Here is a 141,414-nt window from a genome sequence, read left to right on the forward strand (position 1 = left end):
TTGTCTATGTCTCTGGGGGGGCGGGGGGGGGGGAGGCGTTGCCTTGCCCTGGGATGGTCACCAAGTTCCAGTGATGATTCTCTCCACAAGGACAAATTTTTCAGCCAGCAAACTCAAATGTCCTCCTCAGTCCTTTCTATGATTGAAGGTAAAAGGAGAAGGGGGTGGCAGAGGATGAGATGGTTAGATAGCAGCACTGACTCAGTGGACATGAATTTGAGCTAACTCTGGGGGATAGTGAAGGACAGAGGAGCCTGGCATGCTGCAGTCCATGGGGTCACAAAGAGTGGGACACGAGACTTAGCAACTGAACAATACAACAAAGTCCTTTCAAAGTATATTCCCTGCCTCCTCTCCACCCTGGAGGAGGCATTCCTGGCATCCTTGGGTCAGAAAAGGGAAGTGTTGGTCAGCAGCCTCGGGAGGCAAAAAGACTCTTGGAAAGTATTTTTTTTTTAATTTATTTAAAGAATACTAACACATCTTGCCAATTTAAATTGGTTTGGGAGCTCAACTCCTTTAGGGAACCCTAAAACTGCAACCACTGCTGAGCTCACGTTTGCCTTTGCCACATGCCAGCTGTGTGACCTTTGGCCAGGCACTTGACCTCTCTGAACCAATTAGTCCTTCACATCCATCCAGAGGTTGCTGTGGCCACTGTCTCAGCTCCTTTGAACTGGCTCTCCTAGTGCCCATTTCCTGCCTCTTAAATTCTCTTTATTCCAATCCTGCCTGAAGCAGGTGGGCAGCCGGTCCTATTAGAAATCTCATTCACACTTGGGAAGGCTGCAAATTGTTGTCGCTCAGCAGGTGCGTGTCCTTCACTGGAGGAAAGGGGGCTGGACTGGGTAGAAGGGGGCAGAAGTGGAGAAGCGGGAGAGGAGGGGGATCAAATCTCTCCCAGGGGTCTTCAGTATCCAGAGCTGCTATGGAGACAGATGGGAGAGAGATCCTGCCTCTGTGAAACAAACATCTGGCAGGGTGGGTCGTGAGTGCTTTCCTGATTTGAGAGATGGACAAGAGTGCTGCTGTTGCTACGGGGCAAGGTGCAAAACGGAGGGAGCGAGGCACTTCCTAGAGGGGTTGGTAGGGATGCCTGGCTTCCAAGTCAGACACACCCCAGTTCCAATCCTGGATGCATCACTTAGTAGCTGTGTGACTTTGAGGTATGTGACTTAACATCTCTGAGCCTCAGATGTCTTTAATTATAAAAGGGAACTGATCGTATCCACCTTGCCAGGTTATGATAATTAATCGAGAGAGGTGTGATAATATATAAGGGCACATGTAAGTGCTCAACAGTAGTCTCTTTGCCTCTTCTTTCACAGTTTTTCTCTTCTGGCATCTGAGGGTACCCACAGGTCCCCGTCCTTGAACTAGGAACAAATGAGATCCACCATGTGTTGAAAGTGTAAGTCACATCTGACTCTTTGTGACCCCATGGGCTGTAAGCCACCAGGCTCTTCTGTCCATGGGATTTCCCAGGCAAGAATACTGGAGTGGGTTGCCATTTCCTTCTCCAGGGGATCTTCCCAACCCAGGGATCCCATTTAAATGTTTATCCTTCCCCCCAGGTGAGTATTTTGCCCACTTCAGGAGGCTCAATATATATCTAAAGAACGACTATAGACTAGTCTCCCACCTCCCTTTCCCCTTCCCACAATTTCCCATTTTAAAAATGCAGAAACCAAGACTTGGGTTGTTTGACTTACCTCTAGGTTACTCAGAAAAGCAGACAGCTTATTACTTCTTAAGGTAACTTTCTCGGGGTCTCAGAACAAAAAATGGTTCTTGATCCAAGGATCAGGTATCTGGGGTCCCTTACCTAAACCGCATCGCCGGGGTTTTTTTTGTAGCTAGCAGCCCGATGAACACGCGCGTTTCCAAGGATGAGCAGGGAGGCAGCGCCCTCTGCTGGGTCCTTCAGGTATCTGCGCTTTAGCGCCCGTTCTCAGTCTTGGCTGCAAACTAGAACCACTTGGTGAGCTTCAAAAAACCTCCAAAATTCAGTTCACATTGCAGGCTAGTCACATCGGAATCTTGGGGGTGTCACCCAAGTGTCAACATTTTTTAAAACTCCGCAGACAATTCCAATGTTCAGCCAAAGCTGAGGAATAATTACAGATGAATTCTCTAAGTGAAGAAAATGTAGTCTAGAATGGAAAAACTAATGGTGGAGAATAAAATTCCCCTGGATTAAACCTTGCCAGTTTTCTATTAAAGATCAGTCATGTGGGGCTTCCCCGGGGGGCTCAGTGGTAAAGAATCCGCCTGCCAACGCAGGAGACAGAGGTTCGATCTCCGATTCTGAAAGATCCCGCATGCCATGGAACAGCTAAGCCCGAGTACCACAACTGCTGAGCCTGTGCTCTAGAGCCGAGAGCCGCAACTACTGAAGTCCGAACACCTTAGCGCCTGTGCTTCCCACGAGGGAAGCCGCGGCAACAAGCCCGCGCACCTCAACCAGAGAGCAGCCCCCGCTTGCTGCAAGTAGAGGAAAGCCCTCACAGCAGCAAAGACGCAGCACTGCCAAAGATAGATAGATAAATGAAAAATCAGTCACGTGAGCCTTGACGCTGTTCTAAAAATACTGGAAACCTCAGGAGTTGGAGGTGAGGTAGGAGATAGATAGGCTCCAGGTTGGGAAATTCCGAATCAGCCAGCCTCCTCTTTGCATTTCCTGAGATAGGTGGGCTTCAGTAGAGGAATTTACAATCAGCTCCCTGTTTGCTCTTGGAAACGGAAGTAGCAACAAAAATAGGGTAAATAGCCAGTCCTTGTCTCTTGTAAACACCTCGAATAATCGTGGCAAGGATAAAGAGAGGCAAAAACTCTGAGTAAAGGATAAAGGAGATAGAACACATGGGCAGAAAGGTTCCTTGGAGTCAAAAGTCAGAGGATAATTCCAGGCCATAATGAGTCTTGCTCCTCCCAGAAGCCTTCACTTTGAGATCCGTCTTAGTAAGGTGTGCCTGCGCACCCCAGGGGAGGGTCCTGAGACAAAGTAACCAGAGTGTAGCGGGTGGTACAAAGCAAGATGATTGGCCTGAGGGAATACAAAGACCTAGAAAACTGTCCCCTTGTTTATAAAAGATTCAAACTTCAAAGGTGCGGCTGTCTCTCCGAGCTCGCCCAGGTGTCTTTCCACACGTACTTTTCTTTTCAATAAACTTTTTACTCTTCACCTTCTGTCTCCTTGCCTGAATTCATTCTTGAGTAGACAGGCAAGACTAGGGACCTTAGCCCTAACTGCTGGCTCCTGTGGTCCAGGGGTTAGGACTCCCAGTCTGGAAAACTAAAGGCCTTGCTTCCAGCTACCACTTGCTGCCGCTTACTGCTGCGCGCGTCTGAGATCAGGGGAAGATACAGAGGTACTGCAGACAGGTGCAAAGTCACTGTTGGGTCAAGAGTGCTAGTAGAGCAGGAGTGTGCTTGAATAGAGTGAGTAAGTTACTTACGTTGGCTCCCAGAGTTGTGCCAGCTCCACACCCTCTAACACATCGGATTTTAAACTTGAGGATGCGTCAGGAAGCTGTTAATCAGGTTGTTAAAACACAGACCGCCTGGGCCCCACCCACCCCTGAATTTCTAAGTCAGTGGGTCCAACCTGTTTCCAGGCGATGCCTAGGCTGCTGGTTGAGGACCACCCTTAGAGAACCACTGTGGCAAACAATGGCTGGATGGACACCCACCCTCCTGTCTGCACCGGGTGCAGCCACATGGGAATCCCCATAGCATCCCGGATAGTCCTCAAAACAGGCATGAGGGATTTCCCTGGTGGTCCAGTGATTAAGATTTCACCTTCCAGCGCAGGCAGGTGTGGATTCAATCCCTGGCCGGGGAACTGAGATCCCCAGCGTCTTGCAGCCAAAAAACCAAACCATAGAATGGAAGCAGTATTGTATCAAATTCAATAAAGACTCTAAAGATGGTCCACATTAAAAAAGGAAAAAAAGACTTAAAAATAGGCATGCAAGGAAGGCAGAATGTTGCTTCGAGAGTTTGGCTTGATGGTTTGTAAGGGCAAAACACAAGTCAAGTCATACCTCTCAAGTGCTGCTTGATTGACAAGGTAGAGGGAGAAAGGGCAGGACTTGGATCATGGGCTTTCCCGCATCAAGCCCGGCTCAAAGGGGTCTGTTATAGGGGAGCCCCACTCTTTGTGGAAGGAGGAGGTAGGTTCATTTAAGGAATGGGAGGGTGAGGGCCCTAAAGTTTGGAGTTCACAGACAAGATATGCCAGTATTGGGCCATCCGTGTTGTATACTTGTGGACTTCCAACTTTTTTGCTTGATAATGTTTTGTCATAACCCTTGGTAGTTATAAAAGATGTATTGGAAATATTGACTTTTTTTTTTAATGTGTCTGTATTCATTGGAAGGAGTGATGCTGAAACTGAAGCTCCAACACTTTGGCCACCTGATGTGAAGAGCCGACTCATGGGAAAAGACCCTGATGCTGGGAAAGATTAAATGCAAAAGGAGAAGAGGGAGGTAGAGGATGAGATGGTTGGATAGTATCACCGACTCAATGGATATGAGTTTGAGCAAACTCCAAGAGATAGTGGAAGACAGGGAAGCCTGGCCTGCCTCCACGGGGTCCCAAAGAGTCGGATGTGACTGAGAGACTGAACAACAGGGACTTCCCTGGAGGTCCAGTGGTTAAGACTTGGTCTTCCCTTGCAGGAGATTTGGGTCTGATCCCTGGCTGGGGAGCTAAAATCCCACATGCCTAGTGGCCAAAAAACCAGAACATAAACAACAGAAGCAATATTGGAACAAACTTAATAAGAATTTTCAAATGATCTATGTAAAAAAAAAATCTTTAAAACATTTTAAAGATTTGTTTCAAACTGCTATGCAGTTTGATACCAACATTAACCATTTTTTAAAATACATGAAAAAAGCTCTTACTAACAATGTTAAATTTTATCTGAGCCCTGTGCTCCTGGAAAACATCAATGGTGAAGAAATTTCCCCTATCCTTTTGTGTTCCAGAAAATAGTTACTGCAAAGAAATACGGTGCCCCATATGACTGAGGTAAGACTCCTGGATTGAGTCCTGGCACCCCACTCCAAATTCCTCTTCTTTGCCTCATTGGTGATTAACTCAACTGTTGGACCTATGGATCAATTGGAATAAAATGCTTATAACCAAACATTGGTTAAGCTTCTTTTCTTCCCTCAGGTCCCTTGAACTTTGGCTCACCCAGAGCCAGTTTATAATCCCTCTGTATCTCTCCAGAGAATAGGCTGGGCTCAGGGTAAAACAGAGAAGGCAATAACAACCCACTCCAGTACTCTTGCCTGGAAAATCCCATGGACGGAGAAGCCTGGTCACTAAGAGTCAGACACGACTGAGTGACTTCACTTTCACTTTTCACTTTTCACTTTCATGCATTGGAGAAGGAAATGGCAACCCACTCCAGTTCTTGCCTTGAGAATCCCAGGAACGGGGGAGCCTGGTGGGCTGCCGTCTATGGGGTCGCACAGAGTCATACACGACTGAAGCAACTTAGCAGTAGCAGCAGGGTAAAACAATCTCCAAATCTAATATCTACTGATATAAAAGGATCTGGTCACTCTTGCTTCCACAATGTATTCTTTCTGGCCCTGTTTTCTCCTCCCTATAAAAGGAAACTCTTTTTGCCTAACTCTTAAGAATTAGCAGAGCATTTTCTCTATTGCGATAAATCTCTCCTCCCAATCATCCACCCCACTAATCCTTTCAAACAGTTTCTCCTTACTTAATCTGGATTTGTTTTTTTATTTATGTGCAACATTCTTTGTTCTTCTTCAACTTATATTTCCATTCACCTTCTGCTATGGCGTTTTATCCTAGCATCATCTGTTTTCATGTTTGGTAATATTTTCTGGAGAACCTGATCACATTTTAATGCCACGAAACTGTACATCCATTTGAACTTGTTAACACTAGAAAAATGTCTTGTGACCCATAAAGTTTCCAAATGTGATTCTTTTTTTCTGTCTTGTGACCCATAGGGGTCTCAGTGTTATATTTTTTCCTTCCGGATTGAGATATTGTTGCAATTATTTGTATTGCAAATGAGCAAATGATAAATACACAGCATTTCATTGTCCGAGCAATAATCTTTACACATAAAAAGTAAATTTTCACTAGAAATGCCATTGGAAATGTGTCCCTTTAAGAGGTTGAACCAGTTATTTTTTCCATCAAATTTGTAAATCCAGGGATGAATATACTTTTTGCGAGAATGAGAAAGAGTTGGGCCTTCCATTTTGTTTTTATGGATGTAAGCACTAATAAACATTGTTCAGATAAAAGACAGAAGTGGAAGGAAGTTTTCCTGGCAATGACTCTCAATTCTTTTGATTCCTGATAATCATCCAGCCTCAAAACAATGTTTTTAATGACCTATTAGCTGACAACATGATTAAATCCTCCTTGGATCATAGCAAAAGCAAAGAATCGGAAACCAATAGACTGGTAGAAGGGTTTCTTGCCAGTCCTGGATCATAGCCCGTTGTTGTTGCTGTTCAGTTGCTGAGTTGTGTCCAGCTCTCTTGTGACCCCGTGTAGCCTACCAGACTCCTCTGTCTATAAGATTTCCCAGCAAGAATACTGAAGTGGGTTGCCATTTCTCTCTCCAGGGGATCTTCCTGATCCAGGTATAGAACTCATGTCTTCTGCTTGGCAGATGATTCCTTACTGCTGAGCCACCTGGGAAACCCAATTCATATTCAGGACTGGGAAACTCTTTTCTTTCCTAGGGCAATGTTGCAGAGCAAAGTTTAGACTGGGTGTGTGTCTGTGACTTTCCTTTGTAAAGTGGGAGACAGCTGGTTATACAAGGGGAGAGGGAAGCTGGACTTCAAAGACTCCAGTTCCATTCCCAGGTCTAGTCCCACAGGAGTCGAGGTTCTGGTAACTGACTCTCTTGAAACCCTTCCTGTCCCCAGAGTTGCCTCTGACAAAGTCGCCTTGTCTGAAAACAGCTGCTCTGCATTCCTTCCCTTCTCTGTCTGTCCTCTCAACGCTGCCTCCTAAGGAGCTCAGGAATCTGTCCCAAGCTCTTTATCCTCCCTACCTAGCACTCTGGTTGGTCTTCCCACATGGTGCAGTGGTAAAGAATCTGCCTGCCAAGGCAGGAACACAAGAGATGCAGGTTTGATCCCTGTGTCGGCAAGATCTCTGGAGAAGGAAATGGCAACCCACTCCAGTATTCTTGCCTGGGAAACCCTGTGGACAGAGGAGCTGGTGGGTTACCGTCTACAGGTTGCAAAGAGTCAAACACAGCTGAGCAGGCACACACACGTGCACCACTTTGGCCATTAGGATCTTATCCTGCCGTAGTGTCCACAGTCACCTGCTCCCACTCCTTTTTCTCCAGGCATGGCCCATTCCTCTCATACTGCAGCCAGAGTGAGCTCCCTCAAAGGTAGATCTGCTGGTGAACCAGCTCTGGCTGGAACTCTTTCCATCTCCTCCAAACCATCAGGAATCTGAGTAGGAATGCTTATCTCTCCAGCGGCCTTATCCTTTGTCCTGCTTCCCTTAAATCTGTATTCTGGTCAGAAATAGGCCCAGGTACCCCTGAACCTCTGGTTACCTTGCGATGGCACTGCTGCTTGCAAAATGGAGCTAGAAGGAATCTGACTTCATAGGTAAGGGTCTTGGTTTGGATTCGAGCTGTTTTTCCTTAATTTCTTTAAATGTCAGTCTCCTTAATTGTGAAACAGAGATAATATCTCAAAGAGTTCCTCAGACTAAACAGGTGTTTTGCCTGGCATATTGTTAATGCTCAATAATAAATGCAAGCTGTTTATTATTATTTTTATTAATTCACGTTGCAGTAAGTTAGCTGTTAACTTCTGTTACTGTGCCAAACTGTGAGCAACTAGAGTCTCCACCAACGAAGCTTATTCTATGTATCCCACTGCGGAGACCATGGCAGGAACGTATTACTTATGAATAAAGTACTGCAAAAGGACCAATGAAAAAAACTGCGCCGAAGAAGCAATCCTAATTTTAAAAAATCTTTCTTTAGTGCTTATCAGGTGTATTACTCTTTCACCCAGTCTCCTCAACACTGGAGGAGGTAGGGGCCACCTTTTTCAAATGTGGGTGTGTACACAGTAAGTCATTCTGCTTTTAGTGGCACGGAGCTCATAAGAGTCCACATCCTCACCCAGGGAGGGGGATGAATTGGAGCCTGGGGACCTAGGTGGGAGCGGACCCTGGCGAGAAAAAAGGCCACAGTCCCCTCCAGTCGGCTTTAAAATTTTCCGCGGGTGGGGCCCGCCTGGGCACAAACCACGCCCCTCTTGGAGTCCCCGCCCCTTATGCGCCCAGTGCCAACCGGCAGCCAGCCAGGCTTCCGACCAATCAGAAAAGGCCTTAGGCGGGAGCTGCCGTCCAGCTAGCCAATAGGCGGGCGGCCGCAGCGGGCTTGCCCGGGCGTGTAGCGGCTGCCGGCTGCCTGGACGCCACGTGCTGGCGTGAGGGGACTCGTGGGGCTCTCAGGTGATCTCGGGGACCCTGCCGGGGATCTCGGGGTGGGGCTGGCTGGCGCGACATGTCCAGGCCGCGGAGGGCCCCCGCGAGGTGTGTCCGCCCCCGACTTGTGGCCGGGGACTCCCGGCCGGGCCGGCTCTGCTCCCGGGGCCCCGGGAGGGCAGGCCCGGCCCGGGGCGCCTCTTGGCCCGCATCGCGCCCTGCTCTAGGGTCTCGGGTCTGAGTGGGTGGCGCTGGGCAGTGGGGCCGGGCCTGGTGGGCGTTGGCCGGGCAACCGCGACCCCTGAGTGACCAGTGCTTCAGTCCCTCCCTGGTGAGGCCGGGCCGCCCGCACGTCACTCCCCGGAAAGCCGGCGGCCAGGGGAGACTGAGCAGGATCTCCTCGGACTTTCTTGTCTCATTTTAACTTTTCAGCAGCACAGGGGATCTCATCGAGCCGGCTTTTCTCAAATTCCGGCGATTATTAGTGTCCTGTTGCGGGGGGCGGGGCCGCGCAGTCTGAAATAGATTCGAGGGCCCTTTTCCCCAAATGGCAGTTAAGAAGGTGTGGGGGTAGGCTTGGAAATCAGACTTTTTAGACAGACGTCTTAATTGTTTCTGATAATGAGCTGCTTTTTGGAGGTGGGTTGCCTGGAGAATCCCAGGGATGGGGGTGCCTGGTGGGCTGCCGTCTTGGGGTCGCACAGAGTCGGGAACGACTGAAGTGACTTAGCAGCAGCAGCAGCAGCAACCTAGTTCGACGCTGGGTTTAATAAACCCTAGTTTTAAGTTAGGTCAGCCATCCCCAACTTTTATTGGCACCAGGGACCGGTTTGGAAGACAAATTTTCCCATGGACTGGGAAGGCAGGGTGGATGGTTTCTGGATAATTCAAGTGCCTTATGGTTCTTTCTCATTTAATGGGGCTGCTGATCTGACAGGAGGTACCGGTCTGTGGCCCAGAGGTTGGGGACCCCTGAGTTAGGAGACAGTGTCTTGGTCCTGTTCATCTAGCTCTTTAGTGCCAGAGCAGGGTCTAGACTGCCCATCTTCCTGATAGCCCGCAAGTTGGTGGCCCTGAGGCCACTGGCAATTCTGACTTTGGAGTTCCTTTGCCCAAAGGCCTGTTGGCTGCTGATTCAGATGTTGGTTCTGGGCGGGAGAGAGATTTGTTTGCTTCACTGAAACATTTGTTGTTTGAGCGAAGCTTCTGCCTAGCTTCACTGAGCTCCGTGTGGCAGCCCAAGATGAGGACTGTGTGCCCTTGATGATTAACTGTTGGTTCTGATGTGTCAGCTAAGTCAGGACATGTAGAAGAGGACTGCTTTCATTTCTTGGAACAAAGAGCCCCGAGACCGTTTTTTCCCCCTCCTCCATGCGACTCTGCGACCCCATGGACCTCCAGGCTCCTCTGTCCATGGGATTTCCCAGGCAAGGATACTGGAATGAGTTGCCGTTTCCTTCTCCAGGAGACCTTCCTGACCCAGGGATCCTGCATCTCCTGCATTGGCAGGTGAATTCTTTACCACCATGCCACCAATTTCTGGCCTCTTTGAAACTTTGTCAACAGGTTTAGGGAGGCCATCGACCCTAGTCCAGGCCTCCTGACCTTGCAGGGTCCTTGGCCATCTCAGAGAAGGACAAGGTCCCTCCTCCCCTACAGAAGGCAGTTATTAGCGGCTCTCTGTCTTCTTAGACCTCATTCTCCCCATTACTGGGCCAAGGCAAGTTGAGGTTCTGTATCTGTCAGCCTCAGTAGGTGACTTGTGAATATGAAGAAGGTGGTTATAGTTGAGAGCCCTTTAAAAAGGAGAAGGCTTCTTGGGGGAAGGGATCAGGAAGCAGAGGGAGGATGTCATGGAGACTCCCGTCTGGCCCAGGCATCACCGAATGGTAGGTAGTTCATCTCTCCTCCCATTTCTCTTAATCTCTGCTGCCCTTGTGCAGAGTCCTATGTTCTTTCTCCAGGCCTCTTCCTTTAAGGCAATTGTGATCCTGTCCCCCTCTCCCTAAAACTCTGGAGATTGATGGTTCCCACCTACCTTTGGATGAAGCCCCAACTTTGACTTTTCTCCAGGCGCAGTTCTCCCTTACTGTCCCCGTCTCCTCGCCCCTACCTCCTTTCTTTCCAGTTGCTGCATCCAAATCCTTGCTTTCCCACCATGAATGTGTCCTGCCTCTTGGACTTTGTGTCCATGTTTTTTCCTGTCTGCATGCCCTTCCCTTCCTGGGCTGACTGGTAGACCTTTCTGAAACCCTTCAAAGTATCTCCTCCACTGCCAGGCCTTCTCTAACTTAGCGCTTCTGCTTTTTAAATACCTGGCCTGATGACAGTCATGGGTCCTTCCATATATTTAGGTGTGTGTGTGGGTATATGCAGGGAGTTTATAATATATACATATAATAAATGTAAATATGTAGCGTAATGGGGATTTGGCCACAATACAAATATATACTAACCAGTCGAAAGCCTAGGATATGACACTGTACTGACTCCACAGAAAATCCCTTTGATACTATGAAGAATAGTTGATTCAGGAGTTAAGAATGAGCAGCTCAATTTTAATCAGATGTACTAGGAAACAGCATTTTCATGAATACAGTTGCAACTAAAATTGGTCACCTATAAAGATTTTAAAGGCTACATCAAAGTATACAGTCTAGATGAAAGACGGATTAATGAACCAGGAGACTGAAATAATGGGGTGGGGGAGGGAAGGATTGGGAGTTTGGGATTAGCAAATGCAAATTATTACAAATAGGATGGATAAACAAGTATAGATAGCGCTGCTGCTGCTGCTCAGATGCTCAGTCATGTCCAACTCTTTGTGACCCCATGGACTACAGCACGCCAGGTTCCTCTGTCCATGGGATTTTCATGGCAATAATACTGGAGTGGTTGCCATGCCCCCCTCCAGGGGATCTTCACGACCAAGGGATAGAACCCTCGCCTCCTGCATTGCAGGTGGATTTTTTAAAATCACTGACCCACTGGGGAAGCCCCCTGTATAGCGCAGGGAACTATATTCAATATCCTGTGATAAATCATAATGGAAAAGCACATGAAAAGGAATATTTGTGTGTGTAACTGATCACTTTGTTATACAGCTGAAGTTAATAGCAACATTGTAAATCAGTTATACTCCAGTAACTGTTAAAATAATAATAATTTTTAAAAATACACATGGATTTTACCATTTCCTATTCACAAGGGAAGGGTGGGTTTACATGCAAAGAACCTGAATTGGTTAGGTACTTATTCTGAGCTGAGTTAGTCCCTGCTCTGACTACTTCAAAGCGCTGGTTTTGTGGTCTATTCAAAATCTACCGGCTGACTTACGACTTAGCACAGCAAATGAGATGAGGCTTCCCAAGCTGCATCCTTGACGATTGGGAAGATGCCAGTCTTTGCGTGGGGTTTGTAAACCCACAGGAGCAAACAGCTGTTTCCTGTGACCGTGGTGTTTGACAGCATCTCCTGTCAACCCAGCATTCAGGCATGGAAAGCGTGGAGGAGGTACCACGGAAGTCTACAGCACTGTACATCAGGGCTTTTTTCTGTTTCTCCTTTTTAGATTTGAGCTGGTTTACCAGCACACACCTATGCCTGTAGGCCTCCATGATTACACTACAAGTCCAACTATATTAAATGTTTGTAGGCAGTGTTATGACGAGTCAATTAGAAAGTCAGTTGATAGATATGTCATTTTGGTTAACACATATCAAAAATACAACTGTTGTGGGCTTCCTGTGAGATAGTTTCTCTAGGTTCTACTGTGGGTAGGAAAGGTTCTACTTTTACACTGCATAAAGCTTTTGTTTGTTTATCCAAAATGGGATTTCGTATATATGTAACATCTCTGTAATCTTTATTTTCTCATTTTGTTTATTTGCTCTTAAACCTCTCTAAAAGTTTTTCATAATTTTTAGTTTAAGCTAACAATGTTGGAGGTAGGCTATGGCGTGGAATTTGAAAGCCTGGGTTCTGGGTTCACATCAGCCTTTGTCTGTTTATTAATTGGATGAATTACTAAGCCTTCATGCCTCACCTTTTGCACCTACAACACAGGGATAATAATACCTTTCTGAGTTGTGGGAAAGATTGAGTGATTCCATGTAAAGTACTTAAGACAGTGATTTTGCAGGTGATGTTGACCCTATGAGTGCAGTTATCATTAAAGCAGGTCCTTGGCTTTGTCTGGGATCCTGAGACACTGTACAGCAGTTGCGCACTGGCTGGAGGGAGCGGGTGGGGGGGCAGGGCTGGCCGGGCCTGTTCCTCACCCTGCCCCTCTGCCCTGTTTCTCTCCCAGGCTGCTACCCTGTTGGCAGATCACCTCCCAGGCCTCCCTGGCCCTGAGTGGTGCACAGATGGGGATGGTACCCCAGGAAGCTCCTGAGTCAGTGCAGTGCCTGAGCCCTTCCCTGGCTAGCCGGAATGCCAAGGATGTGCTTCGGAGGAAGCACAAGAGGAAGAGCCGACAGCACCAGCGCTTCATGGCCCGGAAGGCCTTGCTGCAGGAGCAGGGGCTGCTGAACCCACTCCGGGAGCCAGGACCCTCCCCTCTGCCTATGCTGCTTGGGGCCCCACCAGGCACAGAAGTGGCCGGCAGTGCCAGGCAGCGTCCGCGGGCTGAATCTGAAGGTGCTGGGTGCAACAGAAAGCCAGCCCCCAGGGACTCTGCCGGCCCCTTGCCCAGCAAGTGCGTGGCCATTGACTGCGAGATGGTGGGCACAGGACCCCGAGGGCGGGTGAGCGAGCTGGCCCGGTGCTCTGTGGTGAGTTACTACGGCGAGGTCCTCTACGACAAGTACGTCCGGCCTGAGATGCCCATCGTGGACTACCGCACGCGCTGGAGCGGCATCACCCGGCAGCACATGCGCAAAGCCATCCCCTTCCAGGTGGCCCAGAAAGAGGTGAGGGCAGGGCGGGGGCTGAGCCCGGGTCTGAGCTAACACGTAGCCACTGGAAGCAGAGAGACCTTGGGAACCTTACTAAGCTTCTTCAAACAGTGGGTTTCCTCTCCATAGGAAAGGGTGAGTAGAAATCCTGCCTTACCTGCATGGAGTGATTGCTGGCTGTCCCACGTGGTGGTGTGTGTGGAAAGGCTGTGCCTTTCCCACAAGATGGGAAGCAGCTTGCACTCCGCATTTTCTTCTGTTATAAAAGTACTACGTGTCTGCTTAAAATGTGTAAGGCCCTTAGTGCTGTCACCTCCAGGTGTTAATATTTTGGTATTTTTTTATGTTAGTTTTTCATTGCTTTGTTGTTGTTCAGTCACTAAGTCATATTCCCACTCTTTGTGGCCCCATGGACTGCAGCATGCCAGATTTCCCTGTCCTTCACCACCTCCTAGAGCTTGCTCAAACTCATGTCCATTGAGTCGGTGGCACCATCCAGCCATCTCATCCTCTGTCATCCCCTTCTCCTGCCTTCCATCTTTCCCAGCATCAGGATCTTTTCTAATGAGTCAGCTCTTCCTATCAGGTGGTCAAAGTATTGGAGCTTCAGCTTCAGCATCAGTCTTTCCAATGAATGTTAAGGGTTGATTTCCTTTAGGATTGACTGGTTTGATCTCCTTGCTGTCCAAGGGACTCATTGCTTTGAGGAAAATTAATCTGTGGTTGGGGCCACACTAACATGCCAGGAACTCCCAAACACCCTTGAGCATAGGAAATGTACCTAAATCCTTATTAACAATCTTGGATTCTTGTCCCAGATTCTCTCCCTAGAGATTCTAATCCTGCAAGTCTCTAGGTCTTGGGAGGGAACTGATGTGTGTTTCTAAAAACCATCATGCTGTACAAACCTGCGTGATAAATACCCTAGAGCTGATGGGGAAGATGGGGTTAGAGACACAACACTTAAACTTTATCAATGACCCCCCAGATAAAACAGGAGGTCCCAATTATGGAAACAGTGGAAGCACAGTTTTGCACAGGTTCAGTGGTTAAGGAAAGTATAAATTTACTGATATGGTGCTTTGTGAGCAAACTCCGGAAGATAGTGAAGGACAGGGGATCCTAATGTGCTGCAGTCCCTGGGGTCGCCAAGAGTCGGACCTGACTTGGCGACTGAACTGAACTTGCCTTGATAAGACCTGGAGCGCTCAGGGAAGTAGCTGTCGAGAGGATGGTGGCTTGTGCTGTGGTGGAGCGGTTAAGGGTGTTACTTGAAGTTAGGGTGTGGGAAGCATGCAGGTGAGCTAAGCTGGCTGGTAGACTTCTGAGATTCCCCCGTGGCTCTGCTAACCTGGGTATGCTTTCTGCATTCACTCAGTGTTTATCAAGGGCAACATCTGCATTATTCTCAAGTCACATCAACCAGGTTGGACCATTCTGCATTTTTAAACCAAGCATTATAGCAAAGCTATACTTAACATTTCTGGTTTATTCTTGGGATGAGGTACATTTAGGGAATATTGATACAAGTCATCTTGTGTCTTCCTTTTTCACAGCAGATACAGTGTAAGCATTTCTTTTAAAAGGATGTTTCAAGTGAGCTGATTAGGAATAGAGGCAGCAGGAAGGCAGACGGGTGGTGACCCCCAGCTCCTAGGGGTGTCTCTTGGCCTGCCAAGAGCAGGCCCGTGCTGGATTGGCCCACGCTCTGGGCCAGTATGAATGGGGTCTGCTGAGTCCTTTCCCACCATGTGGCTTGTGTGTATGTGTGTGGGGTGGTGGCCCATCCCTACCACTGAAGTCTAAATGTGCCTATCCATATCCTATGAAAGCTGAGTTTAGTGATAAACCGTGTGTTGCCAGCAGAGGTGGCTGTGGGAGGCTGGCAGCAGGTGATAAGGAGATGCAAGCCCAGGGAAGAGGGTTCAAGGGGTTTGCAGGCCCGTAGGCCTGGATTTGGCTTCCCTTGGAAGGCAAGAAAGAGAGGCTCACCCTGTGCAGATGGTCTGAGCTGAGCCAGAGAGAGGTTCCGAGGGTGAGAGGCGGGAGTCCTGGATGGCAGAGGGGCAAAGGGACAGAATCCAGAAGACAAGGACTGCTGCGTTGGTGCTGAAAGAGCTGTCCTTGGTCGCCTGTCTCCAGTGCCTGGCACAGTTCTGTGACTTCACCTGGCACGTCTCCCCGGACTCCCTCCTGTGAGCTGAGCTGTCACTGGGCACCGCTAGTCTAGGCACACATGTCCCTGCATTTTACAATGAGCTTACATTGAGGGGCAGCTTGAACAGGCCATGTGGAGCTGAACGTGTACTTAGACAACATGGTTAATCCCCCAAAGGAGAGAACAGCAGGGGTCCTGGTGGCAGCCGGGGCAGCCTCCCGATGTTTAAAGCTGAGACCTGCTGTGAGAGGAGCTGGTGGAAGTTGGGGGCGGAAGTGGGCGGGAGGGGGTTGGGGGTGGCTAAGTCTTCCAGGCTGAGAAGAGGCTGGGCCAGGAGGAAATATGCTTGTCTGGGATAACCTGCCCAGCTAAGAGCTCCTTAGTGCTCACAGCCACCCCACCAATGCGGCTGCCAGCTTTCCCGTTTTGCAGGTGTGGGGGAAGCTTAAACAGGCCCCTGGTGATAGTGAGTAGTGAGTCAAGGGTCTGCATTCAAACTTTGAGCAGCCTGATTAACTGTGGGGCTCATGGTCACCCCTGTCTACACTGCCTCCCCCTACAGGGTTCCCTGGACCACTGCTCAGGGTGTCAGGATGTGGCCCTTCCTGACTCCTCCTCTGTTCACAGATCCTCAAGCTCCTGAAGGGCAAGGTGGTGGTGGGCCACGCCCTGCACAACGATTTCCAGGCCCTCAAGTACATCCACCCTCGGGGCCAGACCCGGGATACCACTTCCGTCCCCAGCCTCCTCAGCCAGCCAGGGCTCCACGTCCGGAATCGTGTCTCTCTGAAGGACCTGGCCCTGCAGCTGCTGCACAAGAAGATCCAGGTGCGTGGGGCTGGAGGGGAGCGGGAGGGGGGAGCCAGGGGCCATGGGCAGGCAGTGCGGGGCCTGCCACTTCCCCAGCCTGGTCCAGGGACTCCCGGGTGTACACATAACCCTGGGTGTTTTCTCTCCACCCTCCTCCTCTCCAGTAGGCTGTGACCGGCAGCCACCTGCTCCCAGGCTGCTCTCTTTAGATCCATCTCCCACCCAGTCCTGCTTCTGTCCTCTCGTTCACGTGTAGAATTCCACCTCTTACACCCAGGAGCGGTCAGGGGTACCTGGTCACTCTTGGTCCTCCTTTGTTTCACATTCATTATCCCATCTGCTCCGCGAGCCTTTGAATTGGGTGCAATGTATTTATTTTCTCCCTGGGACTGCGTCGAGGAGATCTTCGCTGCTGCCTGTGGGCCTGCTCCAGTTGCGACGAGTGGAGGCTGCTCTCTGGTCGCTGTGCCCGGGCTTCTCAAGGCAGTGACTTCTCTTGTTGCAGGGCGTGGGCGAAGCCTGCGGCCTGTGGGATCTTCCCGGACTAGGGAATGAACCCACGTCTCCTGCATTGGCAGGCAGATTCTTTACCACTGAGCCATCCGGGAAGCCCAGAATCAGGGAGTTTTAAACCAGTTTTTAGATTTAAGGAAAAAGGCGAAACAGATGGCTTGTGATACCGCTGGCATTCCAGCGATCTTCTGTGTGACTGGGACCCATGTCCTTCTCACTGAACGAGGCTGTGCACCTGGGTTCTGAGAGTACACGTCCCTGGGCCTGGACCCAGAGCCCGGGGCGGCTGACTGCCCCCCAGGACCGCGGGCAGTGACACGTGGGCTCTCGTCCGCAGGTGGGCCAGCACGGGCACTCATCCGTAGAAGACGCCGTGACCGCCATGGAGCTCTACCGGCTGGTGGAGGTGCAGTGGGAGCAGCAGGCGGCCAGCAGCCTCCGGGCGCCCCCTGAGGACAGAGAGCCCGACAGCAGCACGGACGTGGAGCAGTACATGCAGGACCAGTACTGGCCGGAGGACCCGGCCCAGGGCACCCCCGGAGACGCAGGGGAGGCGCCGCGCCGGAGGGAGTGAGGGCGGAGAAGCTCCCCTGGGGAGTGGGGACCGGGAGAGCGCCTGGGGCAGGACGCTTGGCTGCCCCCGCGGTCTGAAGAGTCGGGACCACCTGCCCACAGCATAGCCCTCCGCTCTCCGGGGCTGTCAGCCCTTCCTCCCCAACTCCTGTGGTTTTGCTAATGGCACTTTATAGACGCCCGTGAAAATGGCAGGTGGGCTAGAACCCAGCAGAAGTAGGGAATGCTCCGACAGATGGCATCAGGCCGCCCCCACCCTCATGCTGTGCTCTCTAAAGGGATCAGGTCTCCCTCCTTGGGTGCGGTGGGTGGGGGTGTCAATATTCCAGAGTTCCCTTATATCCACCCAGTGACCTGGGGCAAAGTGTTCTTCCTGTTGTCACCAGCTACCTCTTCCTCCAGAGTCACTTTCTAGAAAATAAACATGCCCTGAGGCTATACAGTTAAGGACGGTAAAGCAATGTCTGCAGTGCAGGAGACCCGGGTTTGATCCCTGGTTTGGGAAGATCCCCTGGAGAAAGAAATGGCAGCCCACTCCAGTATCCTTGCCTGGAAAATCCCATGGACGGCGGAGCCTGGTAGGCTCCACCGTCCATGGGGTCACAAAGAGTCGGACACAACTGAGCGACTTCACTTTCTAGGCCATTTTGTCCCTTTCTGAACTGGAACTCTGGCAGCAATGGAACAACAGAGACCTCAGATCACGGGGAGCTGGGTCCTCACCTGCTTGCGGGCAGGAGTCACCAGGTGCTCTTCTGGGAGGAGGGAAGGCAGATAAGCTCTGGGTGGAGGCTGGCATGTGTATCTTGACCCAAGGCAGGCATTCCTCCTGCCCACCCAGCACTAGATCCTGAAGCAGAAGTCTGAGAAACAGTAGAGCGGTTTAAACTCTGGGACCCCTCAGCAGAATTGCCCACTGGGGTCTTTCTTTATTGAGAGCAAGACCACAGGTCTCCAGGGGTGCAGAGGGCAGGTCTGCCAGGGTTAGACTGGGCATTGACCGCTGTGTAGTGCCTGCACTTGGGTGGGTGCCCCCAGCCACTTGTGGTTGGGTGAGTGGGTGGGTTTTCTCTAAATTACTAAAAACATTCTCTGTCAGGATTCATCCCCCACCCCTCTGTCCTTTTTCCCTAAGGACCAGTTTTGTGGTATTGGGGTACCTGAGAGCTCAAGTCACACAGAAACTCTGAGCCCCATCTTAGCTCACCACTTAATAGCTTTGAGACCTAGGCAAGTGTGTGACTTCTCCTAAGTCTGATTCCTCATCTGTAAAATGGGAATAAGGGTACCACCTACCTCACAGGGTTGTTAGGCTCTGTGACCTGTGTTTTCTTTTCTTTTCTTTTTTTTTTTTTGAGCTGTGTTTTCTTTAAGGATTAGTGTTAGGTTCTTCCAAGTAACACCTGAACACACCCTAGGGCCATTTGAGGGCTTTGGCCCCAAATATTTCCAGCCTTATCAGTAAACAAAGGAAGTCACAGTCACCAGCAATTGCAGATTGCAGCCCTTAAACAGTGAACTGGTGAACCCTGAGGAAACTTGGCTGAAAAGAATACCTGTCATCTAGCAGTCATCGGACTAGCCACTCCCTGCAGCAGAGCCCTGAGAACACTCAGGATGTGAAGCTCAGGATACCGGCCCCAGAGAGCTGAGGCGCAAATCAAAGGAGTGATTTCAGCTTGAACCCAGACTCTCGCATCTTCCCATGCATAGAAAAGCACTAAACTCCTTAACCCGAGATTTCTGGTTTTAAGTAGCATCGTATTTTGATGTTTGGACCACTTGCCCTATGTTTCAAAACTCCTATATAGCCTGACTCCACTCCTCGCCTGCTCGGATCAGAGCTCTGAAATGCTGCCTCCTGGGCTGCAGTCCTCATTTTGCACCCAAATAAAACTTAACTCACATCTCTCACGCTGTGCATTTTTTGCCCAGACAGGACTTGTTCTTGTGGCTATTCCAGTAGGTGGGGCACAGGCCGCTGAGCACAGCTCACTCTCCCCTGTGCTGCTGCATCAATCTGAGCAAAGCAGCAGGGCCCGGGAGTGAGAGACACTCCCGAAAACAGCAGCAAACGCAGGGCTGCAGACTGTTCTGGGCGCTGGCTGAGTCACTGACCAGCTGCTGATCCGCTTCCAAGGGTTTGTTCTAGGCTCCTGAAAAGCCTAGGGGACGCCACACTCACAGCTGAGCAGTTGCTTAAGGGCTTTGGGCTTTGGGCTGAGGGATGGAGCTGTTCGCATGTGGAGATGTACTGGGTTTAAAATCAGCTTTGTAAAACCGTTCTGGAATAAAACTCAACTGGAAAAATGGGTGAAATGGCCTTTTGAATCCTCCAGCCGAGGTGGGAGGGGGCTTGGTGGAGGGGTTGTGGGACCCCAGGGCACCGAGTCTTGCTGGGTGCTTTGGCCTTTGAGGTGGGTGGCTTTCAAGATGGTGCTTTGGAATGTGGCAGGAAAATATTAGAGCTACAGAATTTATGTAGTTTATTTTTTTTATGTAACTGCCCTATCATTTATAGAGCATAAGTTTATTAAACTTGTTTCTCTTTGAAGCTATGCACTCACTTTTTATCTTAAATTCTTTTTTTTTTAGTTTTAAATATAAAACAGCTTAAAATTTACCATCTTAACCATTTTTAAGTGTAGTTAATAGTGTTAATACCCACATTGTTATGCAACTCGTCTCCAGAACTGATATTATCTTACAAAACAGACGCTATGCTCATTAACAATAACCCCTCAGCTCCTGGCAACTACCATTCCACGTTGTCTTCGTGTGTTTGATTAGATACCTCATATAAGTGAAATCTGACTCAATGCACATGAGTTTGGACAAACTCCAGGAGACGGTGAAGCACAGGGAAATCTGGTGTGCTGCAGTCCATGGGGTTGCAGGGTCAGAACATGACTGAGCGATGATAAGTGGAATCCTACAGTATTAGCCGTTTTGTGTCTGGCTTACTTCACTTAAAATGTCCCCAGAGTTCATCTCTGAGGTTGTAGGATGTGTCAGAATTTCCTTCCATTTTAAGGCTGAGTAACATTCATTTGGATGTACATGCCGTCATTTGTTTAGCCGTCCATCCATGGCCAGGCATTGTTATTGTTAATAATGCTTCTGTATCTCTCCAGGACTCTGCTTTCGGTCCTTCTGGATATACACCCAGAAGAATGGGATTGCTGGCTCATGGTAGTTCTGCGCTTAATCTTTTAAGGGGTCTTGCATTGTTCTACACAGTGACTGCACGTTTTACCTTCCCAGTGGCTACGCGAGTGTCCCAGTTTCTCCACATCCTCACCAGTATGTTATTGTGATCTTTTTGGTAATAACCATTTTGACAGGCGTCAGGTGGTTAACCGTGGTTTCGATTTGCACTCCCCTGATTGAATGTTTAATTTTTCACATGTTTATTGGTATATAGTTTATTTTTAATTCATTCTTTTTGTGTCTGTGTATTTAAAAATGTATTCATTCCACTAGTACAGTTTGATATGTTTTAAGTTGAACCACATGGAATTGCCATATCTGACTGTTTGAGGTGGTTCCATCTATGGTACGTAATTTTGGAATTCACATACATATTTTAGGGGTTTGTGAGAGCTGGATTTCAAAGGGCAGGTTGCCTGTAGGGAGAGGGATGTGACCTACCAATGGGCCAACTGTGGCAGGGTATGTGTCAGCTAAGGTTGAGAGTTGTGCCAGGAGTGACTCACTTTCCTGCTGTCGCCTGACCCGAAGAGATCTGGGGACTTGGTCTGGCTGATGAGTGACACTAGATAAACCTGGGCAGCATCACCACTAGGAACCCTGCAGCCCATCCCCTGGCTGGAGTCAGGCATTCCTCCCCTAGGCTCTTAGCAGTTCCTGTGGTCCAACCTTAGCACACAGTTGCCATTCAGTCGCTCAGTCGTGTCCGACTCTGCGACCCCATGGACTGCAGCACGCCAGGCTTCCCTGTCCATCAGCACTCAGAGGTTGCTCAGATTCATGTCCACTGAGTTGGTGATGCTATCCAACCAGCTCATCCTCTGCCGCCCTCTTCTTTTGCCTTGAGTCTTTCCCAGCATCAGGATCTTTTCCAATGAGTTGTCTCTTTGCATCAGGTGGTCAAAGTATTGGGGCTTTAGCATCAGTCCTTCCAATGAATATTCAGGGTTGATTTCTTTTAGGATTGACTGGTTTGATCTCCTTGCTATCCAAGGGACTTTCAGGAGTCTTCTCCAGCACCACAATTCAAAAGTGTCTACTCTTCAGGGCTCAGCCTTCTTTAGGGAGTTACTTTTCAATGTATGTTCAAGTAGCAAGAATTTTGCATCTTCTCGTAAATCAGGGTAACAATCCTTTATGCATTTGAGGAACAAGAAATCCCCAGACAGTCTGAATTCAAAGAAAAGCTGCTCATTCAGAATGGAAACCAAAACCTCTAACTCAAATTTGAACCAAGAACAACACACAGGAACAATGCCGTACTCTTCAAACATATTTCAGTATCTGGTTTTCTTTTTGAGGTCTGTTAAATGAAGCTGGATGTCTCTTGGTGAATACATTAAGAACCTGGGGAAATTCCTTTCCAAGCCACAGATTTTAGTGACAGTTTGAAAGCAAATCTTGTTTCATGTGGATCTCGGGTAGGAAGTAAGACGGGGGTGATCAACTCACCCCAGTACCTACAGACAATTTCCTCATTAAAGCTGATTTTATTTTTGCCCCAGTTGTAACTCTTATTCAATCGATACTGAGTGCTCCTATGTACTAGACTTGTTCTAAAGGGTCAGAGTCCTAGCCTGGGAGAGCTGTCGACTTAAAAAAATACAATCTAAAAGTTGAGAGTTATGTTTTATTCAGTGGGATTTTTAGGACTTCTACCCACTCCAGTATTCTTGGGCTTCCCTTGTGGCTCAGCTGATAATCTGTTGGCAACGCGGGTGACCTGGGTTCGATCCCTGGGTTGGGAAGATCCCCCTTAGAAGGGAAAGGCTACCCACTCCAGTATTCTGGTCTAGAGAATTCCGTAGACTGTATAGTCCATGGGATTGCAAAGAGTTGGACACAACTGAGTGACTTTCATTTCAGGCCAGGGAGATGGTATCTGAAGTGGCCCTGAAAGAGTTAGCTGCTCCAAGGAGGTGAGGGAAGGAGTCAGGTTATACAGAGGTTTTGAAACAAAGTTTCACAAAAAAAAAAACAAACAGAAAGTTTTTAACTTTTGTAACAAAAGTTTTGCAAAAGTTGTGGGTAGTCTGAACTTCAAAAGATTATTGTTAATTAAAGAAAACCAGATATCCCAAGGGCTTCCCAGGTGGTGCTAGTGGTAAAGAACCTGCCTGCCAATGCAGCTAGATGTAAGAGACGTGAGTTCGATCCCCTGGAGAAGGGCACGCAACCCAGTGCAGTATTCTTGCCTAGAGAATCCCATGGACAGAGAAGCCTGGCCGGCTGTGGTCCATAGGGATGCGAACAGTCTGACATAGCTTGCATGCATGCACAGACATCCCAACTTAAGGAATTCAGTGTGTTTCTATGCATGGGAAGACGCAAGCATCTGGGCTGTCTGGAGTCATTCCTCTCACATGCATCTCCGCTATCCCGGGCCAGTATCCTGTGTTCTTTTCACATCCTGAGCTCCCTTGGGCTCACCATACGGAGAGTGGCTACACTCCGATGACTGTTAGATTGCAGGTACCCTTACCTTCCTGAGTGCCCTTAGGGTTCACCAGTTCACACTGGAGGGCTACCCTGCTGATGATGGTGACATCCTTGTCTACGGATATGGCAGGAGATACTCCATTTCTCAGAGCATCAGTTCAGTTCAGTTCAGTTGCTCAGTCGTGTCCGAATCTTTGCAACCCCATAGACCACAGCACACCAGGCTTATAATCCCTAGGTAATATAGCCAGGCTGGTGGGGACTCCCCCTAGGCCTGCTTCTCCTTGTCCTCAAACAGTGACAGCATAGCTGGAGGCAGAGCCCTTCAAAGGCAGACATGACCATTTCTGAGACACCCCTGAGCCGGTGGAGGCCCTAGGGCTCCCTCACTGCCTCCTTGCCTCTACTGGGTCAGCGGTGGGGGCTAGCCCTCCTTGCGTCCCAACCTTCTCCTGCCCTTCCCAGTGAGTAACCTCAGTGTCCCAAGAGCCAGTTCTCACTGCCCCCATGAAAGACCTCACAGAGCATTAGATTTGGTGATGGCTCCAGAAGTTGTAGGACCGTCCGCAGGCTCCAGTCCCGGGGATGTTTCTTTTCTGAGCAGAGGGTGAGAAACAAGAGACAGATGTTGCAATCTACAACACCACATCAGCCGTGTCACTGAGGAGGGGCGGGCTTGAGGGAGTAGGTGGAGGGGCAGGGGCAAAGAAAGATGGGACACCCAGACACAGAGCCAGTGGCCAGCTTCGTCAGTCCTGACTCAGGCTACGGAGCTCCTGACAGGCCGGCAGCCCTGGGAGATGAGGCAGCCCAGCCCACGTGCCTGGCCTCCGCCCCTGACTTCACTTGATAGCAAACCAGAAACTGAAACAGGGTCAGGATTCCCGGCTTGAAGTCAGAGATGAGTCACTGCTAAGAGCAACTGCAGTAGCTGAGAAAGGGGCATCAGAGAGGCAGGCAGGTGAGAGTGGGGGACAGGATGGGGGCTTCCAGACATTTCTCCGGGGCGGTGGCCAGGGGTGGTGGTGGGAAGGGAGCATCTTGATCCCGAGGCTGCCTGGCAGGACCCAGGAGAGGCCATGGGATTGCCGAGTGAAGAGGCTGGTTGGGGTGGCAAGCAGCCAGCTTCTCTCTGCGCCAGGTGGTTGTGGCAAAGAGCAGGGCAGAGGGTGTAGGCTGCCTGGGAGGTGGCTGAGGATGCCTGGGACCTCGGCCGGCCTCTCGAATGATGGCTTTCCTGCCGCCCTGTCCAGCACATCTGAGGGTCCTGGTGGAATATGGCAAGGAGCGCGGACGTGGTAGCCATGGACTGTGAGATGGTGGGGCTGGGGCCCTCCCGGGAGAGCGGCTTGGCTCGCTGCAGCCTTGTGGACTACCACGGCTCCGTGCTGTACGACAAGTTCATCCGGCCCGAGGGTGACATCACTGACTACAGGACCCCGGTCAGTGGAATCACAGCTCGGAACATGGAGGGGGCCACCCCGTTTGCCGTGGCCAGGCTGGAGGTAAGCGAAGGGCTGGATGCCAGCCGGGCCAACACACACACGCCCCCACGTATACACGCTCCTCTGGTGCTTCCCCTGGGTGCTGACCTGTGACCTGTAATTCCAGCCATGTCCGACTCCCCACCACCCCTGCACCAACCAGGGCGTGAGAAACCCATTGGTGTGGCCATCGCATCCCCAAGGATCAGACATCAGACAACCTTAGGCTCGCCTCTAGGAGCAGCCTTCACGGCATCTAGTCCACCTTGCTGGTCTCATGATGGGGACACCGTCCTGCCTGATGCTCCCTGCACACTGATTTGGGGGCTAGATTCCCCATTCTCTCCCCTACAGTGGCTGCCTCCAGGGAGCCCGGCAGAGGAAGTGGGGATGGATGGGTTTTGGAGGCCCTTACCGGGAGGGGGCCCCTCCCTGAGCCCCCGGGAGAGCTCGCTCCCAGACCCCCACAGGCCATCCGCCCTTCCAGGTGGGTGGGGCGTGCCAGAGCCTCCCAGTCCTCTTGCCCTCCAACTTGCGACACCTCCAGTTTACTTTCTGTTTCTCTGAATCACTCAGTGAAAAGGAAACTCAACCTCTCTAGAAGCGGCACCAGGGTTTAGTCATTTCTGGGAAGGTGAGCTCAATTTGGGGAAGTTCAGGAAGAACACAAAGGCCCAGGGTTCACTTTAGTCCCACGTACTGCACATGTGCGCGCTCCCTGTGCCAGAGATGAGGCCACAACAATAGCCACTGTTTCCCGAGCACTGGCTACTCACCGGATGCTCCCCGAGTTCCATCTGGGAGCTCATTCACGCCTCACAAAGCAGCCTGCCAGGAGCGTCCTCTGCAGCTGCTAGGTCAGGGCTAAGAGGGCCAGGTTTGAATCCTGGCTTTGCCCCTTACCTGCTAAGTGACCTTGTGCAGGTTCCTTGAACTCTCTGTATCCCATTTCCCCGACGGGAGTGATAACAGTAGCAATCTCACAGGATTATTGTGAGGACTGAGAAAGGGCTTGGAAAGAGTGCCTACAGAAGTATTAAAAACCTGTTAACTAGGGACTTCCCCAGTGGTCTGGTGGTTAAGACCCTGCACTTCTGGTGTAGGGGGTGCAGGTTCAATCCCTGGTCGAGGAACAAAGATCCCACATGCTGCGTGGCATGCCCAACACACACACACACACACACACACACACACACACACACACACACACACACACACACACACACACCAGAATAAACCTGTTACTTGTTAGGATTCTTCCCTTGTTCCCATATTACAGATGAGGAAACAGAGTGTCTGAACTAAATGTTGGTTTGCTAGGGCTGCGGAAACAAAGTACCACAAAGTGGTTTAGACAAGAGAAATGTCTGTTCTCACAGTTCTAGAGGCTAGAAGTTCCCGGCCAAGGTGTCAGAAGGCTCCTTCTGAGGAGGGAAAACCTGACCTGGGTCTCTCTCTTAGCCTCTGTTGGTTTGCTGGCCATCTGTTTATTTGTTCATGTATTTTGGGCTGCCCTGGGTCTTTGTTGCGGTGCACAGGCTTTTTTCTCACTGGTGTGGAGCACAGGCTCTAGGCGCGCAGGCTTCAGTAGTTCCAGCGCACTGGCGTGGTAGTTGCAGGCTCAATATTTGTGGCTTAGTTGCTCTGTGGCATGTGGAATCTTCCTTGACCAGGGATTGAACCCACATCCCCTGCATTGGCAGGCAGATTCTTATCCTGCTGGCCATCTTTGATGGTCCTTGGTCTGGAGAAATGTCACCCCAATCTCCACCTTCATGCTCACGTGGCATTCTTCCTCTGTGTATGCCCCTGTACCAGATTTCCCTTTTATAAGGACACCGGTCATATTTGTTAGGGCAGTGGTCCCCAATCTTTTTGGTATCAGGGACTGGTTTCATGGAAGACAGTGTTTCCATGGGGCTGAGGGGATGGTTTCAGGATGATTCAAGCTCAGTAGGGTTTACGCTCTTCTGAGAATCTAATGCTACCGCTGATCTGAGAGGAGGCAGAGCTCAGGTGGTAATGTGAGTGATGGAGAGCGGCTGTAAATACAGGGGAGGCTTCGCCTGAGCCTCCTTTCACCTCCTTCTGTGTGGCCTGGTTCCTAACAGGCAACGCACTGGTAGTTGGGCACCCCTGTGTTACAGAACCAACATACTCCATTATGACATCATAACAATAACATCTTCCATGACCCATTTCCAAAAAGGTCACATTTTGAGATGGTTGGGGCTTTCCACAAGCGGATTTGAGGGGGAACATATTCAACCCATATCACTGAGTATCTCTTACAAGTTCAGATAAATAGAATGTAAAAGGCTCAAAACCTCTAGACCTGTGTGTCCAAGAGAGCATCATCTGTGACTAGTGAGCACGCTGAAAAGTGGCTGGTCTGAACTGAGATGTAAACATAAAATATGCACTGGATTATGAAGACCTGAATGAAAAAAAGAACCATAAAATCCCTCGATAATGTTTAACATGGAATATATATTAAAATGATATTTTGGTATGTTAGGTTAAATAAAACATGTTGAAAGTGATTTAACCTATTTCTTTTAACTTTTAAAATATGGCTGCTGATGATTTAAAATTACGCACGTGGCTCACGTTATGTTTCTTTCTATTGGACAGCACTGTTCTAGAGTTGCTAACAGGATACTACGGAGCCCAGAGGAGCCCACAGTACATCAGGGTGGTTCTAGAAAGGCTGCACGAGGCTGGTACTGTTTGCCGAAGGGGTGGGAGGATTCAGTGCCTGCAACTCAGTGTGTCATAGGGAGCCACTGAAGGTTCTTGAGCGAGAGCATGGCAGGATCAAAACCACTGTCAGGAAAACCTGAACTGGGGTGCTTGGGGAGACTGGATGGGAGTGAGGAAGGAGATGACAGTAGAGAGGAGAGTCAGAGAGACTGAGGAGCAGTTGCAAGGATCTTAGTCATCGGCAGCATCCGGAGGATGGGCAAGAAGGAACGGTTAGGACCGAGAACAAGAAGGGGAGGGCAGCACGAAGGAGAGGTGGGGCTGTTGGCGCCGATGGGAGGCCCAGGGCCCCTGGGAGGAGCTGCCCATACGCAGATCCCCACTGAGCAGTCAGGTGGGCAGCATGGCATCTCTTCTCCTCCTTCCCCGTCCCTCCCCACCCCAAGGTGGAAGAAGGGGCAGAAGAGTCCAGAGCAGGGGAGAGGAGGCGGCAGAGAAATGCAGTTCCCTGGACGCCCTCAGGCACCGGCCTGGGAGTCAGGACAGCTCGGTCCTCATCCACACTCGGTGTTGAAATGCGTTTGCTTTTCAGCTGGAGATGATGCCCTTCCGGCGTGTAACAGAGTGCTGCCCAGAGTAGGCGCTTCATAGCCATTCAAGAGGGCTCCCCAGGTGTCTCCAGTGCTAGAGAATCCGCCCACCAATTTGGGAGACGCAACAGACACAGGGGCAATCCCTGGGTTGGGAAGATGCCCTGGAGAAGGAAATGGCTACCTCTCCAGTATTCTTGCCTGGAAAATCCCAAGGACAGAGGAGCCTGGGGACTATAGTCCATGGGGTTGCAAAGAGTTGGACACAGCTGAGCACACACACTCACACACACACACTCACAGCCGTGCCAGGAGGGAGGCGGGATTAAAGGCAGGGCAGCTCTTGGGACCCACCTTGGGGTTCGCGTTTCCTGCTCGGTCACTGGCTGGTGTGACGTTTGGCAAGTTATTGTTGAGGCTTTCTGAGCCTCTGTTGTCTCTCCAGTGAAGGGGGAGCTAGTGTGTCCTCCCTGGCCTGTGAACGCTGGGTGTGGCTTTGTGGTCTGCAGTTCTAAGCACAGTGCCTGGTTCGGGGTTGACTGTCACTCCAAGTGCTCCGCTCCTGGAGAGGGCAGGGCAGAAACTCAAATATTACATCCAGTCCCCTCTGCAACTTCCCCTGAGAGCCGTGGGCTTAGATTCTGGTCCTCGTTTTCTGCACAGGGTAAGCTCCCTGCTCATCTCTCCTACCCGGCTGTCAGAGGAACTTCCCCAGGCCTGGCTCAGATCACAGTCCCCACTCTCATCCCCACCCCCTGGTTCAAATACCTGCAAAGGCTGCCCGTTGCCTAGAGTCCCCCTAACCCAACGTCCATGGTCCCCCAAACCCCACCTACCTACCTTTTCTGGCATCTCTCTCAGCTCAGCCATCACCCCCCAGTACTTCAGCCCCATCCCGTCCCCCTCCCATTCCCCATTCCTTCCCCTAGAAATACTGCCGTCCTGGCAGGCTCAGGCCAGGGGAGTCCTGTGTGATGCTCTTCCTCTCTCCTCACCCTCCCCACCCCCAACCCTATCCACGTGGGAATCTCACCCTCCTTGCTATAGCCCGCACTCTTGGCATGCAGGATCTCAATTCCCCGACCAGGGATCAAACCCGTGCCCCTGCAGTAGAAGTGCAGAGTCCTGACCCCTGGACCGCCAGGGAAGTCCCAGAGACGGCATGCTTTAGAGCTTGCCTACCCCCCACATGGGTCTGCCTAGCTCTGCAGCTCCTGCAGGGTATCTTATCTACCCCACGTTGGAGACTGTGATTTGAACATAACAGGTGCCCTGAGAATGTTTTGGGACTGGAGTTGAACTGATTTTCAGGAGTCCTGGGGCTTACCAGGTGGCACTAGTGGTAAAGAACTCGCTTGCCAATGTAGGAGAGAGACCTAAGAGACACAGGTTCAGTCCCTGGGTTGGGAGGAAGATTCCTCGGAGGAGGGCATGGCACCCCACTTCAGTATTCTTGCCTGGTGGGCTGCAGTCCATGGGGTCACAAAGAGTTGGACACGACTGAGGTGATTTAACATGCACAGGAGTCCTGGCAGCTGCGTGGACCAGAACTGCCTCTGCCTTCATGCTGGCCTTTGCTGTCAAGATGCAGTAATACATGCAGGGGGCAGGGAGCAAGCACAGTGTCTTCAGACTTGGCTGGACGTGGGTCCAGTCCCAGCTCTGCCTCCTGATTGCCCCATTTCCTCCGGCTTGTTGCTAAACCTCTCTGTGACATAGGGGTGATGTGAGAAAGTAGCGCAGGTGTATCCAGCAAGGTGTCCAGGCCCTGTTCTAAGCACTTTCAACACACCGCTACCTTTACTCCCCACCACAGCCTGGAAGGTAGTCTCATCACTCCGTTTTATAGATGAGCAAACTAAGACACAAGGCTGAGCAGACTGTCCAAGGAAGGGGAGGAGCAAAGACTCAAATTCTGTCCCCGGGACTTCCTCTGCGATGTTCCAAACCTGTGATCAGGGTGTGAATCCTGTGAATTCACTTAACTGTGAATGCTAAGAGCCTGGTGGTGTTTTTCAGTCATCAAGTCGTGTTCGACTCTTTTTAACCCCATGGACTGCAGGACGCCAGGCTTCCCTCATCCCTCACTATCTCCAGGAGTTTGCCCAAGTTCATGTCCACTGAATCGATGTTGGCATCCAACCATCTCATCCTCTGTTGCCCTCTTTTCCTTCTACCTTCAATCTTTCCCAGCATGAGGGTCTTTTCCAGTGAGTCGTCTGTTCGCATCAGGTGGCCAAAGTATTGGAGCTTCAGCTTCAGCATCAGTCCTTCCAGTGAATATTCAGGGTTGATTTCCTTTAGAATTGACTGGTTTGATCTCCTTGCAGTCTAGGGGACTCTCAAGAGTCTTCTCTGTGCCTGGTGTACACACAGTGTCAGTGCAGCATGAGGATGAAGCTGAGGGATGAGGCAACTGCCATTATTTTCTTTTTGTTTTAAGATATATATATATATATTTAAATTTTTTATTTATTTATTTTTGACTGTGCTGGATATTCACTGTTGCAAGGGTTTTTCTCCAGTTGCGGCGAGTGGGGTTACCGTTTAGTTGCAGTGCACGGCTGGGCTCTAGGGTGAGACGGCTTCTGTAGTAGCAGCTCCCGGCTTCCAGAGCACAGTCTCAATAGGTGTGGTGTACAGGTTTAGCTGCTCTGCTGCCTGTGAGATCTTCCCAGATCAGGGATTAAACCTGTTTCCCCTGCACTAGTAGGCAGATTCTTCGCCACAGAGTCACCAGAGAAGCCCCCGTCATTTGTTTTCATGAACGAAGACATCGAGACACATTGACCCCACTCGTCATCCTCAGTATTTTAATCCCAAAGGTCAGGCTCATAGAACCCGAGATGTACGGGGGAACTCGCCAAAGGGCAGAAGTCTATTAGCCATTTATCAGACCCGCAAGGCCAGGTGACACCTCTCAGGTGAGTCGAGGTTTCTTGCAGGCATTTTCCAAAGGCGGCTCACCAACCTGTCTCTTCCTCCCATGGGAATGGCGAGTGGACCAGGCTAGCAGTGAGCCATCGACCAGGTTGTAGAAGCCAGGCGGGCTCTGAGGAGCCGCTAAGCCCGCTAGCCCACCTGGGACACCCAGGAGCAATGTGGCCACAAGGCACTGAAGCTTTGAGGGGACCTCCCTCACCCTGTTCTCTTTTTTAGTTTTTGTAATGGTGTTATATTGCTTTTATTTATCTTAAATATTTGTTTACTTGACTGTGTTGGGTCATCATTGCCGCACTCAGGATCTTTGCTGTCACATGTGGTATTTTTTTTGGAGGGGCACACAGGATCTAGAGCATTCAGGGTCTGTAGTAGAGGTTGTCTGGGCTCAGTGGTTGTGGGACGTGGGCTTGGTAGCCTTGCAGCATTTGGGAGCTTAGTTCCCTGACCAGGGATCGAACCCATGTCCCCTGCATTGGAAGGCAGACTCTTAACCACTGAACCACCAGGGAAGTTCCGACACTGCTTTTATAATGCAAGGTAATTGCCTTGTTATCTTCTGACACCTGAAGGTCTGACTGTCATCTAACACAGTTGTTCTCAGTGCACCGTGATTCTGCCCCCAAGGGGACATTTTTAGCAACATCTGGAGGCATTTCTGATTGTTGTAAGTGAGGCGGGGAAGGCTGTCGCTGATATCCAATGGCTTGAGGCTAGAGATGGTGTTAGACATCCTACAACGCACAGAACACACACTCACAACAAAGAAGTATCGGGCCCCAAATGTTAGTAGTTCCAAGCTTGAGAACCCTGGTCTACAGAGAGCCCCATAAGCCAGGCTGTCAGCACAGGAGGGAACCTGTGAGGAGACCGAGGTCCAGAGAGGGGCAGTGACTTGCTAAGGACACACAGCAGGCTGGGCTACAGCTCAGTGCCCAGATTCAGAGCTCTCACCTGACAGGTCAATGCTCTTTTTAAAAAAAAAAAAAAAATTTTATTTATTTGGCTGTCTTGGCTCCGAGTCGAGACACACGGACTCTTCATCGTGGTGGATGGACATCTCTCTGGTTCTGGCTCGCAGGCTTGGTTGCCCCTCAGCACGTGGAATCTTAGCTGCCCAACCAGGGATGGAACCCACGTTCCCTGCGCTAGAAGGCAGATTCTTAACCACTGGACCAACAGGGAAGCCCCTCAACACTCTTTTAACTCATGTTTTAATCTAATGATGATGGTCAATAACTGGTAACTCACTTTTTAAAAAACCCTAAGTTTTCTATTTATTTGTCTTATTTCTGGTTGTGCTGCGTCTTCGGTGCTGTGTGTGGGCCTCTCGCTGCAGTGGCTTCTCTTGTTGTGGAGCACAGGCTCTAGGCGTGGGGGCTCTGTATGGAGCATGGGATTAGATGCTCCGCGGCATGTAGGATCTTCCTGCAGCAAGGACTGAACCAGTGTCCCCTGCATTGGCAGGCAGATTCTTATCTACTGCACCACCAGGGAAAGTCTGTGACATACTTTTGTAAATAAATGCTCTTCTAATGTTAACCTGGTATAGTGAGTAGCATCCACCCCGTGACTGGGATTGGAGAATGAGAATGATGCTGTGAGTTCGCACATAGAGAAACTGAACCTTGTGAGTCATCGTAGTTTAGGTGGGAAACAGAAAGGAAGGAAGCCACGGTGGCTTGTGAGCAGAGTGGTTTCAGCTATACCAGTGACATAGCCCTTGCCTGGGTCAAGGACCCTGTTGGGGTCCGCACACCTGGAATGTCTTTCTGAGGCTCAGCCAGGTGAATGAGGACAACTTTGTCATCCAGGTTTTCCATGGGTTAAGCAGCCTTGTGGGAAGCAGACCCAAGCTAGGGGCCAGGACACCCGGAGAGCCTGGCAGGGAACAAGAGGAAAGAAGGGGTCCAGGGCCACTCCTGACGATCAGAGTAGGGGACCTCCAAAAGGGCAGCATTCTTCAGAGTGCCTTATGATCACCTCTCCTGGCCCCAAGCATGAATGCATGGACAGATGGAAAGATGGATGCATGATGGGAGCAGCGGGCTCTGAGGGGCCGGACAGACATCAGAGCTGGCATTTCCAAACTTGGCAGATGGGAGGAATACCCTGGACCATTTGCTAATGCCCCTTCCTGGTGATGATGCTTCAGCTAGTCTGGAGTAGGGCCCCGCCCTCTTGTCTTTTAACAAGGGCCCCCGGTGATTTTTTGATCAGGCCCATCTGGGAAATACTTGGACTAGAGGGGAAACACAGTGGAAAGAGGATGCGGGCAGATTCCTGCACCTGGGCCTGTCATTCCCCTAATGAGTGGCATGGTACACACCACCCAGCACCCCCTGTCCCTGTGGGTAAGATGCTATGATAATCCCCGCCTTATAGGACCCATATTTTGGAATCAGAAATCTTTACTGAGGGCTGTCATGGGTTCAGCAGTGGAAATTATTAATTAATTAATTTTTTCTGTTATATGATGTTTTATTTAGGGTTATTACATCACTGTTTTTTTTTAAAGTTTTTATTTTGCATTGTTCAGTTCAGTTCAGTCACTCAGTTGTGTCCATCCCTTTGTGACCCCATGAACTGCAGCACTTCACTCCAGGCCTCCCTGTCTATCACCAACTCCCGGAGTTTATCCAAACTCATGTCCATGGAGTCAGTGATGCCATCCAACCATCCCATTCTCTGTTGTCCCCTTCTCCTGCCTTCAGTCTTTCCCAGCATCAGAGTCTTTTCAAATGAGTAGCTCTTTGCATCAGGTAGTCAAAGTATTGGAGTTTCAGCTTCAACATCAGTCCTACCAATGAAAACTCAGGATTGATCTCCTTTAGGATGGACTGGTTGGATTTCCTTGCAGTCCAAGGGGCTCTCAAGAGTCTTATCCAACACCACAGTTCAAAAACATCAATTCTTCAGTGCTCAGCTTTCTTTATAGTCCAGCTCTTACATCCATACATGACTACTGGAAAAACCATAGCCTTGACTAGACAGACCTTTGTTGACAAAGTAATGCCTCTGCTTTTGAATATGCTATCTAGGTTGGTCATAACTTTCCTTCCAAGGAGTAAGCATCTTTTAATTTCATGGCTGCAGTCACCATCTGTAGTGATTTTGGAGTCCCCAAAAATAAAGTCTGACACTGTTTCCACTGTTTCCCCATCTATTTGCCCTGAAGTGATGGGACCAGATACCATGATTTTCGTTTTCTGAATTTTGAGCTTTAAGCCAACTTTTTCACACTCCTCTTTCACTTTCATCAAGAGGCTTTTAGTTCTTCACTTTCTATCATAAGGGTGGTGTCATCTGCATATCTGAGGTTATTGATATTTCTCCAATTAATCTTGATTCCAGCTTGTGGTTCATCCAGTCCAGCGTTTCTCATGATGTACTCTGCATAAAAGTTAAATAAGCAGGGTGACAATATACAGCCTTGATGTACTACTTTTCCTATTTGGAACCAGTCCGTTGTTCCATGTCCATTTCTAACTGTTGCTTCCTGATCTGCATACAGATTTCTCAAGAGGCAGGTCAGGTGGTCTGGTATTCCCATCTCTCTCAGAATTTTCCACAGATTTTATATTGGGGTATAGCCAATTAATGGGACTTCCCCAGAGGCTCAGTTGGTGAAGAATCCACCTGTAATGCAGGAGACCCGGATTTGATCCCTGAGTAGGGAAGATCTCCTGGAAGAGGGCATGGCAACGCACTCTAGTACTCTTGCCTGGAGAATCCCATGGACTGAAGTGCCTGGCAGGCTACAGTCCATAGGGTCACAAAGAGTCAGACACAACTGAGCACATACATAGCCAATTAACAAACAATGTTGTGACAGTTTCAGGTGAGCAGTGAAGGGCCTCAGCCATACACATGTGTGTGTGTGCACTCAGCCGCTCAGTCATGTCTGACTGTCTGCGACCTTATAGACCATAGCCCTCCGGGTACCTCTGTCTATGGAATTTTCTAGGCAAGAATACTGGCATGGGTTGCCATTTCCTCATCCAGGGGACCTTCTAAACCCAAGGATGGAACATGCATCTCTTGTGTCTCCTTGCAGATTCTTTACCACTGAGCCACCTGGGGCTAGGAAGCCCTAGCCATTCATATATCTATTCTATTCCCCAAACAGAAATTATTAAGTTCAACTCTGAAATTAATAATGCTAACACAATCCCTAGATTCTCAACAGATGGCAATAATAACAACTGTAATGATAGTGACAGGTTCAGGCAGGTCTGGACAGGGCATCTCAGCAGTCAACTCACCCGCTGTGTGACCTGGGCAAGCCTCTTACCCTCTCTGATCCTCAGCCCTCTCCACTGTAAAATGACATTAAGAACACTCTTGTTGTGAGGCCTCATGATGAGGTGTGGAAAGTACCTGACCCAAAGCCAGGCAATGAGAACGGGTGGATGAATGTCCCTTTCCCCCACCCCCTCCAGTTCTTTCCAGGAACCTGAGCCTCCACCCAGTGCATTGGACACATTTGCCTCATGACACTGATTCAGGGCAGGTTGGCAACTAGTAGCTCACACAGCCCGGAGGCCCTGCCAGCTCACCTCCACACCACCCTGGATTTCCCTTTCTGCCTTGCCTCAAAAAGTCCGTGGAGCTCACCTCTCCAGGCTCTCCCTTTTCAAAGAGGGAAACTGAAACCCAGAGATGGTCCTTGACCTCCCTGAGACCACACAGCAAGTCCCAGAATCTTTGTCCTGAAGAGTTGACATCTCTCTGCTGAAGAGACAGTTCTCCTCCTTTCCCTGCCTCTTCATCCTCCTACTTCTTGTCCACTTCATGATGAGTCTCATGGTCCTGTATGTAACCATGCCCGCCCCCCCCCCCCCCGTGGGATGCCCGCCCCCTGTGGGGACCCTCAGGAAGTGATGAATTTCCTGGGAATACATCCCACGATGACTTGGCCCTCTTAGCCTGGGATCGGCTACTGCGGTTGACTCTGGGATGTCACAGACCCCTCAGGGCTTGTGTGAACTAGATCTGAGTCATCTCCTAGGCAAGAAAACAGGCCCACTGTTCAGAAACATAAAAGATGTCAGCAAGGAAAGGTATGTGACCCCCAGCTGCCCAGCACAGCCACATCCCCTGGCCCTGGGCCTCGACCCTTCCCCTGCGTGCTGCCCGAGCCCTTTCCTTCACATGAACTGTTCTCCTCCAGCCTCTGCTCAGAGGTTGTGTGCCCTCATCGCTCAGGGGGCCTCCAGACCTCCAGCATCCGCACCACCTGTTAGAAAGGCAGAATCCCCCAGTCGAATCCAGATTTTGGTAAGGTTGACTAGCTGATCCCTAAGCCCAAGTGTGACAAACACTGATGTCTCTCAGGAGTGGCCCAGCTTCATTCTTGGAGCTTTTTCTCCAGTCCCTAGGTTGGGCAGGGGTCTGTCTGGAGGAAGTGTTAGTTGCTCAGTTGTATCTGACTCTGTGTGATCCCATGGATTGTCTCCTTTATCCAGGGGATTCTCCCAGGCAAGAATATTGGAGCAGGTTGCCATTCCCTTCTCCAGGGGATCTTCCCAACCCAGGGATCAAACCCAGGTCTCCTCATTGCAGGCAGACTCTTTACTGCCTGAGCCACCATTCCCAACAAAACCTCAGTAATGGAGGGGCTGATGGTGGGATGGACCCACCCTGTCTCCAGTGCTGTGACTGTGGACAGGTCCCCTCACTTTTAAAAAAATTTACTTATTTGCCTGCATCATGTCTTAGTTGCGGCATGCAGGATTTTTGTTGCATCATCGAAGATCTATCCTTGCAGTGGGTGGTCTCTCCAGTTGACACATGCTGGCTTATTTGCTCCATAGTGTGTGAGGTCTCAGCTCCCCAGCCAGGGATCGAACCCACATCCCCTGCATTGCAAGGTGGATTCTTCACTGGACTGCCAGGAAGTCACTTCTGGGAGACTCGGCTTCTCTTCTGCAAAGTGGCCACAAGGGGGAGCAAATCAAAGGTCCCACTTGATGTCTGGGGAAGCAGCTAGCAGCAGAAGCAAGACACTGGAGGGTGTTAGCCACCTAGAGGTTCCTTCCTGGGCACAGAGGAAGAGATGAAGGCTGCTGAAGAGCTATCCAAGGTGGGCCTGAGATGGCTATGAGCTGCTGCCCAGACGGCACCTAGGACAGCTTGCCCCAAGCACTCCCCCAACCCCGTCTTCCCCAGGGGCAGCCAAGAGAAGGAAAGGTGACGCCTCTGTGTGGCCAGTGACTGAGGCTGTCCATTTGGCCACCGTGGGAAAGGAGGTGAGAACAGAAGCAAGAGGGGTGGCCTGGGCACATGGGCAGGGCGCTGGGCTGGGGCACTCTCCGGGTCGCCCCCTGCAGCTTGCCCAGGGTACTGGCAGAGGCTGGGAGCAGGAGGCTCTTCCATATAACACGGTATGACAAGCAGGCACTAGAGCCGTGCCCGCTGGCTTTGAGGGCTGGCCCTGCCATGAACTGCCTGTGTGACTGTCCCAGTTATCAAATGATGCTTAGCAAGTCACCCCAAAACCAAGTGCTCCAAACAATGTCAATATTTATGTCACCCACGCATCTGCAATCCGGGCAGGGCTCAGACAGGGACAGCTGATCGGCTGAGGCACCTGGCCGGCCCGGGGTTGGAATCACGGGGTGGGTCACTCACCCACCTGTCGTGTGGCTGGGGCTCCTTGGGCACAACTCCGTAACTCAGGGTGGTTTCCGCAGCATGGTGGTTTCAGGGTGACTCAGGGATCCTGGGACACTGGTTCCATCGACCAGTGAGACATCACACAGCCTGTCTCATATTCAAGGTGAAGGGAATCAGATGGCATGTTTCCTTTTCTTTTAAAAATTTGACTTATTTTTGGCTGAGCTGGATCTTCTTCATTCCTGCATCCCGAGTGGGCTTTCTCTAGTTGTGATGAGCAGGGGCTACTCTGCGGTTGTGGTGCACAGGCTTCTCTTGTTTCGGAGCACGGGCTCTACACTCAGGCTTCAGCAGTTGGGGCGCCTGGGCTCAGCTGCTCTGCAGCATGTGGGATCTTCCCAGACCAGGGATCGAACCCATGTCCGCTGCATTGGCAGGTGGATTCTTAATCGCTAGACTACCAAGGAAGTCCTAGGCTCTGTCTGTTCTGAGAGGAGTGTCAAGGAATCTGCAAATATTTAAAAATCATCAGAATCACCTTGAGTAAATTACTCCACTTCTTGATAGTTCAGTGGTTTTCAACTGCAAAATTCAGTTAAACACAGCCCTCCCTCATAGCTGTACTGGTTTTCTACAGCTGTTATAACAAAACCACTGGGTGGTTTAAAATAATGCAAATTTATCATCTTACAGTTCTGTGGTTCAGAAACCCAATGGGGGTCTCATTCTTCTGAGACTGAAGTGTCCACAGGGCTGTATTAATTTCTGGAGCCTCCGATGTGTGTTAGGTGCTCAGTCACGTCCGACTCTTTGTGACCCCATAGACTGAAGCCCACCAGGCTCCTCTGTCCATGGACTTCTCCTGGCAAGGATACTGGAGTGGGTAGCCATTCTCTTCTCCAGGGGATCTTGCTGACCCAGGGCTCGAACCTGGGTCTCCTGCATTGTGGGTAGATTCTTTACCCTGTGAGCCACTAGGGAAACCCTGGAGGAGGCCTGGTGAAGGATTCGTTTCCTTGTCCTTCCCAGCTCCTAGCTTCTTGTGTTCCTGACTCTCAGCCCCTTCCTCCACTTCCACAGCCAGAGACAGACCGTCAAGTTCTCAAGTCAGATCTCTCGGACCTTCACATAGAAGGACCTTGGGATTATGCTGGGCCCCTCTGAATCATCCAAAAACTCTCCCTAGCTTTACTTTTGGTTTCTCTGGGTCTTTGTTGCTGCATGTGGGCTTTCTCTTAGTACCTGGACTAGGGACCAAACCTGTGTCCCCTGCATTTGGCAGCTGAATTCTTAACCCCTGGACTATCAGAGAAGCCTCAGAAACTGCCCCTCTTTGAAGGTCATCTGATTAGCAACCTGAAGTTCATTTGCAGCTTTTATTTCCCTTTGCCATGTAACATGTTTACAGGTCCTGGGGATTAGGAAGTGGGCATCTCTGGGAGGTTATTATTCCACCTGCCACAAGAGGGTTGTTGAAAGGATTAAATAACATCATGTATGTGATGAACATCAGCAATGCCTGACTCATGGGACAAACTGTTAGTCACTTACTTTTGTTCCACTCTTTGTGACCCCACGGACTGTAGCCTCCCAGGCTCCTATGTCCACGGGATTCTCCAGGCAAGAAAAGTAGAGTGGGTTGTCATTCTCTTCTCCAGGCGATCTTCCCAACCCAGGGATCGAACCGGTCTCCTGTGTTAGCAGGCAGATTCTTTACCCTCTGAACCACCAGGGAAACTCCCAAGGCAACCACCAAAGAAGCTAGGATAGGCCTTCGGGCAGAACTAAGCTGTTGAAGGTGATGAAGGGCCTGCTCCAGCCTCTTTTTCTCCCTGATAGATATGTGCCAAGCCCAGAGAGGGATGGTGGTTTGCTCATGCTCACACAACAAGTCCAGGAGGGGCTGCTCCTGGCCAGCCCCCTTGATGGCACTGCGTTGTCCCAGACCCACCTGGAAGGGCCCCGGGTGACGTGTGGGGCCTGTGTCTTCCCCGCCAGATCCTGCAGGTGCTGAAGGGCAAGCTGGTGGTGGGCCACGACCTGAAGCACGACTTTAAGGCGCTGAAGGAGAACATGAGCAGCTACGCCATCTACGACACGGCCGCTGACCGGCAGCTGTGGCGCGAGGCCGGCCTGCAGTACTGCCGGCGGGTCTCCCTGCGCGTGCTGAGCCAGCGCCTCCTCGGGCGGCGCATCCAGGTGAGGGCCACCCCGTTACCTGGCGGGGGTGGGGGGCTGGCCTTCCCTGCAGGACTCTAAAGTCCCCCAGTGCCTCCAGAGCACATATGTGGCCCCAGAGATGCTCTGCTCACCCCAACTTCCCCATGTAGTCCTGAGAGGCTGTGTGCTCTGAGAAGGTGCGGGCTGCTTGTCTGGCAGGCACCGCGTCTATCTGAGCGCTGACCCGGGAAGCCTGTAGGGTGAGGCCAAGGGCCAGGGAAGGGAAGGCAGCCCATCAAGGTGATTTAGTTTGTTTTCAGGTAGGCCCATTTCCCTGTGGGTAACTGAGGCTTCACCCTCCAGCCCACCTCGGGAAACTGTGTATAGCACAGACCTCGGGTGTCCCCAGGGAGCCACACCGATTACACACAGCGCCCATCAGGCTGCGGCTGATAGTGCTCTCGGGGCCCCAAATCCGAGCCCCAGGCGGGGGCAGGCGTGTGCTGGGAGCTCACCAGGGCAGAAGGGCTCAGGGAGGCTGGCTGGACACTGGGAGCTGTGGCCACTTGTGCTCGGCGGATGTTTAAGAAGCACCTACTTGGGGCCAGGCTGGACCAGAGGCTGAGGACCTGGGTGAGCAATGTCCTGCCGGCCCTTGAGAAACTCTTGGTTGAAGGGAGAGAGGCCCATGACCTGTCCATCAACACATCTGAGCTCAACACATCTGAGCGGGGAGGGCAGGTGTCCTGAGCAAGGACGGAGGACAGGGTCAGGCAGGACACCAAGTCTGAGTGGAGGGTGCAGGTGTGTCTTAGCAGGATGGCCTGGGGAGGGGAGAGGCTGAGCCCCAGTCTGCGGAATTGGGGGGCAGCTTGTCTGGGGAGCAGGAATATGCAGGAGGCAGGGGATGGGCGTGAGTTTGGGCCCCTCTGCAGGGCTTGTGGCACCAGGGACCGAGGACAGAGTGTCAGCTCCTGGCCTCACTGAAGAGCCCTGTTCTCAACGTGCTGAGCAAGGAGCACTCTGGAGACATCTGTGTCCGTGTTCCTCGAGCCCTGGGCTCCTGTGAGAACTGCTTGAAGCCTGGCCTGCTCCAGCCACCAGCTGAGCCTGTGTATCAGGGGCTATGGAGACTCACCCTGACCCGCTTCAGCCCTGGACTCAGGCTGTCAGCAGGGAAGGCCCGGGTCCCATGGCGCCTGGATTCATCCCCTGTCCCCTCTCTGTCCTGTGTCTGCAGGACAGCGTGCTGGGACACAGCTCGGTGGAGGACGCCAGGGCAGCCATGGAGCTCTACCGCATCTCCAGGAGAATTCGAGAGCAGTGAGGGCTGCCCGCCTGGTGGAGTCCAGCCCCTCCCCGAGGACAAGAGACCTTTTGTCTCTTCGGAACAAAACCTCTGTCGCTTTTGTAAAATACATTTTTAGCAATAAAATAGCTCTATATTTTCTCCACTCCCTTGGATCCTCCTCTTTTTCTGTCTTCTCTCTGAGCCGGGCATTGGTGGATCCCACCCGGCACTTGAGAGGGCAGCCAACATGAACTGGGATGGGGGCTCAAGTGTTCCCATCACTTAAGGGATGTCTGTGTTAAGGAGTGTCAGTTTCCTTAATGTCTTGAGTCTGCGAGTCTGAGAAGAAGTCCATGTGACAATTAATACAATTAATTACCTCCACCTGCCTTTCTAGCTGCATTTATACCCAGAAAGGGGAACGGTTTCCTGAGGATAACACCCAGGTCCAACATTGTGCAGTAGAATAATCTGCAGAGTTGTTATTTTAATTGCTGACTGGGTCCCTCTTCAGCTTCACTGAACCAGAATCCCTGGATGTGGAGGTTGGGGTTGGGCGTGGGGGTGAGGTAGGTACCTGTTAGTATTTTGACCTCCAGAGGTGATCCTGATGCATAAGACATTCAAGTCACATAAGGTACCTTTTCATCACCCTGGTACTTGAGCATCACATGGGGGCTGCTGGGCCCCATCCCAGAGTTTCTGATTCAGCAGGGCTGGGTGGGGGAAACCCAGGAATCTGCATTCCCCACAAGTACCCCCTTGATGTCTTGTGCTGATCCAGGGACCATGCTTTGAGAAGCGCTTCCCACATCAGGTGACTGTGCTGTGCAGCCGAGGATGAGCCACTGGCCTAAGGGCTGTGTACCACCAGGGGGACTATGGTCACTGGTCCAGCTTTACCCTCTCCAAGTCCCTTGGCTGCCTTCATGCAGAGAGAGGGCGCAGCCCTGTTGGATGTGTCCTCAATAGCCCACTGCAGGGATGAGGGGCTCCAGGTGAGGTTAAACCCGAGGATTCAAATCCGGGCCCACCTGACTCCAAACTCTGGGGCTTTACACTCAGTCTGTTTTACAATGGCAGCCTCCCGTTTGTGCCACTGGCCTCTGAAAGCCTGGCTAGGAAAGGTGAGGGGGAAGTGCAATTTGACCTCTCTGGATTCTCCCTTTCCTTGTTGCCCACGTTTTGGAGTCCGGACCTCTGAACTTTGGAACCTGTTGGGTGCAGCTGCTTGTCTGGCTGTGAGTGGCCACCAGGTGGAGCCCTTGAACCATTTTACTGACTTGCTGGTAGAACCAGCCTGAGGGACCCTCTGGCAGGCAGTGTGAAGGGCTGGGTCTTTAACATGAATGGAGGGCAGCTCCAGGGACCCTCTAGATGCCCTCATCAGCTGCTGAGTTGAGACTCAGGGCAGCCGAGGCAGTAGTGCTGCCTGGCTTGGAAGGTGACCCCCAGGCTCCGTGACTCCCAGCCCGAGTCCTTCCAGGGCTTCAGGCTTCCTGGAAAGAAGAGGAGCCAGGGTTCCCAGAGGAAAAGCTTTCCCAAAGGAAATCTCTAACCTGAAGTCCTGGTTCTGGCTCTGGGGCTTGGATGCCCCAGGGGAGGGAAGAGCTGGCGGGGGAGTTTACTTCCTAGGTGGCCCCAAGGTGAGGGTCAAGACCCCAGAGGACAGTGTGTGCTGTGGCCCCGCCCTCACCCCATGCCTCTGCCTCCTGCACAGCCAGCTCTCAGTGGAGGAAGCCCCGTCACGGGGAAGGACAGGCTGATGCTCTAGAGAGACCCCAGCTTCAGTCAGCCCTCCTGGCTCCGTGTCTCCCTCTGTGAGATCAGGGTCCCGTCCATCAAAGGGCTGAGAAGGGGACTGAGACCCCATAGACAGGGTGCCCAGCATCGGGCTGGGGGAGGTGGGGACCCATGAACAGCACCGTCACCATGATCCTAATAAAGGAAAAGCCGCTGCTGAGGGCCCTCTGGACCCCTGACTTACCTGGGTCCCCATACACCTGTGGTGGTGCTGGCTGGATTTCTCTCTCCTCCTCCTCACTCTCCTGTAGATCCTTGAGGTCAGGGCTGCTCCGCTGTGATCTCATTATTCCCAGAGCTTGCCGCAGGCCCCGGTGTCTTCCAGTGGGTGAGGAGATGGATGGAGTGATGGAAAGAAGGAAGGAGGGAGGGATGAATCCGTTCTTACCCGATGCTGGAATAAGACGTCTTGTGTCTGACCTCAGCATCCTCCTCCTTGAGCTCCCCCACCTGACAGAGCTCCTCTCCTTCCCTGAGCCAGTGCCTGTCACACAGCCCAGCACCAGGACCAAGTGACACAGTGGCCGGCACTTATTGGGGCTCTTGGGGCACCAGGCACCATTCTAGGTGCTACACATGTGTGATCTCGTGTGTAGTAGGGGCTGTTATTCTGCTCACTTTGTGATGAGGAAGTTGAGGTACAGGGAGGTTGAATAACTTGGCCAAAGTCATACAGGGATTAAGTGATAGGTCTAATACTCGAATACTATTAAAGGAAAAGATGCTTGCAAGTTTCTAATCATGTAGGGAACTGACAAATCAAATCCCTCCTCTTTCTGCGGCAGCACAAGCCCCATCCCAGGTTTGACTGGCTGGCTGGCTGAGGAGGGAGCCTCTGGCCGCTGCCTCGGGAGACAGGGAGCCCAGGCCAGGCCGAGAGCAAGGGAAGGGCCTGAGGCTTGGGCACTGGGGGCTTCTCCATCAAATGTGTGTGCTGAAGTGCTGGGGGAGGCCCTGGTCACCAAGTAGGTTGGCTTGGAGGCCATAGCGCCCCCCACCGCCCCAGATCCCTGGACTCAAGGCACCTCCCTTCCCCCTGCCTTTGGAGACAGGTCTGTGTGGGCATCTCTCGGCTTCTCCCCCAGTCTGTCCATCAAGGCTGCAGAGAACATGGAGACCATCTGCTCACCATCCTTCCCCTGACCCTTCTCCACTTGGTACATTTTTTCAAACTTCAGTTTTGTTTTCTTAAAAAGATAATATATTTACATGTTTCAAAATAAAGATATTCTAAAAAGGCCACACATTGAGAAACCTGGTTTTACCTGTGGCTCCATCCACTCTCCCTTCATCTCCCCTACCCCTCCAGGACCACTGCTCCGCTAAACTCTCCAGAGTCCTTCTCAAGCTTCTTAATACATATCAAGCAAATACAATTGTATTTATTTTTATTTTTTCCCTTATTTATTACATAAAAAATAGCATACTGCACGTAGATTTGTATCTTACTTCTTTTACTTAACATATCCTGGGGATATTTACGATCATTATTTGAGAGCATCCTTATATTTTTCCAGCTGTATAGTATTCCGTCTCCTGTCTGTACCTTGGCTTATTAAACAGCATCCTAAAGATGAGTACATGGGTTGTTTTCAACGTTTTCAATCTTAGTCTCAAATGAGATCTTGAGTAGGAGATTGATTCAGGCAAGGCTGCTCTGTATAGAGAAACGGCTAGGTGAGGTCAGCACCACCTTGAAACCCCACTGCCTCATCAGAAACCTAGGGCTCCAGAGAACGCAGCTTAAAAGCCACATTAGTCCAATTTTCTCATTTTACAAATGGGAAACTGAGGTTCAGATCGGGGACAAGACTCATCTGTGGTCATGACTTGTCCTGTGGCAGAACTGAAGCTAGATACCAGATGTCTTGGGCTCTCCAACTACTCAAGGTTCATCCCTGGGGGACCAGACCAGAGCTGTCAGGCCACTTAACAGGAGGCAGGACCACATGTGACTTTGGATCCATCCATGGACGTAGAATCCTCCTCCCTCTCATTCTGGGCTTCCTCTTCCCTTTCCCCTGCTTAGGGTCAGCCTCTCTGTAGGTCCAGTAGAAAGGATTTTGCATTCTCTAAAGGAAACACAAGCCCTCCAAACAGGGCAAGATCACTTGGGCTGTTGAGCTGGACTCTGAAGAAGCGGAAAGTCAAGGAATGTGCAGGAACAAGGGAGTCTAGGAGACCTCAGACTGTGGGGGCGCCTGGAAGCAGTTCAGGTGTTTCTTTTTTAATTAAGTTATTTTAATTGGAGGCTAATTACTTTACAATACTGTAGTGTTTTCGGCCATACATTGAATCAGCCATGGGTGTACATGTGTCCCCCATCCTGAACCCCCCTCCCTCCCCATCCCATCCCTCAGGGTTTTTAAAATTCTTTTTATTTATTTGCGTATTTTATTTTTGGCTGCGGTGGATCTTTGTTGCTGTGCGGGCTTTCTCTAGTTGTGCTGAGTAGGGGCTACTCTCCAATTGCAGTGTGCTGGCTTCTTGCCGCGCTGGCTTCTCTTGTTACCGAGCACAGGCTCAGTAGTTGTGGCCCACGGTCTTAGCTGCCCAGAGGCATGTGGAATCTTCCTGGACCCAGGATCGAACATGTGACTGCAGGCAGATTCTTCACCACTGTACCACCAGGAAAGCCTGAAATATGCGTTTCTGACAAGCATCACTGGAGACTTGGACCACAGGCAAGTTTCGGCGGAATCATGTTATGACAAGAAACACGTTCACCAGCAAGCATATTTGGCAGAGGTCATGGGGCTGGAGGGGTTCCCTTCTCCAGGGGATCTTCCTGACCCAGGGATTGAACCTAGATCTCCTGCGTGGCGGGCAGATTCTTTACCATCTCAACCACTAGGGAAGTCCAACATGAGCCTTAATCCTCTGGCCCATCTGTCTTACTAGCCTCTTCAGCCTACAGGAAATGGTTCCCTCCTATTGCTTCTTCCCATATCTAGAGCCACACTATTACAATCATGGATCTTATAAAACCATATATTATATGCATTGTTTGGAGGAATCTAGTCACCGTTATTTTTTTTACCACAGGCTCAATCCTAGATCTGTTAAAGAGAAACAAGAATCTTGTAAAATAAGCAGAATACGGGTAATATGGTTACTGACATCAGCCAGGTGCTCAGTGAGTAAGTAGTATTATCGTCTAAGGAGTTACATGGCTTGCACAGGGAGAATTCATCTTTATGGCGGTTCAGGCATTTCTGCCCTTGGGGAGCATGGCTAACACGTAGCACAGATGCACAATGCACACCAGAGGGGAGGGGGAGGCCGAAGGGCAGAGAAAAATTTTGTGTTGAAATTTTTCTTGCCTTGCTTTAATAGATGAGTTTTCCTGAGGGCTCCTGGGAGCCCTCCCCCTCCACCTTACCTGCTTCTGGGTGAAGGTCACATGCTTCATCCCAGTACAGGAGTGAGGGGCAGCAGTGGGTGGGGGTGGGGTCCTTCCCCTCCTCTCCCTGACAGCTATGCTTGCCTGAAGCCCGTCTGGCCCTGGTGACGCCAGGATGCTGGACTCTGAGGCTTTGTGGCTGAGACCGGGCGATCTGTGGGGCCTTCACTGCCACCAGTTACTGTAAAGGGTTTTTGGTCTCAATGCAGAGGAGCACACGGGCACACTCACATGTATACACACACACACACGCACACACACACACACATGTGCACTGAGCATGCTCATAGAACATATCTTTCTAGAGAGGCATCCAGGTGCTGTCATGGCCCCTTTAAGAGTTAGGGGACAGGAAGTTGGCACTGGGGTGGGGCCCAACATCCTGTGTCACAGGCTGGCTCACACCCATAGGTTCTGGATCAGGGGTGGGTGGGAGTCAGTGGGAGGGGCTCCCAGAGACCCAAGTTTGGGTGAGGGTGGAAATTGGCTAGGACTGTTCTGAGCTCTAGGCAAATCTGGGGCAATTAGAGTATGCAGATTTTGTTTTGTGGGGTTTGTATTTTCTTTCATTTTTATGTTGAGGTTAAAAAGGACATTGTAAATGGAGAAGGGAAGAGGGTTTTCTCTACAATTGACAGCAGGATCTTTGGGAACCAGAAGCTCCAGAAAAAATTTAAATTATATGTATTTCGTAGATCACATTGTGTCTGAGTCCAAGAGAATCAAAAATCTGCAGCAGGAAGCGGTCAGCACACAGAAACACACATGTGTGCCCCCTCATACTCGAGCGATGCAGTTTCTTTGACAATGGAAGCAGCAACCCCCACCCCCTACAAAGAAACCTGCCCAAGAGAACTTAAAGAGAAATTTCCCCTTTAAGAACAGAGTCACCCAGTAATTTTTGCCCTCCTGATCAGAAGATAGGAAAAAAAGAAAAGAAAAGAAGTCCCAGGCTAACACACCTTAAAGCTGCAGGGGCCACACTCTTCTCCCTGCAGAGGCAGGACCTGCTGTGTTGATCACTGAGGCCGCAGGCCCACATCGCTTCCCCTCTCCAACACTGCAGACAGGTGTCTTAAAGTTTTTGTGTTGCTTCACCAGCTCCTACTTGGATTCCCCAGAGAGTAGCTGGGATGGACAGTATCTACCCCTGGCTTCCTCTAAGATGGCCTCTAGGCAGCGGGTGTTTAGTGAGCCTGCACAAATTCTGGAGCCAATCTCAGGTGGGGCTGGAACACCTCACCTGCAGCACCAGGTGGGGCCCAGTAACCAGAGTTTCTGCTTCAAGACTCCTGCCACTGAAAAGTATAGACGTCCAGATATTTTAGTTGAAGTTAAAGGGCAGGTGCCCTGTACACTCCCCTCCCATGGGAGATGGGGGGCCGAATCACACAGAGGGGGCTGTGTGCTGTGCAGTCAGCACCTTAGGAGGCAGAAGGGAGCGGTGGGCAGAGAAGGGAGGAGTCTCAGGTCCTGACAGATCACAAGAAGGAAGATGGGGAGAGGTGGTCAGGACACAGGAGACAAGAAAAACAAGGGTGACCAGAAAAGGGGCAAAAAGCAGAAAATGTAGAAAAGATGAGAGAAGCAAGAGAAAAAGGCAAAACAGGACTTGGGCAGCTACACTAAGCAGGAAGGAGACAGAGCAGAAGGAGGGAAGGAAATAGGAAAGAGAGTGAGATGCATGGGGAGGATGTGAGGAGGGAGAGAGGGAGCCAGGAAGAGGGCATCAGAGGACACCAGAGCTCAGTGAGGATACCTTTGTGAGCAGAGGATCAGGAATCCCTGGGCTGGTCCTCAGTCCCTACCAAGACCTGGCGGGCCCAGTACCCCAGGTCGGCCACGTAAACCAGCAGGTTGGTGGCTGTCAGGACGGCCACAACCAGACGCTGGTCGCAGGTGCACATGTCGTAGGTGAGCTTGTCCCTGCAGTCCCCATCGCTGGACCTCTGGGGCTGCCCGCCGAGCTCCTCGCTGAACTGGTAGAGGGGCCAGAGGACCAGAGCACTGATATAGAGGAGGACGGACAGCAGGGTGAGCACAAGCTGGAAGAGGGAGAAGGGCCCGGGCAGCCTGTATTCCCATTTGCCCAGGTCCAGCAGGAGGACCACAGCTGCCAGGATGAAGCAGATGGAGTACACGGCCACACACCACTCCAGGGCCGGCTGGTGCAGGTACAGGGAGGTGTTCATGTTGCAGGCAGAAACTACATAGGCCATGAAGGTCTCCAGCACCTTCAGCAGGCCTGGCACGGTGTGCACAAAGCAGGGGACCTCCTTGAACCCATAGGCGACCCATGTGCAGGCCACATCTCTGGCATACAGTGCTGATATGACACAGGAGAAGGCAGAGGCAGCGGCGACCCAGTCCCGGTAAGGACCATCAGGCAGAAACTGGACGTGGGTGATGGAGTAGGTGATGGAGGCCGAGAGGCAGAGGAGGGTGGCGTAGCAGGCGTAGGTCACGGGAAGTTGAACCAGAGAAATGGAAAGTGGGAATGGAATCCATAGAACTCAACAATGAATACCACGAGGGTCATGGCGAAACAGAAGCACCAGATGGACATGGACCAGTTTCCTGCGGCTCCCCACTCGGTGGCCCTGCCGGCCACCAGGGAGATGGCCACACACATGGAGAACAGCTGCGGCAGGCAGAGGCAGAGGCACATGATGGCTGCGACGTCCAGGTCTGGGGATGTCCGCCGGGTGGACATGGTGCTGTGATGGTCAGGCAGGTCACAGTCACCAGTACAGCAGTGGTCTTCACTGAGGACCCAGCAGAGGAAGATCCAGCTCTGGAGGTGGCAAAACTCAGACGCCTGGAAAAGGTTCAGGGCCCTGTGATGGCTGAGGCTCTGGGTCTGTGGAGTTAGAACCACTGGCCCAGACACTCGGGTAACAGCCTGATGGCTCAGTGGTAAATCATCCACTTGCCAGCGCAGGGGACACAAGAGACGCGGGTTTGATCCCTGGGTCGGAAAGATCCCCAGGAGAATGAAATGGCAACCCACTGCAGTATTCTTGCCTGGGAAATCCCATGGACAGAGGAGCCTGGCGGGCAGCAGTCCACAGGGTCTCAGGACTTGGACACGACTGAGCGACTAAACCACCACCGCGACCACAGCTGCTCCAGGATGATTTTCTCCGCCCATCACCCTTGACCTCATCAGGAGACTTGTCTTATCCCAAACCTCACAGCTGGGCTGGGTCTGGCCTCAAACACGAGCCTTTTGTATCTCTCTGGGCTGTGTGTGCCATTACCTATGGAGACACAGGGTAGTATGGTCCTTATCTTTAATTCCAACCCTTTAAGTCTCAACCCTGAGAGATCCTGTTCAAAACTGAAAAGAAATATTTAAAAATCCCAACCTTCAATATTTCAAAATTGAAAACAAATATTTGAAAAATTGTTTTTTAACAAAATCTGACCTGAAGACACATGAGACAAGTTATGATCTCTGTTATTTCACTTGTGACTATTCAAAAGTTCAGTTGTAGAAACACGAATGTGTCTGATTACAAGGTGCTTTGAGACCCCACTGGGGTCTGATGTCATAGAGAGTAGATGTACCATGTCACCTTTCTGAAGCTGAAAAATTCCGAATTCTAAAGAATATCTGACCCCAAGGGTTTCAGAAAAGGGACTGTGGATTGTGCTGCTAACTCCATTTTACACATGAGAAAACTAAGGCTTGGTGAATCAAGTGCCTTCCTTAAGGTCAAAAGATTAGAAGGGGAACCTCATATGGAAATGCTAAAGCTGTGAGTTTGAACACTTTGCTCTACAGCCCACACATCAGCAGGGCCCGTGGGTGGGAGCCCAGGGATGCAGGACATGCCTTCAGGGCCACGACCTCCTTCCACAGCCCCTGAAGACACATGTGCCCTGGCCTCTCCGCCCTGTAGCCATCACGAGAAGGAGCTGCCATCTGAGGGGACACGGCCCCCACCAGAGGAGGGTGGCTTCAAGGGTGCACAGGGAGGAGCCCTGGGGTGAGAGCAAGGCTGTGGGGACATGAGAAGTAGGGACTGCTGTGAATCCCCTCCCCCACTGTTGCCTTCACATGTGACTCTTCCTCACTGAGGAAGGGAGACCCCAATTCAGCATGACTCCAAGGTGGGGCCACACTGAGCAAGCACAGAATAGATTAACACAGTGCTGGGTTCCAAAGCTGCCATCCAGGTGGGAGTCTGGAAAGATCTAGGAGAAAGTCCTACCTGATGAGGATTTTCCTGGCCTGGGAGACTGATCAGCAGCTTCCAAGCCAGGAAAGAAGGGACTGGAAGTGAACAAGGATGCTGTGTCTGATGCTGATGCGGAGCCTTTCAGGGCATCCCAGGGAGGGAGGGGATGGACGGATGATCACCCCGTTTTAAGGGCAGGAGCTGAAAGAGGAGGCCCGTGCAGGACGCCTGGGAAGCGACAGCCCTGAGGATGCACCCGGGACTGGGGTGGGGGTGGGGCAGAGTGGAGATGACGGGTGGGGGGAGGGGGATCCCAGGGTCCCAGTGGCCCTGAGGCAGCCCAGTAGGGGTCTTTCGACCCAGAAGAGATGCAGGCATGGAACCAACCTTCCCATGGAGGAGGGGCCTGGACTGGAACTGAGACAGGAGAACAGGGGCCTGGAGGGGTTCCAGGGCTGTGACAGGGACACCTTAGGCTGCGTCCATACCTTGGCTACTCTAAACAGTGCGGCAGTGAATATTCAGTTCAGTCATTCAGTGTGTCTGACTCTTTGGGACCCCACGGACTGCAGCACGCCAGGCTTCCCTGTCCATCAGCAACTTCCAAGCTTGCTCCAACTTATGTCCATCGAGTTGGTGGTGCCATCCAACCACCTCATCCTCTGTCGTCCCCTTCTCCTCCTGCCTTAAATCTTTCCCAGCATCAGGTTATTTTCCAGTGAGTCAGTTCTGCATATATGCCCAGGAGTGGGATTGCAGGGTCATTGCTATTGTTCAGTTGCTAAGTCGTGTCCAACTCTTTACGATCCCATGGACTGCAACATGTCAGGCTTTCCTGTCCTTCACCAGGGAGTGTCAAAAGTCAGGAGCTGCCGCAGCACAGGATTCAGCCTCCCCAGAGGCAGATGGCAGATGCCTTTGAGTCGTTGTTGTTCAGTCGCTCAGTTATATCCAACTCTTCCCAACCCCATGAACTGCAGCATGCCAGGCCTTCGTGTCCTTCACCACCTCCCAGAGCTTGCTCTAACTCATGTCCATTGAGTCAATGATGCCATCCAACCCTCTCAACCTCTGTCTCCTCCTCCTCCTCTTGCAGTCAATATTTCAGAGTCTTTTCCAATGAGTCAGTTCTTCACATCAGGTGGCCAACGTATTGGAGCTTCAGCCTCAGCATCAGTCCTTCCAATGAAAATTCAGGGTTGATTTTCCTTAGGATTTACTGGTCACACTCCTCTGTCCAAGGGACTCTCAAGGGTCTTCTCCAGTACAATTGGAAAGCATCGATTCTTCGGCACTCAATCTTCTTATGGGCAACTCTCACAGCCATACATGACTACTGGAAAAACCATAGCTTTAACTATATGGACCTCAGTAGAAAGCCATTGTTGAGATGTGCCCAGGGGACTAGCAGTCACTTAGAGAGAAGCCTCTGGAACTTCCCTTCAGGTAGGAAAGTGGGAGATATCCAAGGAGAAACATTTCAAAAAATGAGAGAAGGACCTTGAACTCACACCCACAGGCCCAACAGCAGCCCCCTTTCCATTGCCCCAGAAGGGGCAGGCATGTGCTGGGTGCGGGGAGCTCACTGGAGTGGAGGGGCCCCGGGAGGTGGGCTGGACACTGGGAGCTGCGGCCACACATGGGGCTTCTAGCTCAGCGGATGTTTATGAAGCACCTGCTTGGGGCCAGGCTGGACCAGAGGCTGAGGACCCAGGTGAGCAATGCCGGGCAGGTCCTTAAGAAACTCTTGCATGAAGGGAGGTAGGGCCATGACCGGACCATCAGCACATCTGTGGGCTGTGTCCACAGAGGGAGGGCAGGTGTCTGGAGCAGAAATGGAGGATGGGGAGCAGGCAGGACACCAGGTCTGAGTGGAGGGTGAAGGGTGTGTCTTAGCGGAAAAAGACATGAGATGGGAGCCGGGGAGGGGAGACCTGGAGCCCCAGCCCAAGGAGTTGGGGGCAGCTTGTCTGGGGGGCAGGAATGTGCAGGATGTGGGGACGGGGCTGAGTTTGGGCCCCTCTGTAGGGCTTGGGGCACCAGGGACCCAGGACAGAATGTCAGCTCCTAGACTCACTGAAGCACCCTGTTCTCAACATGCTGAGCAAGCAGCACTCTATAAACATCTGTGTCCACGTTTCCCGGGCCCTGGGCTCCTATGGGAACTGCTCCAGCTCCTCTGGGTCTGAGGCTAAGCCTGCAGCGCCCCATGGGAGGCCCTGGAGGGCACACATGACCTCAGGACCTGGATTCTGTGCCTGGCCCTGCCTGGGCACTGGGCTCGTGGGTGAAGCCCGGCCTGCTCCAGACACCTGCCAAGTCTAGGGTGTCAGGGGCCTGGGAGACTCACCCCTCACCCACTTCAGCCCTGGATGTCAGGGTGTGAGCAGGGAAGGCCCGGGTCACCTGGCACCTAGATTCAGCCCCAACCCCTCTCTGTGCCGTGTGTGCGGTACAGTGTCCTGGGAAGATGCCAGGGTAGCCATGGAGCTCTACCGCATCTCCAGGAGATTTCAATGGTAGCCTGAGAATTTTAGTTGCAGCGTGTGGGATCTCGTTTCCTGACCAGGGATCGAACCTGGCCCTCTGCGTTGGGTGTGTGGCATCTTCGTCCCTGGACCACCAGGGAAGTCCTTACTTCTTATCTTTACATTACTTCAGAAGGAGTCAGTAAAAAATATTCCAAATAAGAAAAGAAACAAGCACCAGTAGAAGCCTGCTATATTGAAATATAGCGGTGACAACCATAAAAGAGAGCTAAGTGAGCTGAAACTGCCTACATTTGGGCAGCAAGTGTTAAGGACAGGGCGATTTGGCCAGGGGAACAATGGTTTTCTACTATAAGCTTTGGTACATTATTTACTTTAAAAAATTGTTTGGGTGTTATTTTAGAAGAACTTAAAGTGCAGTGGGGCAGATGGGTAAATTGGATTGGAAAGAGAGACACAGGGAGCTTCACCTTTGTAAGGTGACAGGTACACAAGTGATTGTTATATTACTTATATGCTTCTGAATATCTAAAATATTTTATAATTATTATTAAACAGCAACAGCAAAGCAATGCTGTTCGGAGAGGGTAACTGAAGGTCCAGGGTTGTGGAGTGTAGGAGATGGGGAAGAGCATAAAAACACAGAAGTCAGTTATGGACAGAAGGAGGGACAGTGACGACCATGCCAGAAGAAGAGTTAGAAAGGGTGGAGATACAGAGATATTTTGAATTATAGTTGGGAGAAGTTGAGAAATTAGAAACCCCGCTGCAGGAACACAGCTATAGTTCTGGGTTTCAGCAGAAGATAGGAGAGTCATGGGAATATATTATAGGAAACCCCTACAGATGAAGCTTTATGCTGTGAACTCAAAGATACGAATGCCTGTTTACAAAAGTTAGTTCACTGTCTGGCGCACAGCGTCACGTGCTTGCATCGTCTCCGAGGGCTTGAGCTCTGTGAGCTTTACCGTATAGTGCTGCATAGGGTGCAGTCGTGGTGTCGGTGGTGGTTTAGTCGCTGAGTCGTGCCAGACTCTTGCGGCCCCAGCGACCGTAGCCTGCCAGACTCCTCTGTCCATGGGATTTCCCAGGCAAGAATCCTGAAGTGTGCTGCCATTTCCTCCTCCAGGGATTTGCCCGACCCAGGGATGGATCTGGTCTCCAGCATTGCAGGTGGATTCTTTGTTGCTGAGGCACCAGGGAAGCCCAAGGTACGGTAGTGCATCACCTTTATTTCAAGTCCAGGACGTCCAGAAGCAAGTGTACAGGCAGCACAGATGCAGCTGGTACTTGACTGTTCAGTCGACGCCAGCCTCTCTAATGCCAGCCTTGTACTGACCTTTTCAAGTTTTACAGTGCTTGTCAAGATACTGTACTGTAAGGCTAAAAATGTTTACTTTCATGTTTGCTTTTTATGTATGATTATGTGGCAAGTATTCTAAACCTGTTACCGTACAGTACTATATAGCTGATTGTGTTAGTTGGGTACCTAGGCTGACTTTGCTGGACTCATGAAAAAATTGGACTTACAAATATGCTCTCAGAACAAAATTCATTTATATGTAGGGACTTACTGTAGTCTCCTCGGGCTGCTGAAACAGGTTACCATAACCTTGATGGCTTAAAATAGCAGAAAGTTATTCTTTCACCATTCAGGAGGCCAGATATCTGAACTCAAGATATCAGCAGGGTCACACTCCTCTGGAAAACCTGGGGAAGAACCCATTCCTTGCCGTCCAGCTGCTGGTAGCTGCTGGTTTTCCACAGTGTTCCGGGGCTCCTGGCAACATCACTCCTAATCTCTGCCTCCATCTTCACACCACCGTCTCCTCCGTGTGTGCTGGGCTATGACCTCCTTCTTTACTGGCCACACCTTGAGGCAGGCGGGATCTTAGCTCACCAATCAGGGACTGAACCCGCGCCTCCTGAAGTGGACGCGCAGAATCTTAACCACTGGACCACCAGGGACAGCCCTACATCTCTTTGATAAGAACACCTATTATCGCATTCAGGGCTCACCCAGAAATCCAGGATTAGCTTTTTAGCTCAAGATTTTTTATCTTAATCAGATCTGCAATGTTCTTTCCCCCAAATGAAGTAACTTTCACAAGGTACAAGAATTTGTCACGGAAATTTTTCTAGAGAATTTTTTTTTTTTTTTCAGCCTACCAGAGGGACTGATGGGATTTAAGGAAACAGTACATTTTCCCACTGTTTACCAGTAGATGGGGACATTCAGTAAGAAATCAGCCGGAGCAGGAAAAATTGCTGAATAAATCTGAAAGTGAAACTGACTTGAATCAACAAGCATGAATTTCCTGGTGGACATGTTCAACAAAGTTGATAGGCTCCATTTTGTGTGAATAAACCCCTCCTTTTCTGTGGTTCTGTTATCACTTCAATTGGCCAGAAACCTGGGACATTTGTGTAGATATGAAAATTTCCGATGTGGCAGGGAATAAACCAATGCAGAGACGATTCTTTGGGTAAATGTACATCGACTAAAGCCTGGGTTACAGATTTGAATTTTGACAAATAGAATTTAAGGTCACCAACATCATATGGGATAAGGAACTATTTTATGAATTGATGAACGCAGGTGAAGAAGACATGGCAAGCACACACATAGACGCATCTGGCAACATAGCCTCGGAATATACGCGGCAGGGCAGCCCAGGAGAGCTTCCTACAGTGACGGGAGAGTTCAGTGCCTGCCCGTCCAGCACAGGGCGTCTTCAGCAGCTCAGTCGTGTCGGGCTCTTTGCGACCCTTTGGATTGTAGCCGTCCAGGCCTCTGTCCATGGAATTTTTCAGGCAAGAACACTGGAGTGGGTTGCCATTTCCTCCTCCAGTCCCATAAACTGCTAACAACATGTGGGAATAGGTACTGAAATGTGGCTGGTAGGACTGAGGGGTTGAATTTTTAATTCTGCTTAATTTTAATTAACTAAAAATGAAGTAGCCAAACGCAGCTACTATTAACATGTTGGACAATGTCGATAAAAGAAGAACTGGAAGAACTGTGAGGCGACATACAATAGCAATGACAGCATCTGGAAATAGTAACGTGCTCCGCTCATAATTGTTGTTGTTCTCTTTGTATATTGTCTGGAATTGGCCCCAACTGCACATGCAAAATCCCCCAGACAGAGGATCCTGCCTGGTGGGCTGCACTCCATGGGGTTGCTAAGAGTCGGACACGACTGAGCAACTTCACTTTCACTTTTGACTTTCATGAATTGGAGAAGGAAATGGCAACCCACTCCAGTGTTCTTGCCTGGAGAATCCCAGGGACGGGGGAGCCTGGTGGGCTGCCGTCTGTGGGGTCGCACAGAGTCGGACACGACTGAAGCGACTTAGCAGCAGCAGCAGCAGCAGGTGCACAGAATTATTTTGGGGGCCCACACAACTTCTTTGCATTTTGTTGCTGTAGGAGACATGTGTCCGTATACAAGCATTGCAGCAAAGGGTCTCAGGTTCCAGACTGTTTCATAATCAGGAGGGATGTGACCAATTAATAGGACCCAGCAGCCAAAAGGAAACAAGCAGAGAGGGTGGACAGAGGGGAGGGAACCAGCTGCCATCTCCACGTCTGAAGCTCCAAGACCGACAAGTCCAGGGCACTGGCAGAGTTGGGAGGGGAAGGAAAGAGAAAAGAGAGTGAGATGAATGGGGAAGGATGTGAGAGGAGAGAGGGAGCCAGGAAGAGGATGTTAAGGGATGTCAGAAATTGGTGGGGAAACTGCAGTGAAGAGAATTAAGTGTCCCCGGGCTAGCCTTGTGTGAAAGGGAAGGTGTTCATTGCTCAGTTGTGGCTGACTACAGCCCATGGCCTGTAGCCTGCTAGACTCACAAAAAAGATCTTCACGACCCAGATAATCATCATGATGTGATCACTAATCTAGAGCCAGACATCTTGGAATGTGAAGTCAAGTGGGCCTTAGAAAGCATCACTACGAACAAAGCTAGTGGAGGTGATGGAATTCCAGTTGAGCTGTTACAAATCCTGAAAGATGATGCTGTGAAAGTGCTGCACTCACTATGCCAGCAACTTTGGAAAACTCAGTAGTGGCCACAGGACTGGAAAAGGTCAGTTTTCATTCCAATTCCAAAGAAAGGCAATGCCAAAGAATGCTCAAACTGCTGCACAATTGCATTCATCTCACATGCTAGTAAAGTAATGCTCAAAATTCTCCAAGCCAGGCTTCAGCAATACGTGAACCGTGAACTCCCTGATGTTCAAGCTGGTTTTAGAAAAGGCAGAGGAACCAGAGATCAAATTGCCAACATCCGCTGGATCATGGAAAAAGCAAGAGAGTTCCAGAAAAACATCTATTTCTGCTTTATTGACTATGCCAAAGCCTTTGACTGTGTGGATCACAATAAACTGTGGAAAACTCTGAAAGAGATGGGAATAACAGACCACCTGACCTGTTTCTTGAGAAATCTGCATGCAGGTCAGGAAGCAACAGTTAGAATTGGACATGGAACAATAGACTGGTTACAAATAGGAAAAGGAGTACATCAAGGCTGTATACTGTCACCCTGCTTATTTAACTTATATGCAGAGTACATCTTGAGAAATGCTGGACTGGAAGAAACACAAGCTGGAATCAAGATTGCTGGGAGCAATATCAATAACCTCAGATATGCAGATGACACCACCCTTATGGCAGAAAGTGAAGAGGAACTAAAAAGCCTCTTGATGAAAATGAAAGAAGAAAGCGAAAAAGTTGGCTTAAAGCTCAACATTCAGAAAACGAAGATCATGGCATCTGGTCCCGTCACTTCATGGGAAATAGATGGGGAAACAGTAGAAACAGTGTCAGACTATTTTTTTGGGCTCCCAAATCACTGCAGATGGTGACTGCAGCCATGAATTAAAAGACGCTTACTCCTTGGAAGAAAAATTATGACCAACTTAGATAGCATATTCAAAAGCAGAGACATTACTTTGCTGACTAAGGTCCGTCTAGTCAAGGCTATAGTTTTTCCTGTGGTCATGTATGGATGTGAGAGTTGGACTGTGAAGAAGGCCAAGCACCGAAGAATTGACGCTTTTGAACTGTGGTGTTGGAGAAGACTCTTGAGAGTCCCTTGGACTGCAAGGAGATCCAACCAGTCCATTCTGAAGGAGATCAGCTCTGGGATTTCTTTGGAAGGAATGATGCTAAAGCTGAAACTCCAATACTTTGGCCACCTCATGCGAAGAGTTGACTCATTGGAAAAGACTCTGATGCTGGCAAGGATTGGGGGCAGGAGGAGAAGGGGACGACAGAGGATGAGATGGCTGGATGGCATCAGGGACTCGATGAACGTGAATCTGAGTGAACTCCGGGAGTTGGTGATGGACAGGGAGGCCTGGTGTGCTGCGATTCATGGGGTCACAGAGTCAGACACGACCGAGTGACTGAACTGAACTGAACTGAACTGAGACTCCTTTTCCATGGGATTTCCTAGGCAAAACACTGGAGTGATTGCGTTTCTTCTCTAAGGGATCTTCCTGATTCAGTGAGTGAAAGGTCTTCCTCATTGCAGGCAGATTCTTTACCATTTGAGCCACCTACAAAAGCTTCTCGGACTAAATACACCAGGTCAGCCACATAAACCAGCAGGTTGATGACTGTCAGGATGGCCACAGCCAGTCGCTGGTCCCAGACGCAGACAAAGATGTTGAGTTGACCACTGCAGCTCATATCGCTGGACCGCTGGGGCTGCTCCCCCAGCTTCTCCTGGAACTGGTAGAGGGGCCAGAGGATCACTGCGGTGGCATAGAGGAGGACTGAGACCACAGTCTGCACCCACAGCAAACAGGGGACGCGGAGAGGCAGCTTTTTGTCATTGTCACAGTCACACCCATTCACAAAGTAGTTCACGGCCCCCAGGAGGAAGCAGATGAGGTACACGGCCACGCACCACACCAGGGCCGGCTGGTGCAGGGACAGGTCAGTGTTGCTGATGAAGGCGAAGATGATGTTGGCCACATAGTTCTCCAGCCTCCTGAGCACACCTGGGAAGGTCGGCCAAAAGCAGGACACTCTACTGGGTCGGCGACAGACCCAGGCCACTTCGATGGCGTAAAGCAGAGCAGCCACGCAGGAGCAGGCGGTGGCGGTGATGACGCGATTTCGGGCGGGGCCTGGAGAAAAGAACTGGATGTAGGTGGGGCCGAAGATGACGGCAGCCGAGAGGCAGAACACCGCAAAATAAGAGCCAAAGGCGTGGAGAACGCCATCCCAAGACAAGGGGAGGTGGTACTGGAACTTATCAGACAGGCGGAGGAGAGACCGGATGTTACATAACGGCAGTTTGAAGAGACTGCCCAACTCCAGTGCGAAGCCGAGAAAGGTCAGGCCAAAGCAGATGCACCAGATGTACAGGCACCAGTTGATTACACCCACCTTCAGAGTGTCCCTACTGGTCAGCCAGATGGGCAGGAGGGTGCAGAGCAGCTGCCCCATGCGGAGGAAGAGGCTCATGATGGTCTTGCCGTCCAGACCTGAGAACAAGCTCATAGTGTTCGTGATGGTCAGGTAGGTCACGGGCAGCAGTGCTGTTTGTCACCTTGCTTGTTTTCCACGCAAGGTCTTGTGGATAGTTAAACACGGCTCCGGAGTTGGATGTTGTTTCCTGTTTCACTCAGCCGGTTCAGCTCTCCCTCTGTCTGTCCTTGAGTTTTCAGAAGGATACAACCACTGATCTTTAGAACAGATGTGCTGATCTTAACAAAGTAAGGGCCACACTCAGGTTCTCAGTCCCCAGTAAGGCGCCTGGTGGTTTTGTCAAGTCTCCTATACCCTCAGCAGGTAGCCTGCAGCTGTTTCCTGCTTCCCTCCTTGCTCATAGCCTACTTTCACTTTTCATTTAGAGAAGCAAACTGACCTCTGAAGGAGCAGCTGAGCTCTTGACTGAGTGAGTAGAGGGTGTGCGCCCCGGGAGCCCCCCATTCCCTTCTGTTTGGGCAAATTGTTTGCCCTTTGGAACTTTGGGGTCAGCTTGGACACTGCAAGTGTGGGACATAGCTTGTTTATGACTCTGTGTGTGCCTCTCCCGGAAGAAGATTTGTTTATTTGAAATATGTTCTGGGGGAACAAGTAAAGTGAAGTGAGGGGGCCATATCTATCCCTCCTAGAAGTCCACTGGGACGCATGTTGGCCGATTGGCAAAACTAGAGTATGACTCTGTAACCAAGAAGAAAAATGAGTTTTACATTTTCATACATCCTAACCCATGTATGTTTTCTAGTCTAAAGAACAGTGTACCCCCTGAATGGGTCTCTAAATTCCTCCACTCTTTTGCAATTAGAACTGATTTTTAAAGATCTGGTAAGTGGCAGCTTTCCTGTTACTCTATAATAAAGGTTCTTCCAACAAGGGGACTAAATTAATGGTATTGATCTCGGGTGGCCTTGGCCGGTGTTTGTGATCCCAGTCACTCTCTGAGGAATAAACAATGGACTGTGACGAACTTCAGGGTCTTGAAGAGAGCTGCCTGCAGTGTTGGTGAGGGGCAGCGATGTGGCCCTCCCGCCTCAGTAATCAAAACCGCACGTCCTGCCTCTGCAGGGAGAAGGGCATCGCCACTGCCAGCATTAGAGGTGATGTTAGCCTGGGTGTTTTATTTTTCTTTAATTTTTATTGTCTCAAGGACAAAAATTACTGGGTGACTATATTTTTACATGAAAAGTTTCTTTTCAAAGTTTGTCGATGGGTGGTGTTGGATGGGCGGGCACTGCTGATGCCACAGTCGAGGAAACTGTGTTGCTTGAGTTTGTGCTGCACAAACGTGTGTTTCTATGTGTCGGCTGTTTTCTGATGCTGCTTCCTGCTTCTCCAGGACCCGCACATAATATGATCTAAATAGATGTAAATATACATGAATTTTTTAATTCTCTGGAATTTCTGGATACCATCAACCCTGCTGTCAGTCACAGATGAAGCCTTGCCCTTTCTCCTAATTTCTCCTACAACTGTAATATTCTTATTTAACCTCAATACAAAGATAAAAGGGAAAAACCCACAAACTCACATACGCTAATTGCCCCAAATTTTCTCAGAGCTGGGAAGGATGGAACAGATTTTTATTCTCACCCAAGCCCCCATCTCTTGGAGCCCTTAAAAGTGTCTCCACACTCCCACCTTTCCCCAGGACCTGGGGGCAGGCCCAGCCCACTACAAAAAGCAGTTGTGCCCCCAACACTAGACTTTCTGTCCCCTTAGCTCTTAAAGGACCAGAGCCCGGTTGACTGTATTTAAAGGTGTGTCCCTGCGTGCACGCCCAGTGTGTGTGTTTGTCTGTGTGCGTGCCTGTATGTCTGTGCTCACAGGTGCATTTGGACCAGCAGCCTTTATAATAACTGGCGGACAGGAAGTCACCATTATTGTGTTTAGTCTCCTTTCTCAGCCACAAACCCCAGAGCCCAGCATCCTGGAGTCACCAGGACTGGAGGAGTCAGGCATCAGAGCTGTGGCGGCAGGGGAGGGGGTGGGACAGGGGAAGGCCCGCCCACCCTGCTGCCCCTCGCTCCTGTACTGGGAGGAAGCATGAGTCTTCACCCCCGGGTAGGTGGGCTGGATGGGGAGGGCTCCAGGACATGGTTCCCATGGCAGGCAAATCTTAAGGAGCAATGAAATAAAATTCATATTTTAAGGCAAGACAAGAAAAATTTAAACAAAGTTCTTCTCTGCCTGTTTTGACCTCCTCCCTGCCCTGAAGTGTGCAGTGTGCGTCCGCAGTATGTGTTAACCACACCTTCCGAAGGGCAGAAATACCTGACCCAACAGAAAGATCCATTTTTGTTCTTCTAACCCCAGGCTTGTGATGTTATATGACACTGCCTCCCTATGACCTTAGTAATGTCACTGGCCATATTACTCGTGTCTACCACTTTACAAGAGTGTTGTCTCTTGCGTTAACAAATGTGTCATTGAGCCCCTGATAAACATGGTGATGACCAGGTGACCTTACATACAGTTTTATAAGATCCATGACTCGAAATATGGGAAGAAGCAACAGGAGGGAACCGTTTCTGAAGCCTGACAGACAAGTAAGACAACTGTTCCAGGGGATTTGGGCTCCTGTTACCAGAACTAGAAGAAGAACTGCACATCGAGGGGCCCATCAGTGGGATCCTCACCTGACCTGGGGAGGTTCCTCCCAAACCTTGATTGAGATTAAGATGCAAACAAATAGACTGTGGGATAAAGAATGTTGCCCACCACCCAGTTCTACAAGAATCAAGTCTCTAGCTGCTGCAATTCACTGACCTACAATCCACCCTGAAAAGAAGTCATGAAAAAGGTCAGGATTGTACTTTGTACTCAGAAAACTGGCAGAACCTGCCCTCACTTACTTGGATATCTTCAGGAGACTTTTCTCTGAACCCAAGTTTCCTGCATCTGTCCATGCTGATAGGAAGCACTAAAAGCATGAACCATGATATCTGTTCTTGCTGAGTGAAGCAACCTTCTACTAAGGCATGGGCTGGTTTCATGTCCTTCCCCAAATCACATAAACACTGACCTCCAACCCTGATCTCCTCAAAACAGCTCTTGGAGCTTCTTGAGAGACTGTCTCCCCAGTTAAACTTCTCAGGTTGGTTTCAATAAAATTTCCAATTCTTTCTTAGATTGTCTGACTGACTATTGGCTAATTTTTTATCCACAAAAGCAAGTATGCGTTGATCTTTGCAAGTCTCAGTGCAGGAACCACGTATTCTTATATTTTTCTAAATCAAATTGAACACAACCCTGGGACCTCACTTCCCAGGAGGATGGAAATGTCTCTGTGCTTCAGGAAGAGAATTGTTCAGGGCAGGCTCACTTGAGGGGCTCGCTGTCCAAGCCTCATGGTTCATGGGATGGCTGCTCAATTCCTCCTGTTGAGAAATCGGGAAAGAAGTACCTCAAGGTTGTATACATGAAGGTTGTATATTAAAGTATACAACCTTTAATGCAGAGTATATCATGTGAAATGCCAGGCTGGATGAAGCACAAGCTGGAATCAAGATTGCCGGGAGAAATGTCTATAACCTCAGGTGTGCAGATGACAACACCTTTATGGCCAAAAGTGAAGAAGATCCTAAGAACCTCTTGATGAAAGTGAAAGAGGACAGTGAAAAAGTTGGCTTAAACTCAACGTTCAGAAACCTGAGATCATGGCAAATGGTCCCATTCCCTCATGGCAAATAGATGGGGAAACAAAGGAAACAGGAAGAGACTTTATTTTCTGGGGCTCCAAAGTTACTGCAGATGGTGACTGCAGCCAAGAAATTAAAAGACGTTTGCTCCTTGCAAGAAATCTATGACCAACCTAGACAGAATATTAAAAAGCAGAGACATTCCTTGTCAACATAGGTCCATCTGGTCAAAGATATGCTTTTTCCAGTAGTCGTGTACAGATATGAGAGTTGGATTATAATGAAAGCTGAGCACTGAAGAATCAATGCTTTTGAACTGTGGTGTTGGAGAAGACTCTGGAGATCCAACCAGTCCATCCTAAAGGAGATCAGTCCTTGGTGTTCTTTGGAAGGACTGATGCTGAAGCTGAAGCTCCAATACCTGACTCATTGGAAAAGACCATGATGCTGGGAAAGATTGAAGGTGTGAGGAGAAGGGGATGACAGAGGATGAGATGGTTGGATGGCATCACTGACTCAATGGACGTGAGTTTGAGCAAGTTCCGTGAGTTGGTCAGAGAAGGCAATGGCACCCCACTCCAGTACTCTTGCCTGGAAAATCCCATGAACGGAGGAGCCTGGTAAGCTGCAGTCCATGGGGTCGCTAGAGTCAGACACGACTGAACGACTTCACTTTCACTTTTCACTTTCATGCATTGGAGAAGGAAATGGCAACCCACTCCAGTGTTCTTGCCTGGAGAATCCCAGGGACAGGGGAGCCTGGTGGGTTGCTGTCTATGGGGTTGCACAGAGTCGGACACGACTGAAGTGGCTTAGCAGCAGCAGCAGCAGCAGCAGCCGAAGTTGGTGATAGACAGGGAAGCCTGGCGTCCTGCAGTCCATGGGGTTACAGAGTCGGACTCGACTGAGTGACTGAACTGAGCTGAACTGAGAGGTTAAGGGCCATTTGTCACAGTTCCAAGGCTGGTCCAGTCCCCTCACTGTGGCACCCAAAAGAAAGCGTAATCATCCTGTATTTAGTTCAAGCTTCTCATCACAGGGGCTTCCCTGATGCTCGGATGGTAAAGAATCCTCCTGCAATGCAGGAGACCCGGGTTTGATCCCTGGGTTGGGAAGATTCCTTGGAGAAGGGAATGGCAACCCAACCCAGTAGTCTTGCCTGGGAAATCCCATGACAGATGAGCAGGGTGGGCTGCAGTCCATGTGGTCAGAAAGAGTCAGACAAAAATGAGTGAGATCCCCTTAGTCTTCTCGTCGTAGAGGAGGAGCAGCTGGACCCCAGGGATGGGAGCACCTGTCCAGAGTCACCCTGTGTGTGGCAGAGTCAGAGTCAGGACCAGGTGTCCTAGTCCCCAGGCTGTCCACAGCCTCGCGCTGCTAGTGACAAGTGGTGTCGGCAGCATCCTCCAGGCTGGGATTCTGCGCCATCCACCCTAGTTCTGCACAAACCTGTCCCATCCCATGAGGAGGGTCTCACTGCTGCTGAGTCAGTTTCCTCATCTGCTAGATGGGGGGAGGGGTGCCAGAGACCCCTGGTCCCTCCCAGCCCCCCCCTTCCCAGGGCGCCTGGACTTGTCAGTCCTGGAGACTCAGAGGTGGAGATGGCAGCCAGCTCCCTCCCCTCTGGCCACCCTCTCTGCTTGTTTCCTCTTGGCTGCTGGGCCCTGTTTATTGGTCACATCCTCCCTGATTACACAGACCCTCCTTCCCCATGACCTCTGCTTGGTGGGGACCATGTTTCTCTCTCACAACCTGAGTTTCCTCAGTCACTTCCCAGGGGTCCAACTCTCCAGTGATTCTTGTCAAAATGAGAAACTACATCCAGGCGCCCCCACAGTCTGAGGTCTCCCAGACTCCCTTGTTCCGTCACGTTCTGGACTTTCCACTTCTTCAGAGTCCAGCTCAGCAGCCCAAATGCTCTTGCCCTGTTTAGGGAGCTTCTGTTTCCTTTAGCAAAAGAAGTTCCTTCCTGCTGGGCATATAGAGAGCCGACCATAAGCAGGGGAAGATGAAACAGAAGCCCAGAGTGAAGGGAGGCAGATCTGGGGTCCGTGACTGGATTCACAGTCACATCTGCTCTGACTCCAAAGCAGACAGGCTGGCATAGGCCCACACAGGCCTGTCTCCAAAGGCAGAGAGAAGGGAGATGCCTTGGGTCCAGAGGTCTGTGGAGGGGAAGCTGGGGCCCTCAAACCCACCTACTTGGTGACCAGCGCTTCCCCCAGCCCTTCAGCACACACAGTTGATGGAGAAGACCTCCATCAACAAGTCTTTTCATGATGATTGACAGCAGGGGCTGATGGGAACAAAAAGACGTAGAAGAAAAATTTTAATTATCTACTTATTTTACCTGATTCCAGAAAATCAGGAAGCGGCCTCAGAAAGCAACAGGTGCACAGAAACACACATACGTGTCACCTCACACTCAAACAATGCAATTTCTTTCACAATGGAAGCAGCAACAACCACCCCACCCCCAACCCCCAAACCACCTGCCCAAAAAATTCTGAAAGAAACTTTCTCTTTAAGAACAAGTCACCCAATAAGTTTTGTCCTCCTGACCAGAAGAAAGAAAAAAGAAATCCCAGGCTAACACACCTTAAGGCTGCAGTGGCCCTGCTCCTCTCCCTGCAGAGGCAGGACCTGCTGTGTTGATCACTGAGGCAGCAGGCCCACATCGCTGCCCCTCTCCAATACTGCAGACAGGTGTCTTAAAGTTTTTGTGTTGCTTCACCAACTCCTACTTGGATTCCCCAGAGAGTAGCTGGGATGGACAGTATCTACCCCTGGCTTCCTCTAAGATGGCCTCTAGGCAGCGGGTGTTTAGTGAGCCTGCACAAATTCTGGAGCCAATCTCAGGTGGGGCTGAAACACCCAGGTGGGGCCCAGGGCCCAGGGTCTCTGGTTCAAGATCCTTCCACTAAAAATTATAGACCTCCAGAGATTTTAGTTAAAGTTAAAGGGCAGGTGCCCTGTACATTCCCCTCCCATGGGAGATGGGGGGCCAAATCACACAGAGGGCTGTATGCTGTGCAGTCAGCACCTTAGGAGGCAGGAGGGGGCGGTGGGCAAGGAAGGGAGGAGTCTCAGGTCCTGATGGATCAGAAGAAGGAAGATGGGGAGAGGTGGTCAGGACACAGGAGATGAGAAAACCAAGGATGACCGGGAAAGGGGCAAAAAGCAGAAAATGCAGAAAAGATGAAAGAAGCAAGAGAAAGAAGCAAAATAGGACTTGGGCAACCACACTAAGCAGGAAGGAGACAGAGCAGAAGGAGGGAAGGGGACACCAGAGATGCCTGTTTGATCCCTGGGTGGGAAAGATCCCTGGGAGAATGAAATGGCAGCCCACTCCAGTATTCTTGCCTGGGAAATCCCATGGACAGAGGAGCCTGGCAGGCAGCAGTCCATAGGGTCTCAGGACTTGGACACGACTGAGTGACTAAACCACCACCGCGACCACAGCCACTCCAGAATGATTCTCCCCGCCCATCACCTTTGACCTCATCAGGAGACTTGTCTTATCCCAAAGCTCACAGCTGGGCTGGGTCTGGCCTCAAACATGAACCTTTTGTATCTCTCTGGGCTGTGAGTGCCATTATCTATAGAGATACATGGTAGTACGGTTCTTATCTTTAATCCCAACCCTTCAAGTCTCAACCCTCAATATTTCCAAACTGAAAGAGATATTTAAAAATCTCAACCTTCAATATTTCAAAATTGAAAACAAATATTTGCCAATTCTTTTTTAACAAAATCTGAAGACACATGAGACATGTTATGATCTTTGTTATTTCACTTGTGCCTATTCAAAAGTTCAGTTGTAGAAACACGAATGTGTCTGATTACAAGGGGGGTCTGATGTCATAGAGAGTAGATGTACCATGTCACCTGTCTGAAGCTGAAAAATTCCGAATTCTAAAGAATATCTTACCCCAAGCGTTTCAGAAAAGGGCCTGTGGATTGTGCTGCTAACTCCATTTTACAGATGAGAAAACTAAGGCTTGGGGAATCAAGTGGCTTCCCTAAGGTCAGAAGATTGGAAGGGGAACCCCATATGGAAATGCCAAAGCTGTGAGTTTGAACACTTTGCTCTACAGCCCACACATCAGCAGGGCCCGTGGGTGGGAGCCCAGGGATGCAGGACATGCCTTCAGGGCCACGACCTCCTTCCTCCGCCCCTGAAGACACATGTGTCCTGGCCTCTCCGCCCTGCAGCCATCACGAGAAGGAGCTGCCATCTGAGGGGACACAGCCCCCACCAGAGGAGGGTGGCTTCAAGGGTGCACAGGGAGGAGCCCTGGGGTGAGAGCAAGGCTGTGGGGACATGAGACGTAGGGACTGCTGTGAATCCCCTCCCCCACTGTTGCCTTCACATGTGACTCTTCCTCACTGAGGAAGGGAGACCCCAAGCCATGACTCCAAGGTGGGGCCACACTGAGCAAGCACAGAATAGATTAACACAGTGTTGGGCTCCAAAGCTGCCATCCAGGTGGGAGTCTGGAAAGATCTAGAAGTCCTACCTGATGAGGATTTTCCTGGCCTGGGAGACTGGTCAGCAGCTTCCAAACCAGGAAAGAAGGGATTGGAAGTGAACAAGGATGCTGTGTCTGATGCTGACGTGGAGCCTTTCAGGGCATCCCAGGGAGGGGGTGGGGATGGTCGGATGATCACCCCGTTTTAAGGGCAGGAGCTGAAAGAGGAGGCCCGTGCAGGACGCCTGAGAAGGCACCCGGGACTAGGGTGGGGGTGGGGGCAGAGTGGAGATGACGGGCGGGGGGAGGGGGATCCCAGGTTCCCAGGGGCCCTGGGGCAGCCCAGTAGGGGTCTTCTGACCCAGAAGAGATGCAGGCATGGAGCCAACCTTTCCATGGAAGAGGGGCCTGGACTGGTACTGAGAGAGGAGAACAGGGGCCTGGAGGGGTTCCAGGGCTGTGACAGGGACACCTTAGGCTGCGTCCATATCTTGGTTACTGTAAACAGTGCTGCCGTGAATATTCAGTTCAGTCATTCAGTCGTGTCTGACTCTTTGCGACCCCATGGTCTGCAGCACGCCAGGCTTCCCTGTCCATCAGCAACTCCCAGAGCTTGCTCCAACTCATGTCTATTGAGTTCGTGGTGCCATCCAACCATCTCATTCTCTGTTGTCCCCTTCTCCTGCCTTAAATCTTTCCCAGTATCAGGGTCTTTTCCAATGAGTCAGTTCTGCGTATATGCCCAGGATGGGATTGCAGGGTCATTTTTATTGTTCAGTTGCTAAGTCGTGTCCAACTCTTTGCGATCCCATGATCCCATGTCAGGCTTTCCTGTCCTTCACCAGGGAGTGTCAAAGGTCAGCAGCTGCCACAGCACAGGATTCAGCCTCCCCAGAGGCAGATGGCAGATGCCCTTGAATTGTTGTTGTTAGAAAAGGCGGAGATACAGAGGTATTTTGGATTATAGTTGGGAGAAGTTGAGAAATTAGAAACCCCGCTGCAGGAACACAGCTATAGTTCTGGGTTTCAGCAGAAGATAGGAGAGTCATGGGAATATATTATAGGAAGCCCCGTACAGATGAAGCTTTATGCTGTGAACTCAAAGATAGGAATGCCCATTTACAAAAGTTAGTTCACTGTCTGGCGCACAGCGTCACGTGCTTGCATCCTCTCCGAGGGCTTGAGCTCTGTGAGCTTTACCGTATAGTGCTGCATAGGGTGCAGTCGTGGTGTCGGTGGTGGTTTAGTCGCTGAGTCGTGCCAGACTCTTGCGGCCCCAGGGACCGTAGCCTGCCAGACTCCTCTGTCCATGGGATTTCCCAGGCAAGAATCCTGAAGTGTGCTGCCATTTCCTCCTCCAGGGATTTACCCGACCCAGGGATGGATCTGGTCTCCAGCATTGCAGGTGGATTCTTTGTTGCTGAGGCACCAGGGAAGCCCAAGGTACGGTAGTGCATTACCTTTATTTCAAGTCCAGGACGTCCAGAAGCAAGCGTACAGGCAGCACAGATGCAGCTGGTACTTGACTGTTCAGTCGACGCCAGCCTCTCTAATGCCAGCCTTGTACTGACCTTTTCAAGTTTTACAGTGCTTGTCAAGATACTGTACTGTAAGGCTAAAAATGTTTATGTTTGCTTTTTATGTATGATTATGTGGCAAGTATTCTAAACCTGTTACCGTACAGTACTATATAGCTGATTGTGTTAGTTGGGTACCTAGGCTAACTTTGCTGGACTCATGAAAAAATTGGACTTACAAATGTGCTCTCAGAACAAAATTCATTTATATGTAGGGACTTACTGTAGTCTCCTCGGGCTGCTGAAACAGGTTACCATAACCTTGATGGCTTAAAATAGCAGAAAGTTATTCTTTCACCATTCAGGAGGCCAAATATCTGAACTCAAGATATCAGCAGGGTCCCACTCCTCTGGAAAACCTGGGGAAGAACCCATTCCTTGCCGTCCAGCTGCTGGTAGCTGCTGGTTTTCCACAGTGTTCCAGGGCTTCTGGCAACATCACTCCTAATCTCTGCCTCCATCTTCACACCACCGTCTCCTCCGTGTGTGCTGGGCTATGACCTCCTTCTTTATTGGCCACAGCTTGAGGCATGTGGGATCTTAGCTCACCAATCAGGGATCGAATCCGCGCCTCCTGAAGTGGACGCGCAGTCTTAACCACTGGACCACCAGGGAGAGTTCTACATCTCTTTGATAAGAACACTTATTATCACATTCAGGGCTCACCCAGAAATCCAGGATTAGCTTCTTAGCTCAAGATTTTTATCTTAATCAGATCTGCAATGTTCTTTCCCCCAAATAAAGTAACTTTGGTAAGGTACAGGAATTTGACATGGAAATCTCTCTGGAGAATTTTTTTTTTTCAGCCTACAAGAGGGACTGATGGGATTTAAGGAAACAGTGTACTTTCTCACTATTTACCAGTAGATGGGGACATTCAGTAAGAAATCAACCAGAGCAGGAAAGAAATCGCTGAATAAATCTGAAAGTGAAACTGACTTGAATCAATAAGCATGAATTTCTTAGTGGACTTGTTCAACAAAGTTGATAGGCTCCATTTTGTGTGAATAAACCCCTCCTTTTCTGTGGTTCTGTTATCACTTCAATTGGCCAGAAACCTGGGACATTTGTGTAGATATGAAAATTTCCGATGTGGCAGGGAATAAACCAATGCAGAGACGATTCTTTGGGTAAATGTACATCGACTAAAGCCTGGGTTACAGATTTGAATTTTGACAAATAGAATTTAAGGTCACCAACATCATATGGGATAAGGAACTATTTTATGAATTGATGAACGTAGGTGAAGAAGACATGGCAAGCACACACATAGATGCATCTGACAACATAGCCTCGGAATATACGCAGCAGGGCAGCCCAGGAGAGCTTCCTACAGTGACGGGAGAGTTCAGTACCTGCCCGTCCAACACAGGGCGTCTTCAGCAGCTCAGTCGTGTCCGACTTTTTGCGAACCTTAGGACTGTAGCTGTCGAGGCTTCTGTCCATGGAATTTTTCAGGCAAGAACACTGGAGTGGGTTGCCATTTCCTCCTCCAGTCCCATAAACTTCTAACAACATGTGGGAATAGGTAATGAAATGTGGCTGGTAGGACTGAGTGGTTGAATTTTTAATTCTGCTTTAATTTTAATTAATTAAAAATGAAGTAGCCAAACGTATCTACCGGCTGCTATTAACATATTGGACAATGTGGGTAAAACAAGAACTGGAAGAACTGTGAGGCGACATACAATAGCAGTGACAGCATCGGGAAATAGTAACGTGCTCCGCTCAGAACCGGGTTTATGAAGGAAACAAGAAGGGTGACCCTGAGGTGGTGGCCACGGGTCTCGCCACAGTAATGACTTTTACCAACTTCTTTCTCATTTCCTGTTTTGACTTGAAGACAGTTGAATGCTCACACTATTCAACAGAATATTCTTTATTTACTAGCAGATTTCATCCACTCTCCTTATGATTCATGTTTTATCATGCTTTGGGCTTTAAAGAATATTTTCCCCTTAGGACCTTGGATCAATATTTGGATGTTCCACTGGGTTGAAGTTGACCTGTAGTAAATGCCCTTCTGCAAGCGTATCATGTAGGCTCCCTTGATCCTTGGCTCGTCTCCACTGTGACCCTGTCTCTCCTTCCCCTCACAGACACTAGCTGCCCCAGGAGAAACCTGTAGTTACAGTCTTTCCTTCTCTTTCTCCGTCTCAAATGCACTGGCTTCTGTCCTGAGGCTCTCAAAGATTTTCAAACTGTCACATCCAATGAACACTTTTCCGTGCTATCCCACATGAACTCTGCTAACCTCTGCACATGTAACCATGTTGACCACATCCTCCTGACACTCTCTTCTCTATTATTATTATTTAAATGACAGGAGCCTCTTGATCTTTTCCTCTTGATCCTGCCTACTTCTTGGCAGATTCTTCCTCTGCCTGCTGCTTAAGTATCAGTGTTTTCTCAGTTCTCCCCTCTCAGCCATCTCTGCTTCTCACACTGCCTAGTCTTTCTGGGAAATTGTATGCATGTTGGTAACTTCAATTATTCCCTTAGGAGATGACGAACTGCATGCGTGCGTGCTACGTCGGTTAAGTCGTGTCTGACTCTGTGCAGCCCTACAGACAGTAGCCCACCAGGCTCCTCTGTCCATCCGATTCTCCAGGCAAGGATACTGCAGTGGGTTGCCATGCCCTCCTCCAGGGGATCTTTCCTACCCAGGGATTGAACCTGCGTCTCTTACGTCTACCTGCATTGGCAGGCAGGTTCTTTGCCACTAGCGTCACCTGGGAAGCCTCATGATTCACTAGCCTCTTCTTAAACTCCTAACCTGTCCCGCTGGACTATCCTCAGGAACCTCACAGTCAGCCTGTCACACGATTCTGATCTCAGTGAGGCAGTAGTGAGAAGCGGTGTGAAGTGAGATCTTAATTCCCTGCCCAGGAATTGAACCTGAGTAGCCTGGCTTCCCAGTGGTAAAGAATCCACCAGCCAATGCAGGAGATGAAAGCGACACTGGTTCAATCCCCTGGAAGTTCCCCTGAAGTAGAAAATGGCACCCCACTCCAATATTCTTGCCTGGACAATCTCATGGACAGAGGAGCCTGGCGGCTACAGTCCATGGGGTTGCAAAGAGCTGGACATGTCTAAGCAACTGAACACACACACATACAGCCTGGATGAAAGCCAGGAATCCTAGCCACAGACCAGCAAGGGCTAGAGGCTAAAGCTATTTCCCCCTGACTCTTCCCGGACTGAAAAATGCATTTCTCATGGAAGCAAAAACCTTAAACGCAGGTACAAAGTTTATTATCAGAGACACAGCAGGGCAAGAAGTGGAAGAGGACGCTGAGAAACTTAGTTGAGCTAAGACAGAAGCAAGGCAGAGATGAACACTCGGAGAGAAAGGGTGTCGGCATGCCCCCTAGTGAGGAGGAGCTCAGGAAAGAGGTGGTTAAATCAGTTCTGTAGGGCAGTTCTTTGTCTTCCCTCTGGCCAGACATCCTGCTTTGACCCCTGGCTGATTTGTCTCAGAACCTTGCCCCTAGGTGTGCACACACCTCTCAACCAAGAGGGATCTTGCTACAAAGGCTTCTGGGAGAAGCAAGACTCTTTATGGCCTGGCATTGTCCCCTGACTTTTGGCCCCTAAGGAGCCTTTCTGCACATGTGTAGGTTCTCTCTTGCCCAAAGAGGGGGAAAATCTCTTCATCCTTTACTCGAGCAAGGTTTAGCCCCTCTCTGTTCCTGCCGTGACTATTCCCTTCAGGTGTCCACGGAGACAAGGCTGCTTGATCTCTTTCTGTTACTCCCATTTCGGAAAGCAAATAGGAGGCTGATGGTAAATGCCAGCCTGGAGCCCACCTAACGCCCGTCTCAGGAAATGCAAACAGGAGGCCAGTTGTAAGTGTCCAGCCTGAAGTTCCACTTGTTCTCATCCTTAAGAAGTGAAAACCAGAGACCAATCATAAATGCCTATCTCTCTCCTGCCTCAGCAGGACAATAAACCTGGAGAAGAGTGAGATGATCAGACTTCCAGCCGCGACACACGTGTGGGCGAACCTCTCTCCCCCCAGCAGCCTCCGGTCAGGCAGAGCCCGGGCACCACCGTCCGCATGGTGTGCGGCGAGCCTCTCCCACTTCCTGCTGTCACCTGTCAAGGTGAGCCATTGCCGGCCGAAGGGAGCGGGTCTCATGACTGAGAGGGGCTGAGGCAGCTGTAGCTGCCTGATGTCCTCTCTCTTGGAAGAAAGGACAGAAATAAGAGAGGACAGAGAGGGGAGAGGGCAGAGAGAAAAGTGGAGAGATCTCAAAAGAGGGAAAGGAAAGGGGAGGGGGAGAGAGCTGCCTGAATGAGGGGACTGAGGGCCGCCAGGGCCAGGGACAGACTTACCAAACGCGGTGACGTTGAAACAGGAGGGTCAGACGGCCACTTGTCACCCATAAGGAAGCTGCTTTCGGTGGTCTATGAGGTGCCAAATCATCTCCCCGGAGGGGACAAATGCCCCACGTTGGGGGCCACAAAATATATACCAACCAGGGTTCTTGGCCCCCTCAGTCAATGGAGACTGACTAGAAGCCAGACAAGAAATTCAGGCAAGACTTTATTGGGGCCCCTGTAGAAACAGGGGGAAGTGAGGAAAAGTAACAGATTCCCTTGCTCGCTCCATGAGGCAGAGGATGTGGGGAAACCGTGCTGCTTATACATGGTGAGGGTAGGCGGTGTCCAAGGGTCAGGATGGAGGGGTGGTGGAGGTGGTTTGCTCACCCCTTGGGTGGTGGTGTGTGCGGGGGGGCATGCTCAATACCCTGCTTTTCTCCCAAGTCCTCCTTTTTGCTCAGGCTCTTTACAAGTTGCAGTTGGGTTTTTCTTTTCTCTTTTTTGGTCTCTTTTTATTTTTGTCTGGAGTTGGCCCCACTGCACAAGCACAAAATTATTTTTGGGCCCATGCAATTTCCTTGCATTTTGTTTCTGGAGGAGACATGTGTCCATGTGCAAGCGTTGCGGCAAAGGGTCTCAGGTCCCAGTCTGTTTCATAATCAGGAGGGTGTGACTAATAAACAGGGCCCAGCAGCCAAAAGGAAACAAGCAGAGAAGGTGGACAGAGGGGAGGGAGCCGGCCGCCATCTCCACATCTGAAGCTCCAAGACCGACAAGTCCAGGGGCACTGGCAGGGCTGGGAGGGGAAGGAAAGAGAAAAGAGAATGAGATGAATGGAGAAGGATGTGAGAGGAGAGAGGGAGCCAGGAAGAGGATGTTAGGGGATGTCAGAAATTGGTGGGGAAACTGCAGTGAAGAGAACTAAGTGTCCCCGGGCTAGCCTTGTGTGAAAGGGAAGGTGTTAGTCGCTCAGTTGTGCCTGACTGTTTGCGAGCCCACGGACTGAAGCCAGCTAGATGCCTTTGTCCGCTGGATTTCCTAGGCGAAAAGCTGGAGTGGTTGCCACTTCCTTCTCACAGGGATCTTCATGCCTAAGGGAGCGAACTCAAGTCTGCCGCATTGCAGGCAGATTCTCTACGTCTGAGCCACCTACAAAAGCTTCTCGGACTAGATACACCAAGTCAGCCGTGTAAACCAGCAGGTTGATGCCTGTCAGGATGGCCACAGCCAGTCGCTGGTCCCAGATGCAGACAAAGATGTTGAGTTGATCACTGCAGCTTATATCGCTGGACTGCTGGGGCTGCCCCCCCAGCTTCTCGTGGAACTGGTAGAGGGGCCAGAGGATCACTGCGGTGGTGTAGAGGAGGACGGAGAGCACAGTCTGCACCCACAGCAAAAGGGGGAAGCGGAGGGGAAGCTTTTTGTCGTTGTCACAGTGACACCCATTCATAAGGAAGTTCATGACCCCCAGGACGAAGCAGCTGGAGTACACGGCCACACACCACACCAGGGCTGGCTGGTGCACGTACAGGTCAGTGTTGCAGATGAAGGCGAAGATGATGTTGGCCGCATAGTTCTCCAGCCTCCTGAGCACACCTGGGAATGTTGGCCGAAAGCAGGGCATTCTACCGGGTCGGCGACAGACCCAGGCCACTTCGATGGCGTAAAGCAGAGCAGCCGCACAGGAGAAGGCAGTGGCGGTGATGGCGCGGTTTCGGGCGGGGCCTGGATCATAGAACTGGATGTAGGTGGGGCCGAAGATGACGGCAGCCGACGGCAAAGTAAGAGCCAAAGGCGTAGAGAACGCCATCCCGATACAAGCGGAGGAGGGACTGGAACTTATCATACAAGCGGAGAAGGCACTGGAAGCTACCTAACGGCAGTTTGAAGAGACTGCCCAACTCCAGTATGAAGCCGAGAAGGGTCAGGCTGAAGCAGATGGGCCAGATGAACAGGCACCAGTTGATTACACGCACCTCCAGAGTGTCCTCCCTGGTCAGCCAGATGGGCACGAGGGTGGAGAGCAGCTGCCCCATGCGGAGGAAGAGGCTCCAGCCAGAGGACGAGCTCATAGCGCTCCTGACGGTCAGGCAGGTCACGGGCTGCGGTGCTGTATGTAACCTTGCTTGCTTTCCACCCAAAGTCTTGTGAATAGGTAAACGCGGCTCCGGAGTTGGATGTTCTGTTTCCTCTTTCAATGGGCCAGTTCAGCTCTCCCTCTGTCCTTGATTTTTCAGAAGGATACAGCCGCTGATCTTTAGAACAATGCACTGATCTTAACAAAGTAAGGGCCACACGCGTGTTCTTAGTCCCCAGCAAGGCGCCTGGTATTTAATGTCAAGTCTCCAATACTCTCAGGGTGTAGCCCACATCCGTTTCCTGCCTCCCTCCTTGTATAAATGTGGGCTGAGCCTTGCAGTGCTGGGGGTTGGTTCTCTTGCACAGTGATCCGCCTTCTCCCCTGGTGGCTGGCTTCCTTAATGTAAAGTGACTTTTCTTCTACCCAGTGCTTTTCTCTGTATTGGCTTCTTCAGTGAAGAGCAGCCTGAGCCTGAGCTGGGGAACAGCGTTGGGCATCCAGGCAGGAGTCAGGTCCCTGGGGCTCCAGCCCTTCCAGCTCCCTCTGTGACGAGGAGAGGAGTACAGCTGGGAAGGCCGGGGAGGATCTACAGGGTTGAGCCAGCAGCTGCTGAATTTGTTAGTTTCCAGGATTTCCTCTGTCCCTCCCCACTGCTTGCTCACAGCCTGCTTTCACTTTCTGTTGAGAGACTGCAAACTGGCCTCTGAAGGAGCAGCTGAGCTCCTGACTGAGTGAGTAGAGGGTGTGAGCCCTGGAAGCCCCCCATTCCCTCCTGTTTGGGCAAATCATTTGCCCTTTGGAACTTTGTGGTCAGTCTGGACACCACAGGACATGGCTTGTTGATGACTCTGTGTGTGCCTCTTCTTGGAGAAGAATTTGTTTATTTGAAATATGTTTGGGGGAGAAGCAAAGTGAAGTGAGGGGGCCATATCTATCCCTTCTAGAAGTCCACTGGAACGCATGTTGGCCGATTGGCAAAACTAGAGTATGACTCTGTAACCAAGAAGAAAAATGAGTTTTAAATTTTCATACATCCTAACTCATGTATGTTTTCTAGTCTAAAGAACAGTGTGCCCCCTGAATAGGTCTCTAAATTCCTCCACTCTCTTGCAGTTAGAACTGATTTGTTAAATATTTGGTTCAATTCAGTTCAGTTCAGTCGCTCAGTCGTGTCTGACTCTTCGCAACCCCATGAAGCGCAGCACGCCAGGCCTCCCTGTTCACTCAGACTCACGTCCATCGAGTCCATCCAGCCATCTCATCCTCTGTCGTCCCCTTCTCCTCCTGCCCCCAATCCCTCCCAGCATCAGGGTGTTTTCCAATGAGTCAACTCTTCGCATGAGGTGGCCAAAGTACTGGAGCTTCAGCTTTAGCATCATTTCTTCCAAAGAAATCTCAGGGCTGATCTCCTTCAGAATGGACTGGTTGGATCTCCTTGCAGTCCAAGGGACTCTCAGGAGTCTTCCCCAACACCACAGTTCAAAAGCATCAATTCTTCGGCACTCAGCCTTCTTCACAGTCCAACTCTCACATCCATACATGACTACTGGAAAAACCATAGCCTTGACTAGACAGACCTTAGTCGGCAAAGTAATGTCTCTGCTTTTGAATATACTATCTAGGTTGGTCATAACTTTTCTTCCAAAGAGTAAGCATCTTTTAATTTCATGGCTTGAATCACCATCTGCAGTGATTTTGGAGCCCCCCAAAATAAAGTCTGACACTGTTTCCACTGTTTCCCCATCTATTTCCCATGGAGTGATGGGACCGGATGCCATGATCTTCGTTTTCTGAATGTTGAGCTTTAAGCCAACTTTTTCACTCTCCTCTTTTACTTTCATCAAGAGGCTTTTCAGTTCCGCTTCACTTTCTACCATAAGAGTGGTGTCATCTGCATATCTGAGGTTATTGATATTTCTCCCATTAATCTTGATTCCAGCTTGTGTTTCTTCCAGTCCAGCGTTTCTCATGATGTACTCTGCATAGAAGTTAAATAAGCCAGGGATGACAATATACAGCCTTGGCTGTACTCCTTTTCCTATTTGGAACCAGTCTGTTGTTCCATGTCCAGTTCTATCTGTTGCTTCCTGACCTGCATACAGATTTCTCAAGAGGCAGGTTAGGTGGTCTGGTATTCCCATCTCTTTCAGAATTTTCCACAGTTTCTTGTGATCCACACAGTCAAAGGCTTTGGCATAGTCAATAGCATTAAACATGATATCTGTTCTTCCTGAGTGAAGCAACCTTCTACCAGGACGTGAGCTGGTTTCATGTCCTTCCCCAAATCACATAAACACTGACCTCCAAACCTGATCTTCTCAAAACAGCTCTTGGAGCTTCTTGAGAGACTGTCTCCCCAGTTAAACTTCTCAGGTTGGTTCCAATAAAATTTCCAATTCTTTCTTCAGTTGTCTGACTATTGGCTAATTTTTTATCCACAAAAGCAAGTATGCATTGGCCTCTTCAAGTCTCAGTGCAAGAACCTCATATTCTTATATTTTTCTAAATCAAATTGAACACAACCCTGCGACCTCACTTCCCAGGAGGATGGAAATATCTCTGCTGCTGCTGCTGCTAAGTCGCTTCAGTCGTGTCCGACTCTGTGCGACTCCATAAACGGCAGCCTACGAAGCTCCCCCCTCCCTGGGATTCTCCAGGCAAGAACACTGGAGTGGGTTGACATTTGCTTCTCCAATGCATGAAAGTGAAAAGTGAAAGTGAAGTCGCGCAGTCGTGTCCGACTCTTCGGGACCCCATGGACTGCAGCCTTCCAGGCTCCTCCATCCATGGGATTTTCCAGGCAAGAATACTGGAGTGGGGTGCCATCGCCTTCTCTGGAAATGTCTCTGTGCTTCAATAAAAGAATTGCCCAGGGTGGGCTCACATGAGGGACTCGCTGACCAAGCCTCATGGTTCATGGGATGCCTGCTCTATTCCTCCTGTTGAGAAATTGGGAAAAGATTTCCAAATCGAGAAAGCACTACATCAAGGTTGTATACTGTCACCGTGCTAATTTAACTTTAATGCAGAGTAGATCATGCAAACTGCCGCGCTGGATGAAGCACAAGCTGGACTCAAGATTGCGGGGAGAAATATCAATAGCCTCAGGTATGCAGAAGACAACACCCTTATGGCCAAAAGTGAAGAAGATCCTAAGAGCCTCTTGATGAAAGTGAAAGAGGACAGTGAAAAAGTTGGCTTAAACTCCACGTTCAGAAACCTGAGATCATGGCAACTGGTCCCATTCCCTCATGGCAAATAGATGGGGAAACAAAGGAAACAGGGAGAGACTTTATTTTCTGGGGCTCCAAAATTACTGCAGATGGTGACTGCAGCCAAGGAATTAAAAGACGTTTGCTTCTTGCAAGAAAAGCTATGACCAACCTAGACAGAATATAAAACAGCAGAGACATTCCTTATTGACAAAGGTCCATCTAGTCAAAGATATGGTTTTTCCAGTAGTCGTGTACGGATGTGAGAGTTGGATTATAATGAAAGCTGAGCGCTGAAGAATTGATGCTTTTGAACTGTGGTGTTGGAGAAGACTCTGGAGAGTCCTTGGACAGCAAGGATCCAACCAGTCCATCCTAAAGGAGATCAGTCCTTAGTGTTCTTTGGAAGGACTGATGCTGAAGCTGAAGCTCCAATACCTGACTCATTGGAAAACACCCCGATGCTGGGAAAGATTGAAGGTGTGAGGAGAAGCGGATGACAGAGGATGAGATGGTTGGATGGCATCACCGACTCAATGGATGTGAGTTTGAACAAGCTCCGCGAGTTGGTCAGAGAAGGCAATGGCACCCCACTCCAGTACTCTTGCCTGGAAAATCCCCTGGGCGAGGAGCCTGGTAGGCTGCAGTCCATGGGGTCCCGAAGAGTCAGACACGACTCAGCAACTTCTCTTTCACTTTCATGCATTGGAGAAGGAAATGGCAACCCACTCCAGTGTTCTTGCCTGGAGAATCCCAGGGACGGGGGAGCCTGATTGGCTGACGTCTATGGAGTTGCACAGAGTCGGACACGACTGAAGTGACTTAGCAGCAGCAGCAGCAAGTTGGTGATGGACAGGGAAGCCTGGTGTCCTGCAGTCCATGGGCTCACAGAGAGTCGGACTTGACTGAGTGACTGAACTGAGCTGAACTGAGAGGTTAAGGGCCATTTGTCACAGTTCCAAGGCTGGTCCAGTCCCCTCACTGTGGCACTGAAAGGGAGTGCAATCATCCTGTATTTAGTTCAAGCTTCTCATCACAGGGGCTTCCCTGATGCTCAGATGGTAAAGAATCCTCCTGCAATGCAGGAGACCCAGGTTTGATCTTGGGAAGATTCCCTGGAGAAGGGAATGGCAACCCAACCCAGTAGTCTTGCCTGGGAAATCCCATGACACATGAGCGGGGTGGGCTGCAGTCCATGTGGTCACAAAGAGTCAGACAAAAATGAGTGAGATCCCCTTAGTCTTCTCATCGTAGAGGAGTAGCAGCTGGACCCCAGGGATGGGAGCACCTGTCCAGAGTCACCTGTGTGTGGCAGAGTCAGAGTCAGGACCCAAGTGTCCTAGTCCCCAGGCTGTCTGTCCACAGCCCCACTCTGCTTGTGACAAGTGTGGCGGCAGCATCCTCCAGGCTGGGATTCTGCCGCATCCACCCCTGTTCTGCACAAACCTGTCCCATCCCCCTGAGGTGGGGGGACACTCAGCACTCACTGCTGCTGAGTCAGTTTCCTCATTTGCTAGATGGGGGAGGGGTGCCAGCGACCCCTGGCCCTCCCAGCCCCCCTCTCCTGGGGCGCCTGGACTTGTCAGTCCTGGAGACTCAGAGCTGGAGATGGAAGCCAGCTCCCTCCCCTCTGTCCACCCTCTCTGCTTCTTTCCTCTTGGCTGCTGGGCCCTGTTTATTGGTCACATCCTTCCTGATTACACAGACCCTCCTTCCCCACGACCTCTGCTTGGTGGGGACCATGTTTCTCTCTCACAACCTGAGTTTCCTCAGTCACTTCCCAGGGGTCCAACTCTCCAGTGATTCTTGTCAAAATGAGAAACTACATCCAGGTGCCCCCACAGTCTGAGGTCTCCCAGACTCCCTTGTTCCTTCACGTTCTGGACTTTCCACTTCTTCAGAGTCCAGCTCAGCAGCCCGAATGCTCTTGTCCTGTTTAGGAAACTCGTGTTTCCTTTAGGAAAAGGAAGTTCCTTCCTGCTGGGCATATAGAGAGCCGACCATAAGCAGGGGAAGATGAAACAGAAGCCCAGAGTGAAGAGAGAGGCAGATCTGGGGTCCGTGACTGGATTCAATCACATCTGCTCTGACTCCAAAGCAGACAGGCTGGGTGAGGAGCTGAGAGATGCCCACACAGGCCTGTCTCCAAAGGCAGAGAGAAGGGAGATGCCTTGGGTCCAGAGGTCTGGAGAGGGGGAGCTGGGGCCTCCAAACCCACCTACTTGGTGACCAGGGCCTCCTCCACCCTTCAGCACACACAGTTGATGGAGAAGACCTCCATCAACAAGGCTTTTCCTGATGATTGACAGCAGGGGCTGATGAGAACAAAAAGATGTAGAAGAAAATTTTTAATTATCTACTTATTTTACCTGATTCTAGAAAATCAGGAAGCAGTAGCAGAAAGCAACAGGTACACAGAAACACACATACGTGTCACCTCACACTCAAGCAATGCAATTTCTTTCACAATGGAAGCAGCAACAACCACCCCACCCCCAACCCTCAAACCACCTACCCAAGAAAATCTGAAAAGAAATTTTCTCTTCAAGAACAAGTCACCCAATAAGTTTTGGTCTCCTAACCAGAAGATATAAAAAGAAAGAAAGAACAAAAAATTCCAGGCTAACCTCACGTTAAGGCTGCAGTGGCCACGCTCTTCTCCCTGCAGAGGCAGGACCTGCTGTTTTGATCACTGAGGCAGGAGGCCCACATCGCTGCCCCTCTCCAACACTGCAGTCAGGTGTCTGCAAGTCCCTGGGCTTCTTCACCAGCTCCTTTTCTGATTCTCCAGAGATTGGTTGGGGGTGGAAGTTATCCCAAATTCCTTTAAGATGCCCTCTAGGCAGCCAGTGTGAGGCTGAGCATCTGTGGGGTCCAGGGATCCAAAATCTCTGCTTCAGGACTCTTGCCCATTGGGAATCAGTGACCTCCAGATTTTTTTTTTTGCTTAAAGGGGAGGTGCACTATACACTCCCTCCTACTGGGAGAAAGGAGGCCCGAGGCCTAGCTACCCACCCTCACTCCTTCTCGTCCTCATCCAGTCCAGTGGCTTTAAGACTCCACTCAGCTGACAAATACGCCTGTGCACCAAGTGTGTGCCCGGCAGTTTTCTAGACACTGGACAGAGAGCAGAGAAGATAAGCAGTAGGTCCCCCGTCATGGAGCTTATCCTCTAGGACACGAGATGGAAAATCTGAGAACCAATGGGTAACATCATGTCCGTGGGTGATAAATGCTATGATAAAGGGAAAAACAGGTGAAAAAGAGAGTTATTGGAATGTGGGGATGGCAAAGCTGCTGTTTTAGGTGGTTGGAGGTCAGGCCACTCTATGGATGTGACCCACCCCTCACCAAGAGATTCTGATTCATTGGAGCTGAGTGAAGTGAATTGGTTGTATGATGATAACTCCCCAATTCTGGCCTCCAGAGCTGATCTCTACAGAGACCCTGAGTCATATGCAACTGCCTCCTGATCACTCCCTCCGGATGTCTCAGGACACCTCACACTCACCATGTCTGGTCCCATCTCCTGAAGCCCCTTAGCTCCAGCACACACAGACCCTTCCTCGTCTTTCCCATCTCAGTAGATGGCACCACCTTCACAGATGCTCTTCACAAAATACTGTGAATCCACACCACACACACACACACACACACACACACACACACACACACACACACACACTCTTCCCCCTCCCTAGAGCATCCACTTGATCTTGATCCAGATCCATCCAGCCCTCTCACCCGTGCTCCCCTCATAAGCTTCCCACTGCTCCCTCTGTTTCCATTCTTCCCGTCAAAGTCGTCTTGGGCTGAACTCAAACTAAGTTACCTTTGCCGGTTTTTCTTTGCTACCTCAAGTCGCACAATGTCACCTCCAAAACCCTGTAGGTTCTCACCCCTTTCTACCTCTCCAGCTTCATCGCCTCCCTCCCTCCCTCCAGTCACTAGAATGACTTCCAGTTCCACTGGTCATCTGAGGGCCTTGCCTGCTACATGTCTACACAGACCCGAACCCTGAACGGAGACCAGAACTCAGCCTGGAACATAGTAGTCCTGTGTTCAGTCAATGTCACTCTGAGCCTCAGTTTCCTCATCCAGAAAATGGAGATAATAGCACCAGTTTTTAAAAATTTATTTATTTTTTATTAAAAGATAATTGCTTTACAGACAGCACCGGTTTTTAAAGGTGAAGATTCTTGATTGCCTCCTGCAGAAAACACCTCTAGCAACTTAGGCAGAGAATGACTCTACTAGAAGGCTGGTAGAGAATTATTAGGGCGAGACGGGCCTGAGAGCAGGCTTAGACCAGGGGCGGGGGGGCGGGGGTGGTGCTGGGCAGCTGGGGCACAGGCAAGGGCAGCTGGTCCAGGCACCATGGCCACTGGCCACAGACTCTGGATGCTAGTGCAGGCCCCAGCAGAAGGAATTCTGACCTGACCTGGTGTCTGCGTATCACCTGCTCCTTAGGTGTATGTCCAGACTTCACATGGGGGCAAGTCAAATATTTACCTGAACTTTGAGTTTCTTATTGAGAGTGAGGCCCAGTTTCTCTTCGAGATTTTCACGATGGGGACATCCTCAAATATGAGGTGGGGGGAAGTTCAGGTTCTCAATTGTTCTTCTCCCTGGCGATGTTCATCATACAAGGCCATGGGAAAGCTGGGAGAATTGAGAAAACAAAGGAATCACTGATTCTTAACCATTTCCCCTAAAGGCAGAAGGGATGGAATGTATCCTGGTCAGGAGGTCCAGGCAGGAAGGAGCCTGAGGTTGTAAGCTCGTGTTAACACTTATTCAATAAACTCCTGCAAGGTACCAGGCCTTCTTCTCAGCACTGGGAAAAAAACTTCAGTGAACAAAGGACAAGATAGCTCTACTTTGTGGATCTATATTCTAGAGTTTGTCTTTGAAGCCTCATGTTTTCCATGAAAGCAAACGTGGGATATTGCATTCCTTTCTATAATACCCCATAATAATATACTCTTAACATATCAGACTTGTTTCAATACAAAAGTAACGACTTCCTACTAATGGGCTGGTGGCTGAGCCATCCTATTTGCTTGAAGATACAGAAAACGGAGGCTTTATGTGCCTATAGTTAAGCACATTGTGGTTGACACATGAACAAAACTGGATCTGAGTTCGTGTGATGGGGAGTAAAAACCTGGGGAGCCAAGACCCTGTGGGAGAGGGTCATAGGGTCAGAGAGATGATGGAGGGTTCTGGGGTCCTGCCAGCCTCTGACAAGGTCCAGGAACAGACTGTTCAGGAAGCACTTCCTTCCTGATGTAGCAGGAAGCACAGCAGGCTCTCTTTTAAGGGTTTTGCATAAGCAGTGGTCCCGCCCTAGCAGTGGGAGTGTGCCTGGGGGCAGTGGTCCAGCTGATGGGCAGAGCACTGGAGGGATTTATGGAAACAGATGCTGGTTGGAGTTGGGGGTGAGGAGATGGGCTTGAACTAAGCTCCCCCACCCCCACCACTTCTGCATCCCTGGTCAGAAGCAGACCCAGAAAAGACCAACTTGGCAAACACTCACCAGCCCAGCCTGGCCCCAGAAGACACCTCGGATGACAGCTCACAGGTTCTGTCAGCTGAGAAAGGGGCCCTGAGGACTTGGGCTGCAGTGGGGCTGCTGTGGACACAACAGTTACCAGAGGTCGTATGTGTCGTGGTCACTGCAGGTTGGGCTCTGCTGCGGATTCATTTGTTCCTTCTAGCAGCCCCTGAGCTATGCACTCAGTGTCCCCATTTTCACAGGCACAGAGAGGTCAACCGATCATGATTAGAGATGTTTAGGTGTCAGAGCTGAGATTTGAACCCAGTCATGTGGGTTTAGGACCCTAAAATCTGCTTGGATTTGATTTGTACCTTAGACCCAAAGGGAGAGAGTGGCCAATATGCTTTTCAGTGCCAACAGACTGACTCGGTGACAAAACCTCCATTTCATTCATCTTCAGGGCTATTATTAATGTCATCCCCGCTGTACAGATGATGATTCTGAGGCTCAGAGAGTGTGTTATGTTTTTTGCTCAAGTTCACACAGTTACTTCCTGTCAGAGCCCAGATGTGAATATAGGTCTGTCTCCCTGCAAAGCTCAGCAAGTCATACGCAGAAAAGGAAAAACGTGTTAATCGCTCCGTCATGTTTGACTCTTTGCGACCCCACAGACTGTAGCCCCCCCAGGCTCCTTCTGTCCATGGACTTGTACAGGCAAGAATACTACAGTGGGCAGCCATTTCCTTCTCCAGAAGACCTTCCCAACCCAGGGATAAAACATGAGTCTCCTGCATTGTAGGCAGATTCTTTACCATCTGAGCCACACGGGAAGCCCCAGCAGGGAACAGAGCCACAGTAAGTGCTGAGCCCCTTCCCTCTTCTCTTGGGTCCAGGATTCATCTCCGGGCTCCCGTGTGTCCTGGTCTGGCTCTAGTGCCCCACCCAGAGGTCCTGTGGCCGAGTTCCCATCCCAGCCAGACCACTTCCTGTTGGCAAGTCAGTCAGAACATGACAGAGAGGGTCCAGACCCTAGGGAGGGCCTGATTGGAGCCTGGCCTGAATCTCCTCAGCCCATCAGTCTTCCTAAAGACTTTTCCACAGAACAGCCACACAGACAAGGGTCACGTGAATTGGCGGTCGATGTCTGGCTCCCGAGTAGGTGCCTGAGGCCACCCGAGAGCAGAATCCCTTTTCTCTCCACTCAAAGGTGGACTATGGAAGGTTGATTCTGTGATTTTTCCAAGAAACTGGGCAGAGAATGGGAACATCTGTGCCCTGGGCTGTGTTCTGGATGCGGCTCAGGACACAGTCTGGAGGACGTCATCTGGAGTCACCCTGCCTGGGGGGCGCTCTGGCAGGCCTTCGAGAAGGGAGCCTCTGGCCGCTGCCCCAGGAGACAGGGAGCCCAGGCCAGGCAGGGAGCAAGAGAAGGGCTTGAGGCTTGGGCAACGGGAGGTCTTCTCCATCCCCTGTGGGTGCTAAAGTGCTTGGGGAGGCCCAAGTGGCTAACTCAGCAGGGGGGATTGGGGACCACAGCTCCCCTTCCCCAGACCCCTGGACCAAGATGCCTCCCTTCTGTCTGCTTTGGAAACAGGCCTGTGAAGGCATCTCTCAGCTCCTCCTGCAGCCTATCTGTCAAGGCTGCAGGGAGCATGGAGACCGTCTGCCAACTATCCCTCCCCTGACCCTTCTTCTCCAGTTGGTATATTTTTCAAAAATAAATTTTATTTTTTTAAGAAGAGGATCTTTACATGGTTCCAAATAAAAATATTCTGAAAGAGCCATACTCTGAGAAACCTCACTGCTACCTGTGGCTCCATCCACTCTCTCCTCAGTTCCCCTCACCAACCCGGACCAGGTAACAATTCCCGTGCACTCAGGGGAGTCCTTCCTGCGCTTCTTGATGCAAGTCAAGCACATGCAGCTGTATTTAATATTATTTCCCTCATTTTTATTATATAAAATTAGTATGCTCCATGTTGACTTATGTCTTAGCTATCTTTATTTCATGTCTCCCGGAGGTATTTCCCTGTCAGTGTTGCAGAGCATCCCTCTTGCACTACATCATCGTTTATTAATCCACACCCTAAAGATGAACACCTGGCTTATTTTCAACCTTTTCTGTCTTATTTTTGAATTTGATCTTGAGTGGGAGCTTGATTTATGCCAGACTGCTCTGATCAGGAGAAGGTAAATGGGGAGAGGTGGTCAGGACACAGGAAATGAGAAAAGCAAGGATGACCAGGAAACGGGCAAAAGGTAGAAAAATGTAGAAGAAATGAGAGAAGCAAGAGAAAGAAGCAAAACAAAATGTGGGCAACCACACAAGATAAGAAGGAGACAGAGCAGAAGGAGGGAAGGAAATAGAAACTAGAGTGAGATGAGTGGAGAAGCATGCGAGGAGGGAGAGAGGAGAGCCAGGAAGAGGCCATCAGAGAATGTCAGAGCTCGGTGAGGATACCTCCTTTGAGCAGAGGGGTCAGGAACACTGGACTGACCCCAGTCCCTACAGAAACCCAGTCCCTACGGGTCCAGTATACCAGGTCAGCCACGTAAATCAGCAGGTTGACCGCTGTTGGGATGGCCACAGCCAGTCGCTGGTCTCAGAAGTACATGTCGTAGGTGAGCCCACTGATGCAGCCCATATCACTGGACTGCTGGGGCTGTCTGCCAAGCTCCTCATTGAACTGGTAGAGTGGCCAGAGGACCAGAGTGCTGAACTAGAGCAGGACGGAGAGCAGGCTGAGCACAAGCTGGAAGAGGGGGAAGGGCCCGGGCAGCCTGCATTCCCATTCGCCCAGGTTCAGCAGGATGGCCAGGCTGCTGGGATGAAGCAGATGGAGTACACGGCCACACTCCACTCCAGGGCCGGCTGGTGCAGGTACAGGGAGGTGTTGATGATGAAGGCGAAGATGAAACCAGCCATAAAGGTCTCCAGCACCTTCAGCAGGCCTGGCATGGTGAGCGCATAGCAGGAGGTCTCTTTGAACCAGTAGGTGGTCCAGTGCAGGCTGCTTACATGGCACACAGCACAGATGTGACAGAGGAGAACCTAGAGGCAGTGACGGCCCGGTCCCGGTAAGGACCATCAGGCAGGACCGGGACAAAGGCGACAGAGTAGGTGATGGGGGCCGAGAGACAGAGGAGGGTGGTGCAACAGGTGTAGGGGACAGAGAAGCTGCACCAGAAGAAAGGAAAGCAGGACCAGAGCGCACATAGTCGACTATGGAGATGATGAGGGTCACAACGAAGCAGACGCACCAGAAGGACATGGACCAGTTACCTGGGGCCCCTCTCCAGATGCCCATGTCGGCCACCAGAGAGAAGGCCACGCAGGTGGAGAAGAGCTGTGGCGGGCGGAGGCAGAGACAGCAGCACGTGACCTCCAAGAAGCCCCTGTCTCAGATGTCACCCCAGTGCACGTGGTGTTGCGATGGTCTGGCTGGTGGTGAATCGAGTCAGCCGCCTGGAACAGGCTCAGAGCCCTGTGATGGCTGAGGCTCAGGATCTGTGGAGCTGGAACCAATGGCTCAGACACTTGGGTAACAACACAGCCGCTCCAGAATGGTTCTCCCCACCCATCACCCTCGGCCTTATCAGGAGACTGTCATCCCCAAATCTCACAGCCATGTCTGGTCTGGCCCCAAACCATGAACATTTGGGGCCTCTTGTGCTGATACCATTATCTTTTGGGGTTGTAAAGTAGAATCATCCTTACGTACAATCTCAAATCTTCAAGTCTCTCAAAATTGAAAACGATTTCTTAAAATTTCATTTGGTAGCAGAATGTACATGAGACAATTCATGGTCTCACGGTTCTCCGTCTCCCCCTCAGAGAGGACCCAGAAGGCCCTGGCCCCCTAATGCAAGCTTGGTTTGCTCCAGATTAGGGGCACAAACCAGTTTGTACTGGAGGTGGCCCCGAGGATTTGTTTTACTTTTCTTCATGGCGATTTCTGGAAGACATGGTGTAGAATCAGTGTTGTTTCTTCCCAAAGGGTTTGGAAGCTGCAGTGGTTTAATTTCACAAGAAAATCCAGATTTCCTGCTCCTTTAGAAACCTCAGGAGACCTGGTGTCACCAGGCTGTGTGCCCTTGGGATGGGGGGAGTAGCTGGAGGTGAGCAGCAGCTACAGCCTCTTTCGGTTCAGTTCAGTTCAGTCACTCAGTGGTGTCCGACTCTTTGCGACCCCATGAATTGCAGTACGCCAGGCCTCCCTGTCCATCACCAACTCCTGGAATTCACTCAGACTCATGTCCATCTAGTCGGTGATGCCATCCAACCATCTCATCCTCTGTCATCCCCTTCTCCTCCTGCCCCCAATCCCTCCCAGCATCAGAGTCTTTTCCAGTGAGTCAACTCTTCGCATGAGGTGGCCAAAGTATTGGAGTTTCAGCTTTAGCATCATTCCTTCCAAAGAACACCCAGGACTGATCTCCTTTAGAATGGACTGGTTGGATTTCCTTGCAGTCCAAGGGACTCTCAAGTGTCTTCTCCAACACCACAGTTCAAAAGCATCAATTCTTTGGCACTCAGCCTTCTTCACAGTCCAACTCTCACATCCATACATGACTACCGGAAAAACCATAGCCTTGACTAGATGGACCTTTGTTGGCAAAGTAATGTCTCTGCTTTTGAATATGCTATCTAGGTTGCTCATAACCCTCCTTCCAAGGAGTAAGTGCCTTTTAATTTCATGGCTGCAATCGCCATCTGCAGTGATTTTGGAGCCCCCCAAAATAAAGTCTGACACTGTTTCCACTGTTTCCCCATCTATTTGCCATGAAGTGATGGGACCAGATGCCATGATCTTAGTTTTCTGAATGTTGAGCTTTAAGCCAACTTTTTCACTCTCCTCTTTCACTTTCATCAAGAGGCTTTTTAGTTCTTCTTCACCTTCTGCCATAAGGGTGGTGTCATCTGCATATCTGAGGTTTTTGATATTTCTCCCAGCAATCTTGATTCCAGCTTGTGCTTCATCCAGCCCAGCATTTCTCATGATGTACTCTGGCCTTTTTACAGTTTTCCATTTATATCTTTGTGTAGTTTTCTATATTCCTCTTATTCTCCTGTAAAATCTACATAAACAGGTCTATGATCATCTCACGTGTGCCCATTTCCCCCTCTTTGGTATGGCCAAGCTTTCTGCCTGTTCACAGGAGAAACCACCCCTTCATCCCAGGGAGCATCCATGTTTCTCAACCTCTTGTACAGCCTTCAACACATGTCAGAAGCTTTGAAACTGTATTTAGACACATGTTTGCATGCATGCACACATGCCTGTAGGGAGTATCTGTATCTTCCTTTTTTTCTGTTTTGTAAACATAAGACCGTGTCATGCACAGGGCATCTTGTTTTCCACCACCCCTGGCAGGTGCAGCTGGTCCTCTCCAGGGGCCCAGGTCTTCTCCATTCCCCTTTACTTATTTCGTTCCCTCCTGGCTTCTTCCTGGCTCTGTGGGTATTTGGACTGATCCCCCCTTCTCTAGATTAGTGGACCCTCCCCTGTGAGTCTCAGACACTGAGACGAGGGGTCCTGGGATCCATGTGACCACCGTACTCTAAAGCAGGAGGTTGGCAAGCTTTTCTGGAAACTTAAAAAAAATATGACTAATAATATATTTTTCATTTCTGGAAATTCATTTTGTTCTGCTAGGGCTACTGCGGCAAATTATCATAAACCCGATGGCTTAAAACCACAGAAACGTATTCTGTCACAGTTCTGGAGGCCAGCGTTGTGAAACAAGGTGTCAGCAGGGCTGCTCTGCCTCTGATGCCCCAGGGCAGGGTCCCTCCTTGTCTCTTTTAGCCTCTGGAGGCGCCTTGGACCCGTGGCTGTGTTACTGAGCTCAGGCTTGTCTACTCAATCCTCAAGAAGCTAAACACTGAGAGACGAGTGTCGGGCTTTGTCTGGGACGAGGTGCCAGCTCCTCTGCTGTGAACACAATCATCACCCACGTCTGTGCATCAGCCCATGTTGGGCGGTGGGTTAAAAAAAATACAATGAATGTTTCCACCATTTTTTGTAGGATCAACTTGGAGGATGGTTTTTTCCAGTTTAGCAGGTCTACGTTGAGAAGGAGATCATATGTCCAATAACAGTCACAGACTTTCTCTTGCACTGAAACCTCCTGCAGGGAATTGTCTTAGTGGAAATCCACCCCCACTGCCGCCCCCGCCTCCCCACTCCACGCCATTAGGGATGCACTCTGGCCAAATTGAGTGACCTGTCAGGTCTTAAAGGGAGAGACTACTTCAGAACCCCTTTCTTCCTCAAGCAGTGGTGACACTAAGGCTGTGCCCCAGCCAACACACTAGAACCCCTCCTCCTTCTGGAGACTGGAGTTGCGGGGGAGGGGGAGGGGGCGCAGAGCAGGGCAGCCCCTGCCTGGGGCATGCATAGGAATCACAGAGGTCGGGGCTGGATTCAGTTCCCCTAAGAAGCTGACCCCTCTTCTCCCTCCCTTGCCTGCAGCCTCCTCTGTGAACGGGACAGGCTTTTCATAGTTTAGTTTCCTTTTTGCCTGTAATTTAGTGCCTTTGTTGGAAGAATCCTAATTATGGAGTAACAGGAAGACCTGCGCATGGAGTTCCCTCCCACTTCCAGATCTTGCAAAAAGAGCTCCACCTGCAAAATACTGGAATCATTTAGAGCTCCATGCAGGGACCTACACTCTTCACGACTGAAAACATACATGGGCCAGGTTGTATTGAAACCAGAAAACCATTTTTTTTCTTGATTACTGGGCCATACCTCCCAGTTTTGTCCATCTGCCAAGATGCGTGCCAGTGGACTTGTAAGAAGCGATGGCTGTAGATCCCCTCCCCCCACTTCACTGGCTCATCCAGAACAGATTTAAAGCAAACAAGCAATTGCTGCCTTGGGAAGAGAGTGGTACAGGGTCACAAACACGCCATTTCCCACTTCTGCAGTGTCCAACTGGCCCCAGAGTTTCAAAGAGCAAAGAACACACCCAAACAGGTGAGAAGGGGGCTCCTGGGACCCACACCCCTCTACTCACTCCAGTCAAGAGCTCGGTGCTCCTTCAGAGGCCCGTTTCCTTCTCTTAACAGAAAGTGAAAGCACTCTGTGAGCAAGGCGTGGGAGGGCCAGGGCAAGCTCCTGAAACTAGCAGTTTGGCAGCTGCTGGAAAAGACATATAGATCCTCGCTGGGACTAGGTGGCACTCCACTCCTCGCTGGGACTAGCTGGCACTCTTCCCAGTGGCACTCTGCTCCTTGCTCCAGGAAGAAAGGGAGGGGCTGGAGACATGGGGACCTGACCCCTGCCTGGATGCTCATTGTCCCCAAGTCAGGCCCAGCTGCTTGTTGCTGAAGAAGCCAATACAGAGAGCTAAGTCTTGGGTTTAAGAAAAGCAGCTTTATCTTATGGAAGCCTGAAGAGGGTGTTTCACTGCCCAGAAGAATCAACCCCCAGCACAGCAAGTCTCAGCTGGGATTTATACGAGGAGGGAAACCTAAGGGGCCGCAGGCTGTGTGCCAGGGGTGCGCTGTGCTTCTGTTTTGGGAGACCCCTGGGCCACCTCGCTGGATTGAGAAGGTGAGTGTGGTCCTTACTTTGTTCAGATCAGCACATCAGTTCTACTGGGTCAGTGGTCATATATTTTTTAGAGAAAAAGAACTGAGACAGAAACAGCGCTTAATCGGCAAAGCAAAACTGAAACCAGAACATCAAACTAGGTTTAAGTATTCATAAGCCTTTGGTTGAGAACCAAGCAAGGTTACAATCCGGTGCCGGGACCTGCCTGACCACCATGCTCACCATGTGCCCGTCCTCAGGCCTGGGCACCAAGCCCATCGTGGGCTTCCTCCTCCACTTGGGGCAGCTGCTCTCCACCTGTGTGCCCTTCTCGCTGGGGGCCAGTGAGGACACTCTGAAGGGGGACGTAATTAACTGGTGCATGTTCATCTGGTGCATCTGCTTCATTGTGACCCTCACCGTCTTCATAGGGGAGTTTTGTGGGCTCCGGTCCCGCCTCCCCTTCTCCTGGACGGCTTTCTCTGTGTCCATGCCTTTTACTTCTTCATCTTCTGCCTCTCAACGTCCATCATCTTCGGCGCCACATACATCAAGTTCTTGCCTCCAGGCTCCACCCAAAACAGGGTCATCACTGCCGCTGCATTCGCCTTCGTGGCTGCTGCACTCTATGCCACTGAAGCGTTCTGCATCATATCCAGCCTGGAGGCATGGTCTGGCTCAAGCCAGCCTTCCCAGGCCTGCTCAGGAGCCCAGAGAACTATGCTAACTGGTTCTTCATCACCGCCATCAGCAGCCCCCACCAGTATCAGCATCAGCCAGCCCTTGTTCGTGGTGGTGGACTTCATATGCTTCCTCCTAGAACCAGCTATGAACTTCACAGTGAAGGGGTTTGATCGAGTCAAAGACAAAAAGCTCTGTTCCCTACCTGTGTCCTGTCTGAGCAGAGGGTGCTCTCTGTGCTCCTCTGCCCTAGTGCTCTGTCCACTCCACCAGTTCAACAGGAAGCTGGATGGGCAGCCCCGGCGGTCCAGTGATGTGAGCTGCAGCAACAGACGCACCTGCTCGGAGTGCCCGGGGACCAGCGGCTGGCTGTGGCCGTCCTACCCAGCTGCGCTTGATGAGGCCGACACTGAGCACCTGGCCTGTGAGGCTATGTAGGGACTAAGAATTCACTTTCTAAATGAGAGGGGTTCTTTACAGAGCTCTGACGTCCTCTGTGCCCTCTCCCTGGCTCCCCTCTCCCTCCTCGCATCCTTCCCCATGCATCTCACTCTTTTCCGTTCCTTCACTCCTTCTGTGGTCTTTGCCCTTTTTTGTGTGTTTGCTCACCGTCTGTTTTGCCTTTCTCTTGCTGCCCTCATCTATTCTACACTTTCTGCTTTTTGTCCCTTTTCTGGTTATCCTTGCTTTCCCATCTCCTATGTCCTGACCACCTCTCCCCATTTTCCTTCTTCTGATCCATTAGGACTGAGACCATTTCCTTCTCTGAGCCACCTCCTAAGGTGCTGACTCCACCTCATACAGCCCTTTGTGCAGCTGTTCACACCTGGGCCTCCAGAGGGGCCTCGTTGCCAAAGCAAGTCTGTCCCCCTGGGGTGCCTTAGTTGGTGTGTGTGTGTTGGAAGGAGGTGGGGGTTGGGGGTGAGTACCAAGGGGTATGGCCCACTTTCTCCCAGGGGATGGGTATACAGCCCACCACTCCTTGAATTTAACAAAAGTCTCTGCAGGTCAGTAACTTCCAGTGGGTGGGGTTCTTGAAGTAGAGACCCTGGTCCCTAGGCCCAGCTGGTGGTTGGCCCGTCTGACATTGGCTCCAGAATTTTTCCCAAGCTTACTGAAAACCCACTGCCAGCAGAGGCCATCTTAAAGGAAGCAAAGGCTGAATGTCTTCCAAAGAACAACCCAGGACTGTATCTTCGCTTTAGAGATGGACTGGTTGGATTCCTTGCCAGTCGCAAGGGACTCTCAACTGTGTCTTCTCCAACCACGACAGCTTCAAGAAGCATCAATTCTTTGGCACTCAGCCTTCTTCACAGTCCAAACTCTCACATCCATACATGACTACACGGAAAAAAAATCGCAATAGCCTTGGACTTAGATGGACCTTTGTTCGGCCCAAAGTAATCGTACTCTGTCTTTTGAATATGCCTATACTAAGGCCCTATGCTCATCAACCCTCGCTTCCAAGGAGTAAGTGCCTTTTAATTTCGATCGGCTGCAATCGCATCTGCAGTGCATTTTGGAGCCCCCCAAAATAAAGTCTGACACATGTTTCCATCTGGTTTCCCCATCTATTTCCATGAAGTGATGGACCAGATGGCCATGCATCCTTAGTTTTCCTGAAATGTTGAGCTGTTAAGCCAACTTTTTCACCTCTGCCACTCTTTCACTTTCATCAAGAGCGCTTTTTATGTTCTTCCTCAGCCTTCTGCCATAATAGGGTGGTGTCATCGTGCCATAATCTGAGCGTTTTGATATTTCTCCCAGCAATCCTGATTCCAGCTTCGTGCCTTCATCCAGGCCCAGCATTTGCCATGAGTAGTACTCTGGCCTTTTTACAGTTCCATTTATTCTTTTGTGTAGTTTTCGTTCATATTCCTTCTATTCTCGCTGTAATAACATCTACCATAACAGTCTAGTGATGCATCTCGACGTGTGCCCATTTCCCCGCTCTTTGGTAATGCCAAAAAAGCTTTCTGCCCTGTTCACCAGGAGAAAGCCACACCCTTCATCCCGGCGAAGCATCCAATGTTCTCCACCTCTTGTACAGCCTTCAACACATGTCAGGAAAGCTTTGAAACTGATCTTAGACCATTTTGGCATCATGCACACATGCCTGTAGGGAGTATCTGTATCTTCCTTTTTTTCTGTTTTTGTAAACATAAGACCGTGTATGCACAGGGCATCTTGTTTTCCACCAACCCCTGGCAGCGTGCAGCTGCCCCCGTCGGCTCTCCAGGGGCCCCAAGTCTTCTCCATTCCCCTTTACTTAATTTTGTTCCCTCCTGCTTCTTCCTGGCTTCTGTGGGTATTTGGCATGATCCCCCTTCTCTTAGATTAGTAGGCCCTCGCCCTGTGAGGTCTCAGACACTGAGACGAGGGCGGCTCCTGGATCCATGTTGACCACCAATACTCTAGGGTAAAGACAGTGAGGTTGGCCAAGACTTTTCTGTGAAAACTTAAAAAAAAATATGACTAATACATATGATTTTTCATTTCTGGAAATTCATATTTGTTGCTGGCTAGAGCGCTACTTGCCGGCAAAATTATATAAAGCGAGTGGCTTAAAACACGCGGTCACAGAAAACGTATTTTCGTCAGCGTTTGTCTGAGAGGCCACGTTGTGAACAAGGTGTCAGCAGGGCTGCTCTGTCTTGATGCCCCAGGGCAGGTCTCCTCCTTTGTCTCTGTATTAAGCGCTCTGAAGGCGCCTGTTGACCCTGTGCTGCTGTTACTGAGCCATCCAGGCTTGCTAACTCAAAGTCCTCCAAGAAGCTAAACACTCGAGAGACGAGTGTCGGGCCTCTTGTCTGGGACGAAGGTGCACTCCTGTCTGCTGTGAACACATTAATCACCCACGTCTCGATGCCTGCCCCGCTGTCAGGTGTGCATGCCCATGTTGGCGGTGGGCGTTTAAAAAAAATAAGTACTAATGGAATGTTTCCCCATTTCTTTGTGGATCAACTTGGAGGATGGTTTTTTCCAGTTTAGCAGGTCTACGTTTGAGAAGCAGATCATTTGATGCCAATAACGTCACAGACTTTCTCTTGCGCCGACTGCAAAACTCGCTGCGGGAATGTCTAGTTGTGAATCCACGGCCCACTAGCCCGCCCGGCCGCCTCCCCGACTCCACGCCATTATGGGATGCCACTACTGGGCCAATTGAGTGAACCTATCGAGCCGTCTTAAAGGAGAGACGTACTTCAGAACCCCTTTCTTCCTCAAGCCAGTGTGACACTTAAAGGCTGTGCCCGCCAACACACTAGAACCCGCGTCCTCCCTCTGGACGACCTGGAAGTTGCGAGGAGGCGGGAGGGCGCGCAAGCAGGGCAGCCCCTTGGCCTGGCGCCATGATAGAATTCACAGAGGTCCGGCTGGATTCAGTTCCTAAGAAGCTGACCCCTCTCTTCTCCCTCCGCCCTGCTGCAGCGCTACCTCTGTGAACGGGAACAGGGTTTCATAGTCTTACGTTTCCGTTTTTGCCTATAATTTAGTGCCTTTGTTGGAGAATCCTAATTATTGCATTAACAGGAAGACCTGACGCACTCGGAGTTCCTCTCCGCACTTCCAGATCTTGCAAAAAGCTAGCTCCACTCACAAAATACTGGAATCATTTATGAGCTCCAATGCAGGGACCTAACACTCTTCGGACCGACTTGGAAAATCATACATGGGCCAGGTTGTATTGAACCATAAAACATTTTTTCTCTGATTACTGGGCCATAACCTTCCAGTTTTGTCCATCGTGCCAAGACGCGTGCCAGTGGACTTGTAGAAAGGCTGCTGGCTGTAGATCGCCCTCCGCTCCACTTCACTGGCTCATCCCAGAACAGATTTAAAGCCAAACAAGCAATTCTGCGCCTTGGGAAGAGAGTGGTACAGGGGTTCACAACTATTTAATATTTATTTCCCTCATTTTTATTATATAAAATTAGTATGCTCCATGTTGACTTATGTTCTTAGCTATCTTTATTTCAATGTCTGCCCGGAGGTATTTCCCTGTCAGTGTTTGCAGAGCATCCCTCTTGCACTACATCATTTTTTATTAATCACACCCTAAAGAGAACACCTGGCTTATTTTCAACCTTTTCTGTCTTATTTTTGAATTTGATCTTGAGTGGGAGCTTGATTTATGCCAGACTGCTCTGATCAGGAGAAGGTAAATGGGGAGAGGTGGTCAGGACACAGGAAATGAGAAAAGAAGGGATGACCAGGAAAAGGGGCAAAAGGTAGAAAAATGTAGAAGAAATGAGAGAAGCAAGAAAAAGAAGCAAAACAAATGTGGGACCACACAAGATAAGAAGGAGACAGAGCAGAAGGAGGGAAGGAAATAGAAACTAGAGTGAGATGAGTGGAGAAGCATGCGAGGAGGGAGAGAGGAGAGCCAGGAAGAGGCCATCAGAGAATGTCAGAGCTCGGTGAGGATACCTCCTTTGAGCAGAGGGGTCAGGAACACTGGACTGACCCCAGTCCCTACAGAAACCCAGTCCCTACGGGTCCAGTATACCAGGTCAGCCACGTAAATCAGCAGGTTGACCGCTGTTGGGATGGCCACAGCCAGTCGCTGGTCTCAGAAGTACATGTCGTAGGTGAGCCCACTGATGCAGCCCATATCACTGGACTGCTGGGGCTGTCTGCCAAGCTCCTCATTGAACTGGTAGAGTGGCCAGAGGACCAGAGTGCTGAACTAGAGCAGGACGGAGAGCAGGCTGAGCACAAGCTGGAAGAGGGGGGAAGGGCCGGGCAGCCTGCATTCCCATTCGCCCAGGTTCAGCAGGATGGCCAGGCTGCTGGGATGAAGCAGATGGAGTACACGGCCACACTCCACTCCAGGGCCGGCTGGTGCAGGTACAGGGAGGTGTTGATGATGAAGGTGAAGATGAAACCAGCCATGAAGGTCTCCAGCACCTTCAGCAGGCCTGGCATGGTGAGCGCATAGCAGGAGGTCTCTTTGAACCAGTAGGTGGTCCAGTGCAGGCTGCTTACATGGCACACAGCACAGATGTGACAGAGGAGAACCTAGAGGCAGTGACGGCCCGGTCCCGGTAAGGACCATCAGGGCAGGACCGGGACAAAGGCGACAGAGTAGGTGATGGGGGCCGAGAGACAGAGGAGGGTGGTGCAACAGGTGTAGGTGACAGAGAAGCTGCACCAGAAGAAAGGAAAGAAGGACCAGAGCACACATAGTCGACTATGGAGATGATGAGGGTCACAACGAAGCAGACGCACCAGAAGGACATGGACCAGTTACCTGGGGCCCCTCTCCAGATGCCCATGTCGGCCACCAGAGAGAAGGCCACGCAGGTGGAGAAGAGCTGTGGCGGGCGAGGCAGAGACAGCAGCACGTGACCTCCAAGAAGCCCCTGTCTCAGATGTCACCCCAGTGCACGTGGTGTTGCGATGGTCTGGCTGGTGGTGAATCGAGTCAGCCGCCTGGAACAGGCTCAGGCCCTGTGACGGCTGAGGCTCAGGATCTGTGGAGTTGGAACCAATGGCTCAGACACTTGGGTAAACAACACAGCCGCTCCAGAATGGTTCTCCCCCACCCATCACCTCGGCCTTATCAGGAGACTGTCATCCCCAAATCTCACAGCCATGTCTGGTCTGGCCCCAAACCATGAACATTTGGGGCCTCTTGTGCTGATACCATTATCTTTTGGGGTTGTAAAGTAGAATCATCCTTACGTACAATCTCAAATCTTCAAGTCTCTCAAAATTGAAAACGATTTCTTAAAATTTCATTTGGTAGCAGAATGTACATGAGACAATTCATGGTCTCACGGTTCTCCGTCTCCCCCTCAGAGAGGACCCAGAAGGCCCTGGCCCCCTAATGCAAGCTTGGTTTGCTCCAGATTAGGGGCACAAACCAGTTTGTACTGGAGGTGGCCCCGAGGATTTGTTTTACTTTTCTTCATGGCGATTTCTGGAAGACATGGTGTAGAATCAGTGTTGTTTCTTCCCAAAGGGTTTGGAAGCTGCAGTGGTTTAATTTCACAAGAAAATCCAGATTTCCTGCTCCTTTAGAAACCTCAGGAGACCTGGTGTCACCAGGCTGTGTGCCCTTGGGATGGGGGGAGTAGCTGGAGGTGAGCAGCAGCTACAGCCTCTTTCGGTTCAGTTCAGTTCAGTCACTCAGTGGTGTCCGACTCTTTGCGACCCCATGAATTGCAGTACGCCAGGCCTCCCTGTCCATCACCAACTCCTGGAATTCACTCAGACTCATGTCCATCTAGTCGGTGATGCCATCCAACCATCTCATCCTCTGTCATCCCCTTCTCCTCCTGCCCCATCCCTCCCAGCATCAGAGTCTTTTCCAGTGAGTCAACTCTTCGCATGAGGTGGCCAAAGTATTGGAGTTTCAGCTTTAGCATCATTCCTTCCATGGCTCATTCTCCTTTAGAATGGACTGGTTGGATTTCCTTGCAGTCCAAGGGACTCTCAAGTGTCTTCTCCAACACCACAGTTCAAAAGCATCAATTCTTTGGCACTCAGCCTTCTTCACAGTCCAACTCTCACATCCATACATGACTACCGGAAAAACCATAGCCTTGACTAGATGGACCTTTGTTGGCAAAGTAATGTCTCTGCTTTTGAATATGCTATCTAGGTTGCTCATAACCCTCCTTCCAAGGAGTAAGTGCCTTTTAATTTCATGGCTGCAATCGCCATCTGCAGTGATTTTGGAGCCCCCAAAATAAAGTCTGACACTGTTTCCACTGTTTCCCCATCTATTTGCCATGAAGTGATGGGGACCAGATGCCATGATCTTAGTTTTCTGAAATGTTGAGCTTTAAGCCAACTTTTTCACTCTCCTCTTTCACTTTCATCAAGAGGCTTTTTAGTTCTTCTTCAACCTTCTGCCATAAGGGTGGTGTCATCTGCCATATCTGAGGTTTTTGATATTTCTCCCAGCAATCTTGATTCCAGCTTGTGCTTCATCCAGCCCAGCATTTCTCATGATGTACTCTGGCCTTTTTACAGTTTTCCATTTATATCTTTGTGTAGTTTTCTATATTCCTCTTATTCTCCTGTAAAATCTACATAAACAGGTCTATGATCATCTCACGTGTGCCCATTTCCCCCTCTTTGGTATGGCCAAGCTTTCTGCCTGTTCACAGGAGAAACCACCCCTTCATCCCGGGAGCATCCATGTTCTCAACCTCTTGTACAGCCTTCAACACATGTCAGAAGCTTTGAAACTGTATTTAGACACATGTTTGCATGCATGCACACATGCCTGTAGGGAGTATCTGTATCTTCCTTTTTTTCTGTTTTGTAAACATAAGACCGTGTCATGCACAGGGCATCTTGTTTTCCACCACCCCTGGCAGGTGCAGCTGGTCCTCTCCAGGGGCCCAAGTCTTCTCCATTCCCCTTTACTTATTTTGTTCCCTCCTGGCTTCTTCCTGGCTTCTGTGGGTATTTGGACTGATCCCCCTTCTCTAGATTAGTGGACCCTCCCCTGTGAGTCTCAGACACTGAGACGAGGGGTCCTGGGATCCATGTGACCACCATACTCTAAAGCAGGAGGTTGGCAAGCTTTTCTGGAAACTTAAAAAAAATATGACTAATAATATATTTTTCATTTCTGGAAATTCATTTTGTTCTGCTAGGGCTACTGCGGCAAATTATCATAAACCCGATGGCTTAAAACCACAGAAACGTATTTTGTCACAGTTCTGGAGGCCAGCGTTGTGAAACAAGGTGTCAGCAGGGCTGCTCTGCCTCTGATGCCCCAGGGCAGGGTCCCTCCTTGTCTCTTTTAGCCTCTGGAGGCGCCTTGACCCGTGGCTGTGTTACTGAGCTCAGGCTTGTCTACTCAATCCTCAAGAAGCTAAACACTGAGAGACGAGTGTCGGGCTTTGTCTGGGACGAGGTGCCACTCCTCTGCTGTGAACACAATCATCACCCACGTCTGTGCATTAGCCCATGTTGGGCGGTGGGTTAAAAAAAATACTAATGAATGTTTCCACCATTTTTTGTGGATCAACTTGGAGGATGGTTTTTTCCAGTTTAGCAGGTCTACGTTGAGAAGGAGATCATATGTCCAATAACAGTCACAGACTTTTCTCTTGCACTGAAACCTCCTGCAGGGAATTGTCTTAGTGGAAATCCACCCCCACTGCCCGCCCCGCCTCCCCACTCCACGCCATTAGGGATGCACTCTGGCCAAATTGAGTGACCTATCAGGTCTTAAAGGAGAGACTACTTCAGAACCCCTTTCTTCCTCAAGCAGTGGTGACACTAAGGCTGTGCCCGCCAACACACTAGAACCCTCCTCCTTCTGGAGACTGGAGTTGCGAGGGAGGGGAGGGGGCGCAGAGCAGGGCAGCCCCTGCCTGGGGCATGATAGGAATCACAGAGGTCGGGGCTGGATTCAGTTCCCTAAGAAGCTGACCCCTCTTCTCCCTCCCTTGCCTGCAGCCTCCTCTGTGAACGGGACAGGCTTTTCATAGTTTAGTTTCCTTTTTGCCTATAATTTAGTGCCTTTGTTGGAAGAATCCTAATTATGGAGTAACAGGAAGACCTGCGCATGGAGTTCCCTCCCACTTCCAGATCTTGCAAAAAGAGCTCCACCTGCAAAATACTGGAATCATTTAGAGCTCCATGCAGGGACCTACACTCTTCACGACTGAAAACATACATGGGCCAGGTTGTATTGAAACCAGAAAACCATTTTTTTCTTGATTACTGGGCCATACCTCCAGTTTTGTCCATCTGCCAAGACGCGTGCCAGTGGACTTGTAGAAGCGATGGCTGTAGATCCCCTCCCCCCACTTCACTGGCTCATCCAGAACAGATTTAAAGCAAACAAGCAATTCTGCCTTGGGAAGAGAGTGGTACAGGGTCACAAACACGCCATTTCCCACTTCTGCAGTGTCCAACTGGCCCCAGAGTTTCAAAGAGCAAAGAACACACCCAAACAGGTGGGAAGGGGGGCTCCTGGGACCCACACCCCTCTACTCACTCAGTCAAGAGCTCGGTGCTCCTTCAGAGGCCCGTTTCCTTCTCTTAACAGAAAGTGAAAGCACTCTGTGAGCAAGGCGTGGGGAGGGCCAGGGCAAGTTCCTGAAACTAGCAGTTCGGCTGCTGCTGGAAAAGACCTATAGATCCTCGCTGGGACTAGCTGGCACTCCACTCCTCGCTGGGACTAGCTGGCACTCTTCCCAGTGGCACTCTGCTCCTTGCTCCAGGAAGAAAGGGAGGGGCTGGAGACATGGGGACCTGACCCCTGCCTGGATGCTCATTGTCCCCAAGTCAGGCCCAGCTGCTTGTCGCTGAAGAAGCCAATACAGAGAGCTAAGTCTTGGGTTTAAGAAAAGCAGCTTTATCTTATGGAAGCCTGAAGAGGGTGTTTCACTGCCCAGAAGAATCAACCCCCAGCACAGCAAGTCTCAGCTGGGATTTACACGAGGAGGGAAACCTAAGGGGCCGCAGGCTGTGTGCCAGGGGTGCTCTGTGCTTCTGTTTTGGGAGACCCCTGGGCCACCTTGCTGGATTGAGATGGTGAGTGTGGTCCTTACTTTGTTCAGATCAGCACATCAGTTCTACTGGGTCAGTGGTCATATATTTTCTAGAGAAAAAGAACTGAGACAGAAACAGCGTTTAATCGGCAAAGCAAAACTGAAACCAGAACACCAAACTCTGTTTAAGTGTTCATAAGCCTTTGGTTGAGAACCAAGCAAGGTTACAGTCCGGTGCCGGGGACCTGCCTGACCACCATGCTCACCATGTGCCAGTCCTCAGGCCTGGGCACCAAGCCCATCGTGGGCTTCCTCCTCCACTTGGGGCAGCTGCTCTCCACCTGTGTGCCCTTCTCGCTGGGGGCCAGTGAGGACACTCTGAAGGGGGACGTAATTAACTGGTGCATGTTCATCTGGTGCATCTGCTTCATTGTGACCCTCACCGTCTTCATAGGGGAGTTTTGTGGGCTCCGGTCCCGCCTCCCCTTCTCCTGGGACGGCTTTCTCTGTGTCCATGCCTTTTACTTCTTCATCTTCTGCCTCTCAACGTCCATCGTCTTCGGCGCCACATACATCAAGTTCTTGCCTCCAGGCTCCACCCAAAACAGGGTCATCACTGCCGCTGCATTCGCCTTCGTGGCTGCTGCACTCTATGCCACTGAAGCGTTCTGCATCATATCCAGCCTGGAGGCATGGTCTGGCTCAAGCCAGCCTTCCCAGGCCTGCTCAGGAGACCCAGAGAACTATGCTGACTGGTTCTTCATCACCGTCATCAGCAGCCCCCACCAGTATCAGCATCAGCCAGCCCTTGTTCGTGGTGGTGGACTTCATATGCTTCCTCCTGGAACCAGCTATGAACTTCATAGTGAAGGGGTTTGATCGAGTCAAAGACAAAAAGCTCTGTTCCCTACCTGTGTCCTGTCTGAGCAGAGGGTGCTCTCTGTGCTCCTCTGCCCTAGTGCTCTGTCCACTCCACCAGTTCAACAGGAAGCTGGATGGGCAGCCCCGGCGGTCCAGTGATGTGAGCTGCAGCAACAGATGCATCGGCTCGGAGTGCGCCGGGGACCAGCGGCTGGCTGTGGCCGTCCTATCCAGCTGCCGCTTGATGAGGCCGACACTGAGCACCTGGCCTGTGAGGCTATTGTAGGGACTAAGAATTCACTTTCTAAATGAGAGGGGTTCTTTACAGAGCTCTGACGTCCTCTGATGCCCTCTCCCTGGCTCCCCTCTCCCTCCTCGCATCCTTCCCCATGCATCTCACTCTTTTCCATTCCTTCACTCCTTCTGCTGTCTTTGCCCTGTTTTGTGTGTTTGCTCACCTTCTGTTTTGCCTTTCTCTTGCTGCCCTCATCTATTCTACACTTTCTGCTTTTTGCCCCTTTTCTGGTTATCCTTGGCTTTCCCATCTCCTGTGTCCTGACCACCTCTCCCCATTTTCCTTCTTCTGATCCACTAGGACCTGAGACCATTTCCTTGTCTGCCCCACCTCCTAAGGTGCTGACTCCACCTCATACAGCCCTTTGTGCAGCTGTTCACACCCTGGGCCTCCAGAGGGGCCTCGTTGCCAAAGCAAGTCTGTCCCCCTGGGGGTGCCTTAGTTGGTGTGTGTGTGTTGGAAGGAGGTGGGGGTTGGGGGTGAGTACCAAGGGGTATGGCCCACTTTCTCCCAGGGGATGGGGTATACAGCCCACCACTCCTTGAATTTAACAAAAGTCTCTGCAGGTCAGTAACTTCCAGTGGGTGGGGTTCTTGAAGTAGAGACCCTGGTCCCTAGGCCCCAGCTGGTGGTTGGCCCCGTCTGACATTGGCTCCAGAATTTTTCCAAGCTTACTGAAAACCCACTGCCAGCAGAGGCCATCTTAAAGGAAGCAAAGGCTGAATGTCTCCCCATCCCAGCTACTCTCTGGGAATCAAAGTAGGACCTGGTGAATGAACCCCAGAGTCTTGAAGACACCTACCTGCAGAGTTGGTGAGGGACAGCGAAGTGGCCCTCCCGCCTTAGGGGTCAAAAACGCAGGTCCTGCCTCTGCAGGGAGAAGGGCATCACCACTGCCAGCATTAAAGGTGATGTTAGCCTGGGTGTTATATTTTTCTTAACTTTTATTGTCTCAAGGGCAAAAATTACTGGTTGACTATATTTTTCCATAGAAAGTTTCTTTTCAAAACTTGTTGATGGGTGGTGTTGGATGGGTGGGTATTGCTGATGCCACAGTCGAGGAAACTGTGTTGCTTGAGTTTGTGCTGCACAGACATGTGTTTCTATATGTCAGCTGTTTTCTGATGCTGCCTCCTGCTTCTCCAGGACCCACACATAATATGATCTAAATAAATGTAAATCCTCATGGATTTTTTAAATTGTCTGAAATTTCTGGATACCATCAACCCTGCTATCAATCATAGGTGACGCCTTGCCCTTTCTCTTACAACTGTAATGCTCTTTTTTAACCTCAATACAAAGATAAAAGAAAAAACCCACAAACCTGACATACGCTAATTGCCCCAAATTTTCTCAGAGCTGGGAAGGATGGAGCAGATTTTTATTCTCACCCAAATGCTCATCTCTGGGAGTCCTTCTCAATGTTTCCCCACTCCCATCTTTCCTCGGGACCTGGGGCATGGCCCAGTCCAAGACAAAAAACAGTTGTGTCCCCAACACTAGACTTTCTGTCCCCTGAGCTCTTAAAGGACCCGAGCCCGGTTGACTGCATGTAACGGCGTGTCCCTGCGTGCACGCCCAGCGCGCGTTTGTCTGTGTGTGTGCCTGTGTGTCTGTGCTCGCAGGTGCATTTGGACCAGCAGCCTTTATAATAACTGGCGGACAGGAAGCCACCAATATTGTGCTCAGTCTCCTTTCTCAGCCACAAACCCCAGAGCCCAGCATCCTGGAGTCACCGGGACTGGAGGAGTCAGGCATCAGAGCTGTGGCGGCTGGTGGTGGGGGAAGCAGGGCAAGGCCCCCTGCTGCTGCCCCTCGCTCCTGTACTGGGATGAAGCATGAGCTCTTCACCCGGGGGTGGGTGGGGTGGATGGGGAGGGCTCAGGACGTGGTTCCCATGGCAGGCAAATCTTAAGAAGCAATGAAATAAAATTCATTTTTTAAGGTAAGACAAGAAAAATTTAAACATAATTCGTCTCTCCCTCTTGTGACCTCCTCCCTGCCCTGAAGTGTGCAGTGTGCGTCTGCAGTATGTGTCAACCAGACGTCCCGAAGGGCTCAAACACCTGACCCAATAGAGAGATCCATTTCCATTCTCTAACCCCAACCTTGTGACGTTATGTGACACTGCCTCCTATGACCTTAGTAATGTCACTAGCCATATTACTCGTGTCTACCACTTTACAAGAGTGTTGTCTCTTGCGTTAACAAATGTGTCATTGAGCCCCTGATAAACATGGTGATGACCAGGTGACCTTACAGTTTTATAAGATCCATGACTTGAAATATGGGAAGAAGCAACAGGAGGGAACCGTTTCTGGCCTGACAGACAAGTAAGACCATTGTTCCAGGGGATTCGGGCTCCTGTTACCAGAACTAGAAGAAGAATTGCACATCGAGGGGCCCATCAGTGGGATCCTCACCTGACCTGGGAAGATTCCTCCCAAACCTTGATGGAAATTAAGATGCAAACAAATAGATGTTGCCCACCACCCAGTTCTACAAGAATCAAGTCCCTAGCTGCTGCAATTCACTGACCTACAATCCACCCTGAAAAGAAGTCATGAAAAAGGTGAGGATTGTACTTTGTACTCTGAGAAAACTGGCGAACCTGCCCTCACATACTTGGATATTTTCAGGAGACTTTGCTATGAACCCAGTTTCCTGCATCTGTCCATGCTTAGGAGGCACTAAAAGCATGAACCATGATATCTGTTCTTCCTGAGTGAAGTAACCTTCTACCAGGATGTGGGCTGGTTTCATGTCTTTCCCCAAATCACATAAACACTGACCTCCAACCCTGATCTCCTCAAAACAGCTCTGGGAGCTTCTTGAGAGACTGTCTCCCCAGTTAAACTTCTCAGGTTGGTTCCAATAAAGTTTCCAATTCTTTCTTCAGTTGTCTGACTATTGGCTAATTTTTTATCCACAAAAGCAAGTATGCATTGACCTCTGCAAGTCTTAGTGCAGAAACCTCAGATTCTTATGTTTTGCTAAATCAAATTGAATACAACCCTGGGACCTAACTTCCTGAGAGGATGGAAATGACTCTGTGCTTCAGTAAAAGAATTGTCCAGGTTGGGCTCACCTGAGGGCCTTGCTGTCCAAGCCTCGTGGTTCATGGGGGCAGCTAGTTAATTCCTCCTATTGAGAGGTTAAGGGCCATTTGTCACAATTCCAAGGCTGCTCCAGTCCCCTCGCTGTGGCCTTCAAAACAAAGAGTAATGATCCTGTATTTAGTCCAACACTCTAGTCTTAGGGTATTCCCTGGTGGCTCAGGTGGTAAAGAATCCTCGTGCAACGCAGGTCGACCTGAGTTTGATCTCTGGCTTGGCAAGATCCCCTGGAGACGGGTTGTCAACCCACTCCAGTATTCTTGTCTGGGAAATCTGACGGACAGAGGAGCCTGGTTGCCTGCAGTCCATGGGGTCACAAAGAGTCAGACATGACTGAGATACACTTAGTTTTCTCATCATAGAGGAGGAACAGCTGGACCCCAGGGATGGCAGCACCTGTCCAGAGTCACCCTTGGTGTGGCAGAGTCAGAGTCAGGACACAGGTGCCCTGTCCCCAGGCTGGCAGTCTGTCCACAATCGCACGCTGCTTGTGACAAGTGTGGCAGCAGCATCCTCCAGGCTGGGATTCTGCCCCGTCCACCCTCGTTCTGCACAAACCTGCCCTGTCCCCCCAAGCAGGGGGGACACTCAGCACTCACTGCTGCTGAGTCAGTTTCCTCATCTGCTAGATGTGGGAGGGGTGCCAGAGACCCCTGGTCCCTCCCAGCCCCCCTCTCCCGGGGCACCCGGACTTGCCAGTCCTGGAGACTCAGAGGTGGAGATGGCAGCCGGCTCCCTCCCCTCTGGCCACCCTCTCTGCTTGTTCCCTCTTGGCTGCTGGGTCCTGTTTATTGGTCACATCCCTCCTGATTACACAGACCCTCCTTCCCCATGACCTCTGCTTGGTGGGGAACATGTTTCTCTTTCATAACATGAGTTTCCTTACTCATTTTCCAGGGGTCCAACTCTCCAGTGATTCTTGTCAAAAACACAAACTGCTTCCAGGCGCCCCCACATCAGAGGTCTCCCAGACTCCTTTGTTTCTGCACATTCTTGACTTTCCACTTCTTCAGAGTCCAACTCAGCAGCCCGAATGCTCTTGCCCTGTTTAGGGAGCTTCTGTTTCCCTTAGGAAAAGGAAATTCCTTTCTGCTGGGCATATAGAGGGCTGACCACAAGCAGGGGAAGATGAAACAGAAGCCCAGAGTGAAGGGAGGCAGATCTGGGGTCCGCGACTGGATTCACAGTCACATCTGCTCTGACTCCAAAGCAGACAGGCTCGGGGAGGAGCTGTCTCCAAAGGCAGAGAGAAAGGAGGTGCCTTGGGTCCAGAGGTCTGGGGAGGGGGAGCTGGGGATTTGAAACCCATCCACTTGGTGACCAGGGCCTCCCCCAGCCCTTCAACACACACAGTTGATGGAGAAGACCTCCCAGTACCCAAACCTCAGGCCCTTCCCTTGCTCTCTGCCTGTTCTGTGCTCCCTGTCTCCTGGGGCAGTGTCCAGAAGCTCCCTCCTCAGCTGGCCAGAGCCTCCTCTGCACATGGTGACTCTAGCTGACTCCCTAGACTGTGGCCTGAGCTGCATCCAGAACAGAGCCCGGGCACAGATGTTCCCATTCTGAGGTCCTGGACCAGCTTCTTGGAAAAATCACAGAATCAGCCTTCCTCAGTCCTCCTCTGAGTGGGGAGAATTGGGGCCACTCCCTCCTGTGGTCTCAGGCACCTGGTTATCTCCCCGGCTGCCAGTGCAGACGGCCGATCGTGCGGCCCTTGTCTGTGTGGTTGGCTCCTGTCTAAAGGTGCCTGTCAGGAGGCAGGTGAGCCGAGGAGAAACAAGGGGGCTTTAATCAACCCCTGTGAAGTGTCTCCGTGCTCTCTCTGGACTTTTCTGGCTGGCTTGCCAACAGGAAGTAGTCTGGCTGAGATAGGGGTGCTGCTGTAAGACCTCTGGATGAGGTACTGCAGCCAGAGCGGGACAGACAGGAGCCAGGAGGTTATACCCGGATCGGGGAGAAGAGGCAAGGGGCTCAGCACTTCCTGAGGTTCTTTTACTTGCTGAGCTTTGGGGGGGACCGATCTGTATTCAACCCAGGCTCTCTCAGAGAGTAACTGTGTGACCTTGAGGAAAAAACATAACGTGCTCTCTGAGCCTCACTTTCATCATCTGTTAATGGGGATGACAATAGTAATATCCCTGAAAATGAAATGAAATAGAGATAATAAGTCAGACTGGTGGTGTGTTTTGTCGCTCAGTCATGTCCGACTCTGTGCGACCCCTTGGACTGTATCCCTCCAGGCTCCTCTGTCCAGGGGGATTATCCAGGCAAGAATACTGAAGTAGGTTATCACGCCCTCCTTCAGGGAATCTTTCCGACCAAGGAATCAAACCCAGGTCTCCCACATTGTATGTGGATTCTTTACCATGTAAGCCACCAAGGAAGAGCTGGACTGTTGGTGCTAAAAGCATATTGGCTGTTTCATCTTTCTGGAATACAAGGTGCAGATTAATGACACTCAGAGTATAAGATCCTGCACCCACATGACAGGGTTCAAAGCCCAGCTCTGCCACTTCCTACTTGTGTGACCTTGGTCTAGTTACCCACTGTGTGTCTGTGTCTGTGGGGACACTGAGTGCATAGTTCATGGACTGCTGGGAGGAACAAAAACTCCAGAACAGTGGTTAACCTGCAGTGTGTGCTGTGTGTGACACCTCTCTTAACTTTTCTGTCAATACCTGCCCTGTTGGCCCATGGCAAATGTTTCTTAAATGAACACAAGTGCTTCCAGCTCAGACTGTAGCCTGGGCCTATCGATTGGGATGCATTCCATCCCTCCTGCCTTTCGGTGAATATTTGAGAATCACTGAGTCGTGCTTTGTCCCATTTAATCCTCCTAAAACACTTGACCTTCTGTGATGGATATCTCCATGGAGGGAAGTCACTGAGGACCTGACCTCATCACCATATTTGAGGACAATCCCATCATGTGTGCAACCTGGGGAGAGACTGGGCCTGACCCTCAGTAAGAAAGAACAGGTATACACGGAAACAAAGGCAGCCCAGAATTCCTTCTGCAGGGCCTGCAGCAGCATCCAGTGTGTGCTTCCAGTGGCCACGGTGCCTGGACCAAGTGCCCTTGGCTGTGAGCTGGCTGTCCAGCACCCTCATTTCTGGTCTGAGCCTGTTCTCAGGCTGGTCTCTCTCTAGCAGTTCTCCAAGCTACTCAGCATCCTGCCAGTACATTTGTTCTCTGCTTATGTTGCCAGAGATGTTCTCTGGAGGGTGCAGTTAACAGCCTTTATGACTAAAAGCAGGAGCTATTATCTCCATTTTCTGGATGAGCAACTGAGGCTTAGAGTAGCATAGCCTGAGCCTAGGACTACCGTGAGCCCGGCTGAGCTCAGGTCTCAGTTTAGGGTTGAGGGTCGTGTGTAGACAGATAAGATGAAAGGCTCTGAGATGACCAAGAGAACTGGAAACAGTTGTCAGTGGCTGGAGGGAGGAGAGGAGGCTGGAGAGGTAGAAAGGGGTCTGAGTTTGTAGGGCTTTGCAGGTGGGTGGTGTTGTGGAGTCTGTGTTCCATCCTAAGGGAGCAAACAGAAAACTTCATACTATTGTACTTTGACTTTACTCCAAACCAGTTTTTAGGGAAAAGATGGAAATAGAGGAAGCACCTAGAAGCTTATGGCAGGAGTACAGGTGAGGGGATGGATGGGTCTGGACCAGGTGGTCGAGAGACGAAGACGAGTGGGTGGGTTCAGCAGCATATTGTGAAGAGCATCTGTGAAGGTGGTGCCATTGGCTGAGATGGGAAAGATGAGGAAGGATCAGCGTGTCTTGGGAGTGGGGGACTGAGGAGGTGGGACTGGACATACTGAGTGTGATGTGTCCCGAGATCCAGAGGGAGAGATCAGGAGGCAGGTGTATATGACTCTGGATCCCAGTAGAGATCAGCTCTGGAGACAGGAAGTGGGGAGTTGTCCTCACTTGGCCTACACCCTTCTCTCAGTTTCTTCTTAAACGCCACACCCACAGAGCAGCCTTGCCCCCCGCCACCAACAGGCACCCCAATAACTCCTCTCACCTGTGTTCCCTTTATGTGGCGTTTATCACCCATGACTTGGTGTTATGTGTTGGTGTGCACGTCTCCTGTACTAGAGTGCAAGCTCCATGAGGACGGAACTCTGCTCTCTATCCAGTGTCTAGAATAGGGCCTGGCACACACTCACTTGGTGAACAAGAATATTTACTGATGAGTGGAATCTTAAAGTCATCGGACCGAATGAGGACAAACAAGGCTCCCAAAAAAGAGGTGGTCTGGGCCAAGTCCTGAGCAAATGGTTCCTTCCTGTTGCTTATTCCCGTAGCTGTAGCTGTTGTTGTGGTTTAGACGCTAAGTCGCCTCTGACTCTTTGAGACCAATGGACTGTAGCCCGCCATTCTCCTCTGTCCATGGGGTTTCCAGGCAAGAATACTGGAGTGGGTTGCCATTTCCTTCTCCAGGGCATCTTCCAGACCCAGGGATCAAACCCGAGTCTCCTGCATTAGCAGGCAGGTTCTCTACCACTGAGCCATGTGGGAATAGTCACTGCATTACAATCCTGGATCTGATAAAACTATATATATTATAGGAATCATTTCAAGAGGCCTAGTCACCAGTATTTTTCATCACAGACTTAATCACGGATCTGTTACTACAAGAAACAAGGCATGAATCTTAAAATAAGCAGAGCACAGCTAATACAGCTGGAGACTTAATCAGGTCCTAAGGAAGGTAGCAGTGCTGTCTTCTAAGGCATCACATGGCTTCCTCTAGAACATGTCACCCTTGTGGTGAAATGGGTGTTTCTTCCCGTGAAGAGGTCTGGTTTAGGCACAATGCAGATGAAATATGCACACGAGAGGAGAGGGAAGAATCTGAAACAGACAGACCAAAAATGTTCAATTTAAATTTTCCTTGTCTTGTCTTAAAATACGAATTTCATTTCATTGTTTCTTCAGAGTTTCCTGCCACAGGGACCACCTCCTGGAAGTCCTTCCCTTTCATCCATCCAGCCCCTGGGTGAAGATCACATGCTTCCTCCCAGGACAGGAGTGAGGGGCAGCAGTGGTGGCCTTCCCCTCCCCTCCCCGCAGCTCTGCTTGTCCGGCCCCTCTGGCCCTGGTGACGCTAGGATGCTGGGCTCTGAGGCTCTGTGGCTGCGACCGGGAGAAGAAGGCTTGTGGTGCATTTCTCGTCACCAGGTACTATATACGGCTGTCGGTGTCATTGCAGGGCGGCACATGAACTTCTATGCAGAGTACATCATGAGAAACCCTGAGCTGGAGGAAGCAAGCTGAAATCAAGATTGCGGGGAGAAATACCAATAACCTCAGATATGCAGATGGCACTACCCTTATGGCAGAAAGTGAAGAAGAACTAAAGAGCCTCTTGATGAAAGTGAAAGAGGAGCATGAAAAATTTGGCTTAAAACTCAACATTCAGAACACTAAGATCGTGGCATCTGGTCTCATCACTTCATGGCAAATAGATGGGGAAACAGTGAAAACAATGGCTGACTTTATTTTTGGGAGCTTCAAAATCACTGCAGGTGGTGATTGCAGCCATGATATTAAAAGATGCATGCTCCTTGGAAGGAAAGTTATGACCAACCTAGACCTCATATTAAAAAGCACAGACATTACTTTGTCAACAAAGGTCCATCTCGTCAAGGCTATGGTTTTTCCGGTAGTCATGTATGGATGTGAGAGTTGGACTATAAAGCCACCTGAGTGCCAAAAAACTGATGCTTTTGAACTCTGGTGCTGGAGAAGACTTCTGAGAGTCCATTGGACTCCAAAGAGATCAAACCAGTCCATTCTAAAGGAGATCAGTCCTGGGTGTTCATTGGAAGGACTGATGTTGAAGCCGAAACTCCAATATTTTGGCCACCTGATGCGAAGAACTGACGCATTTTAAAAGACCCTGGTGTTGGGAAAGATTGAAGGCAGGAAGAGAAGGGGATGACCGAGGATGAAATGGTTAGATGGCATCACTGACTCAATGGAAATGAGTTTGGTAAACTGTGGGAGTTGGTGATGGACAGGGAGGCCTGGCGTGCTGTGGTTCATGGGGTCACAAAGAGTCGGACATGACTGAGCAACTGAACTGACTGAGATGAGCACGCACATATACACACAAGTGCACTGAACATCCATACCGGTACACATCTTTAAAGAGAGGCCTTGAGGTGCTGTCGTGGCCCCTTTAAGAGATAGCGGGCAGGATGTTGACATTGGGGTGGGGCCCAGCCTTTTGCCTCACAGGCTGGGCCACATCCCCAGGCTCTGGTTTAGATGGAGGTGGAGTGTCAGTGGGAGTGATTCTCAAAAACGTAGATTTGGGTGAGGGTGAAAACTGACTAGGACTCTTTTGAGTTCTAGGTCAATTTGGGGTATTAGAATATGTGGATTTTGTTTTGGGCTTTTTGTTTCTTTTTTTTTTCCCCTTTATATGCATCTTAAGTGGCTTCAGTCATGTCCAGCTCTTAGTGACCCCATGGACTGTGGCCCACCCGGCTCCTCTGTGCACGGGGTTCTCCAGGCAAGTGTACTGGAGTGGGTGGCCATGCCCTTCTCCAGGGGATCTACCTTACCCAGGGATCAATCTGCATCTCTTGCATTGTCTCCTGCATTGCCCAAGGATTCTTTACTGCTGAGCCTTTGAGGATGCTCTTGATCTTTATACTGAGATTAAAAAGAACATTATGTGTGTGAGGAAAAAGTACAAGGCTTTTCCAGATGATTCACAGCAGGGGCTGATGGAAACAAAAAGATCTAGAAGAAAATTTTTAATTATATATTTATTTTACCTGATTCCAGAAACTCAGGAAGCAGCAGCAGAAAGCAACAGGGACACTGAAACCCACATACGTGTGACCTCACACTCGAGCCATGCAATTCCCTTGACAGTGGAAGTAGCAAGAACCACCCCCACCCCCAAACCACCTGCCTAAGAAATTCTGAAAAGAAACTTTCTCTTTAAGAATAAGTCACCCAATAAGTTTTAGCCTCCTGACCAGAAGATAGAAAAAGAAAGAAAAAAATAATCCCAGGCTAACATCACCTTAAGGCTGCAGTGGCCATGCTCTTCTCCCTGGAGACACAGGACCTGCTGTTTGATCACTGAGGCGGGAGGCCCACATCGCTGCCCCTCACCAACACTGCAGCCAGGTGTCTGCAAGTCCCTGGGGTTCTTCACCAGCTCCTTTTTTGATTCTCCAGAGATTGGTTGGGGGTGGAAGTCACCCCAAATTCCTTTAAGATGCCCTCTAGGCAGCCAGTGTTTAGTAAGCTAGGAAGAATTTTGGAGCCAACCTCAGGTGAGGCTGAGCATCAGGCGGGGCCCATGGATCCAAAATCTCTGTTTCAGGACTCTCGCCCAATGGGAATCAGTGACCTCCAGGATTTTTTTTTTTTTACTTAAAGGGGAGATGCACTATACACTCCCTTCTATTGGGAGAAAGGAGGCCTGATGCCTTGCTACCCAGCCTCACTCCTAAACCCAGGAACACACAGCAACTAAGGCACCCCAAGGGGGACAGACACACTTTCGCAATGAGGCCCCTCCCGAGGCCCAGGGTGTGAACAGCTGCACAGAGGGCTGTGTGCTGTGGAGTCAGCACCTTAGGAGGTGGGAGGGGTGGTGGGCAGAGAAGGAAGGAGTCTCAGATCCTGATGGATCAGAAGAAGGAAAATGGGGAGAGGTGGTCAGGACTCAGGAGACGAGAAAACCATGGATGACCAGAAAAGGGGCAAAAAGCAGAAAACGCAGAAAAGATGAGAGAAGCAAGAGAAAGAAGCAAAATAGGACATGGGCAGCCAAGGAAAATAGGAAGGAGATGGAGCAGAAGGAGGGAAGGAAACAAAAAGAGAGTGAGATGAATGGGAAGGGCATGAGGAGGGAGAGAGGGAGCCAGGAAGAGGGCATCAGGGGACAACAGAGCTCTGTAAAGACCCACCTGTGAGTGGAGGGGAAGAGGGGTACTGGGCTGGTCCTCAGTCCCTACAGAAACCTGGCGAGCCCAGTACACCAAGTCAGCCGTGTAAATCAGCAGGTTGATGGCTGTCAGGATGGCCACAGCCAGTCGTTGGTCCCAGATGCAGCCATAGTCGGTGAGCTCATCAAAGCAGCTTATATCGCTGTACCAGTGGGGTTGTCCACCTAACTTCTCATCAAACTGGTAGAGTGGCCAGAGGACCAGAGCGCTGACACAGAGGAGGACTGAGAGCAAGGTCTGCCCCAGATGGAAAATGGGGAGCCGGAGGGGCAGTCTGTTCTCCCAGCCCCTCAGCCTCAGCAGCATGGCCGCAGCTACCTGGATGAAGCAGATGGAGTACACGGCCACGCACCACTTCAGGGCCGGCTGGTGCAGGTACAGGGAGGTGTTGCTGAGGAAGACAAAGATGGCACAGGCCACAGCGCTCTCCAGAATCTTTAGCAGGCCTGGTAAGGTGTGCACATAGCAGGGGATGTTCCTCAGCTTGTAGTGTTTCCATGTGCAGGCCACATCTATGGCATACAGCACGCACGCGATGCAGGAGAAGGCAGAAGCAGCGATGGCCCGGTCTCGGGAAGGACCATCAGGCAGGTACTGGACGTAGAGGACGGGGTAGATGATGGAGGTCGAAGGGCAGAGGAGGGCCACATAGCAGGCATAGGTGATGGGAAATTTGTACCAGAAAAAAGGAAAGTTGCAGTCGTGGTAAAAGCACTCGAACATAGAGACGAAGACGGTCACGGTGAAACAGAGGCACCAGATGGCTAGGCACCAGTTACTTATAGTCCCCCTCTCGTTGCCCATGCTGGCCACCAGGGAGAAGGCCACACACATGGAGATCGCCTGCGGGAGGCAGAGGAGGCAGAACCGTTTGCCCACATTCTCTTCGCATGGTATTCTCCCCCTGGTGGACATGGTGTTGTGAAGGTCTGGCAGGTTAGAGTCACCAGTATGCAGTGGTCTTCACTTAGGACTCCTCAGAGAAAGATCCAGATCTGAAGACAGATTAAGTGAGATGATCAAAAAAGGGTCAGGCCCTGTGAGGCCTGAGGCTCAGGATCTGTGCAGTTTGAACCAGTGGCTCAGACACTCAGGTAAGAGCACAGCCGCTCCAGAGTGACTCTTCCCGCCCATCACCTTTGGCCTTGTCAGGAGACTTGTCTCATCTTACAGCTGGGTTGGATCTGGCCTCAACCCACCAACGTTTTTTTGTCTTTTTGCTGCGTGTCAATATCTACAGAAATGCAGTATACCATGGTCTTTTTCTGTAGTCACAAACATTCAAGGTAGAAAAAGAATTTAAAAAAGATTGTTTAGTACCAATTCTAAGCTAAACGGCAGGAGACCGTTTATGGCTTTGTTTGGACGTCCCTGATGGCTCAGACGGTGAAGTGTCTGCCTACAATGTGGGAGACCCGGGTTTGATCCCTGGGTCGGGAAGATCCTCTGGAGAAGGAAATCGCAACCCACTCCAGTACTCTTGCCTGGAAAATCCGACGGATGGAGGAGCCTGGTAGGCTACAGTCCATGGGGTCACAAAGAGTAGGACACGACTGAGAGACTTAACTTTCTTCCTTCTTTCTTATTCCACTTAGTGTAAATGTTCAAAAGTCCATTTGCTGAAACAGTAATGTGTTTGATCCCAAAGTGCTTTCAGACCCCAGTGGGGTGTCATGTCCTATAGAGTATATGTATCATGTCACCTGTCAAAACTGAAAAATTCTGAATTCTGGAGAATATCTGACCCCAGGGATTTTCAGAAAGGAACTGTTTATTGTCCTGCTATCCCTATTCTACAAATGGGAAAACCAGGAGTCAAGTGCCTTTCCGAAGGTTGAAAGCGTAGCAGTGGAAATCCAAGATAAAAATAAAAAAGCCATGGGTTTGAGGACTCTGTTCTACAGCCCAGCAGGTCAACCAGGTCTGTGGATGGGATTCCAGGACCCAAACTCAGGGCTCTGGGACAAAGGAGACATCCTCAGGGCCACGGCCTCCTTTTACAGCAACCTGAAGGCACATGTGTCCTGGCCTCACCTCCCCGCAGCCATCAGTGGAAGGAGATGCTGTCTGAGGGGACATAGCCCACACAGAGGAGGGCAGCTTCAGGGGTGACCAGGGAGAAGCCACAGGGTGAGAGCAAGGCCGTGGAGACAGGATGACATGGGAGTGGGGACTGTTATGAATCCCCTCTACCCATTCTTGCCTTCACATGTAACACTTCCTCGGTGAGGATGGAGACCCCAACCCAGCATGACTCCAAGAAGGGGCGACATTGAGGAACCACAGAGTAGATTAACATAGCGTTGGGCTCCAAGGATGCCATCCAGGTGGGACCCTGGAAAGATCTAGAAGCCAACCTGAGCAGGATTTTCCTGGCCTGGGAGACTGGTTAGCAGCTTCCAAGCTGGGAAGAAGGGATTGGAAAGGAAAAAGGATGCTGTGTCTGATGCTGATGTATAGTGTTTCAGGGCATCCAGGGAAGGGGTGGAGATGAACGGATGATCACCCGTTTTTAAGGGCAGGAGCTGAAAGAGGAGGCCCCTGCTGGACCCCTGGGAGGGGACAACCCTGAGGATGCACCCAGGACTGGAGTGGGCTGGGGGCAGAGTGGAGATGACTGGGGGGAATCCCAGGGTCCCTGGGGCCCTGAGGCAGCCAAGTAGGGGTCCTCTGACCCCGAAGGGATGCAGGCATGGAGCCAGCCTTCCCATGGAGGAGGGGCCTGGACTGGAACTGAGACAGGACAACAGGGGCCTGTAGGGGTTTCAGGGCTGTGACAGGGACACGTGGCCAGAGTGGCAGGGACCCTGGAGACCATGGAATTGCCCAGGTCACCTGCCCAAGACAGTCCCGCCAGCCAGGGCTGCAGTCCTGCTCACACAGGGGCTCTTCCAGGGTCCAGTGTGGGGGGAGTGAGGTACCTCCCAGTCCGCCCCCTCCTCAGGGACAGCTGCCCTGTTTCCAAGGGACTATTTGCTGAGAGGCCCCCAGGGTGGAAGGGCCAGCACCCTGAGCCCCAGCCAGCTTCCTGCCATCAGGGGATTATTATATCACCTTTGCTGATAATAAACCCTGGGACAAGCTGAGGCTGGAAAGAGAAACACAGAGCAAACCTGAGAACCTCCCTGGCCTCACAAAGCTCCTTGAGTCCCGATTGCCAGTGGAGCCCTGGAGCCTGCGGGCCTCCCAGTGGGCACTGCCAGGGTGGGGAGGGGCACTGCTATGAGGGAGGGAGGGAGTGTCATGCTCTCTGTACCCTGGTTTGATCCCAGTTAATGACTTGAACTCACCCTGAGATTCCATCTAAGACTAAGAGACAACTTGAATGCTTTGAATCCACTGAATGCATCAGAGAGAGCATATGGAGAAGAGGAGGCCTGGGGGCTCCAACTGCGTAACCCTGGGTCAGGCCTGTGCCCTCTCTGGGCCTCAGTTCCCCCACCTGGAAAGCAGCAAGTGGAAGTTTGTCTGAGTCTCCCAGAAGCCCCTCCTCCTCTCTGTGAGCCTGGACGTGGTGCCCCCGTCAGAGCACAGCCTGGATGTGGCTGAGCCCTGCCTGCCCAGCAGCCAGGCATGTGGATTGGAAGACAGTGAGCCAGGAAGGTCATGGCCGGAACAGAGGAAGGAAGGAGGAGGGGCCAGAAGGGCAGAGAAGGGTGAGATGAGATGGACACTCCGAGTGACAAGGAGTAGAGCCTTCATAGCTGGATGATCATGGCGAGCTACTCAATAGAACCTCAGTTTCCCCTTCTGTCCAATGTCTCTATACCTACTTTGGGTCAATTAAATGAATAAAAGCATGTGACGGGTTCATCAGAGGGCCTGTCACATGGAACCCTCAATCCGTGCCAGCTACCTCCCCGCCCCCCTCACAGAGGACCCAGAAGGCCCCGCCCCACCTGGACATCAGCACGTGCAGCTTGATTTGCTGCAGATCAGGGGCTGCAGGCCAGTGTGCTCTGCAGGGGGACTCTCGATGTGCTCAGTTTCCCATCACAGTGTCTTCTTGAAAAAATCATGTAGAATCACTAGCATTACTGTTTCTTCCCTGAGTGTTTGGTGGCTGCACATGGTTTTAATTTCACATGAAAATTCAGATTACAGCTCTTTTTCAAGCCTCAGGAGACATAGTGTCACCTGGTTTGGTTCCCTTGGCAGTGGGGTTGCTGGAGACAAGCAGCTGCTAGCCTCTTTTCTTTATATTGTTTTCCATTCTCATCTCTGTTCAGTATTTTCTATATTTCTCTTATATTCATGGATAATTGACATAAAGCAGGACTATGATCATCTCTCCTGTGACTGGTTTCCCGTCCTCTGCATGGCCAAGCTTCCTGCCTGCTCACAGGAGCATCCGCCCCTCCATCCACGGAGCATCCATGTCCTCAACCTCAACCTCAGCTTTCGATACATTTCAAATGCTGTAAAATCACGTGTAGACATGTGTGTACACACATGCATACATGTGTGTACATACATGCATACATGTTTGTAGGGAGTATCTGTACCCTTTTTCCTGTTTTGTAAACATGAGACCACGTCTTCCCAGAGCATCTTGCTTTCCCACCACCCCAGACAGGTTCGGCTGGTCCTCTCCAGGGATCCTGGTGCTCTCCATCTCCTTATTTCCTTCCCTCCTGGCTCCTTGGGCATCAGTGGACCCTCCCCTGTGAGTCTCAGACACTGGGGGACACAGGATTCGACAATGGATCCTGTGGTCCATGTGACCGCCATGCTCTAGGGCAGGACGTCACAAGTTTTTCTGAGAATTCTTTAAAAAAAATATGACAAAGAATATATTTTTCATTTCTGGAAATTAAATCTGGTTTCCTAGATCTGCAACAAATTCTCACAAGCCTGGCTGCTTAAAACAGCAGAAATATGTTCTCTCACAGTTCTGGAGGTCAGCGTTTTGAAACAAGGTGTCAGCAGGGCAGTGCTGTCTCTGATGCCCCAGAGGAGGGCCCCACTTTGCCTCTTTAGCTTCTGGAGGCCCTTTAGCTTGTCCCATGTTACTGAACTCTGGCTTTTCCAGTCATCCCTCAAGAAGCCAAATACCGAGAGATGAGTGTTGGGTTTTGTCTGGGACGAGGTGCTGTTCCTCCTTTGTGAACACAATCATCACTCACGTCTGTGCATCAGCCCATGTTGGACGGTGGTTTGAAAAAAATACTAAATAACATTTCCACCTTTTTTGTGGATCAACTTGAAGGATTTGGTTTTTTTTCCAGTTTAGTAGGTCTGAGGTGAGAAAAAGATTGTATGAAGAGTCAGCTACGGACTCTTCTCCTGCACTGAAACCTCTTGCAGGGAATCGTCTCAGTGGAAATCCACACCTGGCGCGCTCCCACCCCACCCCACCCCACCGTCAGGGGACACACTCTGGCCAAATCGAGTGATCTGTCATGTCTTAAAAGGAGAGACTGCTTCAGACCTCCTTTCCTCCTCACACTGTGGTGACGCTAAGGCTGTGTCCCACCAATACACTAGAACCCCTCCTCCTTCCAGGGACTGGAGTGGGGGGAGGGGCGCAGATCCCGTGGCAGTTCCTGCCTCGGGCATCAGGACTGGAGCCCCAGAGCTGGGGCGGATTCAGTTCCCTAGAAAGCTGACCCCCTCTTCTCCCTCCCTTGCCTGCAGACTCCTCTGTGAATGCGGCAGGCGTTTCACAGTTTCGTTTCTTTTTTGCCTTTAATTTAGTTCCCTTGTTGGAAGAATATTATGGAGTAACAGGAAGACCTGTGCATGGAGTTCCCTCCCACTTACCAGATCTTGACTAAAGAGCTCCAACTGCAAAATACTGGAATAATTTAGAGATCACACAACCACCCACCCTGGCCAGGCACCATAGTAACCATTTGCATGAGTTGTTTTATAATAGGAGATCCTGACAAGGAATACAGAAATAATAAGCCTCCACCAACTGGAAGAGTTTGGGAAAGGTCGAAAGGAGACACCACGTGTCCGTCCACTTCCCAGAATCCCTCTCGTTAGCATCCATCTTGGCTGAATGATGCGTGTGCCATCAGGAAAGACTCTGAATTAGGATGCTTGGCCAAAGACCACCCGGAAACTAATCCCATCACCATAAAACCTGACATTGCAAGCCACGTGGCAGAGCAGTTCTCCTGGGTTCCCTCGCCCTGATGCTCTCCACCCGGTGCCCTTTCCCAATAAAGTCTCTTGCTTTGTCAGCACGTGTGTCTCCTCGGACAATTCACTTCTGAGTGTTAGACAAGAGCCCAGTTTCGGGCCCTGGAAGGGGTCCGCCTTCCTGCAACAGCTTTATCTTAAAGAACCCGGCAAGAAGGTGTTTTACTGTCCAGAAGAATCAACTCCCAGCAGAGCAAGGCTCAGCCTGGATTTATACAAGGAGGGAAGCAGGAAACAGCTGCAAGCTGCAGGCTGCATGCTGGGGGTGCACTGTGCTTCTATTTGGGGGGACTTTACAGTAACCACCAGGAGCCTTTCTGGGCTGAGAACGTAAGTGTGGTTCTTACTTTGCTCAGATCAGCACATCAGTTCGAGGGGTCAGTGGTTGTATATTTTCTAGAGAAAAAAGAATTGAGGCAGAAACAGAGCTTAACTGGCCAAGTAAAACTGAAACCAGAACAGCAAACTCTGTGTAAGGATTCATATACCTTTGGCTGAGAAACAAGCAAGGTTACAATCCGGTCCCGGTGACCTGCCTGACCACCATGCTCACCATGTGCCCGTCCTCAGGCCTGGGCACCAAGGTCATCGTGGGCTTCTGCCTCCACTTGGGGTAGCTGCTCTCCACAGTGTGCCCTTCTCGCTGGGGGCCAGTGAGGTGGGCGTAATTAACTGGCGCATGTTCACCTGGTGTATCTGCTTCACTGTGACCCTCACCGTCTTCATAGGGGAGATTTGTGGGCTCTGCTCCTGTCTCCTTTTCTCCTGGGACGGCTTTCTCTGCACCCACGCCTTTTACTTCTCCATCTCCTGCCTCCTAACGTCCATCATCCTCGGCACCACCTGCATCAAGTTCTTGTCTCCAGGCTCCACCGGAAACAGGGTCGTCACTGCCACTGCATTTGCCTTCGTGGCTGCTGCACTCTACGCCACTGAAGCGTTCTGCATCATATCCAGCCTGGAGGCATGGTCGGTTTAAGGCAGCCTTCCCAGGCCTGCTCAGGAGGCCAGAGAACTATGCTGACTGGCTCATCATCGCCTTCATCAGCAGCCCCACCAGTATCAGCATCAGCCAGCCCTCTGTTCGTGGTTGTGTACTTCGTATGCTTCTTCCTGGAAGGAGCTGTGACTTCATAGTGAAGGGGTTTGATCGAGTCAAAGACAAAAAGCTCTGTTCCCTACCTGTGTCCTGTCTGAGCAGACAGTGCTCTCTGTGCTCCTCTGCCCTAGTGCTCTGGTCCTCTGTCCACTCCACCAGTTCAACAAGAAGCTGGATGGGCAGCCCCAGCGGTCCAGTGACGTGAGCTGCAGCAACAGACGCACCTGCTAGGTGTGTGCCGGGGACCAGCGGCTGGCTGTGGCCGTCCTATCCAGCTGCTGCCTGATGAAGCCGACACTGAGCACCTGGCCTGTGAGGCTATTGTAGGCTCTTGTAGGGACTAAGAGTCTTGAAGACTCCTGTCTGCAGTGTTGGTGAGGAGCAGTGGTGTGACCCTCCCGCCTTAATGATCAAAACAGCAGGTCCTGTCTCTGCGGGGAGAAGGGCATCACTACTGCCAGCATTAAAGGTGATGTTAGTTTGGGTGTTTTATTTTTCTTTAATTGTTATTGTCTCAAGGACAAAAATTACTGGGTGACTATATATTTGCATGGAAAGTTTCTTTTCAAAGTTTTGTTGATGGGTGGTGTTGGATGGGTGGGTATTGCTGATGCCGCAGTCGAGGAAACTGTGTTGCTTGAGTTTGTGCTGCACAGACATGTGTTTCTATGTGTCAGCTGTTTTCTGATGCTGCTTCCTGCTTCTCCAGGACCTACACATAATATGATCTAGATAAATGTAAATATACATGGATGTTTTAATTCTCTGGAATTTCTGGATACCATACAACCCTGCTGTCAACCATAGATGAAGCCTTGCTCTTTCTCCTACAACTGTAATGCTCTTTTTTAACCTCAAAACAAAGATAAAAGAAAAAATCCACAAACCCAACATACGCTAATTGCCTCAAATTTTCTCCGAGCTGGGAAGGATGGAGCAGATTCACAAAAGCCCCCTTCTCTGGGAGCCCTTCCCAATGTCTCCCCACTTGCGTCTTTCCCCGGGCCCTGGAGGCATGGCCCTGCCCAAGACAACTAGCAGTTGTGACCCCAACACTAGACTTTCTGTCCCCTTAGCTCTTAAAGGGCCCCACCCTAGATGACTGTATTTAAAGCTGTTGTCCCTGCGTGCATGACCAGTGTGTGTCTGTGCTCACACATGTATTGGGACCAGCAGCCTTTATAATAACTGGCGGCCAGGAAGCCACCAATACTGTTCTCAGTCTCCTGTTCCCAGCCTCAAAGCCTCAGAGCCCAGCATCCTGGTGTCAGCAGGACCAGAGGGGCCCCAGGCCAGCAGCGCTGTCGGGGAGGGGCAGGGAAGGGCCCCCCTGCTGCCCCTCGCTCCTGTACTGGATGAAGCATGAGTTCTTCACCCGGGGGCGGGTGGGGTGGATGGAGAGGGCTCCAGGAGGTGGTTCCCATGGCAGTCAAATCTTAAGAAGCAATGAAATAACATTCATATTTTAAGGCAAGACAAGAAAACTTTAAACAAAGTTTCTCTCTGCCTCTTTTGACCTCCTCCCTGCCCTGAAGTGTGCAGTGTGCGTCTGCAGTATGTGTTAACCAGACCTCCCGAAGAGGAGAAATACCTGACCCAATAGAAAGATCCATTTTCGTTCTTCTAACCCCAGCCTTGTGACTTTATATGACACTGCCTCCCTGTGACCTTAGTAATGTCACTAGCCATATTACTCGTATTCTGCCATTTTACAAGAATATTGTTTCTTGCACTAACAAATGTGTCATTGAGCCTGTGATAAAAACAATAATGACCAGGTGACCTAATATACAGTTTTATAAGATCCATGAGTATAATAAGGTGACTCCAGATATGGGAAGAAGCAACAGGTGGGGATCATTTCCAAGAGCCTGACAGACAAGTAAGACAATTGTTCCAGAGGATTTCGGCTCCTGTCACCAGGACTAGATGAATAGTTGCACACTGAGCGGCCTATCAGTGAAATTCCCACCTGACGTGGGAAAGTCCTCCAAACCTTGACTGGAATTAAGATGGAAACCAATAGATTGCGGGATAAAGAATGGTGCCCACCACCCAGTTCTATAAGAATCAAGTCCCTAGCCGCTGCAATTCACTGACCTGCAATCCACTCTGAAAGGAAGTCATGGAAGAAGGTCAGGATTGTACTTTGTACTCTGAGAAAACTGGCGAACCTGCCCTCACATCCTTGGATATTTTCAGGAGACTTTTCTATGAACCCAGTTTCTTGCATCTGTCCATGCTTAGAAAGCATGAAAAGCATGAACTGTGATATCTGTTCTTCCTGAGTGAAGTAACCTTCTACCAAGATGTGGGCTGGTTTCATGTCCTTCCCCCAAATAACACACACACTGACCTCCAACCCTAACCCCCTTGAAACAGTTCTCAGAGCTTCTTGAGACACTGTCTCCCCAGTTACACTTCTCAGGTTGGTTCCAATAAAGGTTCCAATTCGTTCCTAGGTTGACTATTTCCTAATTTTTCATCCACAAAAGCAAGTATGCATTGACCTCTGCAAGTCTCAGTGCAGAAACCTCATATTCTTATATTTTTCTAAATCAAATTGAACACAACCCTGGGACCTCACTTCCCAGGAGGATGGAAGTGTCTCTGTGCTTCAGTAAAAGAATTATCCAGGGTGGGCTCACCCGTGGGGCTTACTGTCCAAACCTTGTGGTTCATGGGGGCGGCTGCTTCATCCCTCCTGTAGAGAGGTTAAGGGCCATTTGTCACAATTCCGAGACTGCTCCAGTCCCCTCACTGTGGACATCAAAAGAAAGTGTAATGATCCTATATTTAGCCAGCCTTCTCATCAGAGGGGCTTCCCTGGTGGCTCAGAAGGTTAAGAATCCTCCTGCAATACAGGAGACCTGGGTTTGATCCCTGGGTTGGGAAGATTCCCTAGAGAAGAGAATGTCAACCCACTCCAGTATTCTTACCTGGGAAATCCCATGGACAGAGGAGCCTGGTGGGCTGCAGTCCATGGGGTGGCAAGGAGTCAGACACAACTGAGTGAGATCCACTTGATCTTCTCATCATAGAGGAGGAGCAGCTGGACCCCGGGGATGGCAGCACTTGTCCAGAGTCACCCTGTGTGTGGCAGAGTCAGAGTCAGGACCAGGTGCCCTGTCCTCAGACCGGCTGTCCGTTCACGGCCCCACGCTGCTTGTGACAAGTGTAGCAGCAGCATCCTCCAGGCTGGGATTCTGCCCCGTCCACCCTCGTTCTGCACAAACCTACCCCGTCCCCCTGAGGAGGGCACTCACTGCTGCTGAGTCAGTTTCCTCATCTGCTAGATGGGGAAGGGGTGCCAGAGACCCCTGGTCCCTCCCAGCCCCCCTCTTTCCGGGGCCTCTGGACTTAGCAGTCTTGGAAACTCATACGTGGAGATGGCAGCTGGCTCCCTCCCCTCTGTCCACCCTCTCTGCTTGTTTCCTCTTGGCTGCTGGGTCCTGTTTATTGGCCATATCCTCCCTGATTACACAGACCCTCCTTCCCTACAAGCTCTGCTTGGTGGGGACCATGTTTCTCTCTCATAACCTGAGTTTCCTGAGTCAGTTGCCAGGGGTCCAACTCTCCAGTGATTCTTGTCAAAAACACAAACTGCCTCCAGGCGCCCCCACATCTGAGGTCTCCCAGACTCCCTTGTTTGTGCACATTCTTGACTTTCCACTTCTTCAGAGTCCAGCACAGCAGCCAGAATGCTCTTGCCTTATTTAGGGAGCTTGTGTTTCCTTTAGGAAAAGCAAATTCCCTCCTGCTGGGCATATAGAGAGCTGACCATAAGCAGGGGAAGATGAAACAGAAGCCCAGAGTGAAGGGAGGCAGATCTGGGGTCTGCACCTGGATTCACAGTCACATCTGCTCTGACTCCAAAGCAGACAGGTTGGGGGAGGAGCTGAGAGATGCCCACACAGGCCTGTCTCCAAAGGCAGAGAGAAGGGAGGCACCTTGGGTTCAGGGGTCTGACTCTTTCAACCCCCATGGACTGCAGCACGCCAGGTTTTCCTGTCTATCACCAACTGCCGGAGCTTGCTCAAGTTCATGTCCGTTGCGTCGGTGATGCTATCCAATCAACTGGTATGGGGAGGGTGAGCTGTGTCTCCCAAACCAACCTACCTAGCGTCCAGGGCCTCCCCTAGCCCTTTAGCACACACAGTTGATGGAGAAGCCGCCCTCTTCGATGCCAAAGCCTCAGGCCCTTCCCTTGCTCCCTGCCTGGCCTAGGCTCCCTGTCTCCTGGGGCAGCAGCCAGAGGCTCCTCTGCACATGACGACTCCAGCTGACGTCCTCCGGACTGTGGCCTGAGCTGCATCCAGAACAGAGCCTGGGGTACAGATGTTTCCATTCTGTGTTCCTAGACCAGCTTCTTGGAAACATCAGGGATTGCCTTTCCCCAGTCCTTGTCTGAGTGGGGAGAGTTGGGGCCATCCCCTCCTGCAGTCTCAGGCACCTGGTTATCTCCCTTGGGTGCCAGTGCAGATGGCCGAGCCATGTGACCCGTGTCTGTGTGGTTGGTTCTTGGATCTGAGAGAAGAGGGAAGGGGCTCTGCATTTCCTGAGGTTCTTTTAGCTGCTGAACTCTGGGGGAGAGAGATCCGTGTTCAAATCCAGACTCTGTCAGGGAGTAACTGTGTGGCTCTGAGCTAAAAACATAACGTGCTCTCTGCGCTTCAGTTTCATCATCTGTTAACTGGGGATGACAGTAATAGTATCTCTGAAGATGGAATGAAACCGAGGTGATAAGACACCTTGTCAGACTGTTGGTGTTCAGAAACTATGGGCTGCTTTATCTTTCTGGAATATAAGTTACAAATCAATGCCAATCAGAGTTTAAGGTCCTGCACCCACGTGACTGGGTTCAAATCCCAGCTCTACCAGTTCCTACTGTGTGATCTTGGGCTCATTACCCTCTGTGTGCTTGTAAATCGGGGACACTTTGTGCATAGTTCATGGGTTTCTGGGAGGAACAAACAAATCCAGAGCAGGGCTTGACCTGTAGTGAGCGCTGTGTGTGACACCTCTTAAAACTTTTATGTCCATAAGTACCCTGTTGGCCCATGGCAAGTGTTTCTTAAATGAATATAACAAGTGCTTACGGCTCAGACTGTAGCCTGCAACTACCGACTGGGATACATTCCATCCCTTTAGCCTTTGGGGTAAATTTTTGACAATCACTGAGTCATGTTTTGTCCCATTTAATCCTAACAATCCTTGGTCTTGTATGACGGACATCTCCATGGAGGGAAACCACTGAGGCCGTGAACTCATCACCATGTTTGAGGACAATCCCATCATGTGTGCGACCTGGGGAGAGATTGGGCCTGACCCTCACTACGAAAGAAAAGGCCAGATAAATATTGGACCTGCCCCAAAAGTAGGGCCTGGACACACGAGAACAGGTGATACACAGACACAAAGACAGATCAGCATTCCTTCTGCGGGGCCTGCAGCAGCATCCAGTGTGTGCCTCCAATGGCCACGGTGCCTAGACCAGCTGCCCTTGGCTGTGACCTGGCTGCCCAGCACCCCTCCTCCTGCTCTCAGCCTGTAGTCAGGCTGGTCCCTCCCTAACGGTTCTCCAAGCTACTCAGCGTCCTTCTAGTACAGTTGTCCCTGCTTAAGTGGCTGAGATGTTCCCTTCAGGGTGCAGTTAACAGCCTTTATGACTAAAAGCAGGAGCTTATATCTCCATTTTCTGGATGAACAAACTGAGGCTTAGAGTGGCATTGACTGACACAGGACTACCGTGTTCAGGGTTGGGGGGTGGTGTGTACACAGGTAAGGTGAAAGGCTCTGAGATGACCAAGAGGAATTGGAAGCAGTTGTCACTGGCTGGAGGGAGGGAAGTGAGGAGGCTGGAGAGGTAGAAAGGGGTCTGAACTTGCAGGGCTTCGGAGGTGACGTTTTGGAATGTGTGTCCCATCCTAAGGGAGCAAACAGAAATCTTCAAAGTATCTTACTTTGACTTGACTCTAAACCAGTCTTTGAGGGAATAGATGGAAATGACCAACCTAGACAGCATATTAAAAGGCAGAGACATTACTTTGCTGAAAAAGGTCAGTCTAGTCAAAGCTATGGTTTTTCTGGGAGTCATGTATGGATGTGAGAGTTGGACTACAGAGAAAACTGGGCACCGAAGAATTGATGCTTTTGAATTGTGGTGTTGGAGAAGACTCTTGAGAGTCCCTTAGACTGCAAGATCAAACCAGTCAATTCTAAAGGAAATCAGTCCTGAGTACTCATTGGAAAGACTGATGCTCAAGTTGAAGCTCTAATACTTTGGCCACCTGATTGAAGAACTGACTCATTGGAAAAGACCCTGATGCTGGGAAAGATTGAAGGCAGGAGAAGGGGATGACAGAGGATAAGGTGGTTGGGTGGCATCACCGACATCATAGACATGAGTTTGAGCATGTCCTGGGAGTTGGTGATGGACAAGGAAGCCTGGCATGCTGCAGTCCATGGGGTCACAAAGAGTCAGACACGACTGAGCAACTGAACTGAACTGATGGAACTACAGAAAGCATCTAGAAGCTTATGGCAGGAGAGCAGGTGAGGGGTGGATGGATCTGGACCACATAGTCTAGAGATGAAGAAGGGTAGACGGATTCACAAGCAGCTTGTGAAGAGCAATGGGAAGGTGGTGCCACTGACTAAGATGGGAAAGATGAGGAAGGATCAGTGTGTGTTGGGGGCTGAGGGGTTTGAGAGGTGGGACTGGACATGTTGAGTGTGACTTGTCCTGAGACATCCAGAGGGAGAGATCAGGAGGCAGTAAGGTGTGACTCTGGGTCCCAATAGAGATCAACTCCAGAGACAGGAATTGGGGAGCTGTCATCACACAGCCTATTCGCTTCCTTCAGTATCTTCTTAAATGTTGTATCCATGGAGCAGCCTGACCTCCACCCACCTGAAATAGCAGCCTCGCCCCTCCCCCACCATAGACACTGCAGTGACTCTTCTCACCTGTGTTCCCTTTATCGTGGCATTAATCACCCCTGACTTGATGTTATATTGATGTGCACGTCTCCTGTACTAGAAGCAAGCTCCATGAGGGCAGAACTCTTGGTTCTGTTCTCTGCTCCTTGTCCAGTGTCTAGAATGGGGCCTGGTGCACAAACACGTGGTGAGCAAGAATGTTTACTGATGAGTGGAATCTTAAAGTCTTTGGACTTGATGAGCAGGAAAAGGTGCTCTGGGCCAGAGCCCTGAGGAAATGGTTCCCTCCTGTTGCTTCTTCCCACATCTGTAGTTGTTGCTTTTTAATTGATAAGTCGTCTTGGACTCTTTGCAATCCAGTGTATTGTAGCCTGCCAGCCTCCTCTGTCCATGGGGTTTCCCTAGCAAGAACACTGGAGTGGTTTGCCATTTCCTTCCCCAGGGCATCCTCTAGACCCGGGGATCAAACCTGAGCCTCCTGCATTGGCAGGCAGGTTCTCTACCACTGAGCCATGTGGGAACAGTCACTGTATTACAATCCTGGGTCTTATAAACTGTATATTATAGGAATCATTTCAAGAGGCCTAGTCACCATTATTTTTCATCACAGACTTAATCACAGATCAGTTACTACAAGAAACCAGGCAGGAATCTTTAAAATAGGCAAAACACAAGTAATGCAGCTGGAGACATGAATCAGGTCCTAAGTGAGGGAGCAGTGCTGTCTTCTGAGGCGTCAGAAGGCTTCCTCTAGAGAACGTCACCCTTGTGGTGAAATGGGTGTTTCTTCCTTCAAAGAGGTCTGGTTAAGGCACAGTGCTGATGAATAATACACACTAGAGTACAGGGAAGAGGCTGAAAGACACAGACAAACAGCGTTATATTTAAATTTTTCTTGTCTTGTCTTAAAATAGGAATTTTATTTCATTGTTTCTTAAGATCTTCCTTTCAGGAGGACCATCTCCTGGGAGCCCTCCCCCTCCATCCTACCTGCCCCTGGGTGAAGATCACAGGCTTCATGCCAGTACAGGAGTGAAGGGGCAGCCGAGGGGGGCCTTCCCTCCCCTCCCCCGCAGCTCTGCTCCTCGGGCTCCTCTGGCCCTGGTGACACCAGGATGCTGGACTCTGTAGCTTTGTGGTTGAGACTGGGAGACTTGTGGGGCCTTCACTGCCACCAGTCACTGTAAAGAGCTGCTGGTCTCAATGCAGGGGAGCAGTCGGCATGTGCACATGGACACACACATGTGCACTGAGCTTGCAGACAAGTGCACACCTTTCTAGAGAGGCAGCCAGGTGCTGTTCTGGCCTGCGCATTCTGTGCAGCAGGCTGAAGCATCCTGTGAGGCCGGCATTGGGGTGGGGCCAACATCTTGCATCATAGGCTGGGCCGCACCCCCAGGCTCTGGTTCAGGTGTGATTGGGGTCAGTGGAAGGGGCTCCCAAAACCTAGGTTTGGGTGAGGGTGGAAATTGACGAGGACTCTCCTGAGTGCTTGGAGAAGGCAATGGCACCCTACTCCAGTACTCTTGCCTGGCAAATCCAATGGACAGAGGAGCCTGGTGGGCTGCAGTCCATGGGGTTGCTAAGAGTCTGACATAACTGAGCGACTTCCCTTTCACTTTTCACTTGCATGCATTGGAGAAGGAAATGGCAACCCACTCCAGTGTTCTTGCCTGGAGAATCCCAGGGACGGGGGAGCCTGGTGGGCTGCCATCTATGGGGTCACACAGAGTCGGAAACGACTGAAGTGACTTAGCAGCAGCAGCTCCTGAGCGCTAGGTAAACTGGGACAACTAGAATATGTGGACTTTGTTTTGGGTTTTTGTTTGTTTCTTTCTTTTCTTTCATCTTTGAATTGAGATTGAAAAGGACATTAGCAATGTGGAGAATGTTGAACCGTCTTCTCTATGATTGACAGCAGGGACTAATAGGAACCAGAAGCCCCAGAAATTTTTTTAAAATTATGTACATTGATTAAATTACATTGTGTCTGAGTCCCAGAGAATCAAGAAGCAACAACAGAAAGCAACTGGCACACAGAAACACACATACATGAGTGTGTCCTCTCACACTCAGGCAATGCACTTCCTCGGACAGGGAGACCAGCAACCCCTATCCCATCCCCGAACACCTGCCTGAGAAAATTTGAAAAGAAACTTCCTCTTTAAGAACAAAGTCACTCACATGTATTAACTTTAAAAATGCCTTCTTAGTGTACAATAGGTGCAGACAAATACTATTTTATTCCACTCATACGTGGTACCTAGAAGAGTCAAATTCCTAGAGTCAGAAAGTGTACTGGTAGATGGCAGGAGCAGGAGACGGATGGAAGTTAGTGCTTAAGGGGGAGAGTTTCAGTTTAAGAAGGTGAAAAGTTTGGGAGAGAGATGATCGTGAGGGTGGCACAGTGAGTGCACTTGGTGCCACTGGACTGGACAGTTAAATATGGTAAAGTCACACGTTTTATGTTATGTGACTTTTACCACAATAAAAAAACACCTTACAAAAAGAAACCAATGTAAAAAATGTCTTTAATCAAAGAGACCCCAAGACAGGGTCACTCAGTAATTTTTGCTCTCCTGAACAGAAGACAGTAAAAATAAATAAGTAAATAAAACACTGAGGCTAACATCACTGTGAGGCTGGTAGTGGCCATGCCCTGTCCCTGCAGTGATCAAATGCTGTTTTATCACTGAGGCAAGCAGGCCACATCGTTGTCCCTCACAGGCACTGCAGACAGGTGTCTTCATGACCATACAGTTCTCTCAGCTCCTTTATTTAAATTCCCCAGACAGTAGTTGGGATTGAAGGCATTCACCCCTGACTTCGTCTAAGATGCCCTCTAGGCAGTGGGTGTTCAGTGAGCCTGCAAAAATCCTGGAGCCAAACTTAGGTGGGCCTTAGCACCAGGTGGGGCCTAGGGATCCAGGGTCTCTGCTTCAAGACTCTTGCCCACTGGAAATTATTGACCTCAAGAGAATTTTTTTCAACATAATGGGGATGTAAATCCCTATAAATCCCCCTCCACTGGAGAAATGGGGCCCAATGACTAGCTACCCACCCCCATGCGCAAAAGCATATACAACTATGGCACCACCAGGAGACAGACACACTTTGGCAATGAGGCCCCTCCAGAGGCCCAGGGTGTAAACAGCTGCACAGAGGGCTGTGTGCTGTGGGGTCAGCACCTCAGGAGGTGGGAGGGGGCAGTGGGCAGAGGAGGAAGGAGTCTCAGGTCCCGATGGATCAGAAGAAGGAAAATGGGGAGAGGTGGTCAGGACACAGGAGATGAGAAACCAAGGATGACCAGAAAAGGGGCAAAAAGCAGAAAATGTAGAAAAGGTGAGAGAGACAAAACATATATGGGCAACCAAAGAAACCAGGAAGAGACAGAGCAGCAGGAGGGAAGGAAACAGAAAGGAGAGGGAGATGAAAGGGGGAGGATGTGAGGAGGGAGAGCGGGAGCCAGGAAGAGGGCACCAGAGGAATCCAAACTCTGTGGAGATACGGAATGGGACCAAACAGAGTCTGGAGCCCTGGAGATATCCTCAGTCCCTACAGAAAGCTGGTGGGCCCAGGACAGTAGCTCAGCCACGTAACCCAGCAGGCTGACGGCTGTCAGGATGGCCACAGCACTTTGCTGGTCTCAGGAGCACATGCAGACTGTAGGGGAGGCCATCAGTGCAGTCCTCGTCACTGGACCAATGAGCACACCCATCAGACTCCTCACTGAACTGACAGAGCAGCCAGAGGACGAGAGCGCTAACGTAGAAAGGACAGAGCAGGGTCACCACAGCCTGGAAAATGGGGAGGGGGTGAGTAGATGTCCTCCCATCATCCAGCTTCAACAGCGTGGCCACGGCTGCTGGGATGAAGCAGATGGAGTAATGGCCACTCCAGGGCCGGCTGGTGCAGGGACAGGGAGGTGTTGCTGAGGAAGGCGAAGATGTTATAGGCCACGAAGGTCTCCAGCACCTTTAGCAGGCCTGGCACAGTGTGAATGTAGCTGGGAATCTCCATGAACACATAGGGGACCCACGTCCAGGCCACATCTGTGATATACAGCAGGAATGCGAGACAGGAAAAGCAGCAGCAGCGACAGCCGGTCCTGATATGGACACAAGGCAGGAATTGGGCGTGGGTGATGGAGTAGACGATGCAGGCTGAGAGGCAGAGGAGGGTGGCGTAGCAGGTGTAGGTGTCGAGGAGGTGGTACCAGAGACAGCAAGCCGGGACCAGGGCTTACATAACTCAACAATGGAGATGATGAGAGTCAGGGCCAAGAAAAAGCACCAGGTGGCCACGGGCCAGTTACCCATGGCCCCCGCTTCCCAGTGCCCATGCTGGTCCCCAGCGAGAAGGCCACACTGGTGGAGAACAGGTGCAGCAGGCGGAGGAAGTCGAACGTGGTGTCCAAGGTCTGGGGATGTCAGCCTGGTGGAATGGTGTTATGACGGTCAGGCAGCTCACGGACACTCATAAGCTAGTGATCTTCACTGGGGACCACCCAGAGAATGATCCAGCTGCAGAGGTGGATTGAGTTAGATGCCTAGAAGAGGCTCAGGGCCCTGTGAGGACTGAGGCTCAGGATCCATGGAGTGTGAACCAATGACTCAGACACCTGGTAACAGCACAGCTGCTCTGCAGTTACTCTCCCCGCCCACCAGCCTTGGCCTTGTCAGGAGACTCGTCTTATCTCACACATGGGTTGGGTCTGGCCACAAAGCCATGCACATTTTTTCAGGCTTTGTCCCATTATCTACAGAGACACAGGGTACTCTGGTCGTTTCCTACAACCCCAAATCTTCATTATACTCAAAATTGAAAAAGATTTCTTAGAAAGCTGTTTGGTAACAAAGTTTCACCTGAACAGACATGAGACAATTTATGGTCTTTGTTTATTTTACTTAGTGTGAATGTTCAAAAGCGCAGTTACAGAAACACTAATGGCTTTGCTTAAAAGGTGCATTAGACACCAGTTGGGTGTTAGGTCCAAGAGAGAAGATGCATCAAGTTACATGACTGATGCTAAAAAATTCTGATTCTGTAGCAATCTGACCCCAAGGGTTTCAGAAAAGGGATTGTGGATTGTCCTGCTAACCCCATTTTACAGATGGGAAAACCACGGCTCCAGGAGACAAGTGTCTTCCCTAGTTTGAAAGGGTAGGAGTGAAAATCCCTGATAAAAATAAAAAGCCATGGGTTGAACACTATGTCTACAGCCCAGCAGGTCTACCAGGCCCACGGGTGGGAGCCCAGAACCAGAGCTCGGGGCTCTGGGACCCAGGACCCACCTTCAGGGCCACAGCCTCCTTCCACAGCACCTGAAGACACAGTGTTCTGGCCTGTCCTCCCTGCGGCGTCACTAGAAGGAGCTGCCATCTGAGGGGACACAGCCCCACCTGGACGAGGCAGCTCCGGGGTGAACAGGGAGGAGCCACGGGGTGAGAGCAAGGCCGTGGGGACAGGAAGACATGGAGAGTAGGGACTGTTGTGAGTCCCTTCCCCCAGTTTGCCTCAGCATGTGACTGTTCCCCTTTGGAAAGGGAGACCCCAACCCAGCATGACTCCAAGGTGTAGTGTCATGGGGGAACCCCAGAATAAATTAACATCATGTCTGTTTCTTAAGCTCCAAAGCTGCCATCCAGGTGGGAGTCTGGAAAGATCTAGAAGTCCTACCTGAGTGAGGATTTACCTGGCCTGGGAAACTGGTGAACAGCTTCCAAGCCAGGGACGAAGGGATTGGAAATGAACAAGGATGCTGTGTCTGATGCTGATGTGGAATCTTTCAGGGCATCCCAGGGAGGGTGCGGAGGGACGAATGACCCCTCATCAGGTCTCCTCTCTCACCCCAAAATTATCGCCCAAACCTGCACAACAGACCATGTTGGGTGATCGCTTGAAAAAAATCCTAACGAGCATGTCCACTATTTTTGTGGATCATCTCCATGTAAAGGTTGGCAGGTGAGCAGTTTAGCAGGTCTGAGGTGGAAAACAGAGTATAAGAACAACAATAGCCTATTGGCTGTCCGCAAACCTCCTGCAGGGCGTCGTCTTAGTGAGAATCCATCCCCTCCCTGCCTCTCCCTGATAGGAGACACGCTGCAGGCAAACTCAGTGCCCTTTGGGGTCTTCAAGGGAGAGACTACTTCAGATCCTCTTTCTTCCTCCTGCTGGGGGACACTCAGGCTCTGCCCTGCCCCCAAACTCGAACTCCTCCTCCTTCCAGGGACAGGTGGGAGAGGGGAGTGTGGGGAAAGACCCCAGGGCAGCCTCAGCCTCTTGTTAATTTAGGGCCCTTGTTGGAAGAATCCTTAGTATAAGAAACAAGGAGGCCTGCACATGGAATTTCCTCCCATTTACCAGATCATGGTCAAGTCAGTTCTGACTGCAAAATAGTGGAGGAATTTAGAGACACATTCAGGGGCCACCATTCTTCAGAATGGAAAACATACATGGGCAGCCTGGCTTACAATTTATAAAACACTTTTTTCTTGGCTACAGGGTCATAGTCTAGTTTTGCCAACCTGCCAAGATGCCTCCCTGTGAAGTTCTGGAAGGCACTTCGCTTGCTCCCCCAGAACGGAATTCAAACAAAGCAATTCTGCCTCAGGGAAAGACTCGTACAGAATCCTGAGCAAGCCACGTCCCACTCCTACAGTGTCCAAGTTGACCCCAGAGTCCCAAAGGGCAAAGACTATTACCAAATGAGTGAGAATGGGGGAATCCCCGGGTGCACAGCTCTCTACTCAGTCAGTCAAGAGCGCAGCTGCTCCTTCAGAGGCCAGTTTTGGTCTCTCAACAGAAAATGAAAGCAGGCTGTGAGCGAGGAGTGGGGAGGGACAGGCAAGTTCCTGCAGCCAGCAAGTTCTGCTTCTGCTTGAAGATACCTATAGATCCTCCCCAACCTTCTCAGCCTCACCCCCCTCCTCGGCCCAGAAGGAGGTGGAGGGGCTGAGCCTCGGAGACCTGACTCCTGCCTGGATGCACAGCCTTGTCCCCCAGCTAGTCTCGACTGTGCCTTGCTTAAGAAGCCAATACATTGACATGAATCCGCCACATGTCAGTGTATGGCAAAACCAGTACAATGGCAACCCACTCCAGTACTCTTGCCTGGAAAATCCCATGGACGGAGGAGCCTGGTAGGCTGCAGTCCCTGGGATTCTGAAGAGTCGGACTCGACAGAGTGACTTCACTTTCACTTTTCACTTTCATGAATTGGAGAAGGAAATGGCAACCCACTCCAGTGTTCTTGCCTGGAGAATCCCAGGGACGGGGGAGCCTGGTCGGCTGCCGTCTACGGGGTCGCCCAGAGTGGGACACGACTGAAGCGACTTAGCAGCAGCAGCAGCAACAGCAATTAGCCTCCAATTAAAATAAATAAATTTACATAAAAAAAGAAGCCAATACAGAGAGGCAAGTGTTGGGTAGAAGAAAAGTAGCTTTATCGTAAGGAAGCCAGCCACCAGGGGAGAAGATTTTTTACTACACAGAAAAATCAACTCTCAACACGGCAAGGCTCAGCCAGGGGAACTTACACGGAGGGGAGCAAGAAATGGCTGCAGGCTGCACACTGTGGGTGTGATGCACTTCTGTTTTTTGAAGACTTGACAGTAACCAGGAACCAGAAACCATCTTGCTGGAGTGAGACCGTGAGTGCAGTCTTTACATTGTTAGGATTGGTGGTCGTATCTTTCTGGAAAAACAAAGACAGAAAGAGAACTCAATAGGCAGAGTGAAACTGAACCAGTTCGTCAAAACCCGGAGCTGTTTTTTAATTATTCAGAAGCCTTTGGTTTTAAAACCAGTAAGGTCACACCACCAGTGTGGGTGACCTGCCTGACCGTCACCATCGCCATGGGAACGTCCTCAGGCCTGGGCTCCGGGGCCCTGGGCTTCCTCCTGCACCTGGGGCAGCTGCTCTCCGCCTGCCTGCCCTCCTTGCTGCATGGACACTGGAGTGAGTGCGCAGGTAACTGGTCTGTGATCCTGCGGTGCTTCTGCTCTGGTGGGACCCTCACCGTCTTCATGGTGGAGCTGTGTGGGCGCCAATCCCACTTCCCCTTGTCCTGTTACGACGTTCTCTACCACTGTGCCTTCTATTTCACCCTATTCTGTCTCTTTGCCTCCATCATTTTCACCACCAACTATGTTCGGTTCTTGCCTCAGAGCCACACCCGGAACCAGGCCATCGCCGCCACTGCCTTCTCCTGCATCAGTTCTGTGCCCTATGCCACCGCAGGGGCCTGGACCTGCGCCCTGGCTGGCGACACTCCCTGCTTTGTGCCTGCTGGTCCGGGCGTGCTTGGGAGCCTGTTGAACTTCCTGCTTATGTCATTTTGGCTTTAATTTTCAGCACCATTATCAACTGCACCAGCCGTTTCCAGTACACGTCTGCCGTGGTGAGACAAACGATCCTGTGCTCCGTCTGCTTCTCCCTGGGGATGATGTCCACCCTGGTGGTGCCATTGACAGAATGGGGTGGATGAGGAAGGGCCAGTAAGTGCTGGGGTGGAGGATTCAAGAGAGGGGACTGGACATGTTGAACATGGGGTGTCCTGAGACATTCAGAGGGAGATGTCAGGAGGCTGCGTAGGGTTCAGGGTCTCCATAGAGATCAGCTCCACAGGCAGGATTGGAGAGTTGTCAGCATGTGGTCTCTTCAGCTCATTCAGTATCTTCCTAAATGTCACATCTGCAGAGCAGCCTGATCTCCGTTCGCCTAAAGCAGCAGCCTCACCAGCCCGCCCCCCACATCCCAGTCACTCTCCCTCCTCCTGTTTCCCCTTTTCAGGGCATCTGTCGCCGAGTGACCTGTGTGGGTTGCACACCTTCCGTCTCCTGAGCTGGAGTGCAAGCTCCATGGAGGCAGAGATACTGGTTTCTTCTCTGCTCTCTGTCCAGTAACTAGATCAGGGCCTGGGACACACGCGGAGCACAAGAATATTTGTTGCCTTCAAGTCATCGGACTGGACGAGAATGAGAAGGCACGCAGAAAGGTGGCCTAGGCTCAAGTCCTGAGGGCCTGAGACCCTCAGATGATGGGAGGGGAGGAGGAGGAGTTAGTGAAAGAGGGAGGAGAGGCTGAGCAGCAGGAGGACCAGCACTGCAGAGCAGGGTTCCTGTGCAGGAGCCTTGTGTGCAGAGGCCTCGTGATGAGAGATGTACCTTGTGTTGCCCACATGGTGCTCACTTGTGAGCTGGTGAGGACGGTTTCCATGGAGAGGTGGGAACAGGAGGCAGGGCGGGGGTTAGAGCCAGCGAGAGGAGGGAAGACAGAGGGGGTGCAGATCACGTTCAGGATGCTCGTGGGGAAACAGCACAAAGGACAGTAGCGGGAAGTCTGGTTAGAGTTGCCTTGGAATGCTTTTCCTTATGGGAATCCCGGCCCAGAGAGGAGGACAAACTAACGAGGCTGCACGAGGACAAGAAACAATTTTTTTCTTTAACATCTTGAATCCTGTGGGTCTAAGAAGTCCATGTGATTTAATCATTATCCCTGCCTCAGCCCCACCTCTCTTTTTCAGGTGTACTTATGCCCAGAAGGGTGGCATTATTTGTGGGTATGACATCTCGCTCAAGGGTCCATTCGGCCCATCTTGAAATTAGTGCCGCAGAACTGGGACCTTCCAGGCAAAGGAACAGAATGGGGGTGGTCAGTCAGTAGGCGGGAGGGAGGTCCCAGATGGAGAAGATATACGTGCAGCTGCTTCACTCCAGTGTACAGCAGAAACTAATACAATATTGTAAATCAACTATATCCCCGATTTAAAAATACATAAAAATAAAACTAAAAAATTCTACTTAAGTTAAAAAAAAAAAGGTACAGATTTGACGGGTGCCCCCAGGTGACCTTCAGCAACTCCTCCCTCTTATGTGTAAAACAAGGACGTCAAAGGCGGTGGACTCTGAAGCCTGAGGGTACTAGGTTGGAATCTAGGTTCTGCCTTGGGGTAGCGGGGGGATCTACGGGAGGTTACTTAACTTCTCTGTGCCTCGCTTTCTCCATCTGTAAAGCAGGGAGTTTGCCGGGGTCCAGCCCCCGCAGGATCCAGGGAAACCCGAAGGAGAAATGGCATCGGCGATTGATTGAGAGAGAGAGAGATTGATAAAAATGTTGTAGATAAGAAACTAGAGGAGAGAAGAAGAGGCTGGAGTTCCTTGGTTTATACAGAAAATCAATAAAGTCTCAAGACAAGAGACTTGCATTGTCTACGTGAGGTCACAGGTGCCCTCCCGGTCTCCCGGGGGAGTGAAGGCGCAGGGCGCCTTCCAGTTCAGGTCTTAGAAACCCAGGCAAATAAGCAGACACGGCGGATCTCTGTACTCCAGATGGGAACTAGCCTGAAACAGAGAGTAAGAGGAGGAAAATGATTGACACGAGGAGGTCAAGCTGCTTTGATGAGCGAGATCTATAGCTTTATTTTTAAACGGTACTTATATACCTTTTTTGTACATAGAGGGAAATGAAAGACACAAGGTCATACAGAGTCAGCCCAACATTCCAGCAGTTTTGCCCTAATCGAAACCAGGATTTTTCTGCATACCTTTTTCACAAAAGATGTTGTGTACAGTATCTTCTGGCCTTGGAGGCCTGTGAACATTTTATGACCCTCTTTTGATAAAGGCTGCTCAACCAAAAACTTGTTTTCCCTCAAAGTGTTTTTTCTTTATATTTCTAATCTATGTCAGCCTCAGAAAATGCCAAACAGGTTTATGTTTTTCACAGAGCAAAGGCGCAATGAGTTACAGGAAAGAACCAATTAGCTCAAAAGTCTGATATGGTTAAATTCAAGGCTACACTTGTTTTTCTAGCATTTTCACTATGCTAACTAACGCATTCCCAGGTGCACAGTGGATAAGAGATATGGGAACTTAGCAACAAGCATTGGCCTAATAAGGAAATCCTACATTAACACTAGCACTACTCCAATAACTTTTAACTCCTTCAAAGGCTCTATGTTTTAGGCTTTTCATGCTTCTCCCAGTTGGGAGGCTGTAAATAATTGTATGCATAGCTGCAAGAGCCTGGATAACCTGCCAAGCAAGCTAGAATGCTAATAGAGGGGGTTTGATTTGAAATGTTCCTCTCATGTCCAGGAGACTCATTAGCTATAGCCCTAAGTTGATTTTCTCCAGAGAAAAGTGGTCAGGGTTGGCCCCCTGTTAATGTCAGAGGAATCGGGGAAAGTTGTGAAATAGTAAAACAGACAGATTCTGGTTTTGGGGTAGATGCTCGAGAAAGCCTAGGGAGCCCCTTGAGTTCTGAAGCCTTGCTTAACAGTTCTCTTCCACATGACCCTGTCATGGGGGATCTCCTGTGGCGGCTCCTGGCAGGAGTTCTAACATTTCATAGGATTCTTACGTCCAGCACCATGCCTGTCACAGATGGGGCAGCCCCCGAATTCAATGCCTGGTGACTGCTCTCTGCACAATCGCTGGATTAGAAGAGTAGCTACAGGGCCTGGCCTGTGATGGAGGGGCCTGGGTCTGGTATGGAGTGGTGGTGGTTTAGTCGCTCAGTCGTGTTCGACTCTTGGTGACTGCATGGACTGTAGCCCGCCAGGCTCCTCTGTCCGTGGGATTCTCCAGGCAAGGATACTGGAGTGGGTTGTCATTTCCTTCTCCAGGGGATCTTCCCCACCCAGGGATCGAACCTGGCTCTCCTGCATTGTGGGCAGATTCTTCACCAACTCTGCTACCAGGGAAGCACAAGGCATGGGGAGAAGGGTCCAAACCAGAGCTGTGACCGTGCCTTAGAATTGGCTGCAGAGTGGTCATTTTCATCTCTGCCTGGGTTCAGCTCCAGTGAATCAGAATCCCTTGGTGGAGGGGTGGGGAGGAGTGGAGGAGTAGGGTTGGGGCAGGTCCCTGGTAGTATTTTGACCTCCACACGTGATTCTGATGCATAAGACATTCAAATCACATGAGGTTTCTTTTCAGCATTCCCTGGTACCTGAGCACAATGTTCTCTACTGCAACCGGTTCATCATCACCTGGGGAGCTTTGGGCCCTGTCCAGAGTTTCTAATTCAGCAGGTTGGGGGTGGGGGGTACCCAGGAATCTGCATTCGCAGCAAGTTTCCCTTGTTGTATGGCTGCTTGTCTGGGGACCGCACTTTGTGAAGCACTGTCCACAATAGGCGGCGGTGCTGTGCAGCCATGAATGAGCCACTAGCCTAAGGGCTGAGCACCACCAGGGGCAGGTCTGCCTCTGGTCCATCCTCGCCCCTGCCATCTCCCTGGGCTGCCTGGTCATGCAGAGAGAGGGCACAGCCCTGCAGGCCGAGCCCTAAACAGCAGGGATGAGGGGTCCAGGTAAGTTAAGACTCCAGAGATTCAAATCTAGATCCAAACTCTAGCACGTTGTAATCAGACTGCTAAATATTGGCTGTACCTTCTATCTGCACCACTGACCTATGAAAACCAGTTCTGGAAGGGCCAGGAGGGCCAGCTACACCTCTCTGGCTTCTCTCCTTCCCTGTCTCTCCAGGTTCAGGGTCATGATCTCTGCTGTTAAGGATTTTTATGAACGTTGGAAACTGCTGGATGGGGCCGCCTGTCTGGTTGTGACTGGCCACTAGGGGCAGCCCTTGGGCCGTCCATCCCACAGGCTGCCTTGCAGGCTGGACCAGTCTGAGGTGAGGGCTGCTCCACTGTGATTTCATTATTCACAGCGGTTGCCACAGGCCGTGAGTCTGCCAGTGAGTGAGGAGATGGATGGAGTGATGGAACGAAAGAAGGATGGAGGCATGAGTCCGTTCTTACCCGATGCTGGAATAAGAGGTCTCGCGTGTGACCTCAGCTTCCTTCCTCCTTGAGCTCCCCGACATGAAAGAGCTCCTCTCCTTCCCTGAGCCAGTGCCTGTCACACAGCCCAGCACCAGGACCAGGTGACACCGTGGGTGGCATTGACAGGGCTCTCGGCACCAGGCACAGTTCCAGGTGCTTCACATGTGTGATCTCGTGTGCAGCAGGGGCTGTGACTCTGCTCACTGTAACATGTGGAAGCTGAGTAACAGCTTCAGGTTCAAGGCATTGAGTAACTTGGCCAAAGTCATACAGGAATTAAGTGGTAGATCTGGGACTCGAACTCTTATCAGAGGACAAGATGCTTGGGAATTTCCTCAAGGTGGAGGGGAACTGACAGATCAAATCTCTTCTTCTATAGCAGCACAAATCCCACCCCTGGATCAGAGAGGAAAGTATCCCAAGCCAATGGAAGAAAGAGGGGCAAG

At 50.6% G+C, this 141,414-nt stretch overlaps 5 protein-coding genes and 2 pseudogenes across 6 annotated transcripts; 2 read left to right on the top strand and 5 right to left on the bottom strand.

Annotated features, from left to right (window-relative positions):
• AEN (apoptosis enhancing nuclease) lies at positions 8,425-19,744 on the top strand. 2 transcript variants are annotated; one of them, XM_018066517.1, is made up of 4 exons: positions 8,425-8,505; positions 12,788-13,391; positions 16,162-16,362; positions 17,195-19,744. In XM_018066517.1, the coding sequence occupies exons 2-4, from the start codon at positions 12,846-12,848 to the stop codon at positions 17,429-17,431; spliced, it is 984 nt and encodes a 327-aa protein (XP_017922006.1). In that variant the 5' UTR covers positions 8,425-8,505; positions 12,788-12,845; the 3' UTR covers positions 17,432-19,744. The 2 variants fall into 2 exon arrangements, with proteins under 2 accessions (XP_017922006.1, XP_017922005.1); XM_018066516.1 differs by lacking the exon at positions 8,425-8,505 and adding an exon at positions 10,041-10,367.
• ISG20 (interferon stimulated exonuclease gene 20) lies at positions 23,772-41,022 on the top strand. The gene is made up of 4 exons (XM_005694942.3): positions 23,772-24,040; positions 24,333-24,584; positions 39,413-39,613; positions 40,815-41,022. The coding sequence occupies exons 2-4, from the start codon at positions 24,357-24,359 to the stop codon at positions 40,899-40,901; spliced, it is 516 nt and encodes a 171-aa protein (XP_005694999.1). The 5' UTR covers positions 23,772-24,040; positions 24,333-24,356; the 3' UTR covers positions 40,902-41,022.
• On the bottom strand, positions 47,027-48,916 carry LOC102186246 (myeloid-associated differentiation marker-like). Its single transcript, XM_013972920.2, is given in 2 exon segments — positions 47,027-48,538; positions 48,541-48,916. Coding segments are annotated over 2 exon segments (936 nt in total). The 5' UTR covers positions 48,785-48,916; the 3' UTR covers positions 47,027-47,846.
• On the bottom strand, positions 58,201-76,531 carry LOC102177379 (myeloid-associated differentiation marker). The gene is made up of 2 exons (XM_018065852.1): positions 75,029-76,531; positions 58,201-58,940 (listed from the first exon to the last, which is right to left on the bottom strand). The coding sequence occupies exons 1-2, from the start codon at positions 75,327-75,329 to the stop codon at positions 58,201-58,203; spliced, it is 1,041 nt and encodes a 346-aa protein (XP_017921341.1). The 5' UTR covers positions 75,330-76,531.
• On the bottom strand, positions 85,656-87,679 carry LOC108638452 (annotated as a pseudogene).
• On the bottom strand, positions 96,565-97,868 carry LOC108638453 (annotated as a pseudogene).
• On the bottom strand, positions 112,763-114,975 carry LOC108633276 (myeloid-associated differentiation marker-like). Its single transcript, XM_005701524.2, has one exon. The coding sequence runs from the start codon at positions 114,899-114,901 to the stop codon at positions 113,669-113,671; it is 1,233 nt and encodes a 410-aa protein (XP_005701581.2). The 5' UTR covers positions 114,902-114,975; the 3' UTR covers positions 112,763-113,668.

The sequence above is a fragment of the Capra hircus genome, chromosome 21 (genome assembly GCF_001704415.2).
Source record: "Capra hircus breed San Clemente chromosome 21, ASM170441v1, whole genome shotgun sequence".
In the NCBI taxonomy this organism is placed as follows: domain Eukaryota; kingdom Metazoa; phylum Chordata; class Mammalia; order Artiodactyla; family Bovidae; genus Capra; species Capra hircus.

What these genes read in the sequence shown, in the direction of transcription:
- AEN (XM_018066516.1), top strand. Translation starts at nt 10,327, where the DNA reads ATGTCATGGAGACTCCCGTCTGGCCCAGGCATCACCGAATG. An exon ending in TCCAGGTGGCCCAGAAAGAG is followed by an intron (nt 13,392 to 16,161) that starts GTGAGGGCAGGG and finishes CTCTGTTCACAG; the next exon opens with ATCCTCAAGCTCCTGAAGGG. An exon ending in TGCTGCACAAGAAGATCCAG is followed by an intron (nt 16,363 to 17,194) that starts GTGCGTGGGGCT and finishes TCTCGTCCGCAG; the next exon opens with GTGGGCCAGCACGGGCACTC.
- ISG20 (XM_005694942.3), top strand. Translation starts at nt 24,357, where the DNA reads ATGGCAAGGAGCGCGGACGTGGTAGCCATGGACTGTGAGATGGTGGGG. An exon ending in TTGCCGTGGCCAGGCTGGAG is followed by an intron (nt 24,585 to 39,412) that starts GTAAGCGAAGGG and finishes CTTCCCCGCCAG; the next exon opens with ATCCTGCAGGTGCTGAAGGG. An exon ending in TCCTCGGGCGGCGCATCCAG is followed by an intron (nt 39,614 to 40,814) that starts GTGAGGGCCACC and finishes CTGTGTCTGCAG; the next exon opens with GACAGCGTGCTGGGACACAG.
- LOC102177379 (XM_018065852.1), bottom strand. Translation starts at nt 75,329, where the DNA reads ATGAGCTCGTCCTCTGGCTGGAGCCTCTTCCTCCGCATGGGGCAGCTG. An exon ending in TGGCTCTTACTTTGCCGTCG is followed by an intron (nt 58,941 to 75,028) that starts GCTGCCGTCATC and finishes ATTTTGCGGTGT; the next exon opens with TCTGCCTCTCGGCTGCCGTC.
- LOC108633276 (XM_005701524.2), bottom strand. Translation starts at nt 114,901, where the DNA reads ATGTCCACCAGGGGGAGAATACCATGCGAAGAGAATGTGGGCAAACGG.